Raw genomic sequence first — 144,179 nt, forward strand, 5'->3', positions numbered from 1 at the left:
ACAGTTGTTGTCGACACAGAAAGAAAAATAAATAGTGTTTTGCAAGCTGATGTTCTATGAACGAGGGGCTAGTCCAGTGAGTAACGTTATCTACCTGTTGACACTAGTGATGGGTCATGCGCACAAGCATCGGCTCTGAGAGCCGGCTCTTTGTAGTGAATCAGAAGAGCCGGCTCGCATCGAGTGAGAGCCGGCTCCCAGTTTTTTGCCCATTCGCTGCTTAGGTTTCACTTTCACAGAGGTCTGTTATGATTGGCCAGCATGGCGACCAGCATGCGGCATTCACGTGAGAATTAAGGATGTGTAAACAGAGAGGGGGCGGGGCAGACACACCACTTGACTCCACTGCAAGTGAAGAGAGAGACAGAGCGGACTGAGGAGCGTGTGTGCGTCTTGCATTGTCGTGTCGTTTAACTATGAGTGACACTAGAAAGCGAAGCAGCATCTGGCTGCAGTTTAAAGATATTGGGAACAAGAAAGCAGAGTGCCTTCACTGCAAAACGAAGGTCACTATAAGAGCAGGTTCCACCACAAACCTGCATAGACATACAAGAACTGTCCATCCTACAGTGCAGTTAGAGGAGAGAGGGCAAGCCAGCTCACCATCTACTGATCCTGGTGTGTCTCATACCAGAACAACAGCTGCTGTAACGTCTACTGCCATCCCCATGCGTGCAAGTATAACCTCTCCTACTGCAACTCAAAGCAAAATAAGTCAGTTTTTACCTAAACTGATGACCCCAGCCAAACAGCACAGTATTGATGATGAGTTGGCTAAAATGGTAGCTTCTGATTTTCAACCCTTTTCCATTGTGGAGGACAAAGGAATGAAAAACTTTGTCAAAGCCCTAAATCCCACATACACTCTACCCAGTAGAAAAACACTTTCCCAAACAATGATCCCAAAACTATATGACACAGAACGTGCATTATGGCAAGAAAGGGTGACAAAAGCTCCATCAGTTTGCCTGACAACTGACTGCTGGACCTCCAGAACAACCTGCTCTTTCATGTCTGTCACTTGCCACTTTATTGAAGATTACAAGATGACATCTTGCCTTCTGGACTGCTTCGAGTTCACCGACAGACACACTGCAGAAAACTTGGCAGTGGAGCTACTAAGAGTGGCAAAAGAGTGGCAAGTAGAGGACAAAGTGGTGTGCTGTGTGAGTGATAATGCTGCAAACATCACCAAAGCCATAAAAGTTTTGAAGTGGACCCATCACCCATGTCTGGCGCATACACTAAACCTGGTGGTTAGAGATGCTCTGAAGGTGATCAAAACAACCGTGGATAAGGTGAAGGCTGTTGTGGAGTTTTTCCACAAAAGCACAGTAGCAGCACAGAAGCTAAAGTCCACACAGCGCCAAATGGGGATTCCTGAACTGAGGCCCAAACAAGAGTGTGCCACCAGGTGGAACTCAACATTTGATATGTTGAAACGAATGCTTGAAATAAAAGATGCCATCATCTCCACCCTGGCCCTCATCAACGCATCTATTGAGCCATTAAGCCAAGAGGAATGGGAGCTGGTGAAAGAGGTCTGCGCCGTCCTGCAACCATTCCAGGAGGTGACTGTGGAGATAAGTGCAGACAGGTACCTAGAACCATTGAAGCATTGTTTTCTCTACTACTATTCAGTCACTATTATACATTGCAAACACAACACATACAGTATAATGCATCACGTATAATATGCCACATACTTTTAAAAAACTAAATTCTAAAAGTTGCTGTTTTCTCTCCTTCAGCTATGTCACAGCCTCGAAAATGCTCCTGCTTTGCAAAGGTCTGCAGCTGGTGACAGCCGAGAACCAATGGACAGTAACTGTGCAGAAAGTGAAGGAATTAGTTGCAGCTCTTTGTTCAGCCATGGACCGCAAATTTCTGCGGATGGAGTACAACACTGTCCTTTCAGAAACTACCTTATTGGATCCAAGGTTTAAAAAACTTGCCTTCAGTGATCGTAGAGCTGTTGATGAAGCTCTTCAGAGGATTAGTGCAGCAGCAGCAGCAAAATGCACCCCCAGCAGCCAGCCAGCTCCACCATTACAGGGCCAAGTGGAGGAGGAGCAGCAAACCTCTGCTGTTTGGAGGCTTTTTGATGACAGAGCTACAGGAGATGCTTCAAGGAGAAATCCGACAGCTGATGCTATAATGGAGGTGAGGAGCTACCTTGAGGAGCCCCTCATCCAGAGAGCAGAAGACCCACTGAGCTGGTGGCAGGCCAAGGCCTCAGTCTTTCCACTCCTGGTGAAGGTGATGGAGGGGAGACTATGTATTGTTGCCACATCAGTTCCTTCTGAGAGAATCTTCTCCAAAACAGGGCAGATACTCACGGAGAGGCGAAATCGTATCAGGCCTATCAGCCCATCCAAGCTGAGGCATCTGATCTTCCTGAATGCCAACCTGCCCTGAGGACTAATGCTGTTTGCTGGAGTTTGGTTCTGGTTTTGATTCTGTTCTGTGGATTTGTTTGAAGTTTATTGTTAATTTGTGCAATAAAAAAGTTTAATTGAAATAAACAAATGTAAGAGTGGTTTTGTCACAGAATAAATGCACAGAATTAGGCATTATAAGGTCTCTCATAAAAACACTGAAAGCAAAAGGGTTTTCAACACATAAACCATGATTTTTTTTCAAAGTTAAGGTAAAATATAGGCTACAAAAGATCCTAAATAAAGAGCCGTTCGGGAGTCGAAAGAGCCGGCTCTTCTTTGGGAGCCGAGTCAAAAGAGCCGGCTCTCAGAAAAGAGCCGAACTTCCCATCATTAGTTGACACCCATTCTCAACTGGATCCATATCGACAGGGGCGGTCCTACGTCCTGAAATCACTATGAATTCTGGATATTGTGGTTTGCTTACAACCAGGAAATGTAGATGGCCCGTTTCTACCAGTGAAATGCAGGAACGCTCGCATTTGTGTGTAGTGAGGAAATTCTCCAATTTTATGACACATATTATATGTTAATAACAAATTAATGAACATATACAGTGAACAAAAAAAAAAAAAAAGTGATATTTTCCCTTTAATTGAGGGGTATGAAGTTACCTTTCTAACATGAAGACTGGAGTTGATGGATTAGATTATACCTAGATTCTGCTACAGCCACACTGGAAACTAATCAGACCCTCATCCGGTTTCATTCTTTCTCTCCCTCTCCCTCACTTCACCCGTTTTCATGTGTTAACTCTGAGTGGGCTATTAAGTGGCCACTTAAATGGTGCTTTGTGATGAATGCGAGGGCTGGGAGAGAGCGGGACAGGGTGAGAGAGTTCTGGCTGCTGCCCGCTCTGCTCTGTGTGATTAGTGTGTGTCTATAGCTCTAGCTGCCCACACTCCCAGATGGACGCGCACACACGCACGCACGAACGGAAGATCCACATACACATGCACGAACGGAAGATCCACACACACACACACGCACGAATGGAAGATCCACACACACACGCACGAACGGAAGATCCACACACACACACGCACGAACGGAAGATCCACACACACACATGCACGAACGGAAGATCCACACACATGCACGAACGGAAGATCCACACACATGCACGAACGGAAGATCCACACACACACATGCACGAACGGAAGATCCACACACATGCACGAACGGAAGATCCACACACATGCACGAACGGAAGATCCACACACACACATGCACGAACGGAAGATCCACACACACACGCACGAACAGAAGATCGCACACACAAACACGCATAAACGGATGAACACACACATGCACACAGAGTAAATGAGAGCCTTTGATAGCTCCACTCACCACAAGGCGATCAAGTGTCTTGGCCTTTGGTAAATATCGCTGTGTGAATGCATTATCATTCACTACCAATAGACAAGCTGCTGGGCTGAAGGGCCTTGCACAGACAGTCCCCATGGCCACAAACAATGGGCCTGTTTCCCAGTACACCTCTCCTACCATAAATAGGAAAGAAAACCATTGACTTCAAATGTCGACACAAACTCAAAAAGCGTTCTGTGTGTATGTGGAGTGTGTGACTGAGTTGACAGAGGACACAGGGGAGGGGAGAGCTGGCAGGGATGTCCTGTGTGGGAAAATGAGAGGACCAAATGGGAGGTTATCTTTCCTGTTATCTAGCTTTGTGCATGCAGTAGGTTTCCAAGTGCTATTTAAGCAGAGAACCAGACAGATTTGTTATTTTATTTTAAAGGATTTTCTTTTACAATTTAGTATAAAACAAAAACACAGCCGCTAGACATATAAAGTGGAATATTTCTTAAGACAAAAGACAACAATATGAGAGTTACAACAACAGTAAGTGTTCACAATCAGTGCTGACAATCAGTCTCTGTCCAGAAGATCCAGAAACGGAACCCAAATCTTTAGAAATCTGTTGGAGGAATTAGTCCTGTAAAAACTAATATTTTAGATATTTATGGTGTTAATCATTTCTGATAGCCATCTCCGGAAGCAAAGAGGTGTGTGTGACTTCCATTCTGTGAGGGAGAACCTGTCACATCTCCTCCCGTTGCTCCCCTCCGGCGCTCTGATTCGCCGGTCTACTGAGCCACCGGTCTGAGCGCACCATCTCGGCAAACACAGGAATGGAAACCCAACGCACCCTAATCACCTCCAGCGCACCTGCACCTCATCTCATCACCCTCACTATATAGCCCTGGACTGTTCGTTCATTGTTGTGTGTAATTGTTAGCGTTGTGTCGTTTACTCGCACTTTGTTATTCTCTTTCTCATTGTTAAGTAAACCTTTACCTTGTTAATTATTGCGTCTGTGTCCTGCCTCTTCGTATACTCAGTACTCATCACAGAACCAGGCAGATTAATAGAGATAAATCAAGATACAGTATCTCTATGTTGAGAACCACAAACATTGACTTCCTGTGGAAAAGAAGATAGCTGATCGAGTCTGCTCTTCATCAACAAGAGATCATTTAGTTTCATTTAATTTGATTGATTATGATCTTAAACATCATCATTCATTATGGTATTTACTGGTTTATCACATGCATTTCTATTGACGGGTGGTTCTCAATGTGATACAGCAAAGTGAGTGTGAATGCAGCTAGGGGGGGAGGTGGCACTGAGAGAGGAGGGATTAACTGATGGATTGATCTGATACTTGTTTATGCAGTTTACACACACACACACACACACACACACACACACACACACACGGGCATGAGTACACATACACACACCTCGTCTTGCTGAGTTGCAGCTTAGCGGAGCTCTCTGTATGGCTAGCCCTCTGAACCTCAGCCTCCTCTTATTAGATTTAACCATAAATATTTGATGACTGCTCCTTTTTCTCCCTCACCCTCTCTCTCCCCCTCTCCCCATCTCTCTCTCTCGTCTCTCTTTCTCTCTCTCTAGCTCGCTCAGTCAAGCCAAGAGCATTCAAGGTCGGGAACTGTCGCATCACTTCCTGTGGGGAGGCAGGGGGCGCAGCCTGGGAGGAGCAGAGGGGGTGGGAGTCACGGGACTAAAGGAGTGGAATGGTGGGTATACCCTTCAGAGACACCTGGTTCTCCACTGCTGAAAGAGGTATAGGTGAGATACTGAAAATATGATGAATGGAGGAAAGAGAATAATGAAGAGAGAGAGAGAGAGAGAGAGAGAGACAGAGAGAGAGAGAGAGAGAGAGAGAGAGAGAACCAGATATAAAACAACAGATAAAGAGAGAGCCAGTGACAGCCAATGGTTCTGAGGAGAGAAGCCACGTCAGCCATCTTGGCAGGTGGACTGGATAGAGAAGAGGATATCCACACATCTGTGTTCCCAGTCTTTCTAGACAGAGAAGAGAGCAGAGTTGAGCTGCTAATTATTTATCCTGTGTTAGTGTCGTCTGTCGCCTGCCTGCACGCCTTCCCACCTCCCAGAATAATGGCACACACACATAGTCTCCCTCCCTCCATGCAGTTTAAAAACATTTGTAGTGGGTCCTGCTCTGTTTCCATTTTTTCTTTTCTTTTTTTTTAACCTTTATTTAACCAGGAAGGGCTCATTGAGATTTGAAATATCTTTTTCAAGAGCGTCCTGGCCAAGGTAGGCAGCATCAAGTCATTACACAATTACAGACAGACATCATGAAAAACTACAAGTAATCTAGTATAAACCATAGAAATCACAGGAGTATAACAAAATCATAGAACAGCAAATTAAAAACATTGACAGGTCAAGGAATCAGCCTCAAAATCCTTCATCAATGTTCTGTTCTGCTCTGAAGCTGGCATTTGCTCAGGCTTAGTTAGCTAGCAGCCGGTAGTCATGGCCCTTGGAGGCCCAGAGGGGCCATCTGTTTCCCTCTACTCCTAACACCTCCCAAGCTACCACACAGCTACCACAGTCAACAGTTAAACAGCACCCCACTCTCCCCCACTACTTCCATTCCTTCTACAATGCTCACTCTGAGGATTCTGTGGCCCCCGACTAACTTTCACTCACCCCCCCGCTCATTTCCTGCCCTGCTTCCTACACACCCCTGGTCAGTAATGGAGGGGTGGGTCATTACTCCAGGCACACACACACAGATATACAGTACACACACAGATATACAGTACACACACAGATATACAGTACACACACAGAGGTAGATGAATGTAGACAAGCAGGCACTCACAGCACATACTGTACAGCCCTCTAACCTCTCTCTCCCAGCCCCTCAACCTGCAACTCACCTCTACATGCATACTTTACAACCCTACCCTGATCCCTCAGTCAGCACTCCCTGATTCCCTGATTCCTCAGTCCCCTCTGTCCACTGAGGCTGCATACAGGTATGATGTATGATTGACTCTTTCTGACTATCTGGTAATGACACCCCAGCACACAGTAAATCATCACACACACACACACACCATCCTACAGTAAACCGTGTGTCTCTACAGCCTTTCAGACAGGTAGCAGCACTTGAAGGGGGCCTTCAGAGAGCTGTCACGCAGCCAGGTGAACGACAGGTGGACAGCATAGTAATGGAACAGCTGCTTCAGAGGCCTCTTCACACACTATGTATTGCTACATACCATGACAGAGGGAACAGCTCAGAGATAAATGGGGGGGGGGGGGGGGGGGGGGGGGGGTGAAGAGGAAGAGAGAGACAGAGAGAGAGGGAGAGCGAGAGGGAGAGAACTATAGAGGGAGGGAATCTCATAGCTAGAGACAGAGCTGTAAATGTCAGTGTGTGTGAGCTGTAATTACAGAGCTGGGCTCAATAGCTGTAGAGTTTGCTCATGAGTGGTATATTACAGATAAGCATGAATAGAGCACTTGTAGAGAGACCAGAGCCTGTCTCTGCTGTGGCGATATACTTGGCTCTGTTTGTTCAGTGGGGCTGGGCAGTGGGAGGGAAGTATGAAGGGAGAGAGGGAGGGAGACTGATTGCTTTGGTTAATTCACTATATGAATGAATGAAAAGGGGCTTAGACGTGAGTCCCCACTTCTCTCTGCTGGCCACGTGGCTATACAGGACACAGGAGAAGACAGGGGAAATATTAGAGCACACAGCAAACTGGAGTGTTAAGATAACTGAGGATACAGTACGTTTGTATCTAGGTGTCTGCGGTTTCAGACTATCTTGCAGTGTTGTAGTACTCAAGACTGGTCTCGGTCTGACCAGTCTCGACCACATATTGAGTTTCTCGGTCTTGACTCGGTCTCGAACAGTGAGGACTCATAATTTCTTCCCCCGTAAAAATAACCTCCTAATTATCAGCTTCCATTCAGTCAGCTCATAAAACCGCATCCCCAGGCCAAATATATACACTTCTTTCTTGAAACATTATCTTTATCTATTATAGACATGTTTGTGCAGTGACGAACCTATAGGCCTTCAGTGTGTGATAGGTTCGTGATTCTAAAAGGACAGCAATCATAATACCAGCACACTCATGTAGGAGAGTGCGCTTTTTGCAAAACACAAAAGGGCCAGTGGTGTAGTGGAGGGTAAATGCAGGTATAAACCCTATACCCACTTTTATTTACAGTGGGCATTGCGTATACTCACTTCTTAATCCCTACTGATGCGTATCAAAGTAGTGTAGTGGAGGCAGTGCTTAATTTGAGCCGGATCCTGGCACCTCTCAGATTTGACTTTGTTTGTTCCGGCACCTATTTGCCCAGTTGCGGTACCTCTCGCGGCATGATTTATTAATTATTTCACTGTTCGCACTGTAGACATCCGTTATTTCTCCCGCCCCCCAGAAAGACCATCAAAAGCGCGTGATCCTTCTACGTAATCATCCTATCCTGCCACACTGATTCCATACCTGCTCTCTTATTTGTACATAGAGGTTATGGGGAGGGCCAGTGGGGTAAGTAACTGATCTTGACACAGGTCTTGGTAGTGGTGGTCATCTAGTGAAGAGGTCCCTACGTAATCACGTCACGTAGCCTAGGCTAGTCGTCTCCCTACTGAATTTGAATCGTGGGAAAGCCAAATAAAAAACTGATACGAAAAGGCCCGCCACAAGGAGTCGCTAGAGCGCGATGAGCCAAGTAAAGCCCCCCCGGCCAAACCCTCCCCTAACCCGGACGACGCTGAGCCAATTGTGCGCCGCCCTATGGGTGTCACGATCGTCGGTAAGAGATGAGGACCAAGGCGCAGCGTTGCAGACGAACATACTCTTTATTTATGATACACGATCAAAACAACAAAACGATAACGTGACAGTCAATGGTCAAACACAAACCAACACGAACAAGATCCCACAACCACTGTGGGCAAACAGCCTGTTTAAATGTGGTTCCCAATCAGAGACAACCAGCCACATCTGACACTCGTTGCCTCTGATTGAGAACCACACTGGCCAACATAGAAATGAAATACATAGATCTACACACCCTGGCTCAACATAACCGTGTCCCCAGAGCCAGGGTGTGACAATGGGACTCCCGATCACGGCCGGTTGTGATACAGCCCGGGATCTAAACCGGGTCTGTAGTGACGCCTATAGCACTGCAATGCAGTGCCTTAGACCGCTGTGCCACTCGGGAGGCACGAGTTTGACAAAAATACAGAGAAAGATGGGAATCGAACCCAGAACAAGCCAGAGAACTGTCAATGCCGGAGGGGCAAACTGTTCCTGATGGCGATGCTAAACCCGCCAGTTCAGCATCACCACCGACACCTCCACTAGCTAGTAGGCCTACTAGCGAGTCAGACTCAGCAGGAGAGAGAGACGGGGAGCTGGGGGGAGGGGGGCAGTGCATCCACCGACGAAGTGCTCGGAGCAGGTGCAATTTGCAGTTCAAGAACAAGCAAACGTATAACCCCAGGCTTGTAATGCAGAATTCATGTTGGGCTGTACAACATGCAAAAAGGTAGGGAGCGTCAGTCTAGAAATGCCTGGAGGGATTAAACTAGCAAAAGAGTGGGTGGAATACACAGTAAATTAACATCTTATGCATCAGACCTAAAAAAAAAAAAAAAAGGTTTTTGAACATGCCTGAACCAAGCCTTGTAGACAAGGCTAAAGAGGACACCCAGGTTAACACTCAAAATTAAATGAAAAATAGACACTACAACCAGAGTCTTCAGAACAGCCTTAGAAGGAGGCTAAACATCACAGCCACATGCCTGCTCATGGCTTTGAGCAAGAAGTTGACTCTCGGGAGTTAAATGGACTTGACATGGGGAGATTCATTGTGGGAGGTTTTGAAAACTAAGGTAGGATTTTTTTCCCCCTTTACCTTCACAGCACAGAACAAGTTTGTAATGTGAATTTGTGCTTCATATTATCACATAGGCAGGAGGCCTATATATTCTCATATGTGTGTTCTGCTGTAGCCTACATTGATTTATTTCATTTGAAGTTATATTCCGATATTGTAATATTTGTTCTACTGCTACATTGATGTCTTGAAAATTATATGTAATTCGGGTCTTGTAAGCCCCACAGCTGAGTATGTGTGCATTTGGCGGGTGTTCTGCAGTGCCGTCTAAAAATGTTGCTGTACATTGATGTCTAGAAAATTAGGCTATAAGAAATTCGCAGCTATACTCAAGTGTGTGGGCATACATGCAGTGACGTCTAAAATGCTTTGAATTAATTAGCACCTTGGAGAGTGCTGTCCGTTTCACCACCATAGATAGTAGCCTACTTGACCATCACATTTGTGTCTATTTTCTATATAAAACAAATGTGATTTTGAGAGTGAAAATCTAATAAATCTATAGGAAACCTAATAAAAAACCACAGGAAAACAGGATTTTTCACACAGGATGCCTTTCCTTTGCTGGGCAGACCGTTTGGGAACTTTTTGGCAAAATTAGAGTATACCCACTTCTCCAGGTACCACTGCATAGGGCCGATGGAAAGACAGCAGTCACACACAGCATGATGTTAAAGGATAAGCAGTCCATAAACTCGACCATAATAAACCAGTAGGTCCCAATCATAAGAATAAAAAAACACAACCAATAAGCATTTCTCAATCGAAATTATTACTTCCCATTGCAAAAAACATTTCACATTTAGCACACAAAGTAACCTGTGACCTAAAGTTTAAAGTGGAACTGACAGTGTTTTAACAACTTTGCAGATATGAAACAGACAATCATAATATCAGGAAAAAATATCAAATTCCCAGTTTATGCTACAAAACCAACTTTATAAAAGGTTTTAAAAATTGGTTCTAGTTGACTCAACGTTCTATGATGTACAGGAAGACATTGTTGGCAGAATACATGGATGCAGTTCAATGCATGATTAATATAATTCACCAATACATTTCTTGGTAGTCCCAAAAATATTGCTATTAGGTTGTAAATCACAGCTGGCCTGGGACATTTTTTGCTGTCTCCATTCGGGATGCACCGTTTCAGTTTCAATGACTCAATATGCTTGAAAGAAAAGTATGAATGTAACTAACGCTGGGAATGTCAATACAATCAAACTAGCAAGAGCAATGATCACAAGTCAGTCATAACGTGGCTAATAGGCTAGTATACACTATATATCTATGTAGCAAGCTAAAAACATGGAGTCTAACATTAGCTAGATAGCTAGCTAGCTGCTAGGAGGATGTCATGTCTTGCCATGGAGGAGTGGGTGAGTGATTGACTTTTTCCCCTCAGTGGCTATACACAGCTAGAGATGCAGGTGTAATTTGGTTAGCTAGCAAGAACTTGAACGACTGTTATCCAGTTAGCATATCTCTTGCGTTCGCAAATTCACTCTGGCTATTTCAGAGCACTCTCGTCTGAGTGTGCCAGAGTGCAGAACAACTGATTAATTTACCAACATGCAACACCTGCTGAATATGACCGGTGTCAGTAAACATAGGCAAAAAGTAATAGTTAGTCACAAACCCTCTAGATAACATGTAAACAGCCTAACCAACTGCTACAGCAAGTAAAATGGTCAGAGTGAGACGTTCTCTCAGTTTTGTCTGGAAGTAGCTAGCTAGCAAGCTTGCCAACTTTAGCCAGTTAACTTGGGTGCTTGGTTGGGACAAGCATGCATTGGCAGGCAAGCTGCAGAAGGACTCGGAGGCTACAATTCCCCATCGTTTATCAGTCTAATTTTGACAGCCAACTAGCTGAAAAGGTTTCAGAGGGTTTATTTAATGTTCCTTTGTTAGATTTTAGCTCATCTTGCTCTGTCTAACATTAGTTATTGATCTTGTTGATGTGCATAACTGAGGGAGAGAGAGCCTGCCTTTTCATTGTTGTTTGATCAATAGGATTGTAAAGTTCCCGAATGTAAGAGGACTCCCGGGGTTTTTACATATTTGCAGAAATCCATTCAGGTGTATTTTGTGGCTTTTGGCAAATGCGTTCTAATGATCTAAAGTCGCGCTGGTGCAAACTAGCCGACAACAAAAGCTAGCTAGCTAGACTGTGGGTACATTACTGCTCCCACAGTGACCTGTTGGCCTTCAAGAAGATTGGCCTCAAGACGGCAGAAGTTTCCATACGTTTTTGTAAAAACGGTCCCACCCATTAAGTCCAAATGTGATTGGTTAATTCCACTGTCACTCCAAATCTTTGCCCAAATACAGTTGAATGGCAGACACCTTTATCTAGCTTCTGATGGCCTAGCCAATGGCTGACTTAGCTAGCTAGATTTATCTCCCCAGAGACCAGCAAAGAAAAATCCTGATTGGATCTTTTTTTATCTTCAGTGTTAACCCTTTCCTTTCCCCAAAAAAACTGAAGAGATTAAATCAGAACATCATTGAAAATAATAATATAATTATAATCATTATTATTATAAGCATTATTTTATAAATCCTTAGCCCTTCTCTGAAGGCATAGAAGGCCCATTGTTCCCCACTGTGTTTGGGTTAGTAATAATTTGTAGAGTGACTCTATTTTCCTTCAGCATGCATTTTTTCCACTATTCTGAATGTCTAAAGAATCCATATGTTGTTCTGAAATACTGTATGAACACAGAAATACTGGACATTCTGAACTCTTATTATGGTGGTGATTTGACAAAATTACAATCGTGGTCTTGAATTGGACTTGTATTTTTCTGGTCTCGGTCTTGACTCGGTCATTATAATTATAATGACAGGATCTGAGGAAGAATAAAGAAAGCATTACACATTTCAAGTCTCTCGTCACAGCCTTAACATTAGCTGATTTAGTTCTCGGTGCCATTACCTAAAATATTAATTACACCAAATGATTACAAATGCCCTTATTAGTCCCAAAAGGCCAGCCATTTTCAGCAGGTCTCCAGTGTGTTGAGGTCAAGCTGTCCCTCCTCAGCCTCTCTGACCTTTAGGTCATCAGGGACTTGAACCCTGACCTCTACCTCAGGGTTTGGTCACCTACATCCTCTGGTAACATGTACGCCTGGGGGGGGTCATAAGGTTTACCAGATGGTGATACATAAAGATCATTATTCACATTCACTAGTTCTACACCCCGAGGCGTAGCATATCAGCATACCATAGGAGATTGTACAGAAGTATATCCTGAAATCCACACTACATGTTTTAATCCTCTTTAAAGATCACCAGAGTCACCTAAATAACACACAGAAAGATTTGTGTACCTGACAACATAGGAAAGGATTGCACTATCCCTGAGTCCTTGACCAGAGTGAGGTCCCTCAGAGCAGACACTAAATCCAACACACATACTGTCACGATCGTCGGGAACAGAGGAGGACCAAGGCGCAGCGTGGAATGCGAACATATTTATTTATAGAAAGTATCACACGAACAAAACAAAAACGTGACGTCCCTGGTTACATACACAAACCAACACGGAACAAGAAACCACACCAAATGAATGCCTAACGGCTACTTAAGTATGGCTCCCAATCAGAGACAACGAGCTACAGCCGTCTCTGATTGGGAGCCACCCTGGCCAACATAGAAATACAACAACTAGAACAAACACAAATGAAAACTCACACCCTGGCTCAACATACTAGAGTCCCCAGAGCCAGGGCGTGACAGTACCCCCCCCTAAAGGCGCGGACTCCGACCGCGCCAACCAAATACCACAGGGGAGGGACCGGGTGGGCACTCCGCCTTGGCGGCGGATCCGGCTCCGGGCATGATCCCCACTCCCTCTCTAACCCCTCAAAGTACCCCTGGTCCGGTCTGGCCCTGCTGACCGGAGCTGGACTGCACACTGGTGGAGCGGATTGCTCTAGCTCCGGCGTGAAGCAGCTGACCCGTGCTGAACCAGGCACCGGTGGAACAGGCACGGGCTGTGCCGGACTGACGACGCACACCACTGGCTTGGTGTGGGGAGCAGGAACGGGCCGGACCGGGCTGACGACGCGCACCACTGACTTGGTGCGGGGAGCAGGAACGGGCCGAGCCGGGCTGACGAAGCGCACCACTGACTTGGTGCGGGGAGCAGGAGCGGGCAGAGCTGGGCTGACGAAACGCACCACTGACTTGGTGCGGGGAGCAGGAGCGGGCCGAGCCGGGCTGACGAAGCGCACCACTGACTTGGTGCGGGGAGCAGGAGCGGGCCGAGCCGGGCTGACGAAGCGCACCACTGACTTGGTGCGGGGAGCAGGCACAGGCCGGGCCGGGCTGGCAACGCGCACCGTTGGCTTGGTGCGGGGAGCAGGAACAGGCCGGACCGGGCTGACGACGCGCACCATTGGCTTGGTGCGGGGAGCAGGGACGGGCCGAACCAGGCTGGCGACGCACACCACAGGCTCGGTGCGAGGGACAGGAACAGGCCGGACCGTACTGGGGACACACACCACTGGCCCTACGCGGGGATCAGGAACGGGCCGGACCGGACTGGTAACACACCCCAGTACCTCTCGCCGTGCCTCTACACTCTCCTCCCCTTTAGTGACCAGTGGCCCCCGTAACCTGGCGGCCTCCTCTACTAACCGCTCCATCGCGGCCCCCTGCTGCCCCGTCGTCCACGGCGTGAGCCCCCCCCTAAAAAATTTCTAGGCGTCTCTCCTACCCGTGGACCATGTCTCCATGTCCCTCGCCAGACTTTCGCCCTTCTGCTTCCAAGTCCGGCCCTTCTCTTCCTCACCCGGCTTGACCCAGTCGAGGAGGCGAAGGAGATCTGCTAGAGATCTCCCTGGCGATGGCTCCTGGACACGCTGCTTGGTCCAGTCTTGGTGGTTTCTTCTGTCATGATCGTCGGGAACAGAGGAGGACCAAGGCGCAGCGTGGAATGCGAACATATTTATTTATAGAAAGTATCACACGAACAAAACGAAAACGTGACGTCCCTGGTTACATACACAAACCAACACGGAACAAGAAACCACACCAAATGAATGCCTAACGGCTACTTAAGTATGGCTCCCAATCAGAGACAACGAGCTACAGCCGTCTCTGATTGGGAGCCACCCTGGCCAACATAGAAATACAACAACTAGAACAAACACAAATGAAAACTCACACCCTGGCTCAACATACTAGAGTCCCCAGAGCCAGGGCGTGACACATACTGACAGCATGCAAGTAGACAGGTGAGGAGAGGAGAACATCATGTCATTAGCAGCACCATCATGGCTCCACACAAGGAAGAAGAGGAGGTACAGATAGCAGGGCAGGGTCTGGGTCTGGCTAGGACTCGTATCTCCATCATGTGGTGAAAGATACGCCACTGCACCTCCATGTGCTGTACTAACTCTCGACTATCCTGTAAGGACGGGTTAGTACAGAGTCTAGAGGCCTTACTGTAAACTTGGAATAGGTTTATCTGTTGATCTGAAAGGGATGGGACCAGACTAAATACTCCTTGCTTTGTATTATCGCTATCTTTGCCCCACACTACCTTCCCACCTTACGTAATAGATATGATTCTATATCATCATTCTTACTTCATCCTATCTGCTTAGCTCCTATTTGAACTCCAGCTCTACCTGCACATGCACACACTCACGCACACATGCACTCACACACAGACACACACATCACCAACCCCTAGTATAAATGGGCTGTGTGGTGGATGGTATTGGCTGTGTTGGAAGTGGAGTCATCTGCGTCAGTGATCAACGCTGTTTGTTGCATAGGTCTACGATGAATCATCCTTTCTGTTCACTCCTGAACTACTGTCACATGCACGAACACGCACACACACACACAGGCATTTTAAAAAATCTAACACAAGTACCTCAATACAGTGTTTCAAAGTAACCCCAATACTCCTCACACTGCCATACTACCAACCCTATCAACTCGGTTTCATTAATCCAAGAGGTCCTAAGGCAAAATGTGACCTAGGTGTAATCGCCAGGGCAACAGAGAACTCCTACAATTGATGCAAAGCTTCTAATCCAATAAAGGGTCGGGCATCTGAGATAGAGTAGAGAATCAAAACACGAGCGCAGTCTTTGTTTATTCTCCTTCTTCCTCCACTCTCCAGCCCTCCATAACCTCACTGGCATCGCTGATCCCAGGTGGTGACTGACCCTGGGGCACGGATGGGCAGGCACTCCCCTCTCTCCCCTTCACCTCCCAGGAGCTCTGGATGCGGCTGACTGCTCTGGCGTGAAGAGGACTGGCATGCTCTTAACAACAACCCTGCGCTGTGCTGTACTGTGCCAGGCAGCTAAAGCTGGAGAAGCCACTTAGCAACCAGCTCCCCTGTCCTGGAAAGAGAGAGGGAAAAGGAGAGAGATAGAGGATAAGGGGATGAAAGAGACAGATGAGGGTAGGATAGTAAGAGAGAGAGAGAGAGAGAGGGGGGGAGAGAGAGAGAGAGAGAGGGCAAGGAGACAGGCGAGAGAGAAAAAGAGAGGGGACGAAGGAGAGCGAGAGAGAAAAAGAGAGGACGAAGGAGAGCGAGAGAGAAAAAGAGAGGACGAAGGAGAGCGAGAGAGAGAAAGAGAGGGGACGAAGGAGAGCGAGAGCGAGAGCGAGAGAGAGAAAAAAAGTGAGGAAAAAAAAGAGAGGGGAGAGAAGGAGGGCAACAGAGGGCAGAGAACCTGCTGTTCAGTCAGCTGCGTGGAAGAGAAGAGGAGGAAAGAGCACACTGTGGAAGTCACCTTCAAGTCCCTGGTCCCTGTATGTGTACTAACAAGCTCTTAGGTAGAGGGCTGAGGAAGAGGACTGCGCCACTGCTGACACAATGAGGTCAAACTTTGAGATCTACTGGCAGCAGAAAGTGTTAAAAGATTAATCACATTCTCCATCGTGCTATAATATGCCAACATGTTATATTTATTGATAGAAAATATGGTTAACACTAACACCCCTAACCACACAGATATTGCCTCAAAAATGTCATGCAAAATCTTAATTCAAAACCCTTTGAAGTCCCCATTGATTCTCCCTGCTGGTACATTGTGTTGGGAGTTGTGGCACATGCAGGCTGGGACCAGCCTAAAGAGAGAGAGAGTTGGGACCCATGCAGACTGATTGTTGACTAACCAGCTAGAGAGGTAGAGAGAGGGGAGTCCGAGTCGTGTGATGAATGCTGATTGATGTCACCCCCATGCTAAGGCCTAATGTCTGACTCACTGTAGAACAGAGCTGATAATCCATAGAGAGCTTCAAGGCCTGTGTGGGAGAGAGGAGTAGGAAGAATCTAACTGCACTTTACTTTACCCACACCCACAGACCTAATTCAACTGGATAATTTGGAGTGCTCTTAATCTACTTTTTAGACAATATATTGCATACCAAACACCATATATCCTGATGCCTAGTCACCTTACCCCTATACATATCTACCTATCATTCCAGTATCCCTGCACATTGTAAATATGGTAGTGGAACTGACCCTTTTTCTTTTAATTTGTGTGTTTTTGTTCTACCTAATGTTATTTTTAGTATTACATTGTTATTGATTACTGCATTGTTGGGTTTAGAGCTAGCAAGAAAGGCATTTCACTGTACTTTCGCATGTGACATTAAAAATTGAAAATTGAAGACCAGAGATACAATACAGCACTCAAATAAATAATTCACGCCAATATTTTCACTAAGATAGAATTGAGTCTTCTCTGTGATGTCAAGAGAATAGAGGATCAGGTCTCCCTTCACCAGACATCTGTTTATTTGACTCTGTACGGTCGGTGAGCAGCTATACTCTTCTCTTTCTCATCCCTTCGTCTGTCTCTCCCCCCCATGTCTCACTCTTTCCTCTGAGGCAGCAGAGTGTGGAGGTACAGGGGAGGAAGAATGTCATGTTAAGAGAGAGAGAGAGCAAGAAAAAGAGAGAGCGAGAGAGAGAGAAATGGAAAGAGATACGTTTTCTGCTATACAGATACAGTGTGGATGATCTAATTTTCAACACAAACCAAAATATTTCCCTGTATCCCTGTGAATATGATATTTTAAGACATCCCAATGAGTGCAATTCATATATTACCCACAGGGTCAATTAATCATACATTTTCATTTTACATTAACTAAATTATATGTATCTCAAGGTTTACAGACTAATATTGCAAGTGAGGAAAGCGAGGTCAGTATTTCTGTTAGCGTCTCTATATCTGTCTTCATTTCCCTATGTCTGTACTGCTGGTCGTACATCGATGTGGCATTGAGGGGGAGTGACATTTCATCTCACAAAATGAGATAAGGAAGGGAGGAGCGATGGAGGTGGTGAAAGAGAGAGGAGAGGGAGGTAGAGAGGGAGAGGGAGCATGTTCAAGATCGGAGAGAGATGGGGGGAGAGAGAGAGAGAGAGAGAGAACTATGAATTATTGACATCTTGTTGTGGTCTGGGGGAAATTAGACCAGGACCCACAGAGAGATGACTGTCTACAGCCCTATGAGGACAAGTGGGTACACACAAACACACAGGACAGGTGGGTACACCCACACTCCAAGGTGACACTAGCGACGTCTTAGTTTCATTAACCAAACACAAGCAGGAAGGAGCACTGTGCAGCAACATCCCAGAGCAGACAGCCCTGGAACAGATGAGGTGCCACAATGTTTGGAAAGCTTGTCGCTGGATGATTAACCAAAACTTAAGGGAGATAGCAGTCGGAGAATAGATCTCAACAGTCCATCTGAGGAAGGAAAATAGATGAAGGCTGATGATAGATCAGATTTCAGTATTCACTGATGCTGAAACCTATGTGCTTGTGCAGGTCTGAAACCATATTCTCATACAAACTCACTGACAGCCCTGAGCCTCATAACAACCCAGTGCTGTCTCACAACGTCCCCCTCTCCTCCTACCTCTCCCGCCTCCCCTTCTCCTCCTCCTCCTCCTCCTCCTCCTACCTCTCCCATCACATTGGTTCTGTGATTGATGCCCCAGCTCATAGTGAGTGGAGGGCTCATACGTCAACAGACGTTGTCACGTTACTAGTTATTACCCTCCACACAAGCTGTCAGAGCAACCCATACACCAGCCAAGCTCTTAGAAAACCCAATAAAAACAGGAATCAAGAATAACACACATACTCACGCTCAACAACATGCACACACACACAAACACGGTGCGCACGCAAGCACGAACAAACACACAAATGAAAACCTCATAAAACCAGTTGATTCCAGGAATAGGCCTGCCGTCTGCATCTCAAAAAGCTGTGGTGTTGTTGACAAGTATGTGTGTGTGATCAATTTTTAAAAAATCTGTTGATGACCCCCGGATTCTATGAGATGCCACAAAAGGTTTAATAAAAAAAGATCCAACTGCATTTGGGTTGAATAAATCCAATTGAAAGAATAATAATATGACATTTAGCAGACGCTTTTATCCAAAGCGACTTACAGTCATGCGTGCATACATTTTTGTGTATGGGTGGTCCCGGGGATCGAACCCACTACCTTGGCGTTACAAGCGCCGTGCTCTACCAGCTGAGCTACAGAGGACCAAAAGAAGATGTCAGAATTGGAAATGTTGTTAACTGCATTAGAGTGTACTCAAACACTTTTCAGACCAGGTAGCTATTACGCTTTCCAAAGTCAAGACAGAACTTCATTTTTTGATAAAACAGAGAGCAGAATTTGCCATTTGAGTTAGACTCAACCATTACTTCCATGGTAATCATCCTGGTCATTTACTTACCAGCAAGCTACACAGTATTCGCTGATTTAGCAACTACTGAATCTAAAACGGGAATTACTATCAGAAGCCAAATTCATCAAAGACTCTCCCGCTTCTATAAAGAACTGTACACCTCTGATTGTTAATCCACACCAAGCCAGACTAAATCTATTTTTTTTTTATTAAGAACTCCTCTTCTCAACAGAAAAAGCCACCCAAAAAGGAGCCCAAATCTCTCTCAATGAACTCAAAAGGGCATTGGATAGCATGAATAAAGGCAAATCATCTGGATGGGACAGTATTCCTCCTGAGGTCTATTAAAAATGTTGAATCAATTAGGTCCACTATTGCTCGAAATGACTAACACAGCCGTTCACACAGCTTCATTTGGGAAAGATGTGAATACAGCACTAACTACGCTTTCATTAAAAAAAGGTAACAATGCCAGCTAATGTTCTCACTATCTTTGATAAACACAGGTATTTAAACTGTTTTCCAAAATGTTGTCTTCCAGTCTCAAGACTTAATTACACAAATTGGTCGACGTGGGCAAAAGCGGGTGTGATTTGAAGGAGTCAGGCGCAGGAGGGTAAATCACAGAATGCAGAGTTTATTCCGGAGTACAGAGTTACGTAGGATAGCGTCAAACAGTCCAGTGCGCAAAACAGGCGCACTGGAACAAAACAGGCACAAGGAGAAAATATACCCCGGCATAGACAATACACGTAGCTCAACCGCGCTACTCTCTCCTCACGTTAAACAATCACCCACAAGGACAAGGGGGCAGAGGGAACACTTATACAAGTACTAATGAGGGGATATGAACCTGGTGTGTGTAATTGACAAGACAAAACAAATGGAATGATGAGATGAGATGCGGCAGGGGCTAGAAGGCCGGTGACGACGAAGCCAGCCCAAACAATGAGAGGCGGCAGCGTCGGAGGAAGTCGTGACAGCGGGTTTGTTAAAAAAAGCAACGCAACGCTCCAAAATGTACTCCCTGCCGAGCCCAACACTTCCCATCGAAATGAAAAGGTCAGGCCTAGCAATGGCTGCGACCAAGTCCCGCAGTACTGTAACCACTGTATCACAATACAAGGTGTCACAATATACTGCGTCATCGGTCTAAATCCGCCCCACCTAGTCCAATGGCAACACCAATGTCTAGTGGGCAGATCACCAGAATACGGGCCATACTAATCTGCACTAGCAGATAAATGGTACCTCAATATCCTGTTACAACAATACCGACCACTAATGGAATGACACAAAGTGTCACTCTACATTGTGTACATGGTAGCCCGCCCCACTCGATCAATGGAATCCCAAGGATTAGTGGGCAGATCCCAGAACATGATTCATACTAATCTGTACAAGCAGATAGATGACGTCACATTCCATCGAAATTGTCATGACCGGTCTAATAGTACCGTAACCAAGGTTACTACTATTATCCCTCATTTTTCCGCCTCAACTCAGTTATTCACTGGTGGGCAGATCAATACATGCCTTCTACTGTACTGAACCTGTCAGTCAGGAGTCATGCTATAATATGTCCTTCTATCAGAAGCGGACCTGAAAGAGACCTGTCTCTTCGGTCCTGCATTCCTCTCTCCTAGCTCAAGTCCTCCCCTCAGCCACGCTGAGTACAGACTGAGCCAAAGAGTTAGAAGACATATCCAAGAGATAGAAACTGATAAATGGAGACGGTGACGACCACGACGCCGCTGCACAAATATCCTCTACCCCTGTTCCTCTGAAAAGGGCAGTAGAAGCCGCTACTCCACGAGTGGAGTGAGCTCTTATACCCTGAGGCAATTGTCGCCCCGCTGCCTCATAAGCTGTCTCAATGCCTTCACAAAGCCAATGAGACAGACGCTGTTTTGAAAGTGGTCTACCTAGTGCAGCCGCACCGTGACACACAAACAGCTGAGGCGATGACCTAATCGCTGCTGTGCGCTCAACGTAACACGCCAAAGCGCGTACTGGGCACAGGCGATGGAGCCTTTCCTCTCTCCTCTCCCCATGAGGAGGGGGAGAAAAAGCCCACAGCTCCACGGTCTGTGATCTATATGAGCTCTTAATAACCTTCGGCACAAATGCCGGGTTAGGACGTAACACCGCTCTGCTCAGATTGCCATTAATGGCAAGGCAGTCGGGTCTAGTCGAAAGAGCACACAAATCACTAACACGCTTAGCAGTAGTCAAAGCGAGCAACAGTGCCGTCTTCATAGACAGCATTTTGAGGGGTATTTGATTCAATGGCTCGAACAGCGACTTACATAGCGCTTCGAGTACCAAAGCTAAATCCCACTGAGGAAGCGTGGCTCTAGGCATTGGCCTAAGCCGCCGCGTTCCTAATAAGAAACGTTTCACTAGAGGGTGGCTGAAGACAGTGTCTCTGCCAAACCCCTCGTGACAAGCTGAAATCGCTGCTGCAAACACCTTAATGGTGGCGGGCGATCTCTGCTTATCAAACATAAACTGCAGAAAAGAGAGAACACTCTCAACCTGACAGTTCATGGGGTCTACATTCTCTGTGATGCACCATTGTGAAAAAACTTTTCATTTACTGGCATACACCCTGGAAGTGGAACTGGCACGTGAACCCTGTATGGTCCTGATTACTGAATCAGATAACCCACGGCGCTCTAGCCTGTCCCTCTCAGGAGCCAAGCCTTCAGTGGTTGGCCGATTATGGGCAATCGCCCTATCGAGCCTCCTGCCTGAGACAACGCGTCCCGTCGATGTGGAATTGGCCAAAGTGGAGGAATCAACATCTGACTCATCTCCGCAAACCATGGTGCCCCTGGGCGATCGGGGGCTACCAATATTATTGACAGCCCGCCTGATCTCACCCTGGCTAACAGTGGGAGAATGCAGGACAGCGGAGGGAATGCATACAGAAGAACTCTCGGCCACGGATGGTGCGCGAACGCGTCCCTTCCTAGTGGCGGTTCGTCCTGTTCCCTCAGAGAGAACCATAGGGGACAATGCGCGTTCATGCGTGATGCGAATAAGTCCACCTCGGCTCTCCCGAACTGTTCCCAAATTTCGAGAACAATGTCTGGATGCAGACGCCACTCGTCGTCTCGGGGACCCCCTCGAGACATGAGGTCTGCTCCTACGTTCAAGTAGCCCGGAATGTGTGCTGCTCTCAATGAGCGAAGGTGCTCCTGAGCCCACAGCCACAATTCCTCCGCCGACCGGTGGAGAGCAGGAGACCTGACTCCTCCCTGGCGATTTATGTAGGCTACTGTGGTCCGGTTGTCTGACCAGACCAGCACATCGCGACCCCGAAGGGTAGACGCGAAGTGGGTCAGAACCAGTCGAACCGTTTCCAACTCCAAGAGGTTGATGTGGCGACTCGAAAGAGGCCACACCCCTCCTATCGCTTGGGTCTGGCATGTCCCTCCCCATCCAGTCAGAGATGCATATGTAAACACTGGAATGTAGGAGGACACTTTGCCTATCGGGACTCCGTGCGTGAGAACGCTCGGGTCTCTCCAATAGTTCAGATCTGCACTGAGCGAGAGAGGAACCACCACCAACCGATGACGTTGATGCACTGGGTCTAGTCTTAGTTGGGCGAACCATCGCTGCATCCTGCGCATGCGCAGGAGTCCCAGCGGAACCACGAAATGGGCTGACGACATGAGACCCAAGAGTGACATGACTGACAGCGCCGTTACCGTGTGATTCGGACAACACTTTCTCAGGGCTAGCAACAAGGCTACCCTTCGAGGGTCCGAAATTCGAGCCCTCATCATTACAGTGTCTAGCTGTCATCATCCCTGATGACTGGGCCAGGGTGCGCTCTTTTTCCAATTCACAGCGAATCCCAGATGCGTGAGATGAATCACTGTCTGTGTCATGTGAGTGAACGCCAGCTCTGCTGACGGGGCGAGAACCAGTAGGTCGTCTAGGTAGGCTAGTAGCCTTATTCCCTGATGACGCAACGGTTCCAATGCCGCCTCTACACACTTGGAAAACGTGCGATGTGCCAGGGCGTACCCGAATGGCATCCTCGTGTATTCGTACGCCACCCCTTGAAAGGCAAATCGCAGAAACTTTCTTTGACGCGGCTGCACCGGCACATGAAAGTACGCGTCCTTTAGGTCTATGCTTGTACAAAAGTCTCCTTTCTGGACACATTCCAATAGATGTTTTGTCGTGAGCATTCGGAAGGGCCGTTTGGTTATGCTCTCGTTGAGACTGCGTAAATCCAATATCGGCCTCATTCCCCCCGTCCTTTTGGGCACCAGGAAGTAGGGCGAATATATCCCTTTGCTCCTGGGGAACTACTGTGACCGCCTCCTTCGCCAAAAGTTCCGTAATCTCTGATACCAGAGCGGCCACTTTTTCGGGCGTTTTCATCACCGTCTCCACCACTCCCCTGAATGGGGGCAGGCTCCGATGGAATTGGATGGCATAACCCTTCTGCAACGTCTGGTCTAGCCAGCGTGAGAGGGTATAGCTTCGCCGCCACTCCCAGCAATGCAGAGAAAGCGGGCGAGCGTGAAGCTGTGGTACATTCAGTAGGAAGGACCTGTATTCCTTGATGGCCCTTGCCGCCGCTGTTCCCCAGCACTGAGGTGGTGGAAAAGCCCAAGGCGGGCCTCCCGTGAAAGGGAGAGGAAACATCAGTGCGTTCTGAGAGAGAAGGAGGGGCAGAGACATTGGTTAAAATCGTAACCGTAGTATTCCGGCCCTCCGTGAACGCGGCACGGGTCTGAACTGCACTGACCGAGGCTATAGCCTGCGACAGAGCACCATCCCCAGAAAGCGATTGCGTCATCATTCCAATATCTGGCTGTGACTGCAGTCTGCTATGAGATCCCTTCACTGCAGTACTCCTAGGAGTCTGTAATGTGAGGTCTCTATGAGGTAACATAAGGCAGCGCCTTGATACCTTTTTAACATTCACCTCCTGTGTGTGCTCAGCTCTGCACCCCTGGTGGGCTGAGCTACACTCAGCGTGGTGAGCATCAGCGCATTCTGAGAGACACGGGGGCGCCAATACGTTGGTTAAACTCATAACTGTAGTATTCCGGCCCTCTGTGAACGTAGCACGGGTCTGAACTGCACTGACAGAGGCCTTAGCCTGAGACAGTGCGCCATCCCCGAATAGCGGTTGCGTCATCCTGCCATTATCTGGCTGAGACTGCAGCCTGCTATGTAAGACACTCACTACAGCACTCCTAGGAGTCTGTAGAGTGAGGTCTTTATGAGGTAATACAAGGCGGCGCCTTGATACCTTTCTTATACCTACCTTATGTGTGCGCTCAGCAACGCACCCATGGTGGGCTGAGCTACACATAGAGTGGTGAGAGAGAGAGAGAGAGAGGGTGAAGGGAAACGAACGCTCTCGGTGCATTATGGAAAAAGGGCTCTTTTGTGACAAAGTCAGGTGGAGCCAACTCTTTATTACATGCAACAACAACAAGAACATCCTCCTCAACACCCTTCACAGAAGGGTGGGGGGAAATAGTGGGCACAGTCGACCTCGTCGCCGCGCCATCTCCTATTTTCTCCCCCACGTCCCGTCATGTACGACATCTCTTTTGGCTACCCTTGGGTTGCCATGTCGACGTCCTGATGACTTCCCTCGCTGGCGGTATCACAGGGGGCTCAGGTGCTGCTGGGGGGGGCGGGGCCCTCTCGCCTGCTGCTTGAAGCCGCCGTCTGGCGCCGTGCACGCCGCCTCGCAGTAGAGCCTGCTCTACTAGAGGCGGTGGGGTTCGATAGCCTCTGCATCACCTGGCCTGCTCTCCCTGCCAATGGCAGGTGTCTGGCCAGCTGTTTCCTCTCCTCATCTAACTTGGAAAAACGCTCCGTCGCTTCCTTGACGGCTACTCCGAAGAGTCCATCTTTAGAGAAGGGGGCGTTCAAGAGTGACGCTTTATCGGCTTCCTTCATGGTTGTCAATGACAACCATAGGTGTCGTTCCACAGCCACCGAAGTGGCCATGGACCTCCCCACACAGACAGCCGATGCTTGTGTCAGGTGGATAATAGAAATTCTGGCCAATTCTTCCACTTCCTCCCTGCCGAGCTCAGTCTTACCCGTCGCTAGACGGGACAGAGAGGCCGCTAGGAGGGCAATTTTCTTGGCTGCTGCTACAGCCTGGGCTCCCAACGTGAAAGACTTCTCTACCAGCCGTGCTGTGAGTCGGTCCTTTTGCGTTGGTAGAGTGGCCTTCTTGGAAGAGGGCCAGGGACTCGAACCCGGCACGAGATACGCCGCTAGGGCGCTCTCTAGCCTGGGGATTCCCTCCGTGAGGCCCTGTTGCCTTCCCTCCACTCTGGTAAATGGGAGATACGCCCTGGCTGGCGAACGCACCTCCATAGGCGCCTCCCATGAGCCCTCTGCGTATTTAGCCAAAGAGGGCATTGCTGGAGCCAAAGGCTCAGCCACCCTTCTTGGTCTGGAATACGGGTCGCCCTCCATCAAATCCACTTCCGGTACGGCAGGAATGGGGGGCAGGGCTATTTCTAGCCATGTAGCAGCCCTCTCAATAAGCCCAGGAAAGTCTGAGCGTAGAGAGGCCGCTGCGAAAGACAGGGCTTCTGACCTCTCAGAGCCCGTGTCTTCATCGCCCAGGGAAGAATAAGACCTCTCACTCTCCAGAGGAAAGGGGGTCTTAAAAGTCTGGGTCTTGAAACTGGACTGTTCCATAGGAATGTCCATCTCATCCCATCATCCCTGTCATCCCCAGAGTCAGCCTCTCCAGATGACGCCTCAGAAGCTGAGGCCAGAACTGAGAGCACGTCCTCTAGGGGAATATCCTCCCTAAAAAATGCGCGCCGCTGCTTCCTCTGCTTCAAAGGAAGGAGGGCGCATTTAGGGGGTACGCTGACGCCATCCTTGGCGTGCTGTGGATCCAAACACACGAAACATAGGTTGTGGGGGTCCGCAGCTGTCAAGGAGGCACAGCGCCATTGAGCTCTGAAAATAGCTTTTGGGGTGGAAAATCTCCTGGTGTGCTCATTTAGGACGGCGTCGATGAACTGGAAAATCGACGGCGTTTCTTCGTCCTGAGTCTTCTCTTCGTCTCTTCTTGGCTTCTTCAGTCTAGTCCAGTCGCTGAAGATAAAGGGAGGCTGATTGAGGGGAAGCGTCCCCTCTTATAGGGACACCTGTACTCCTATTGGCTGCAGGTGTGTGCATAATTTTGTCTCAGGCTGTTGCTGCCTTAGGGCAGTGGGTAAACCAATAGGAGCAGAGCTCCCCTATGGGGCGGAGCTCCACGATATAGAACGTCCTTCGACTATTACATTTCTTAGACGCTTCAACAGAAACAACAGCTTCTTGGGCTGTATTATCTCTCAATGCAGAAAAAGCGTTTGATAGACTAGAATGGACATACTGTATCTCTGGTCTGTCTAGGAACATATGGGAATTGGCTCCAATTTCATTAATATGATTAAAATGTTATATGCCAATCCCTCAGCCTCTCAAGACCCCGATGGAGGACTCCATCTCTACTTATGGAATCCCAATTGTTAGTTGATATATTTCCTTCCTTAGATAAAACCATTGGCAGAAACTTTAACAGAACGCTCAAATCAATTCAATCCGACCTCATTAGATGGAATAATATCCCAGTTGCTTTAATTAGCTGTATTCCCATGTCTTCTGTGATAAAGCTGGTACAGATTCACAATTATGATCCTATACTTCTTCTGATATATGTTCTATGTCAGGTTTAAAAAACAAACAACGTAATCAAGTGAAGGATTAAACCAGAGCCATGTATTTAGAGAGTTGGGAAAAGGAGGTTTCTGCATTATGATGCATTTATATGACACTACAAGTGCATGAATGGAAATATTCAAGGCAGTTAACCCACTGTTCCCAGGGCGCCGTTGACGTGGATGTCGGTTAAGGCAGCCCCCCGCACCTCTCTGATTCAGAGGGGTTGGGTTAAATGCGGAAGACACATTTCAGTTGAATGGATTCAGTTGTACAACTGACTAGGTATCCCCTTTCCTTTCACTTTCCCTTCTATTATGTTACTTAAGGCCAGGCACCACACCCTCATAGGATATTTTATTTCTCCCCTTAATCATATCACAATCAACTTTTACCAGTTGTAGACACAAATATAATACTTTAAAAAATAACAAATAATGTTTTTTATTAAAATATGCCAATGATGCGATACCTCATTAAATATGTGCATATTTGCATAGCTCATAAATTTAAAAAAATTGGACACTGGATGAAGTCAGCCTAAATATTTTTGTTTAATTTTGTCAAGACACTCCAGGACCGAACTTGTACAGAGCAGATTATGGATAAATACTTTTTTTCATCTTTCTAGCTGTAAAATACTAACGATGTATGTAAAATGCATTTTGGGCAAATTTTTTCTGACACATTGTTATCTAGAATAAAAGATTTACAACATATCAACAATTCCCTCTGGGCAAGTCTGTAGAATATTTCTAAGGATAACCACACAACATTTGGTGAATGCAGATGCTTCTGAAGCTGAGAAAAATGAGTTTGCATGTGGTAACAGTCTGACTTTTGGGAAATGGCAGATACAGTGAGGGAAAAAAGTAGTTGATCCCCTGCTGATTTTGTACGTTTGCCCACTGACAAAGAAATGATCAGTCTATAATTTTAATGGTAGGTTTATTTGAACAGTGAGACAGAATAACAACAAAAAACTCCAGAAAAACGCATGTCAAAAATTTTATAAATTGATTTGCAATTTATCCAACCCCCAACAAAAAAATGACAAAACAAATAAAACCGTAGTAAAAAAAGTGTGTGTGTGTGTGTGTGTGTGTGTGTGTTGTCACATTGGTGGTTGGTTGATGGTTGATACATTGGCAGTGTACTGGGGGTAGGTAATAGATGCACACACAGACCCAAGTTGCTCCTAGACAGACAGACAGGAGCTGTGTGTGTGTGTGTGTGTGTGTGTGTGTGTGTGTGTGTGTGTGTGTGTGTGTGTGTGTGTGTGTGTGTGTGTGTGTGTGTGTGTGTGTGTGTGTGTGTGTGTGTGTGTGTGTGTGTGTGTGTGTGCGTGTGAGCGTGTTTTAGCCATCTTGCCTCCTACCCCCTGCGTCGGACGCAGACAGGACAGAACAGAACGGTGTCTGAACAGTGATACCCCTGCTCGATATAGAGCCATCAATCAGGCCCTGTCTGGCTGTCTGGGAACAAACTGGGTCACACACACACAGACACACGCACACACACACGCATGAACTTCTATGATAAAGCTGGTACAGATTCACAATTATGATCCTATACTTCTTCTGATATATGTTCTATATCAGGTTTAAAAAACAAACAACGTAATCAAGTGAAGGATCAAACCAGAGCCATGTATTTAGAGAGTTGGGACATTGAGGTTTCTGCATTATGATGCATTTATATGACACTACATGGTCCTCTGTAGCTCAGCTGGTAGAGCACGGCGCTTGTAACGCCAAGGTAGTGGGTTCGATCCCCGGGACCACCCATACACAAAAAAATTTATGCACGCATGACTGTAAGTCGCTTTGGATAAAAGCGTCTGCTAAATGGCATATTATTATTTTTGTGGCTGCCATTTTAGCTCCCCATTAACATTACATGGGGAATATTTAAACAATGCTATGTAACTAAAAGTCTACAATTAGAACAATATAAACAAATCTAAAGGTTGGCCCAACTCTCTAAATATGTGGCTCTGGGTCAAACTAATCAAGTAGCCTGCTGGCAAAGTTTTCTGCATGTATCTGTAGCACAGGAGGCTGCTGAGGGGAGAACGGCTCATCATAATGTCCGGAACGGAGCAAATGGAATAGCATCAAACACATTGAAACCATGTCTTTGATGTATTTGATACCATTCCACAGAATCTGCTCCAGTCATTACCACGAGCCCGTTCTCCCCAATTAAGGTGCCACCGACCTGTAGGCTACATTAAATAACTTATTGTTGATTTATAGTGCCTTTGATGTTACTGCTCTGAGACAGAGTTTATGTGGAGGACAAATTCAGGCTACCTGTCCAAAGATGCATACGGTGTTTGGCTGGAGCACAAAGAATGAATTCAATACAGGACCTTGCTCTGTACTTATACTGTATCTCTGCTGCATCCTAGTGTTCACTTAGAATACTTCAAGTAAAAACCTGAGCCATAACAGAGCTTTCTCTACACCTCGAACAGAATAGTTGAACACAAGCAGGTACACCTGGTTGACATACAGTTGAAGTCGGAAGTTTACATACAACTTAGCCAAATACAGTTAAACTCAGTTTTTCACAATTCCTGACATTTAATACTAGTAAAAATACCCTGTTTTAGGTCAGTTAGGATCACCACTTTATTTTAAGAATGTGAAATGTCAGAATAATAGTAGAGAGAATGATTTATTTCAGCTTTTATTTATTTCATCACATTCCCAGTGGGTCAGAAGTGTACATACACTCAATTAATATTTGGTAGCATTGCCTTTAAATTGGTTAACTTGGGTCAAACGTTTCGGGTAGCCTTCCACAAGCTTCCCACAATAAGTTGGGTGAATTTTGTCCCATTCCTTCTGACAGAGCTGGTGTAACTGAGTCAGGTTTGTAGGCCTCTTTGCTCGCACAAGCTTTTTCAGTTCTGCCCATAAATTTTCTATAAGATTGAGGTCAGGGCTTTGTGATGGCCACTCCAATACCTTGACTTTGTTGTCCTTAAGCCATTTTGACACAACTTTGGAAGTATGCTTGGGGTCATTGTCCATTTGGAAGACCCATTTGCAACCAAGCTTTAACTTCCTGACTGATGTCTTGAGATGTTGCTTCAATATATCCACATAACTTTGTGAAGTGCACCAGTTCCTCCTGCAGCAAAGCACCCCCACAGCATGATGCTGCCATCCCAGTGCTTCACGGTTGGGATGGTGTTCTTCGGCTTGCAAGCTCCCCCCTTTTTCCTCCAATCATAACGATGGTCATTATGGCCAAACAGTTCTGTTTTTGTTTAATCAGACCAGAGGACATTTCTCCAAAAAGTACAATCTTTGTCCCAATGTGCAGTTGCAAACCGTAGACTGGCTTTTTTATGGCAGTTTTGGAGCAGTGGCTTCTTCCTTGCTGAGCGGCCTTTCAGGTTATGTCAAAATTTGACTTGTTTTACTGTGGATATAGATACTTTTGTACCTGTTTCCTCCAACATCTTCACAAGGTCCTTTGCTGTTGTTCTGGGATTGATTCGCACCAAAGTACATTCATCTCTAGGAGACAGAACCTATCTCCTTCCTGAGCGGTATGACGGCTGTGTGGTCCCATGGTGTTTATACTTGCTTACTATTGTTTGTACAGATGAACGTGGTACCTTCAGGCGTTGGAAATTGCTCCCAAGGATGAACCAGACTTGTGGAGGTCTACAAAATTTTTTTGGAGGTCTTGGCAGATTTATTTTCATTTTCCCATGATGTCAAGCAAAGAGGCACTGAGTTTGAAGGTAGGCCTTGAAATACATCCACAGGTACACCTCCATTTGACTCAAATAATGTCAATTAGCTTATCAGAAGCTTCTAAAGCCATGACATCGTTTTCTGGAATTTTCCAAGCTGTTTAAAGGCACAGTCAACTTAGTGTATGTAAACTTCTGACCCACTGGAATTGTGATACAGTGAATTATAAGTGAAATAATCTGTCTGTAAACAATTGTTGGAAAAATTACTTGTGTCATGCACAAAGTAGATGTTCTAACCGACTTACCAAAACTATAGTTTGTTGACAAGAAATGTGTGGAGTGGTTGAAAAATGAGTTTTAATGACTCCAACCTAAGTGTATGTAAACTTTCGACTTCAACTGTACATACCCAGGTAAACAAGCTTGGAGGGTAAGTAAAGTAGCTATAAGCTATCTAAACTAAACTCTTTCAGATATATATATATATTTTTTGGCTTCGCATATGCCGAACATTTCGCACAAAGCTGGTATAAAAGATAGGCTACTGTACTGATCTATAGGGCGAGGCACCTTGCTCTTTGCACCCGTCTCAGATAACGCCACCAAGCTGTTCATTATGATAAGTAGCCTATACTAGCCTATACATTTGCTAATATGAGTAATTGTTAAATTAATGGGACAATTGATGGCTAAAACCATCAAATTAGTACTAGTAGTTTAAAGGATAATAAATAAATAAACGGTGGTGCACATTAACGTTATAAACATATCGTTCGATTTATCGTTATCGCATCAATTCAGACAATTTATTGCGATATAGATTTTTGTCCATATCGCCCAGCTCTAAAAGTAAGTGTCACTTCAGCTCTTAAAAACATACACAACATGTTCCTCTTTATTTGACATATATGTTGCTTCATTTTTCCATATGGGGGAAATTGAAAACTCCCTAAACAAATACTTTTCTGTTTGTATTTTTTGCATGCTGATGCTTTTTACTGTCATAGACAATCTGTGGGGAATGTCCTTCATCATATCATTGGACTCACCGTTCATAGTACACTACCAGTCAAAAGTTTGTCCAAGCTTTTGACTGGTACTGTATATCTTCACTGCATGGAAATCTGTATTTGTAAGTGTCAGATTGATGGGCCTAGGATCAGATATACTGTATGTGCAAATGGTCCCTCAGCAATTCACTAGTGGTCCCAGACTCCCAGGATAAAATAACAACAAGAGATTTGATATCAGACCAGAGTTCTGATAGGCAGCTGGGGCTTTCAGTTTCATTAATAGATCATTCATTATTAACTTCAGTCTGTGGGAAAAGGTCTCACATGCAGGCAGCACTATCAGCCTCTATCAGGCAGTGTCTGTTACAGTGAGGGAAAAAAGTATTTGATCCCCTGCTGATTTTGTACGTTTGCCCACTGACAAAGACATGATCAGTCTATAATTTTAATGGTAGATTTATTTGAACAGTGAGAGACAGAATAACAACAATAAATATCCAGAAAAAACGCATGTCAAAAATGTTATAAATTGATTTGCATTTTAATGAGGGAAATAAGTATTTGACCCCTCTGCAAAACATGACTTAGTACTTGGTGGCAAAACCCTTGTTGGCAATCACAGAGGTCAGACGTTTCTTGTAGTTGGCCACCGGGTTTGCACACATCTCAGGAGGGATTTTGTTCCACTCCTCTTTGCAGATCTTCTCCAAGTCATTAAAGTTTCGAGGCCAACTCGAACCTTCAGCTCCCTCCACAGATTTTCTATGGGATTAAGGTCTGGAGACTGGCTAGGCCACTCCAGGACCTTAATGTGCTTCTTCTTGAGCCACTCCTTTGTTGCCTTGGCCGTGTGTTTTGGGTCATTGTCATGCTGGAATAACCATTCACGACCCATTTTCAATGCCCTGGCTGAGGGAAGGAGGTTCTCACCCAAGATTTGACGGTACATGGCCCCGTCTATCGTCCCTTTGATGCGGTGAAGTTGTCCTGTCCCCTTAGCAGAAAAACACCCCCAAAGCATAATGTTTCTACCTCCATGTTTGACGGTGGGGATGGTGTTCTTGGGGTCATAGGCAGCATTCCTCCTCCTCCAAACACGGCGAGTTGAGTTGATGCCAAAGAGCTCCATTTTGGTCTCATCTGACCACAACACTTTCACCCAGTTCTCCTCTGAATCATTCAGATGTTCATTGGCAAACTTCAGACGGCCCTGTATATGTGCTTTCTTGAGCAGGGGGACCTTGCGGGCGCTGCAGAATTTCAGTCCTTCACAGCGTAGTGTGTTACCAATTGTTTTCTTGGTGACTATGGTCCCAGCTGCCTTGAGATCATTGACAAGATCCTCCCGTGTAGTTCTGGGCTGATTCCTCACCGTTCTCATGATCATTGCAACTCCACAAGGTGAGATCTTGCATGGAGCCCCAGGCCGAGGGAGATTGACAGTTATTTTCTATTTCTTCCATTTGCGAACAATCGCACCAACTGTTGTCACCTTCTCACCAAGCTGCTTGGCGATGGTCTTGTAGCCCATTCCAACCTTGTGTAGGTCTACAATCTTGTCCCTGACATCCTTGGAGAGCTCTTTGGTCTTGGCCATGGTGGAGAGTTTGGAATCTGATTGATTGATTGCTTCTGTGGACAGGTGTCTTTTATACAGGTAACAAGCTGAGATTAGGAGCACTCCCTTTAAGAGTGTGCTCCTAATCTCAGTTTGTTACCTGTATAAAAGACACCTGGGAGCCAGAAATCTTTCTGATTGAGAGGGGGTCAAATACTTATTTCCCTCATTAAAATGCAAATCAATTTATAACATTTTTGACATGCGTTTTTTCTGGATATTTATTGTTGTTATTCTGTCTCTCACTGTTCAAATAAATGTACCATTAAAATTATAGACTGATCATTTCTTTGTCAGTGGTCAAACGTACAAAATCAGCATGGGATGAAATACCTTTTTCCCTCACTGTACATGCAGGCAGGGACGGTTGTCAGCACCTAAGATTTGTAAACGCACACGCCCCCCCCCCCCCCCCCCCCACCCCACCCCACCCCACCCCACCCCACCACACCACACCACACCACACACACAGACACATACACCGCACAACGCTGCACTTTTTCTGTATAGCCACAATACAGTGACAGGCTACAGACTCTTCTACTCTCACCTCCCTGTCACCTACTCCCACTGGCCAACACAGGAAGCACAGAGGCCTGTCTACACAGGTTCTTCTGCATGCATACATTTACACATCTGCGTTGTGGAGCGGAACTGAACTCTGGCTAGATAGAGGAGAGGTTGGTTGGTTAAAGGAGTGGTTGGTTCCTGTTCTTAAAGACAGTCTACTTGGCACCGGAGATCCAGTAGCTCTCTGCTCTCTTCCCCCCTGAGCCAGTTAGTCAGTAAGCCTGAAGTTGGACCCCACAGCCACACCATGAGCGGGAAACGGAAACTGAGTGAGTAGCCTACTACAGTGTGTGTGGAGTACCACTTCAGTGTGTGTGTGTGTGTGCATGTGCGTGTGTGTGGTTGGAGACTGATGATTCACATTAATCATAAACTAAATGCACCTCTCTTACGATTACGTCATGCTGGTGACAGTAGTAAGCAGATATCTGTGTTTGAGCCATCTGCCATTCCTCTCACTGGTCTCATGCAAATAAAGCATTAGACAGTATAACACAAAATATCTACAGTGTAACATCTATCTTTTTAGACTGACCTAGATAAGGGCTTCTTTCTGATGAATAAATGAAGAGCGACATAGTAAATAATGCACTTCTCCTGATCTAGTGGAAGGATGTGCTACAGCTACTAGCCTATACCATTGCAATAACTGTCACGTTGTATAATGAATGATAGGAGACAGGCGCAGGAATACGTAATAGGGGTTTTATTTTACTCCACCCAACACAAGGTACGTCATGAAAAAACGATGGGGACGAAGCCCAAAACAAACACGTATATATATATAACAAAGGGATGTAACCCAAACAAAAGAGCGAGGTGTAAACCTCTAAATAATACACGGGACGAGACCCGTAATAACAAGTGCACAATTCCACGGTATGTAACCCGTGATACAAAGTACTCACGAGACCAACGGACATGGGACAATAATCGACAAGGACAATGGAGAACAGAGGGCACATATATACACATACTAATCAGGGGGAATGGGAACCAGGTGTGCGTAATGAGACAAGACAGTCCGGGGTTGGTGGTAATGATCTAGTTCAGTGACACCTAGAAGGCCGGTGACGTAGACCTCCGGAGCTGGTGAACAGAATGAGCAGCAGTACCGGGGGGATCCGTGACAATAACATGAGTCATGACTATAGACCATGTAGCAGGGATATACATGACAACACCATTGACATCATATACTAAAGCAATAAGGCCTGAGGGGGTGTGATATATTGGCCATATACCACAAACCCCAGGTACCTTATTGCTATTATAAACTGGTTACCAATGTAATTAGAGCAGTAAAAATTTATATTTTGTCATACCCGTGGTATATGTTCTGATATACCACGGCTGTCAGCCAAATCAGCATTCAGGGCTCGAACCACCCAGTTTATAATGTAAATATAATAATATGCCATTTAGCAGACGCTTTTATCCAAAGCGACTTACAGTCATGTGTGCATACATTTTTACGTATGGATGTATTATAATGTATAGGCTATATACATGTATATGATAGGCTATTATTGGTCTTAGGTCCTGACCTCAGCCTGGTGTAATGGAGAAATTAGGTTTATTTTTGTACTTCACTGAGGGGAAGAGGAGGAGGAAGTGTGAAAATACCACACATGTGCGCGCATACACACCACAGAACCTCCAAGATAGATGCAGCAGCAGCACACACAGGAAACAGTTCAGTTTCATTGGTTAACTGTTCCCTTTGAATGTGCTTTACTCTACAGTGTAGATAGATAATATGTAAGATAATATGTAAGATGTCACCGCTACAAAAGTATCCTTTAGTGATGTTACAGGCTTTGGTTTTTCCATTTCTATTTCGAGGTTGGACATTAGCACGTTAGCACATTGGGCACACCGATTGGTGTCATCTCGTTAGTCAGAAGGTGTTTCACCTGTGCTGTCCCAGGTGATATTTGTGTTGAGAGATGTGGAGGGTTAACACTTTTAGTTGGCTCTCACTATTTGATTTCTAAAAGAACAATCCTTTATCAGATATTGCTGTTTCCGTTTTGCTCCACTGTGTGGTTTGCTTCCTGTCTTTTAGTTTGATCTGGGGGTGTTTTCATTTTGTTAGCCTGTTCTTGGGCAAATTTAGTGGGCGCTCAGGGTGGGTGTCTTTTAGGTCCCAGTTGTTGTTGCTAGTCAACTTTCAGTGGACACCCCCATGAGTGTCTTTCAGAACGCCTCCAAGAAACCCACCTGTTTCGTTTTGGTTGTTGTCAGTGACTCTTTTTTTAGTTCCCCCTTCTGTTTGAGCGACAATGTTTTGTTTTTTTGCTGGGGAACGTAACAGTGGCCACTGCCTCTTTGAAGACAAAGTAAAGCCAAAACGAGTAGTTCTTGTTTCATCCTCCTATCCAGTACAGTGCTGACTGTCCTGTCCTGTCCCTTCAGAGTCTATGAAATATTTAGTTCTGGTGGTTCTCTCTGTATCAGAATTCTCTCAGTAAATGGTCTGGACACAGAAACACACATGGGAGTCTAGAAAAAGCATATAGAACAGTTATAACTTAGAAAATGTTGTAGCCTACTGTTGCCTCACTTTCTGAAATCACAGGTATCAAAACGCAGGCTAAATAGGAAGTACAACAAGGCCTACATTCCCTATCACCACTGCATCATCATCATCATTATGTGATGTGCTTGTGAGCTATGTCACGTGAGACGTTTTCCCTCCATTTCTCCCCACACTAACGGACTAAGTGTGTGCAACAAACTTTGTTAATTACCCTTGCAAACCTATGGCTAATTCCTTCAAACATTATGCGTTTGTTCATGTAAAATAACAAATGTCAGAGTCTGGTAATCAAGGTTATTATAGTTTTTCGATCTTTATTTGAAATTCAGTTTAGTTTGTTCGTTTTCAGAATCAGATCTGATTTGCTAGTTTTTATTTAGTTATAGTTGTATAAACATATTTATATTTCGTTTTTTTCTTATTTAGTTTCAGTTTTAATTTGAGTGTTAGGGACAGAAAGCATGACTGGGAGCCATTTGTGTTGTATAGTGTTGGTGTGTTTTTTGGGATGTCACTTCTCACAACTGGGGAGCAGTAATACGATGTGCAGGTGACATTTAAGATACATATAACATTATATTAATGTTTGTGGGTGAATTTACTCCTGCCAGATGCCTTTTATGAAGTTTTTGCGCTGAAGAACATTGCGCTACGTTTTTGCCCATTGAAAACCATTCAATAAGCCTACAAATGTTAAAGAACTACAAGGCTACTTCCTGGAAAATTATGTGTCGCTTTCATACATAAGGGGCACATTCAGCAGGATGCAACATTTTGGAATGTTCAGATAGAAATAGCCTATGTAGAACAAACATGCCTCTGACATGTAGAATAAGGAATCACATCAGCTTTAATCATGGCATTTCTATCTGCAACTTTCGAGAACGTTTGGCAACTGAACGTAGCCAAGGTCTTGGGTCAGGTCATAGGTTAGGTTAGGGTTAAATTATAAAGTCAATCTCAATGTGACTTGGATTTAAAAGGAATAGCACTGAGACTGGTGCAAAAAATGTGCTGGAAGGAAACCATCTCTCACCCATGTTTACGCCAATGATGTATAGGGGTTTACACTAATTCAATGCTTTTTAACTTTAGTAGTACACATTAGAACAATCAATTTAGCTACCTAGATTATTTTTTCCTTGATAGCTAGTGATAGTGATGCACAACCATGCCCATTTTAGCTCTCGAAAACCCTTGTTCTCCGTATGTAAGGTTTTCAGCGGTTTGTAGAAAGAAAAAAAATATGTAACTTATAAAAATGGTCCTTATGTTTTCAAAACGTACCGCAAGCAATGCGTGTTAATGTTTAGAGCAAGCGTAGGGCTCTTAACAAAACTCAAAAGATACTATCGTCAATAGACGTTAAAGAAGTTAGCGTCTATGAATGGGGTAGCTTGAAAAACCCAGAAAATTTTAAAAACCCCATTAAAAACCCCATTCGATTTTTGCCCAAAGCTGAGGGAAAAAAAATTAAACTGAACATAATTTATGATGGGTTTTATTTTATTCTAGTTAGTTTTGCAGTCAAAGATAATAGTTTCAGTATAGTTTTAGTTTTTCAAACAGGTTTGTTAATTATTTTATTTTATTTTACTAAATATGATTCGTTTTCGGATTAGTTTTCGTTTACTATAATAACCTTGCTGGTAATCATGTCATTTACTTAGCAGTGTTCATCTCTGTTTGAAACGTCAAACTGTTCTAAACACCACACCGCTGTGAACTGGCTCACCGGTAAGCTCACGACTTTATTCACAGTACGTGTTACTATTTGGAATCCTTGGGACGTCCCTACCCCATTGAAGTTTACATTTATTTGTAATTTTTTATTTTATTTAACCTTTAATTTATCAGGGAGTCATACTGAGACCAAGGTCTCTTTTACAGATGAGCCCTGATATACATAAATTACAGAAAATACACACATCAAAATATAAATAAAAAATGCAAGCAGAAAGAAAAACACATTCGTCAGGAATAAGGGCCTCAATCAGCTTTCTGAATTGCCATAGAGGCACCAGAACATCAAATTTAAGAACATTTTGAAGATTGTTCCACAAATAAGGTGCAAGAAAACTAAAAGCTGATTTACCTAACTCAGTAGAGACCGGGTGTGGTAACTCATTTCTCGAAAGTTTAGTAATGATGTTAGGTACAGTGGGACTTTTTGTAAAAGGGCTTTATAAATGAAAACATAGCAATGTATCAACCTACGTGACATCAAAGAGGGCCAACCAACTTTCTGGTAGAGAATGCAGTGATGAGTACAAATATTGTCGGCCGTAATAAAGCGCAGTGTGCTATGATAAACTGCATCTAACGGCTTTAATGAAGTGGCAGCTGCGTTCATATACACTGCTCAAAATAATTAAGGGAACACTTAAACAACACAATGTAACTCCAAGTCAATCACACTTCTGTGAAATCAAACTGTCCACTTAGGAAGCAACACTGATTGACAATACATTTCACATGCTGTTGTGCAAATGGAATAGACAACAGGTGGAAATTATAGGCAATTAGCAAGACACCCTCAATAAAGGACTGGTTTTGCAGGTGGTGACCACAGACCACTTCTCAGTTCCTATGCTTCCTGGCTGATGTTTTGGTCACTTTTGAATGCTGGCGGTGCTTTCACTCTAGTGGTAGCATGAGACGGAGTCTACAACCCACACAAGTGGCTCAGGTAGTGCAGCTCATCCAGGATGGCACATCAATGCGAGCTGTGGCAAGAAGGTTTGCTGTGTCTGTCAGCGTAGTGTCCAGAGCATGGAGGCGCTACCAGGAGACAGGTCAGTACATCAGGAGATGTGGAGGAGGCCGTAGGAGGGCAACAACCCAGCAGCAGGACTGCTACCTCCGCCTTTGTGCAAGGAGGAGCAGGAGGAGCACTGCCAGAGCCCTGCAAAATGACCTCCAGCAGGCCACAAATGTGCATGTGTCTGCTCAAACGGTCAGAAACAGACTCCATGAGGGTGGTATGAGGGCCCGACGTCCACAGGTGGGGGTTGTGCTTACAGCCCAACACCGTGCAGGACGTTTGGCATTTGCCAGAGAACACCAAGATTGGCAAATTTGCCACTGGCGCCCTGTGCTCTTCACAGATGAAAGCAGGTTCACACTGAGCACGTGACAGACGTGACAGAGTCGGGAGACGCCGTGGAGAACGTTCTGCTGCCTGCAACATCCTCCAGCATGACCGGTTTGGCAGTGGGTCAGTCATGGTGTGGGGTGGCATTTCTTTGGGGGGCCGCACAGCCCTCCATGTGCTCGCCAGAGGTAGCCTGACTGCCATTAGGTACCGAGATGAGATCCTCAGACCCCTTGTGAGACCATATGCTGGTGCGGTTGGCCATGGGTTCCTCCTAATGCAAGACAATGCTAGACCTCATGTGGCTGGAGTGTGTCAGCAGTTCCTGCAAGAGGAAGGCATAGATGCTATGGACTGGCCCGCCCGTTCCCCAGAACTGAATCCAATTGAGCACATCTGGGACATCATGTCTCGCTCCATCCACCAACGCCACGTTGCACCACAGACTGTCCAGGAGTTGGCGGATGCTTTAGTCCAGGTCTGGGAGGAGATCCCTCAGGAGACCATCCGCCACCTCATCAGGAGCATGCCCAGGCATTGTAGGGAGGTCATACAGGCACGTGGAGGCCACACACACTACTGAGCCTCATTTTGACTTGTTTTAAGGACATTACATCAAAGTTGGATCAGCCTGTAGTGTGGTTTTCCACTTTAATTTTGAGGGTGACTCCAAATCCAGACCTCCATGGGTTGATAAATTTGATTTCCATTTCCAATTTTTGTGTGATTTTGTTGTCAGCACATTCAACTATGTAAAGAAAAAAGTATTTAATAAGATTATTTCATTCATTCAGATCTAGGATGTGTTATTTTAGTGTTCCCTTTATTTTTTAGCAGTGTAGATTATGTTGCCATAGTTTAAGACCGATAGGAAAGTCGACTGAATAATATGCTTTCTACTATTACTAGCGAGAGGCAGGACCTATTTCTATAGAAGAAGCCCATTTTTATTCTAACTTTATTCTAATTTTTATTCTAAGCAGGGACACGATCAATATGGACACCATCCAAAGTACATATGCTTAAATCATCAGACTTATTTTTATGTGCTCCAGAGAACAACATATACTTAGTTTTTACCTGCATTCAGTACTCATTTCAGGTCAATCAAGTTTTTCTGTAATACAATGAAGGCAGACTGTAGTTCAGATAGAGCCTGGTCAACCAAGGTGGCAATAGCATCCACAACAGTATCATCGGCATACAAGTGTTTGTTAATGTAAACAGTAAAAAGTACAGGACCCAGAATCGACCCCTGCGGGACACCTTTCGTAATATCCAGGAAACCTGATTTAACACCATCAGTAGATATACATCGACTTCTATCTGTCAAGTAATTTTTAAACCAGTTACATGCAGCCTGGTCTAGGCCAATTGAGGAAAGCCTCTGAATTAGCAGTGGCTTGCAAATGTAAAATGGTTCAGGTAAGGGTTACTTCAAGCTTTAAAGGCCCATTGCAGACGTTTTTAATCGCAATATCAAATCATTTCTGGGTAACATTTAAGTACGTTACTGTGATTATTTTCAATATAAATTGTCAAAAAGAAACAAAAATTTATTCTTAACAAAGAGCAATTTCTCAAGCAATAATTTTGCTAGGACTGTCTGGGAGTGGTCTGACTGGGGAGGGGAAAACTAGCTGTTATTGGCAGAGAGGTTTGGAACTCTCTTTCTTACTGGTCTATTAACTAATTTACCGCCAGGCAGGCCAAAACTCCATCCCATCAAAATAGGCTGAAATTTCAGGTGGTCTTTTCAAACAGCTCTTACACTAAAAGGGCATTATCATAATTTTCATAATTTCACAGTATTATTCCAGCCTCATAGTGTGGATACATATATATATATATATATATATATATATATATATATATATATATAGAACATAGGGAAAAATCTAGTTGTTGACTGCACTGGGCTTTTAAAATGGCAAAGTTTTATCTCTGCCTCATGGCAAAATGTGTAGAATTGGAGGAAATTAGCTTGAAAACGGCAAAATCTTCACTCCGATGCCAAGAGGCCTTTAAAATGTTCCTTCCCAGTGCCTGAGATTTGGTTCGTCCAGCCATGCACTGCAGAAGTCATAATAAACATACCCTGTAATTCGTCTGAAGTCAAATCTCATATACCCAAATACTTCTCTGCAGCTGCCACCACAACATCTATTTTCTGTGATTTACATTTCTGCGGTACAGTTGATAACCGTTGCTATGAACGCTAAGAAGCCAACCTTATTGAAGCATATATCACTCGTTGTCCTATCCCTCTGTGCTAGTACAGATCTACTACTCACAGGGATCCACTCAGGATTCCTCACCCTTGACCCATCCTCCTCTACTTTCTTCACTGCCTCAGCACACGACACATTCTGCACTACTCTGACTCTAGACACCTCAACCTGCCTCTCTTGCACCCCTACAGTTGACACACACTTTCCACATCTTGGAATCTCCCTCCTACACGCTGCTGTGACATGACCATAAAGGTTGCACCTGAAACAGCGCAGTGGATTCGGCACAAAAGCTCTAACAGGTTATAACTGATATATCCTAACATGACTTTGTCGCGTAAAGACTCTGACTCAGAACTCAAAAGGACTGACAGTGATTCCTCACCACCGGGTGTGCGTCGCACCAAACATCACAAACACAAGGAATCTTCAACTTAAATTGCTCCACCTCCACACTTAACGCTACCCCAGAAATCACTCCTAACAATGGTGCCCTGTTCCTAAGAACAAAGCAAGAAACAGATCTTGACCCAAGTTGCGTGACACGAAGTGGCCGCTCCCTCTGGTCAGAAGAAACACAAACAAATATCACAAGTCCACTATAGGTTACCTTAGCTGATTCAACTGCACCAAACTCCTTTCCCACCCACCCTGAAACCACAAATGGATCCGCCAAAAGGAAAGGATCGACTTTCTCCAAAAATGTCACTTCTACTGGACCAGATTATTCTTTATCACGTCCATAGATGCCAGGCTCGGGCTCTGAGCTCTTCACCACTGTCACGATTCTCTAAAACAGAACCCAGAAGCAGACCAGGACAAGGTGAGTAGAACGAAGGTGAGTATTTATTTACAGACTCAAATGTGGAAGCAGAATAATCCAGGAGACGGAGCGGGCAGCGGAGGTGAGTTGGTGGGAGTGAATAGGCAGATCCAATGGTGTCACAGAAGCCACCGACGACCAGGCAGGTGTGGGGTGAATGTTCCGGGAGAATGACTGTAGACAGAGTAAACGGAGATGAGCACATGGCAAGCAAAAAGTACAGAACAACAAAACTAACTCTAGTAAACTTGAGGCTGATACGCTGACATAACATACTGTTCATGGCTAACGATACGGCAGGGAATGGATGTCAGGTCAGAGCTTATGAAGTGGAGAGGTGATGATCAGGACCAGGTGTGCAGATAGCTGATGAGATGCAGGTGCGGGTAATCGAGAGATCTCCCGCCTAGCCTCGTCGCCCGGCAACCAGACAGGGTGCGTTCAGGAACCTCAGGAAACAGACTCCAAGACAGAAAACAGGCAACTCAGGAAAAAACTGACTCAGGAAGCGGGATTCATGACAACCACACCTTCCACCTCACTTAACTCGCCCTCATTCACTTCCATTTAACCTCCAGAACTCGGTCTGGCGCACAACTCACTCTGTTTGCACTTGACACCAATCTTCTTTGACACCCCATCTCCATCTTTCTCGCCATCTTCCTCAAATTCAAATCCAACCTCTGCTTTCCTCATTCTCTTTGACCTCTTCTTCCTCTTTTTTCTCCTCCATTCCTCTTTCTGTATCCCTGTCCCACTATTCCTCTTCTCATGACTTTGCTTGCGGCCCGGTTCCGTTCTGACGTAACTACATCTCATAATCGTCCTGCTTACCTCGGAAACTTGTCTTCTCCGGGCACCAACATTTTGCGAGCAGTGACACAACCATTCTCCAAAAAACTCTCAATCGCCACCACTGATCCATCCTGTTCACATTTACATTTTAGTCATTTAGCAGACGCTCTTATCCAGAGCGACTTACAGTTAGTGCATACATTATTATTATTTATTTTTTTCATACTGGCCCCCCTTGGGAATCGAACCCACAACCCTGGCGTTGCAAACGCCATGCTCTACCAACTGAGCTACATCCCTGCCGGCCATTCCCTCCCATACCCTGGACGACGCTGGGCCAATTGTGCGCCGCCCCATGGGTCTCACGGTCACGACAGAGCCTGGATTCGAACCAGGATCTCTAGTGGCACAGCTAGCACTGCGATGCAGTGCCTTAGACCACTGCGCCACTCAGGAGACTACATTACTTGAGCCAAGTGCGCACTTCACTGATGTAATATGATGCCCTGCATTCAAAATGATTGCCAAGGTTGGGAAGACTAAACTAGAACAACCATTTCAGTAATGGGTGCAATATGTCCAAGTAACATATTGGATTAGTTTAGAAAATGTATGTCATTTATATTTGGGTAGCATAAGATTAATTAATCAATCAATGTTCATGCACAAACATAGATATTGAAACTAACAATTCAAAAATTGTGCATGCTGGGAAATATGATAATGATGGGTGTGGTTTTGGTTCACAGTTATGTGTATGAGTTTCAGGCCCTTTTAATGTGGGGTTATGACATTCAATTGCAAATTAGTCTGACATAAAGTATCTTATGTCGCCACCACTAATGAGATGGGTGTGCTTGATGCATGTCGCGTCAGAGCTTCTCAAGTCAGGGTGCATGGTCGACAGTGCGCACCTCATCTCTGCTGTCACATCCAACCTGGATCGATATTTGGTTTTAATACAGACGAGAGCACTGAATTCAGCTTCACACAGATAGGAGCTGGCGAAGGATACCATCAGTTTTATGGTGTTTCAAGACAACTGGGAACTCGGAAAAATACGAGGTCAAATCATGATGTCAGTGATCTTCAGGTCAGAAAGTCGGAGCTCTAGAAAGAGGCCCAAGTTCCCAAGTTGGAATTCCGAGCTGGATGACCGTTCAAAACTTTTTTTCACAGCTGGAGTTCGTTTTTTTACAACTTCCCAGTTGTCTTGAACGCACTGAAGTCGGAGATTTCTGAGTTCCCAGTTGTTTTGAACGCGGCATTAATGGTCAGAGGGAGACGACAGAGTATTATTCCCTTTGAGTCAGGAACCAAAACTCCTCCGTAGTGACCCATGAATGCATTCGGTCACATGACAGCATGTCAACTGAGCCAGAATCACAGTCAAACGGATTGGGAAGTAGGTCCTAAAGTGCTGTTCCAAGCGTTGGAGGTGAGCAGTCATCACTCGTGTGGGACATTTACTGATGCTGTTTTCTGTTAGAAACATGCACAGCCGAGGGAAGGGGGCATGGTTCGCTTTTGAAAGACTTTCCAATAAGAATTATTTCCTCTGAATCCACTGATTCAGTCACTCATTTGTAGAATGCTTTTGTATTTCCCCTGCATGCTTGCTTTCAGTTCGTTCAGTTTCCCAAATATATGTCTGTTACATAGGCAAGGAGACACATTTCATTTTTTTTTTACTTCCATTGTGAATGACAACAGTTGCTCTCTCAATGCAAAAAATATTTCCAACACTCCTCCTCGAAAGCCACCTAACCTAGTATGAAATAGAACATTGTCATGCTCTGATCCCATATCTCCACATAGTTTTGCGAACATGCGTGCGAGCAGTGGACGTGGTTTGATGTAGTTTACAATCAAAGTTACCTGCTGAAGTATATTTCAGAGTTCTGTACTCAGCTCTTTCACCACCAGTTGCTCTCGGTGTATAATACAACGCGTCCATATGGCAGAGGGAGACACATTCATAACTAGAGTGCAGAGTCCTGCCCGCCGTCCCCCATACTGTAGATGGAGCCCCATCTGTGCAAAAGCCCACCATTCGATCCCATGGAATCAATTTTCGTCAAAATAGCCACGCAGAACACTGAACATCCCCTGTGCCATTTCATGGTCGGGAATCGTGAGACAGAACAATAATGTCCCTGTGAATAGCATCCCCCGACGTGTATAGCGAACAAAAGTCAATGCATGGGCATCTCAGCCCTCACAGCTAACGCCTATTTGGAGAGCATAAGCTGGGGAGTTTTTGAGTCATTCAGTCAGTTTCCTCTTGACTGCTAGCAATAGCATACATTCTTCGTTTAACAGTGTTATCTGACAAAGGTATAGATGTGGGTTTTTGTGCCTCTGCCTCCCCATATATTGTTTTCACCATATCAATTGCGGCCGGTAAAGTCTCTGCAATAGTGTGTGGTTTCATAGCGTAGCAGGCCTAGCCATTCAATGTGGGAATGATTCAAGTGCAACAGTCAAATGTGTCCTTTTCCCATGATCTAAGGGCACTCTCTGGTTGAATTTTATATTTTATATTTGAATAACGTTTTATTTCGATTTTTAAGGTTAACCACATTACAATGATTTTGAGATACAGAGACGATATTATAATATATATATATATATATATATATATTTTTGTATGTGGTTTTTTTCTTCAGGATATTAGAGATTCTCCTGCGACCCCATTTTCATATCAAGCGACTCAACATGGGGATGCGACCCCTAGTTTTGGAACCACTGCACTAACAAATACAGTCATGGGTGGTAACTCTACAATTCAATCGAAAAGCAAGGCACTCTAGGAAATATTGGAATAAGGTTTTAACCTCTAAAAGTCTACACTTTGGGAGGGGGGGGGGGGGGGGGGGTTCTACTAAGCTAACATATGGAATTGTTTTAAGATGGTCATACCATGGATAATTCCGTTATTTTATTTAGAATTTTAGGACCTTCTGTAGCCCATAGAAACGCATTGAATAACACATTAATAAATGGCAAAACAGACATTATAAAAAAAATCATAAGGAGTAAGGTTTAGAAGTGAAATATCATTGTTTTTTGGACACATATTTAACCCCTTTTTTTTGGTTTAACCAGTACCTTCAGAGGAGTCCCATGACACTTGTGGGGTTGTTAGAGCAAAATGGTGTTCATGAGAATCTTAGAGTGGTCATATTAGTTTGTAGGCCAAACCGCTCTGACGTTACAGACGTTTTCGTGCGAAGATAGATTTTCAGGATGTCTCCTGGTCTGACAAACAGCGCTGTAGCTCTGCCACTTTCCACGGCAGATGCAGAAGGCTGACATAGACGGAAGCAGTGGATTGAGAAGCAGCCCATGCGAAACAGATATCTCTAGTTTAAACCGATGGATTTTTATGAGGATTTTTTGATTATGTTACTTAGATTGACGCACGGATGTGTCAATAGACTCTTATTAACTAAGCAGTGTGTTAATTTAACCCTGGTTCCAGTGTGCATATGGTCCCAATCTTTCAGGGTTGATTTAACACTCTCAGTATTGATTTAACACTGGAGAATCTGCTGTGAATATGCTATTTTTATCTCGCTCGAGTTGTTCTGATTATGAATTTGCTATCACAAAAGGGGTCCCCGGACCCAAAAAGTCTGAGAACCGCTGGCCTACTCAGATGGACGTTATTTTGTCCTTGAGGCACTTTTGCCTTTGTAGGCCTACTTTACTCACGTTATTCTAGTTTTGGCCAAGTACTCTACATTTTTGGGGAGTGGTCTGAGTGAGGAGGGGAAAACTCTCTTTCCTATTGGTCTATTAAATAATTTACCACCTGGTGATGTCACCATGCAGTCCAAAACTCCATCCAACCAAAACAGGCAAAGATTTCAGGCGGTCTTTTCGAACAGCTCTTACACTAAAAGGGCATTATCATCATTTTGTCAATTTCACAATATTATTCTAACCTCATAGTGTGGAAATATATATAAAACAAAGGGAAATCACATTTTTGACTGCACTGGGCCCTTAAGTCATTGTTGCCATTTGTACATTTTTGTGAATACAACTCCAGATCCAGTCTTCTCCATCACCTTCACTGTATATAGACTAAATAGCCTACCACCTATTTTGCACCTGATCTACTGTCTCAACTGTTGCTGCTCCACACAAACTAAATATGCATATGCTGCTAGTGCTGGGCCCCCTATCTTAACACACCATCTTCCTCAATATTCAATAATTACATTTAAATAATTATTTCAAAAGAACCAGTTAGCTCATACACATAAGACAAGCTGTTTCCATTCCTGCCCAGTGTTTATGTATTGTTCCCCTGGGCCCTGAGAGGCTGTTCTGGCTCTCCCACCAACTCTGAATCTGACCATGTTATACTGTTAACTTTGAACAGCTTTGAACAACATGCCAGCAATCACCTCTTGCACTCCAACAACCCAGCACAGGGGGTCACGTTCCAAACATTCTAGAACACAGTCAACATTCTAGAACACTTAAACAGGGTATATAACCAATAATGTGAGGAAAACAAAGACAATAGACTATATACAAAAGAGATATACACTGAGTGTACAAAACATCTTCATACCGGCTGTATTTCTTTATTTTAAAAGTTATATATCTTGAAAACTTGATTGCTGACATGTAAAACATTTTGGGACTATATCAACAATGGATTAATGAAACAAATACCAAAAGTCTTTGAGTGGAATTTTATTTTAAGAGCATTCCAGGGTACTACTGTAAATGTATGACATATTATCTGTCTGTCTCGCCCCCTCCCTCAACAGGTTTAAAGTGGTTCGGGATTTTCCCTAACCTCTCCTTCCGCCGCAGCTCATTGTCTGACAAATCCAACTCCAAGTCCTCCTCCTCCGAGCCTGATGGGGCTCTGGACATGGTATCCTCCCCCATCGCTGCGGAGACGTTTGTTGACGACATGGATATGATGCATCCATGCACCTCCAGCTATGCCCGCTCCAGCGACAACTACACCCACATGGGCACCTTGCCTCGCTTCCTCCTCAGGAAGAGGGACAAGAGTGGGAGTTCTGGGAAAAGAGGGACCAAGAAGATCAAGGAGAAGACAGGGGCAGGGCTGAGCAGGAGTCAGAGCCAGCGGCCGGCAGGGGACAATGTGTGTAGCTCTCCTCTGCTCATGGCACTATCCAGCCAGCCTGGCTCCAGAAAGGACCAGCCTCTCTCAACTTTATCCAGCCAGGCTGGTCCTGGTCCAAGGCCCCAACGGGACCAGGGGCTGCCTCCCATCACCAGAGGGGGATCACTTGACAGGAATGAACACGGAGACCCACAGGCCCACCTTGAGGAAGAAGAACCACACCAAGGGCAGCTTACGTCAGCTCAGGATGTGGAGTCTAGTACCTCTAACGCCCCTCCACTCATGTGTGAAGACGTCTCCAAAGAACACACATTCACCACTGATCAGGGTGCATCTTCAGATACAGCTTCAACTGGTGGGGCCAGAAGGAACCGTCCTACTGTACCTGGTCAGTCTGATTCCGTCTCCAATTGTTGACAAACATGCACCTGTTATCCATCAATAATGATAAGCCACCAGGTATAGACAACCTAGATGGGAAACTATTGAAAATGGTAGCAGACTGTGCACCACCCCTATTTGCTATGTCTTTAACCAAAGCCTAAGGCAGTATGTGTGTCCACATGCGTGGAAATAATTCCACTACCTAAAAATAGTAAAGCAACCTTTGCTGGCTCTAACAGCCACCCAATCATTTTGCTGCCTGTTCTGAGTGATCTGAAGGAGAAAATTGTGTTTGAACAAATACAATGCTATTTTTCAAAGAACAAGTTAACTACTGACTTTCAGCATGCATATAGAGAAGGGTACTCAACTTATACTGCACTGACTCGGATGTCTGATGATTGGCTAAAATAAAGGAATAATAAGATGATAGTTGAAGCTGTATTGTTAGATTTCAGTGCAGCCTTTGATGTTATTGATCATACAGTGAGGGAAAAAAGTATTTGATCCCCTGCTGATTTTGTACGTTTGCCCACTGACAAAGACATGATCAGTCTATAATTTTAATGGTAGGTTTATTTGAACAGTGAGAGACAGAATAACAACAAATATATCCAGAAAAACGCATGTCAAAAATGTTATAAATTGATTTGCATTTTAATGAGGGAAATAAGTATTTGACCCCTCTGCAAAACATGACTTATTACTTGGTGGCAAAACCCTTGTTGGCAATCACAGAGGTCAGACGTTTCTTGTAGTTGGCCACCAGGTTTGCACACATCTCAGGAGGGATTTTGTCCCACTCCTCTTTCAGATCTTCTCCAAGTCATTAAGGTTTCGAGGCTGACGTTTGGCAACTCGAACCTTCAGCTCCCTCCACAGATGTTCTATGGGATTAAGGTCTGGAGACTGGCTAGGCCACTCCAGGACCTTAATGTGCTTCTTCTTGAGCCACTCCTTTGTTGCCTTGGCCGTGTGTTTTGGGTCATTGTCATGCTGGAATACCCATCCACGACCCATTTTCAATGCCCTGGCTGAGGGAAGGAGGTTCTCACCCAAGATTTGACGGTACATGGCCCCGTCCATCGTCCCTTTGATGCCGTGAAGTTGTCCTGTCCCCTTAGCAGAAAAACACCCCCAAAGCATAATGTTTCCACCTCCATGTTTGACGGTGGGGATGGTGTTCTTGGGGTCATAGGCAGCATTCCTCCTCCTCCAAACACGGCGAGTTGAGTTGATGCCAAAGAGCTCGATTTTGGTCTCATCTGACCACAACACTTTCACCCAGTTCTCCTCTGAATGATTCAGATGTTCATTGGCAAACTTCAGACGGGCATGTATATGTGCTTTCTTGAGCAGGGGGACCTTGCGGGCGCTGCAGGATTTCAGTCCTTCACGGCGTAGTGTGTTACCAACTGTTTTCTTGGTGACTATGGTCCCAGCTGCCTTGAGATCATTGACAAGATCCTCCCGTGTAGTTCTGGGCTGATTCCTCACCATTCTCATGATCATTGCAACTCCACGAGGTGAGATCTTGCATGGAGCCCCAGGCTGAGGGAGATTGACAGTGCTTTTGTGTTCCATTTGCGAATAATTGCACCAACTGTTGTCACCTTCTCAACAAGCTGCTTGGCGATGGTCTTGTAGCCCATTCCAGCCTTGTGTAGGTCTACAATCTTGTCCCTGACATCCTTGGAGAGCTCTTTGGTCTTGGCCATGGTGGAGAGTTTGGAATCTGATTGATTGATTGCTTCTGTGGACAGGTGTCTTTTATACAGGTAACAAGCTGAGATTAGGAGCACTCCCTTTAAGAGTGTGCTCCTAATCTCAGCTCGTTACTTGTATAAAAGACACCTGGGAGCCAGAAATCTTTCTGATTGAGAGGGGGTCAAATACTTATTTCCCTCATTAAAATTCAAATCAATTTATAACATTTTTGACATGCGTTTTTCTGGATTTATTTGTTGTTATTCTGTCTCTCACTGTTCAAATAAACCTACCATTAAAATTATAGACTGATAATTTCTTTGTCAGTGGGCAAACGTACAAAATCAGCAGGGGATCAAATACTTTTTTCCCTCACTGTAAATTGTTATTGAAAAAAAACTCACTTGTTATGGCTTTACATCACCTGCCATCACACAGTTGGAGAGTTACTTATCCAATAGAACTCAGGGAGTATTCTTCAAGGGAAGCTTCTCAGGTATGTACAGTGCGGTATCCGTCAGGGCAGTTGCCTTGGGCCGTTACTCTTCTCTATTTTTACAAATGATTTGCCACTTACAAGAATCAGAAATTACTATGTATGCTGATGATTGCACACTCTACATATCAGCACCTACAGCCAATGAGCTCACTGAGAATCTTAACAAGGAGTTACAGTCCGTGTCAGAATGGGTAATTAACAATAAACTGGTCTTAAATACTATACATCTCAAATCAAAAACATTGTATTTGGTTCAAAGCATTCTCTTAGACCTAAATCTCAACTGGAGCTGTCATTAAAGGGTGAGACCATTGAACAAGTTGAAGAAGCTGAAATCCTAGGAGTAACATTGGATGGTCAGTTATCATGGTCAAGTCATATTGACAAAGTTGTTGTGAAGATGGGGAGGGGTATGTCTGTTATAAAAAGATGTTCTGCGTTTTTGACACAAAGATGAACTGTACTAGTTCTTCAGGCTTTGATCTGGTTCCATTTTGATTACTGTCCAGGAATAGGGTCAGGTGCATCAAAGGAAGACCTAGCAATGCTGCATATGGCTCAAAACAAAGCAGCAAGCCTTACCCTTAACTGCACACACAGAACTAACATCAACAACATGCTTGATAGCGTTTCATGGTTGAGGAGAAATTGACTACTTCTCTTCTAGTCTTTTTAAGAAACATTTGTGTGTTGAAAATGACTAACTACTTGTATAATCCATGCACAACAAACAGACATATATACCCCACCAGACACGCCACTATGGGTTTCTTCACGGTACCCAAGCCAAAAACATATTTAATGCGTCCATCAGTTGTGTATAAAACCATGTCATCGTGGAATGCTCTGCCACCAGAGATTACTCAGGCAAAAAGCAAGTTTAGCTTTAAAAAACAGATGAAAAACACAGTATTGTATCACAGCGCCTCTCCTCTTTCTAAAGATCTAATTTAACTGTACTGTATATATGAATATGTACACTCAACAAAAATATAAAAGCAACATGTAAAGTGTTGGTCCCATGTTTCATGAGCTGAAATAAAAGATCCCAGAAATGTTCAATACGCACAAAAAGCTTATTTCTCTCAACTTTTGTGCACAAATTTGTTTACATCCCTCTTTGTGAGCATTTCTCCTTTGCCAAGATAATCCATCCACCTGATAGGTGTTGCATATCAAGAAGATTATTAAACAGCATGATCATTACACAGGTGCACCTTGTGCTGGGGACAATAAAACACCACTCTAAAATGTGCACTTTTGTCACACAACACGATGCCACAGATGTCTCAAGTTTTGAGGGAAAGTGCAATTGGTATGCTGACTGCAGGAATGTCCATCAGAGCTGTTGCCAGATAATTTAATGTTAATCTATCTACCATAAGCCACCTCCAAAGTCGTTTTTAGAGAATTTGGCAGTAAGTCCAACAGGCCTCACAACCGCAGACCACGTGTAACCACGCCAGCCCAGGACCTCCACATCCGGCTTCTTCACCTGCGGGATCGTCTGAGACCAGCCACCCGGACAGCTGATGAAGCTGTGGGTTTGCACAATGAAGAATTTTTGCACAAACTGTCAGAAACCGTCTAAGGGAAGCTAATACAGGGTCCTGGAGAAGTGTGCTCTTCACAGATTAATCCCGGATTCAACTGTACCGGGCAGATGGCAGACAGCGTGTATGGTGTCGTGTGGGTGAGCGGATTGCTGATGTCAACGTTGTGAACAGAGTGCCCTCTGGTGGCGGTGGGGTTATGGTATGGGCAGGCATAAGCTACGGACAATGAACGCAATTGCATTTTATCGATGGGAATTTGAATGCACAGAAATACCGTGATGAGATCCTGAGGCCCGTTGTCATGCCATTCATCCGCCGCCATCACCTCATGTGTCAGCATGATAATGCACAGCCCCATGTCGCAAGGATCTGTACACAATTCCTGGAAGTTGAAAGTCCCAGTTCTTCCATGGCCTGCATACTCACCAGACATGTCACCCATTGAGCATGTTTGAGATGCTCTGTATCTGTATGTGTACGACAGCGTGTTCCAGTTCCCGTCAATATCCAGAAACTTTGCACAGCCATTGAAGAGGAGTGGGACAACTTTCCACAGGCCACCATCAACAGCCTGATCAACTTTATGCGAAGGAGATGTGTCGCGCTGCATGAGGCAAATGGTGGTCACACCAGATACTGACTGGTTTTCTGATCCACGCCCCTAAGTTTTTAAAAAAGGTATCTGTGACCAACAGATGGATATCTGTATTCCCAGTCATGTGAAATCCCTAGATTAGGGCCTAATGAATTTATTTAAATTGACTGATGTCCTGTAAAATCTTTGAAATTGTTGCATGTTGCGTTTATATTTTTGTTCAGTGTATATGAATAGTGTGTAAATAGTATTTTTGTTGTCTCTTGGTGTCTTTCCAATTTAATGTAATATCTTATGTTGTTCATGTCTATAACTGTTCTGTACTTTGTCATGTATTTGTACGTTTTATGTCGACCCCAGGAAGAGTATCTGCATGTGCAGTAGCTAATGGGGATCTTAATAAACTAAACTATTCACACAGAGCCATCTCCAATCCCCAAGCTTCTAAAGAAAACCTTGCAGCAGCCTGGGACCCAGGTCACCCATCAGAGCGAGGAGGGCCTCCCCATGAAGAGAGCCGATAACCTGGGTACAGACAGTAACTCCAGCCCCCTGCCTGAGAGGGCCTCCAGTGGTTCTACTGATAGAGACCTGGGAGAGGACCTTCAGAGGGAAACCCAGGCTGTTAAACCTGTGAACAGGTGAGGTTTATTATTTTATTGAATATCAACCATAACTGCCACTTTGGATGTGGAAAAACTGTACTACAGCAGACTCAGATTCCTAATTGATTACTGTCTATCTCTTGTGTAGATCAAACATATAGAACTCTATTATATCTGTGATATATAAACTTCTAAGAGGTCTGGATGCCTCTGTACAGACTACAGAGGGGCTGATGACTAAGCTCCCGTGGCCTTTGAAAGAAAATAGTGTGTCTTACTGTCCGAGGACATTCTGCAGATGTTACTCATGATGTCACTCCTTTACAGGAAGGCCTATAGGAGAATAAAAATAGTCACTCATGATGTCACTCCTTTACAGGAAGGCCTATAGGAGAATAAAAATATCATAGAGTTCGAGTTCTAGCATTAAAGACGTCCTCGAACGCACCCAGTGACGCAAAGGCTGGTGCTATCATCTCGAGTATCCTCAGTTCACTTTTCAAACCCGATTCCAACGGCCCCAGTTCAATTGCGGCAAATTGCCAGTGAACAGACCATCAGAAAGGAATTGATTCGTGTGCAGCAGAATTCTTTACTGACCATGGTTGGGTGAGAAAATCGTTGGCCTTTTTTCTATTTGCGAAAAGGTAAACAATAGATTTCACTCGCATTAAATAACTCTTATAAGATTACTTTGCATGAACAACTTTATTTGTTTTCTAAGTGAATGACATCGCTTCATTTCTGTGACTTCTTTGTCTAGTGAGTCTAATGTAAGGCTGTTGAGTGAATTGTTTTATCATTAGGCTTGACACAGAGAGCCCCGTTATTGTCAGAATCATCTCTACTCCTAAAGGGTATTTTTGGTGTGTGTCTGTGTGCGTGCGTGCGTCCACGTGTGTATGTCACTGACACTGTGAGAGAGAGAGAAAATGGGTTGGGGGGGCATACCGGGGTGATAGTCTGGCTGTCATGTTGTGTCTATGGCGAATTTAGTGATATGGAAGTCCCAGGCATAGGCCATTCTGAGGCACTGTATCTGTCTGTTTAACACAATCATGCCTACTTAATGGGTCCGGTTCCAAACTCCAAAAATGCATTCTGATTGGACAATGTCATAAGGTACCGTCTTCATTACCTTGTTTAGGAAGCTCAGTGGATCCTAGTGCGGGTTTTTTTTTTTCACAGAGAGGAGAAAATGTTGTTCACTTTTGCAGACAGCTACAGCTAATAATAGGCTAGCTAGTAGCTACTAGCTTCGTTAAGTTTTGGTAGCGGCGCGCTGAATATTTATAGCTAGTTGGCTAAGCTTTGATCAGCCGACAATGGCTGTGCACTGCCAAGAGCAAAAAAAACTGAGGACCACCATGTCAAGAGCTTTAATATTGCAGATAGATTGTAACTTCCATCAATGTAGTTGTCTGCATCACTTCCAATCCCCCATATGTTTTTTTCTCTCGCAAATATATATATATATATATATATATATATATATATATATATATATATATATACACACACATATACTGTGATTCTTAATGTCATTAGGCTACTTGCTTTTGCAGGTGGAATTGCTATTGATAGATATACAGCTTTGTTTGTTATTTGATGGGTATAGGGACAATGACCAATGTAGCCTAATTGGTTATGCTCTGAGGTGAGTCCTGGTGCAGTGCACCTGTTGTCCTTGCTAAATTGCCCCATATATATTCAGTCAATAAAAAAGCAAGGGCCATTTAAGATTAATTTATTGAAACCGTTATATCAACTGGTTATATTATATCGTGGAACACAATCTTCAAAAAGGCAGTAACCTCAGCAGTGTTTGTCTATGTTTAGGGAGTTTATAGCCTTGGCTAACCAATTCTAAATGGCATTAGCAGTTCGCAAAGTACAGTAGCTTGAGCGGAAAATAGACGGGACACAATTATTCCAAAAAGCTAATTAACATTGTCTTCAAGAAAACATTTTACTTGCCTGTTCGGGCAGCCAAAAAAGCACATTCCACTAAATAGTTTTATAGTATTTTTTATTTATTTTTTAAAATCTCTGGTTAAACATCGAGCTTTGACGTCCATTCGAGTACTCGATTACTCATGCCCATCCCTACTACTTGGTATCACTGTTCACATTAGCAGTTGTGTCGGTATTCTAAGCCAAACTGTTATTCAGTGTTTTTGTTTGCATGCATGAATAACTAGGCTACCACTTTCAACATTTAGCTTGCATTATCTTGGTAAGACAGCTGTCTGTACGGCTGCATTCACATAGGCTGTTTGTAATAGGTGAATTACCCTATCTATCTTGTAGCCTATATTCATTACCAAAACGGCCTTGCTTTAGAGTGTAGGGTGCTGTCCATTGTGCTGATACACTCAATGGTCTTGGAGTCTTGGCGTTTGAACTTTTTGTTTATTGTGGTATAGCGTGATATAAGCAGAATGAAATATAATTCCAATGCAAGAACCCCTCAAAAATGTGTCCCCTCGCAGATTTCAACTGTCCCCTTAGTCACTTTATCCTGGCGCCGGGCCTGCTACTGAATGAAGAGCTGTTCGGAGCCGTCTCTTTTAGGTGAACGCAACAGAAAATACTTGAAATGCCCTTCACTAGTAAAGGTCTTTGCATCACCACATAGAACCCCTGGGCAATAATTTTGGCTCGAGGGCCACATGGGGATTTATTGGAGGCCGCACAGATTTCTTTCCAGACCAATTTGTTTGTCAAAAGCAATTTGCAGGTCAGAAAAAGAGCAGTTCTTTTAAAATATACAGGTCCATTGTAATTTTTACATATTTTCTATCTGGTTTTAGATGTTAGGGATGCACAGATGTGGAAATTCTGGGCCAATACCTATATCTGATATTTTCTTTGCAATATCGACCAATACCAATATATATTTTTTCTATTTTATGGCCTTTTTAATTAACCATTCTAGCCAGGGGGGAACGACTGCCCCCTCTCATTGAAGCCATGAAGTTCAAGGCCGACCGCTGTACTGCAGGCATTCTTTGCGTAAAACTGGATCCCCCAATATAGTGAAGGGGAAAATGACAATCTTCGTGTAAATAAATAACAATTTTGAAGGCAATCATGGTACCAATAATTGCTTCTATTACACCAGATGTACAGTTGAAATCGGAAGTTTACATTCACTTAGGTTGGAGTCATTAAAACTTGTTTTTCAACCACTCCACAAATGTCTTGTTAATAAGCTATAGTTTTGGCAAGTCGGTTATGACATCTACTTTGTGCATGACACAAGTAATTTTTCCAACAATTGTTTACAGACAGATTATTTCAGTTATAATTCACTGTATCACAATTCCAGTGGGTCAGAAGTTTACATACACTATGTTGACTGTGCCTATAAACAGCTTGGAAAATTCCAGAAAATTATGTCATGGCTTTAGAAGCTTCTGATAGGCTAATTTACATAATTTGAGTCAATTGGAGGTGTACCTGTGGATGTATTTCAAGGCCTACCTTCAAACTCAGTGCCTCTTTGCTTGACATCATAGGAAAATCAAAAGAAATCAGCCAAGACCTCAGAAAAGAAATTGTAGACCTCCACAACTCTTGTTCATCCTTGGGAGCAATTTCCAAACGCCTGAAGGTACCATGTTCATCTGTACAAACAATAGTACGCAAGTATAAACACCATGGGACCACGCAGTCATCATACCGCTCAAGAAGGAGACGCGTTCTGTCTCCTAGAGATGAACGTACTTTGGTGCAAGAAGTGCAAATCAATCCCAGAACAACAGCAAAGGACCTTGAGAAGATGTTGGAGGAAACAGGTACAAAAGTATCTATATCCACAGTAAAACGAGTCCTATATCGACATAACCTGAAATGCCGCTCAGCAAGGAAGAAGCCACTGCTCCAAAACCACCATAAAAAAGCCAGACTATGGTTTGCAACTGCACATGGGGACAAAGATCGTACTTTTTGGAGAAATGTCCTCTGGTCTGATGAAACAGAAATAGAACTGTTTGGCCATAATGACCATCATTATGTTTGGAGGAAAAAGGGGGGAGCTTGCAAGCCGAAGAACACCATCCCAACCGCAGCATCATGCTGTGGGGGTGCTTTGCTGCAGGAGGGACTGGTGCACTTCACAAAATAGATGGCATCATGAGGAAGGAAAATTATGTGGATATATTGAAGCAACATCTCAAGAAGTTAAAGCTTGGTCGCAAATGGATCTTCCAAATTGACAATGACCCCAAGCATACTTCCAAAGTTGTGGCAAAATGGCTTAAGGACAGCAAAGTCAAGGTATTGGAGTGGCTATCACAAAGCCCTGACCTCAATCCTATAGAAAATGTGTGGGCAGAACTGAAAAAGCGTGTGCGAGCAAGGAGGCCTACAAACCTGACTTAGTTACACCATCTCTGTCAGGAGGAATGGGACAAAATTCACCCAACTTATTGTGGGAAGCTTGTGGAAGTCTACCCGACACGTTTGACCCAAGTTAAACAATTTAAAGGCAATGCTACCAAATACTAATTAAGTGTATGTAAACTTCTGACCCACTGGGAATGTGATGAAATAAATAAAAGCTGAAATAAATAATTCTCTCTACTATTATTCTGACATTTCACATTCTTAAAATAAAGTGGTGATTCTAACTGACCTAAGACAGGGAATTTTTACTAGGATTAAATGTCGGGAATTGTGAAAAACTGAGTTTAAATGCATTTGTCTAAGGTGTATGTAAACTTCCGACTTCAACTGTATATCCTTGAACCAATTATTTTAAAATAATTTAGTAGCTAATAGCAGCCTGCAGTACCCCGGTCGGCCTTCAACTTGAGATACTCAATGAGGGGGGCAGCACAGAGCTAGCCAGCATTGTCACTTCCTGGAGTATCTCAAACTACGCATGTTATGTCTACAAAAATCTCCCATATGAGACGGCATCTTAACCGACTTCATTGGCTTCAAATGCGCTATTGAGTCTTCACATTTGAATGAATGGCGTCACGTCATTGATGGCTTTCTCCATTCATTTATGGTCATTGATTCAAGCACAGATACAAACTGCAACCAATTTCCTATGTTCATAAGGCTAATAAGAAAATGTGTCATGACTTGAATATGGGAAAGGTGTAAAAAATAATATTTGCATCAAAAATGAGTGAAATTGGAAAGCATCAGGTAATAATTGTGTGTAGAGAGAGAGAGAGAGAGAGAGAGAGAGAGAGAGAGATAGAGCGAGAGAGAGAGAGAGAGAGAGAGAGAGAGAGAGAGAGAGAGAGATTCTGCACAGATTCTGTCAGACCTGGGCCCTGACAGTAAATCTCAGTAAGACAAAAATAATGGTGTTCCAAAAAAGGTCCAGTTGCCAGGACCACAAATACAAATTCCATCTAGACACCGTTGCCCTAGAGCACACAAAAAACTATACATACCTCGGCCTAAACATCAGCGCCACAGGTAACTTCCACAAAGCTGTGAACGATCTGAGAGACAAGGCAAGAAGGGCCTTCTATGCCATCAAAAGGAACATAAAATTTGACATACCAATTAGGATCTGGCTAAAAATACTTGAATCAGTTATAGAACCCATTGCCCTTTATGGTTCTGAGGTCTGGGGTCCGCTCACCAACCAAGAATTCACAAAATGGGACAAACACCAAATTGAGACTCTGCATGCAAAATTCTGCAAAAACATCCTCTGTGTACAACGTAAAACACCAAATAATGCAATCAGAGCAGAATTAGGCCAATACCCGCTAATTATCAAAATCCAGAAAAGAGCCGTTAAATTCTATAACCACTTAAAAGGAAGCGATTCCCAAACCTTCCATAACAAAGCCATCACCTACAGAGAGATGAACTTGGAGAAGAGTCCCCTAAGTAAGCTTGTCCTGGGGCTTTGTTCACAAACACAAACAGACCCCACACAGCCCCAGGACAACAACAACAACAACAACAACAACACAATTAGACCCAACCAAATCATGAGAAAACAAAAAGAGAATTACTTGACACATTGGAAAGAACAAACAAAAAAACAGAGCAAACTAGAATGCTATTTGGCCCTAAACAGAGAGTACACAGTGGCAGAATACCTGACCACTGTGACTGACCCAAACTTAAGGAAAGCTTTGACTATGTACAGACTCAGTGAGCATAGCCTTGCTATTGAGAAAGGCCGCCGTAGGCAGACCTGGCTCTCAAGAGAAGACAGGCTATGTGCACACTGCCCACAAAATGAGGTGGAAACTGAGCTGCACTTCCTAACCTCCTGCCAAATGTATGACCATATTAGAGACACATATTTCCCTCAGATTACAGCGATCCACAAAGAATTTAAAAACAAACCCAATTTTGATAAACTCCCTTATCTACTGGGTGAAAAACCACAGTGTGCCATCACAGCTGCAAAATGTGTGACCTGTTGCCACAAGAAAAGGGCAACCAGTGAAGAACAAACACCATTGTAAATACAACCCATATTTATGTTGATTTATTTTCCCATTTGTACTTTAACTATTTGCACATTGTTACAACACTGTATATATACATAATATGACATTTGAAATGTCTTTATTCTTTTGAAACTTCTGAGTGTAATGTTTACTGTTAATATTTATTGTTTATTTCACTTTTGTTTACTATCTACTTCACTTGCTTTGGCAATGTTAACACACGTTTCCCATGCCAATAAAGCCCTTAAATTGAATTGAATTGAAAAATTGAGAGAGAGAGAGAGAGAGAGAGAGAGAGAGAGAGAGAGAGAGAGTCCCCTAAGTGGAGAAGAGTCCCCTAAGTAAGCTGGTCCTGGGGCTTTGTTCACAAACACAAACAGACCCCACAGAGCCCCAGGACAACAACAACAACATAATTAAACCCAACCAAATCATGAGAAAACAAAAAGATAATTACTTGACACATTGGAAAGAACAAACAAAAAAACAGAGCAAACTAGAATGCTATTTGGCCCTAAACAGAGAGTACACAGTGGCAGAATACCTGACCACTGTGACTGACCCAAACTTAAGGAAAGATTTGACTATGTACAGACTCAGTGAGCATAGCCTTGCTATTGAGAAAGGCCGCTGTAGGCAGACCTGGCTCTCAAGAGAAGACAGGCTATGTGCACACTGCCCACAAAATGAGGTGGAAACTGAGCTGCACTTCCTAACCTCCTGCCAAATGTATGACCATATTAGAGACACATATTTCCCTCAGATTACAGCGATCCACAAAGAATTTGAAAACAAACCCAATTTTGATAAACTCCCTTATCTACTGGGTGAAAAACCACAGTGTGCCATCACAGCTGCAAGATTTGTGACCTGTTGCCACAAGAAAAGGGCAACCAGTGAAGAACAAACACCATTGTAAATACAACCCATATTTATGTTTATTTATTTTCCCATTTGTACTCCAACTATTTGCACATTGTTACAACACTGTATATATACATAATATGACATTTGAAATGTCTTTATTCTTTTGGAACTTCTGAGTGTAATGTTTACTGTTAATATTTATTGTTTATTTCACTTTTGTTTACTATCTACTTCACTTGCTTTGGCAATGTTAACATACGTTTCCCATGCCAATAAAGCCCTTAAATTGAAATTGAAATTGAATTGAGAGAGAGAGAGAGAGAGAGAGAGAGATAGAGAGAGAGAGAGAGAGAGAGAGAGAGAGCGAGAGAGAGAGAGAGAGAGAGAGAGAGAGAGAGAGAGAGAGAGAGAGAGAGAGAGAGAGAGAGAGAGAGAGAGAGAGAGAGAGAGCATCAGTAGTTATCCTCAGTTAGTAGGGTATTGAACTTGCAACGCCAGGGTTGTGGGTTCGATTCCTACGGGGGACCAGTATGGAGAAAAAAAAGTATGGAATGCACTCACTACTGTAAGGCTCTCTGGATAAGAGTGTCTGCTAAATGACAAAAAATGTTTTTGTTTTTTTAAATGTTTGTGTCCCCTTTAGCTCAGTTGGTAGAGCATGGCGCTTGCAACGCCAGGGTTGTGGATTTGTTTCCCACGGGGGGGCAGTATGAAAATAACTAACTGTAAGAGCGTCTGCTAAATGAATTGATCAGTACATGGACCTCAGCCAAACCCTTTGAATAGCCTGACTATGCTGCTCTGTTAGTGTGCTAGTTGTCTCCAACAGCATGCCTTCTCTCCCCAATACCCCTATTAATCCTTATTATATCCAGGCAGGGTGATGAAAAGGCCTTATTCTGAGCTAAACCACGGACATGAACATACTTTGTTAACAGCAAAGAATACTATCTCTGTGGAGACAAGATTAAAAGGCTAGACTTGACTATAGACTAATTATCTCAACCAATCCTTTTTTAATTTTTAATTTTACCGGTTACTCATTGAGATTAAAAATCTATTTTGCAAGAGAGACCTGGCCAAAATAGCAGCACACAGTTTCAAACATTTACAACATAAAACACAATTGCACTACAGTTTAAAAACATCAGTTGACACATTGAACAGGCACATTGGTTTTGTAAGGAGTGGTTTAACTAGGGGTCAAAACATTGACGGCCCCCCAATTAATTTTCCACCACAGATTTTACCCTAGCTTTAAAATCATTCAAGGAGACGAGCTCCTCTAGTCTCAAGTCAAGGATAATTATAGTCAAATCAAATCAAATCAAGTGCAGTAATATCTAACAATTTCACAACATATACCCAATACACACAAAACTAGTAAGGAATGGGATTTAAGAATATATGCATATTTGGACAAGCAATGACAGAGTGGCATGGACTAAGATACAATAGAATATTATAGAATAGAATGCAGTATATACATATGAGATGAGCAGTGCAAGATATGTAAACATTATTAAAGTGACTAGAGTTCAATTTCCTAAAGTGGCCAGTGATTCCAATAGGCAGCAGCAGCCTCTAATGTGCTAGTGATGGCTATTTAACAGTCTGATGGCCTTGAGCTAGAAGATGTTTTTCATTCTCTCGGTCCCAGCTTTGATGCACCTGTACTGACCTCGCCTTCTGGATGATAGCGGGGTGAACAGGCAGTGGCTCGGATGGTTGATGTCCTTGAAGATATTTTTGGCCTTCCTGTGACATCGGGTGCTGTATGTGTCTTAGAAGGTGGGTAGTTTGCCCCCGGTAATGCGTTCGGCAGACCGCACCACCCTCTGGAGAGCCCTGTGGTTGTGGGCGGTGCAGTTGCCGTACCAGCCCGACAGGATGCTCTCAATTGTGCATCTGTAAAAGTTTGTGAGGGTTTTAGGTGCTAAGCCGAATTTCTTCAGCCTCCTGAGGTTGAAGAGGCTCTGTTGCGCCTTCTTCACCACACTGTCTGCGTGGGTGGACCATTTCAGTTTGTCAGTGATGTGTACGCCAAGGAACATGAAGCTTTCCACCTTCTCCACTGCGGTCCCGTCGATGTGGATAGGGGGGTGCACCCTCTGCTGTTTCCTGAAGTCCACGATCATCTCCTTTGTTTTGTTGATGTTAAGTGAGAGGTTATTTTCCTGGCACCACACTCCCAGAGCCCTCCCTGTAGGTGGTCTCGTCATTGTTGGTAATCAAACCTACTACTGTTGTGTCGTCTGCAAACTTGATGATTGAGTTGGAGGCGTGCTTGGCCACGCAGTCATGGGTGAACAGGGAGTACAGGAGGAGGCTGAGCACGCACCCTTGTGGGGCCCCAGTGTTGAGGATCAGCGAAGTGGAGATGTTGTTTCCTACCTTCACCACCTGGGGGCGGCCCGTCAGGAAGTCCAGGACCCAGTTGCACAGGGTGGGGTTCAGACCCAGGGCCTCGAGCTTAATGATGAGCTTGGAGGGTACTACATAGTCCCGTGTAGCTCAGTTGGTAGAGCATGGCGTTTGCAACGCTAGCGTTGTGGGTTCGATTCCCATGGGGGACCAGTATGAAAATGTATGCACTCACTAACTGTAAGTCGCTCTGGATAAGAGCGTCTGCTAAATGACGTAAATGTAAAATGAATGCTGAGCTATAGTCAATGAACAGCATTCTTACATAGGTATTCCTCTTGTCCAGATGGGATAGTGCAGTGTGATGGCGATTGCATTGTCTGTGGATCTATTGGGGTGGTAAGAAAATTGAAGTGGGTCTAGGATGACAGGTAAGGTAGAGGTGATATGATCCTTGACTAATCTCTCAAAGCACTTCATGATGACAGAGGTGAGTGCTACAGGGCGATAGTCATTTAGTTCAGTTACCTTTGCTTTCTTGGGTACAGGAACAATGGTGGCCATCTTGAAGCATGTGGGAACAGCAGACTGGGAAAGGGAGAGAATGAATATGTCCATAAACACACCAGCCAGCTGGTCTGCGCATGCTCTGAGGGCGCGGCTAGGGATGCCGTCTGGGCCAGCAGCCTTGCGGGGGTTAACATGCTTAAATGTCTTAATCACGTCGGCCATGGAGAAGGAGAGGCCACAGTCCTTGGTAGTGGGCCTCGTCAGTGGCACTGTGTTATCCTCAAAGCGAGCGAAGAAGGTGTTTAGCTTGTCTGGAAGCGAGACGTCGGTGTAGGCGACGTGGCTGGTTTTCCTTTTGTAGTCCGTGATTGTCTGTAGACCCTGCCACATACGTCTCGTGTCTGAGCCGTTGAATTGCGATTCCACTTTGTCTCTATACTAGTCCTGTGAGTGTAGGTGATATTTGTCATTAGTCTGCTTGACAATGTACAGTAACATGGGAGCTGTGTCAGTATGGTGCAATGGTGCTTGCCTACGGAGCTGTGAGGGGAACGGCACCTCCGTACCTTCAGGCTCTGATCAGTCCCTACACCCAAACGAGGGCATTGCGTTCATCCACCTCTGGCCTGCTGGCCCCCCTACCTCTGCGGAAGCACAGTTCCCGCTCAGCCCAGTCAAAACTGTTCACTGCTCTGGCACCCCAATGGTGGAACAAGCTCCCTCACGACGCCAGGACAGCGGAGTCACTCACCACCTTCCGGAGACACTTGAAACCCCACCTCTTTAAGGAATAGCTGGGATAGGATAAAGTAATCCTTCTACCCCCCCTTACCCCACCCCAAAGAAAGAAAGAAAAAAAAAATATATATTGTAAAGTGGTTATCCCACTGGCTATAAGGTGAATGCACCAATTTGTAAGTCGCTCTGGATAAGAGCGTCTGCTAAATGACGTAAATGTAAAATGTAAATAAATAAAAACGTACCAATGACTTAGTCTCCAAAGATCTAAGGAAGGCCAGCCCACTCTCATATAGAGGGTACAGTGATGGGTGAGAGTTTTGGAGATTATTTATTGATGTTTGAGCGCTTTAGAGTTTGTAACAAACCTCAGCACCCCATGGCATACAGTGTCCAGCATATCTAATGATGCCACAGGTGCATACATATACAATGTGTCACCATAGTGAATTACAGGCAAGAAGGTAGCGGAAACGAGTCTCACTTTAACGATGGTGGTCATCCATGGTAAACTGGTGGCATAATCAAATTCGCTGTGGATGAGCGACAGACTTATCTAGCACAGCAGTGGGAGACTTTATGAGATGTAGGTTCGTCAGTACCAGATCTGTACACAGCAGATACGTATTTTGTTATAGCAAGAGAAGGAACGGCCTTCTACTGTGATAAGTACCTATCGGCAGTCTATCGGCAGTCAGATTCTTGGTGTGTTTCATACTTAAAGTAGGTCATTTCCACTTTAAAATGTCACACTTGATTTGCCCTAACGAAGATGTATCGACAAAATGCCCATTAATTATAATCCACATAACAATTCACATTTCCTGTTGCTGCAGGATTATTTTCCAGCAGGGGGCAGGTAGCCTAGCTGTTAAGAGCGTTGGGCCAGTAACCAAATGGTCTCTGGTTTGAATCCCACAGCCGACTAGGTGAAAAATCTGTTTATGTGCCCTTGAGCAAGGCACTTAACTGCAATTGCTCCTGTGAGTTGCTCTGGATAAGAGTGTCTGCTAAATTACACAAATTTGTGAAACTGTCTCAAATTAAGATATGGCATCTGTGTAGCCTGTCTCATTTAACAAGGAGCCCAGTGATTGGATTATTTGGGAATGTATACTGTTGGTATGTGAGGGGCTTTTTGCAAAAAAATTGCACCATGCTGGATCGCAGGCATCGGAATTCAGTTCCCAGTTGTGAACATATGGTACATGTTCATTTATCCCTTCAGTACCATGAGGGCTATTATGTGGAATGAAGCTCCACCGTGGGGCCTAAATAAAATTCACAGTCAAGCCTATAAGAGCTCAGACACACCGGTAGAATTGTCAAACGTTTGCCTGCCAACAGTACTTAGCACCTCTGAACAGAGTGTCGGCAGTAAATCTCTTTTGTGTTCACACAGCAAAGACCTTGAAGTTTTCAGCCACTCAGCCTTGTTAAAATACTCCAAACCCGGAAGGTGGCAGTAGCGTTGTTTGGCAATGCATTTCCATGTGTGATGCTTTATGGTCTAGTCAATGTCAGCTAGCTGCGCTAATGTTGCTATTGTTGTAGAAAACTCTTGTTGATACTAACCAGATGGCCACAAAAATGATGCGCATGCTTCAATCGAGTAGAAGTCTGTGTGTTTTTGTGATTCTGGATGGCCAGATACAGTGTAGCTAGCAACTATGACAAGAAGCTGCCAAGTGGGGAACCGTCGGTGGTTCGTTTCAGCTAGTTGTATCTTGTTCTTGATACCATGTTTTGCTTTAAGGTGAATTGACTGATGTCAAGTCAATGCTAATGTGGCAAAAATTCGCTAGCTAACCAACAACTGTAAAAATGCATTTGAGGGACAACAAGTGCTCATTGTGCAAAGGTATTTGTTTTCAATAAACATTGGAGAAGAAATATAGTTTACATGTTGTCAACAATCTAAGCCAGCCGAATCTGTTCTGCCCCATAGTCGGTGTTGTTGCTAAACAACCAACCTGTCTATATAACTAGCTAGCAGGATGACATTAGAAACAATTTAATTCACTCTCCAAAATCGCATACAGCCCATAGATACATTTTTAGCTAGCTGGCTAACGTTAGCTAAATGGTTAATATGATTCGCTAGTTAGCTAGCTGTTGTGCGAGCTAGGTAAAGTAAAGACACTGCATTGACTTTCGGCAGCCAGCTACAGGCAGCTGCTTCATGGAAACAAATCCATTGTGATTTCATTATAATGTTACTAGCTACAGTGGCTAGATAGCTAGCTTGGTAAAGCATTTGGTGTTATTTGCATTGTGCTGCACTTACCACCCCATTTGTTTAATATGAAGTGTGTGTGACTCCCTTGCTCAGTTAGCAAGCTAACATTAGCTAGCTAACTAATAAGCTAGTGAACATTTCCAAATTCCCAGCCCTGCTCTGCTCTGCCGTCAGACTGTTTGATCTTGGTTCACTATGAACATGTGTAGTGTAGCTGGTCATTTCCATGTAAAAGGACCCATGAGCACCAACATGTGAAGTTCATAGGAGCATGTCAAATTGGGTGTAAAATGAAATCTAATAGTCTATATTTTTGGGAAATGAAAGCATAGATACATTTTTCAACCATTTTCCATCTACAAAATGTGGCTTAAGTAATAATGGCTTTGATTTGTGGTCAAACAGATGGAAAAGGGGACTTAGAAACCATCTACCAGAAAAGGTATTAAAAGGTATTAGAAATACATCAAAGCAAAATAATGTTGAAGACCCCTGCCAACTCATATCAACACTTATATTTAGTTTTGGAGAAATGATTTGCCTTCTGTAAGTTTAAGAAATATTGCCTTGTAATCCTGTTTCCAAAAACCCACATACAGTGCCTTCTGAAAGTATTCAGACCCCTTGACTTTTTCCACATTTTGTTACGTTACAGCCTTATTCTAAAATTGATTAAATCGTTTTTTCCCCTCATCAATACCCCATAATGATGAAGCAAAAACAGGTTTTTAGGAAATGTATTTAAAAAACAAAAACTGAAATATCACATTTACCTAAGTATTCAGACCATTTACTCAGTACTTTGTTGAAGCACCTTTGGCAGCGATTACAGCCTTGAGTCTTCTTGGGTATGACACTATAAGTTTGGCACACCTGTATTTGGGGAGTTTCTCCCGCTCTTCTCTCCCGCTCTTCTTTGCAGATCCTCTCAAGCTCTGTCAGGTTGGATGGGGAGCGTTGCTGCACAGCTATTTTCAGGTTTCTCCAGAGATGTTCGATCGGGTTCAAGTCTGGGCTCTGGCTGGGCCACTCGAGGACATTCAGAGACTTGTCCAGAAGCCACTCATGCTTTGTCTTGGCTGTGTGCTTAGGGTCGTAGTCCTGTTGGAAGGTGAACCTTCACCCCAGTCTGAGGTCCTGAGCACGCTGGAGCAGGTTTTCATCAAGGATCTCTCTGTACTTTGCTCCATTCATCTTTGCCTCCATCCTGACTAGTCTCCCAGTCCTTGCCGCTGAAAAAAATCCCACAGCATGATGCTGCCACCACCATACTTCACTGTAGGGATGGTGCCATGTTTCCTCCAGACGTGATGCTTGGCATTCAGGCCAAAGAGTTAAATCTTGGTTTCATCAGACCAGAGAATCTTGTTTCTCATGGTCTGAGAGTCCTTTAGGTGCCTTTTGGCAAACTCCAAGCGGGCTGTCATGTGCCTTTTACTGAGGAGTGGCTTCCGTCTGGCCACTCTACCATAAAGGCCTGATTGGTGGAGTGCTGCAGAGATGGTTGTCTTTCTGGAAGGTTCTCCCATTTCCACAGAGGAACTCTAGAGCTCTGTCAGAGTGACCATCAGGTCACCTCCCTGACCAAGGCCCTTCTCCCCGATTGCTCAGTTTAGCCAGGTGGCCAGCTCTAGGAAGAGTCTTGGTGGTTCCAAACTTCTTCCATTTCACAATGATGGAGGCCACTGTGTTCTTGGGCACCTTCAATGCTGCAGAAATGTTTTGGTACCCTTCCCCAGATCTGTGCCTCGGCACAATCCTGTCTCGGAGCTCTACGGACAATTCCTTCAACCTCAAAGCTTGGTTTTTGCTCTGACATGCACTGTCAACTGTGGGATCTTATATAGACAGGTGTGTGCCTTTCCAAATCATGTCCAATCTACTGAATTTACCACAGGTGGACTCCAATCAAGTTGTCGAAACATCTCAAGGATGATGAATGGAAACAGGATGGACCTGAGCTCAATTTCGAGTCTCATAGCATAGGGTCTGAATACTTATGTAAATATTTTTGGGTTTGAATAAATGTGCATACATTTCCACAAACCTGTTTTTGCTCTGTCATCACGGGGTATTGTGTGTAGATTGCTGAGGAAATTGTTTTATTTAATCCATTTTAGAATAAGGCTGTAATGTAACAAAATGTGGAAAAAGTCAAGGGGTCTGAATTCTTTCCGAAGGCACTGTACAGTATCTTTAAGAGATTTTCTCATTTCCCATATAAGGAGGGAGGATAAGGAAAGTTCACAGAAGTAACAAGTAAAGGTAGACGAATTAGTTATAGTGTTTTTACTGATATCAATTTCTGTTTATAAATTATTAAGTGATTAAAACTTGTAATTCTGTTACCAAATCGGTAACAGAATTACTGAAAAATCTCTAACGGAATTGTTGCAATTGAATTGGCTACAATGGCAAATCATAGTAGTCACAAACCACAGTTGGGTCACCGGCTACTGTCCTCCCTTCCACTGACATACTGTTATGTTCAGCTCATTGGACGTTGAAAAGTAGTTGAAATTTGGTCAGTCCGCCCTGGCCTTGATTTCAACGTCCACAGGAGTCATTTTTTGGGCCGGTCCGGACCAGCCTTGATTTCACAGTCTACAGATGTTGAAGATTTTTGGTCCGTACCAGCCTTGATTTGGCCCAAACATAGACGTCCTTGATTGGTGACCGGACCAAATCTGAACCAATCATAGACATCTATGTTTCACAAGTTTGGACATCAAAGTACAGTACAGCACAGTACAGTACAGTGAAGCACAGTAGAGTACAGTACAGAAAAGTAGAGTAGAGTTCAGCACAGGACAGTAGAGCACACTAGCGTAGAGTACAGTATAATGTACTGTATTGTACTGTACTATACAGTACTCTACTGTAATCTATTGTACTTTACTGAACTGTACTCTACTGTGATGTGCTGTACTCTACTGTGCGCTACTGTGCTGTACTGTGATGTCCAAACTTGTGAAACATAGACATCTATGAGTGGTTTCAGATTTGGTCCGGTCCGGACCAACCAAATTTGGTCTTGTTTGGGGGCGGAGCTCATTGGAATAATAACATGTAGAATGTGTGTAGAATAATACCCATATATGCAAAGAATGATATTGCATATTTCTACCTGGGTCGTTCCACGAAATGAGTGCCTTTTGCTTCCCTTTGATATTTTAAGTAGACATTGTGCACCAATATTGAATTTAAATGCCTGCTATATTAAATTAAGTGCCCTTTAATATAGACCACATGGAGAAATCAATCAATCTGATTTTTTTTATTTGAATAAAGGCTTGCTAAATTGCCAAAATGCAGCATTTTGACATGTCCCTCCATCAACCCTTTGCCGCTTCTAGGAAGATTTTAACCCACTTAATCCGAAAATGTCTCCAAGTTTCACCATCATTGTAAAGCCCTAGTTATTTTGTTCCTTTGATAAAGTCATTTCTGAAGATTATTATTTATTTAATGTGATTAGTGATTCATTTATGTCTGTTCCTCATTTTGAGGTCAACCATTTTACGTTAACTTAACTCTCGTTTGAATATGGTGAAACTATTCCTCATTTTTTATTTAAAAAAATTCACATCAACCCTGTTACCCATAGATAGACAGGCTAGCAATTTTTTAGCAATTTTTTTTAAATGATGAAGCTTGTATGCAATTGCCACTCCCTGTTGCACACAACAAGCTTCCATTCCTCCTGTCACAAGGGGATTCATGGCTGATTTATTAAGAAACCTGTTATGGTCAACCCTGTTATTTTATTTGCCACTTAATAGGCTTTTACAATAGTCATTATTTTTTATTTCACCTCTTGAAATGGGAAAATGCACACAGCCAAAATGTAAACATTTTGTGAAATCCCTTTATATATATTTTTTTATATATTTTTTTACTTCTCAAAAGGCACCTAATTGGTGGAACGACCCACATCACCAGGAAGAGAATGACATTCATATCCATAATTATACATTTCTTGTGTTGTCCAGATCAGGGACCCATGATGTCATTCTGTTACCGTAATTCTGTTACCAGGTGTAAATCCTCTTAATTCACTGTAGTTCAATAACCAAAATAGATTTTTTCAAACTCAAGGTGTCATGTCATAGCTGACACCCCATTCTTTCTGCAGACATCTTTGAATCTTAATTCGGAGCAGATATTTAACAGAGTTTTTGAAACTTTGAAATCAATAGTTTTTATTTGGCATACATTTTAAAGTGAAAAGTCTGGAATTGCCCAGCTCCGCTACAGGGCCTATGTAATGTAATGTGATGTGACTGGGCATACAGCTCCTCTGTGGGAACCAGCCTGTTTGACGTGTGTGTGTGTGTGTGTGTGTGTGTGTGTGTGTGTGTGTGTGTGTGTGTGTGTGTGTGTGTGTGTGTGTGTGTGTGTGTGTGTGTGTGTGTGTGTGTGTGTGTGTGTGTGTGTGTGCGTGTGTGTGTGTCTGTGTGTGTGCGTATGTGTGTGTGTGGACTATGAGAACTAACAGGGTGTTTGAACTCTGTCCTCAGTGGGCACGTAATTACCCTCTCTGATGGGCAGGGTCATATGATCTAGCTGTGTTGTGGGGCCTACAGCTGCGCCATGGGGCTCATACAGTATGTCTCCTCCCAGCTCCACCGTGGGGCATTGACATTTGATCTCTCTTCATGTGAAGTGTAAGTTATATGGAAATATTATGGGACCCTTGAGATTTGAGGGATCGTACTCTGCCTACTCTACGAGGCCCTGATGTGATCTCTTATCCCCTGAGATACAGTTAAACACACTGTAGCTTCTCCATGGGGTATATGCCCACTGTGTATGGTACTGTATGTGGTTATCATTCTACATCTGCACACACATTGATCAAATTCTCTCTGCCCTCTTCCCGACAGTCACATGGACCATACAGACAGCCAGAGTGAATATGTCAAGGTAAGACTTATTTTTTCTTTCCTTACTTTTATTCCTCCTATGTATGTCCATCTGTTAGTTTGTAGGCTGGTTCTGCTAGCGTTCCCACTCAGAAGGCCCAGAAATTGCTTCAGCATCTGAGAAAAGGAAGGGACTGGGAGCTAAAACCCATCTGAGCAGTGGTAACCATTTAGTATCAGTGTGAGTTCAATGAGTTGGTCTTTCTAGTGTGGTTAGGGGACCAGTGTGAGTTGATCTCCTCTCCCTGTTTTGGCTTTGTAGTGAGGTTTAAGGGAACCTGTAGTTGAGCTCCTGACACCAGGACCAGTGTTTGTAATTGAATTAGGATCAGTAGCACAAAGAGGCTCAGTGCTTCCCCCCCCCTCTGCTCCGCTCTTCTCGGCTACAGTCGAATGTCTGCTGGTGAATGGTGTTTGTTACCATAGGCAACTGAGCAGGAAGCAGGATCTTGGCTAAAGGCCTTGTTTCTAAACAAATAAGTTGTGGAATACCTACACATGTCAAACTCTCCAAATCTGATCTTGTTTTGTGTTTTTAACTTTTTAAGTATCTAAGTTTAACTGTTTTAGAGTAAGTGGCTTCACAAACCATAATGTAGTACTCTGCAGAATTCAGACTGGAGGGTCTTAAAAAAAAAATACTTTTCTGTAGTTATATTGGATTACCATTTTAATGTGGTCTTTGTAGTTGATTACACCCCTGTGCTTCTGCAATTATGCCCATTTCAGCAAGCTCTCTCAGCGTTTAGCCTAATTCATTCTGCCATTTAGGAAATTGAATCCAAAGTCAACAGCGCTGCTTCAGCACTTCTGGGTTCCAGGGTGCTGGGTGTAGTTCAGGACCAGGCCGCTAGGTGACACTGTAAACCTGGTTTCTGGGTTGGATCCATCCACAGCAGAGGTCAGAGGCCGAGTGTGATTGCTTGATGTGACCCAGTATATGTTTTGACGCACGCACACACACACACACACACCCACACACACACACACCCACACACAAAGTAGAGGGAATAGAATAGCAAACGACAGTGCTCAGTTCTGACTGAACACTTGGGATCCATTGTCTCTTTTTTCTTGTAACTCAAAAATAACTGGTAACTGGCAAAAGAAAGTACTAACACTTACCCATATATCCCTCTGGTGTAATACAGTCTCTATCGTTCTCTGTGCAGTGATGCCCTCTCCCCTCCCGTTTCGTTTCCTCACCCTCTCCTCTTTTTTATTTATTTAACTAGGCAAGTCAGTTAAGAACAAATTCTTATTTACAATGACGGCCTACACCGGCCAAACCCTCACGACGCTGGGCCAATTGTGCACCGCCCTATGGGACTTCCGATCACAGCCAGTTGTGATACAGCCCGAGATCAAACCCGGGTCTGTAGTGACGCCTCTAGCATTACGATGCAGTGCCTTAGACCGCTGCGCCACTCAGGATCACTTCCCTCCTCTGAGACTCCTTCCCTCCTGCTCTCCTCTCTCTTTCTTCTCCTCTCTCACCCGCCTCCCCTCCGATGCCCCGTGTTGCCATCCCTCGTTTTCTCAACACCATCGCTTCTCTCTGAAACATTTATGACACTTATGTTTAAATAAGCACTTGACCTGAATGTTCAGTGTTATGGTAAAGACCTCTCAGGCAGAAGAAGACAGCCTGGCACGGCCTGAACTGGACTGGGCTGGCCTGGACTCGACTAGACTGGATTGGACTGGACTATGTGAGTGTTACACAGGGTGAAAGCACAGGACTTTATTCATTCAATACATTAATGGGGATAAGTCTAAATTAAATCAGCAATCAAAAAGTGGTGAGGCTGCCATTTGGCTGAAAAATAAAAAGAACAGATTATGTTTTTTAAATATAATTCTTCAAATGCTGCAAGAAAGCATGTTTACTTGGATACATGTTGTTGCTACTCTACAGCAATGTTGTTTACAGTGTCAAACTAAGACACTCAACAGAAAACCAACAAACAAACAAACTCGTCTTGGTAGGGATGTTTTCCTGGAAACGTGGACATGAATCCAGACTGAATATGGCCTGTAGTGTATATGAATATGTATAGTGTATTGTATAGTGTAGGGTACATATGAATATGTATAGTGTATTGTATAGTGTAGGGTACATATGAATATGTATAGTGTATTGTATAGTGTAGGGTACATATGAATATGTATAGTGTATTGTATAGTGTAGGGTACATATGAATATGGCCTAGATGTCTGTGAGTGTGCGTTATACCACAAAATCATAGAGTGCCTCTGACACTGTATCTTCTGTTGGATGATATGGGCCTAATGGGTCTGGAGGGAGATGTGGGGCTGTTTTATATGCAGTTAATTAACATATGTCTGGCACAAGACACACTGGTGGTTTAATGAAGCCTCATCAGTGTGTGTGTGTGTGTGTGTGTGTGTGTGTGTGTGTGTGTGTGTGTGTGTGTGTGTGTGTGTGTGTGTGTGTGTGTGTGTGTGTGTGTGTGTGCCCGCCTGCATACGGAGTGTGCGCACATGCTTCTTGGGAGAGTGTGTGCACCATACATGGTGTGTGTGTATGCTAGAGGGGGCTCAGCTGCAGTAGTGGTATAGGGGGTGGGGTTCTAGCTGGTTCCAGTTCACACTCCATAGTTTCTCTCCAGTGTTACTGCAGGTGATGAAAAGGCTACATACACACACACACACAGTATTTCTGCGATATTGCTTCACTGAGTCCTACAGCAGATTGAATTAGGCCTGTGCCTCCATTGATCTGAGGGAGTGTAAATCGACTGGGCTGGACTTGCTAACATGTCTCTTATAGTCTAGGGTTTCCGTCACTTACCAAACTGAGCCCTGCTCAGATAATCCCTACCGTTGTGTCGCTGAGCTGTCGTAGTGCTGCTGCAAATATACATTTTCCTAGGGGTGTGTCATAATGTAAGTAACCTAATTTATGTTCCTCGAAATGCCTTTGTCAATCCGACAGCTACTGTCAACAGTAATCATGTGTCTATGAGCCTGAGTTATACTGTTAGCACTGCAACGGTTTGCCCGAGTAGGATGCCCACAGTTCACTCTGCACAATTGGCTCAATTATAAATAACACTGTATGTCTACCTCTGATAAGCCTCCCAGTAAAGCAATAAAAACAATCAAGCAACCTAGAAAAGTGCTACATTAACATATATAGCCTAAGAAGGTTCAAGAATTCGATAACTTGCTAGAAACAGAAAGCATTCATATACTGGCTATCACTGAAACTGACTTAGATAATTCCTTTGATGATACGGTGGTAGCAATATATGGTTATAACATCTACAGAAGAGACAGAAATGCCAATGGTGGAGGTGTAGCTGTTTATATTCAGAGTCATATTCCTGTAAATCTTAGAGAAGATCTCATGTCAAATGCTGTTGAAGCAATATGGCTACCGGTTCACCTGCCTCATCTAAAGCCTATTCTTTTGGGAAGTTGCTATAGACCACCAAGTGCTAACAGTCAGTATCAGATTTTATTTGTCACATACACGTGTTTAGCAGATGTTATTGCGGGTGTAGCGAAATGCTTGTGCTTCTAGCTCTGACAGTGCAGTAATATCTAACAAGTAAAATCTAACAATTTCACAACATATACCCAATACACACAAATCTAGTAAGGAATGGAATTTAAGAATATATACATATATGGACAAGCAATGACAGAGCGGCATGGACTAAGATACAGTAGAATATTATAGAATAGAATACAGTATATACATATGAGATGAGTAGTGCAAGATATGTAAACATTATTAAAGTGACTAGTGTTCCATTTCTTAAAGTGGCCAGTGATTTCAATAGGCAGCAGCATTCTCTAATGTGCTAGTGTGTCACGATCGTTGAGAGACGGGTCAGACCAAGGTGCAGTGTGAAAAGCGTACATGTTTATTTAACTCAATAAACATAAACAAAACAAAAAACAACGTAACGTGAAGTCTTCAGGCTATACACATACAAGCCTAACACGGAACAAGATCCCACAACTAAGGTAGGCAAACAGGCTATTTAAGTATGATCCCCAATCAGAGACAATGAGCGACAGCTGCCTCTGATTGGGAATCACACCCGGCCAAACCTAGAAATACACATCTAGATCCTAAACATAGAAATTCTAACATAGATCCTCACGCCCTGACCAAACCAACTAAAGACAACCGGCCTCTCAAGGCCAGGGTGTGACAGTACCCCCCCCCCCCCCCCCTCCCAAAGGTGCGTACTCCGGCCGCACCAACCTGACTCATTAGGGGAGGGTCCGGGTGGGCTTTCAGCCTCGGAGGCGGATCCGGCTCCGGGCGTGACGACCTCTTCCTCTCTGTCTCCCCGTTGCGCCTCTGGTCTGGTCTGGACCTCGGCGCGATGCTTCCCCCTCCTCCCACGATGCACCAAGCCCTGTCTGGACCCTGGTGTGGGAGACCCCGAACCTGGAGAGGGGCGAGGTGCGAGGTGCAGGCACGGGGCGTACCGGACAGGTGACACGCACCACTGGTTTGGTGCGAGGAGCAGGGACGGGCCGTACTGGACTGGATACACGCACCACTGGTTTGGTGCGGGGAGCAGGTACGGGGCGTGCCGGGCTGGCGACAGGCACCACTGGTTTGGTGCGAGGAGCTGGCACGGGTCGTACCGGACTGGATACGCGCACCACTGGTTTGGTGCGGGGAGCAGGTACGAGGCTTACCGGGCTGGTGAGGCGCACTGGTGACACGGTTGAGAGGGATGAGGCAAAAGGAATGGGAAATATGTCTGGCTGCACAGCTGATCGTCATGGCAGCAGTTAATGGGGATCCCTAATAAAATACAAATACACAGTACACAGCACACACGCTGTCTGTGGGCCAGGAAGAGCAGGCACTGTCTAGTGACTGCAGGTCTAATTGCAGCTGGTGTATGTATTTTCATTTAGATTTTCATTTAGGCCTAGATTTGAGTCATTTAGCAGATGCTCTCATCCAAAGTCACTTACAGTAGTGCATGCATGCATTTTTATATGGTTGACCCCAGAACCCACGACCCTGGCATTGGAAGCACCATGCTCTACCAACTGGGCCACATAGGACTGCATTTACATTTTAGTCATTTAGCAGAAGCTCTTACAATCAATCAGTGTATTCAACTAAAGTAGGCTCAAACAACCACATATCATGCTCATTGCAAGAAAAAGCTTCCTGAAAAATAGCTGGTATCTGCACAATCTGTGCCAGTGAGAGCAGGCTCCACAGTTCTCATTCAAACCCTCCTCTCTAGTCTCCAACTACTCCACTGTACTACAGGGCCTTTGTTTCAGAAGGTGTTTGAGTCAAATATCTGAAGGCTTTATATGGATTAATAATGAATAGGAGTCAATGAATAGAAGCAGCCCTAAACGCTGATGGGGATCTGAGACTAATGGATCATCAGATGTACACACACACAAACACACACACACACACACGTAGGCACGAACACACACACACACACTCCCCAGCTCCCCATTATCGTGGTGCTCCCAGGCAGGGAACAGGGGGAGCAGTTTTTTTTTCTCCCTCTCCTCCATTGTCTGTGTGGGTGTGTGTGAGGGCCTCCTGCTCCACAATCCGCCCGCAGGACAGCATCAGGATGGGGATCAGTAATTAATATTTAACTGAAGAAGACACACAGAGTGCAGGGGAAGATGGAGAGACAGAGAGAGGGAGGGGAGATGGAAAGAGAGAGGGGGGGTGTGTGTGGTTGCGACAGAGAGAGAGGAGCGGAGGGCAAAAGGAGAGGTGTTTAAGGTGAAAGATTTGAACGGAGGGGTTGAGTAATGGAGAGGAAAACTGTAGAAAGAGAAGGTTAGAGGGAAAGTAGAGAGTGGGAGAGGGGTTTCGAGACAAAAAACAGAGATGGAGAGAAAAAAATTAATAGAGATGAAAGACAAGATCTGAGATCAGCACAGGAGGATTAAGGGTTGACAGAGAGCAGAGCACAGAGAGAGCCTTTTAGATTGGCCTAAATTACCTTGTGTTATTGTTAAGAGAGGGTGGGTGGGAGAATCAGTGAGTGCAATGGGAGATAGATGATGGTGGGTTAGGGGGGGTAGGGTGCAGAGAGAGAGAAGAATAGTGACTTTGCAATGCACTCTCCCATCAAACACACACACACACACACACACACACACACACACACACACTATCTACAGTGGTTATATGCATGTGCTTCGTGCATATATAATACGCAGTGCCCATCCCATCCTATACGTAATCTATGTATGTTATGCACGCTAGCTCCCCTCCCCTACCACGCCCCATGCTCTATCTCTCTTGGTGTTCACACAGCCATGGCAGCGGTAGCAGAGTCGTGATGGGACGCGCACACACACTGTATGCTGTCATTGGCAGTGCAGGACGCTCAGGGATAGAGATAGGGAAACACATGCATCCTTATGGGATTATTTGTGCTCACAAAGTGTAATCCGCCTACCGAACGCTGCTTTAGGGAGATTTGTTTAAGAAAGACTCCTTCGCTAATGAATCTCTCCTGTGTCTTCTCTTTGTGTGTCGTTCTCTCTCGCTCTGATAGATTGTTTTATTCACAGACACGATTAGCACACTGATTACCCCCTGTGTGTGTTGGGGTACACTACACACACACGTAGTAGTAGAGGTGACCTCGGAGATAAAGCAGAGAGATTCTCTCAACCCTTTATGTCCTTTCCCGTGAGGTCTCTGCAGTGCAGGGCTATCAAAAGCTCCCAGAATTTAGGATGCTGTCAAGACTCCAGATCCGTTGCCATGGTGAGGCGTCCTCTGTGATGTCACTCAGTTCCCCAGGGGACAAAGCCCCACCTCGCCACTGCTCAAGACGACGTGACGACTCAGATTGGTGTGCATGTGGCAGTGTGTATGTGTTTGTGTGTGTGATGTGTGTGTTGTGTTTTGTTTTGCTTTGTGCACACTCGCGAAATAAGCTTTTTTTTTACAACACCCTGCCTTTCTCTGATTCTCAAAAACACAGCATGAATGATGTCCTCAGACACATTCTATACTTAGCACATCAACCCTTTCACAACATACAAACACAAGAACACATACCTGCAAAGACTTACACATAGACAGAAAATAATGCTCCAATGTTACATTTCGAACAAACAAGTTAAGATGTACTGGGTGTGTAAGTGAAAGAGTCTGAATGTGTTTGTGTATGTGTATTCAAATGTCTGTGAGTGCATTCTTTGCCCCCCTCTTGCCACCCTGCAATTCCTTTCAACTAGGAATAAAGGACAGATTCCTTTGAGAAGGTGCTGAAACTAAAGAGGCACACCTCCCTCTCTCCCCTTCTCTCTCTTTCTCTCGCTTTCCCTCCTTCTCTCTCTTCCCCCTCCCTATCTCTCTCTCTTTCTCCCCCCCTCTCTCTCTCGCTCTCTCTCTCTCTCATTCTCTCTCTTTCTCCCCCCCCCCCCCCCCCCCTCTCTCTCTCTCTCTCTCTCAGTATTGTCTCTCTGTGGTCGTGAAGGAGGGGGTGGGTGGGGTCTGCCTTGCCTGCAATTCGACAGCACTCCACCAGTGCCTGCTAGCATCTCTCCCTCCTCCTCCCTATCCCTCCCTCTCTCCTTTCCACCCTCCCCCACCCACTCCTTTCATCAGAAAGGGATGAGGTAATCCCTGCGAGGGCTCGTGAAGCACAGCCAGAGTGTGAGCGAGAGAGAGAGAGAGAGAGGAGCAGTACGAGAGAGAGAGAGAAGGAGAGAGAGAGAGAGAAGGAGAGAGATGACAGTAGCAACAGAGTGCGAGGAGCTGGAGTCCTGACCAGCAGTGCCAGCAGCAGTAGAAACTGTAGTGTTAGCTAGCGCTAGTAGCATAGCATAGCAGCCACACGGTTTTGAGTGAGATGAGCCGCTGCCGGGGCCGGGGCTGCTAGCGAGGAGAGGAGAGGAGCGCTGCCTGCCTGCTGTGGGACAGTGACAGAGGAGAGGAGAGCTGGTGCTGGGGTCCTCAGGGTGGTGTACAGCCGTGAGCTGAGCCGTGAGGAGAGGAATCATGACCGAACGCTGTAGCCTATGGAGCGCCCTGTCGGCAGCCGCCTGCTGTTTCTACAGAGGCTCCTTCATGCAGGTGCAGGTGAGGGTGTGTGTGTGTTTGTGTAGGTGAGTGTGTGTGTGTGTGTGTGTGTGTGTGTTTTTTTGTAGGTGTGTGTTTGTGTTTGAGAAATTAAAGAGAAAGAGAGAGGTTGTGATTCAAAGGATGTGTTTTTGTTCGAGAGTTTTGGGTTTGAACAGAATCTGTATATTGGCTTGTGAATTTCTGAACATTTCTGATAGTGGTTTTGTCTTTGCGTGTGAGAGTGCATGAGAGTGTGTAATGGTTGTGTTGGAGTGTGTTCATTCCTGTTTTGGCCAGCAGCTAACTGGTGATATCATAGATACGATACGATACAGGCAGGCATATCTAATTGTGCTTGTCTAATTTAGAAGCCTGAGAAACATGAGCATGGCTGATTCCTGACAGATGACCTAAGGATGTATTGTTGGCACATTGTGGTCAGAGATTCTATTGTAACATTAAAGGAGGACAGGAGAGAATAGCAGGGAGATTAATTACATTAGATCACCACTAAAAGTCATTCCTTTGGATCTGATAGTAAGGATACTCACAGTAATGTAGTGTGTTGTTATTGAAAGTCATGCTTTAGTATGTGATAGTATGAAACCTCACTGTAGTATGTTGCTACTCACTGCTCTGTCTTTTTTGTAGTTCTTATCTGTATACTTTCACAACTGTTCCTTGTCTGTTGGAGACTGTAGCAGTGTTCAGGGTTTATTAACAGGATTTATAGCAGAGTAGTGGCATTGAAATATAATATGACCCTGATGTGTGTACGTGTGCACATGCACATGCCCGTATGTGTATTTGTGTGTTACTTTGGTGCAGAAAATGGGAGTATGTTCAGTGAAGGGGCTAATTTTAGTATTTGTAGTTAGGCCACCAGCCTCAGCCACTTGACTCTGATAGATGGTCTGATAAGATCCTCCGTCTGTTGACCTGTGTGTCCTGTTTACATCACCTGATCTCAGACCAGCACCAGGACAGGAAGAAATGCTGAGACACTGTCTGTCTACATTCTCAAAAATAAGAATCCGATTGGGGTTCATTTCAGTTCCCCGGGCCATTGAACAAATAGCAGGATTTCAGTTCAACCATTAGGTTGTTTTCAATTTCCAGCTGATATTGTGCTTTAGACACCCAGCAGAGAGATTACTACTGATCGTATGGTCTATGAGTCTATGGGAGTGCTGCGTGCTGGCAGTGCTACCATTGTGTCTGTAATTAAGACCACTATACTATCCCAGTCGGTCTCTAACTGGGACATTGTGATGTTACAGCCCTGTTTGTTCACAGAGCAGATCAGCGCTTGAACCCCCAAATCCTCCCATCTGCCCCTTTCTCCCCTCTGCATGCAGTTTGCACTTTGATTGTTTTCCCTGATTTTAATCCCCCCTTTCTGTGTCTGCCAGCCAGGCTAACCCCAACCAGCCAGGCAGCGCAGCCCCAGTTTATCTCCCCAGTGACCCAGCTGGGATACTCTCTGTGGCCCTGCCAGCCTCTCTGTCAACCCCAGAGCCCATGGCCTGGCCCCATGGCCACCAACCAGTGGAGGCTGGTGTCACTTTAAATCGGAGGACCGGCTCAAAGGAATGAATGGTATCAAACATGTCCTCTGAATTAAAGTGACACTATAGCCTCCACTGCCTTCAATCGTGACAGGAGCTCTAGGGGCCACCGCAGCCACCAATTATCCCAGGGACCAATACCAACAGCTACCGTGGGGCTCTTTCTACCTCCACATAGTCAATTAACCATGTTCAACCCCACCCGTCTGACATACATAGCAGAAGCTATAACTGATACTGATACATTTGCGTTAGTGACGTTAGCTAGCATTAGCCCCGCGCCGCCTGTAGCCGAATGGCAAGCTTAAGTATTGTAATATGCGACCCTCTGTGTAATCCCCCCTACTCCACTCTTCTTGTGTCTCGTCTCGGCGCTCCCGCTCCTCCTCTCCTCTCCCGAGTCCTTTTCACAGCAAATCCTCTTTGGAGCGCCTGCCTCGCCTTGCCTCGCCCGCCTGTCACTCCCCCCAGGGCAGCGAGGGGCTAAGCGGCTGTTTAACCGCTAAAGTTCAAGAGAAAATCAGCCTGTTACTGAGAGAGAGGAAGTTTAATTACACTAGGATGTTTTCACTAGTAATGAGACACGCTCACTCTGTTTTTTTCTTTCTGTTGCTCTGAGTCCTAACCATTAGTGCCTTTTTCCAAAAAAAACCTAAGCCAGTGCATGGTAGCCTGGGTGCCAGTCTGTTTCTACTCTCTTGTCATGAGAATTCCATAAAGAGAGCAGAAACAGACTGTTACCCAGGCTAACTGTTTGGAGTTGTAGCTGGATGTAGCAAAGAGGGTAGGCAGTGAAGCACAAGGGATCCTACATGACTAGAGACTGAGGGATGGTGAGGAATGGTAGGGGTGCTGGGATCTGAAGAGTGAGCAGAGCAGAGACACTTCCACAGATCCATAGCCCCAGGTCAGGATTACGGTCTGTAGCGGCTCCCACTCACTAGTTCTCACCTTTCTCCCAGTTAGCCAATCTGTCCTTTTTCCAGTTCAAAAACCTCAGTTTCAGATTCTTTGTTTGCTCTTTTCAAGATTTAATGTCGGAACGTAGGATGTGGATTGCGTGTTTAAGTGCCATTAACTAGTACCTGACTGTGCTATAATGAACCAGTGGGAGGGTGGTTGCAGATGGCATTTTGGAGGACATAGCTAACAGCGAGTCATGTGAGAGAGGGAGCGCATGTGTGTGTGTGTGTGTGCAGGTGTGTGCGGGTGTGTGTGCGTGTGTGTGTGCAGGTATGTGCGGGTGTGTGTGCGTGTGTGTGTGTGTGTGTGTGTGTGCGTGTGCGTGTGCGTGTGTGTGTGTGTGTGTGTGTGTGTGTGTGTGGTATAAGAAGGGCTGAGGCACTGACTGGTGAACATTTTAAAATGAAATAAGTGTGTTGGATACAGCTGTAACAGGGAAATATACCGCTGTACCAGGTAGAGTTGTGGAGGTGTGAATGTGTTGACAGACATACTCACCTCTGTCACGCTACTCACGCTGCTGTCACTCACACTGACTGCTCCACTCCAGAGAGACTGTGTGCGTGTGTTGTGTGTGTGTGTGTGTATGTGTGTGTGTGTGTGTGTGTGTGTGTGTCTCCCTCAGATCCAGGTGCTACAGAAAGTGATTGGAGGTTGTTTCCATGTGGCAAGGGGATGTGTGCATGCATGCATTCGTGTGTGTGTGTGTGTGTGTGTATGCCATACAGAGAGATCTAAAGGACCCCTCATGGCGCCTGCATGGTTCCCCTTCAGAAGTCTTTGTGTGTGTGGCTCTTTTAGGGAGCAGCACAGCACTGCAGAGATCACAGGCTTGGTCTGGAACTTACTTCTACCCCCACCTGCTCTATACACCCCCCCCCCAAACCCCGCTCCCCAACACATTGCCTCACAAGCTATTCATCTACCAGTAGGTCTATATCTTTTAAATTCCAAATGATTGAACATTGATAAACACAACTTCATTATTGAGGTGGTGGACCGTTGCTCTTATTGATGTTAGTGGACTTTCTGATGGTGTTAGAGAGAGGGAATCTGGAGAGGGGATTTAGGCAGGAGGAATCAGGGGAGGGGTTCTATTGTGTGTCCACTTGACCTTTGACCCCAGGGGTCAGGGGTCAGAGGTTTAGGGGTCGCCAGCAGGAGGCCAGAGTTCAGCCGGACAGATATGACTGAACCACTCTTACTGAGCCTCTCTGATAAGAGCAGAGGCCTGACGATAAGTGGGCCGAGGGTAGGGAGGGTTATGGTAACCTGGTGGTCACAGCTCTCTATGTGCTGTAGCCTTGTGCTTCTCAACCGTTTTGTACCTCTTTGGAGTACTGCTTGCATTCAAACTAGCACTGTACACGGCTTTAGCAGTAGAAGGTTTTAGCTGTAGAAGTACATCAACTACAGATTTTGGGCCCTGCTAAGGTTAAGGCACTAATAACATAGGTCTTATATTTGTCTGTTGGGTCTCTGATAAGATGGATCTGAGGATTAGTGGGTCAGCCAGGGGAGGTTGAGGTAACATGGTCACAGTACTCCTCAAACTAGCGATGTTATTTATGGCACGACTGGACTCCAGGTCTCCCTTGTGAAATACTTCTGACATCAATGGGACAAGTAAATGTTGAACAGAAGGCACGAGTAACCTAGGTCTCCCATTACTCTGTTGGTTCTCTGGAATATATCTACCTCACTGACATTTATACCTTTATTAACTAAATCTTCTTCCTCTTCCAACCGACCCCCAAAAGGTCTTTGTGAGTTACTGGGTACCAGAGTCCTGGTGGAATTCTTAATGTTTCAGTTTACTTTATGAAAGGACCACAGGCAAATAAAGTGCAACTAGGTGATATGAGAATAGCTCCGAAGCAGCAGACAATGTGTTTGATCATGGTGGAAGAGAAGATGGAGAATTGATGTTCTTCACAGATGGATATGGTGACTGATAACATCAAATAAAAGAAAACTACTAGAACCATTTTCAAAAATCAAATCAGAAAACGTTTCAACAACCGTTTCCGTAAAGAATTGAATTTCGTTTAGAAAAAGATGAGACTAAAGATTAAAATGTTGATGATACCCAAACGATGAAAGAATCTAATCTAGCATAAAGATACGTTAGGGATTAACGAATAACTTTTAATTAGACATTCTAAAAATGAAACAATTAAATTGAAAAGCTTTGAATGCAATTCAATTTAGATTAGACTAAGAATTAGACTATCCTTGATTAGATCGTGTTCAGAGGGAACACACACAGAGAGAGAAAATTACCCTGATTAGATTGTTTTCAGCGTTCAGAGAGGCAGCAGTATGCTCTGCTGAAGTGTTGAGCTGACTCTGAACATTTAGGACAAATTTAGTGTGACTAAACAGCAGACAGAGCAGAGCTGATACTGCTGGGACACACACAAAATCCCCCATGCGTCTTTATGAGCTGTGCCATAGGCAACACCGTCAGGGGGGGAGGGGGGGGGGGTAACTCCCCTCATGCTCCTGAAAAGATGAAGAGAATGCCACATAGCAGTCTCAACCGAGCGATGGAGGGATGACTATCCCTCTCTTTAGATGTAGTATGTATACATCTCCTCTGAGCTTAGACAACAGCAACTACAGAAAACAATTACATAATTCTCTGGATGGAAAAATTGACAGAGGAAGGTGAGGGAGGGGGGTGAGAGAGGGAAGAGAGAAGGCGGGTAAGGGTGACACCACAGCGGGGCATCACAGGCTAATTTCCCATGAGTGTCTCTCGGAATAACACGTCGATTATGTGCAGGCAGGGCTAGTGTTTCCCCCCGGGAGTGTACACACACACACACACATATTTTAGGCTGCTTTCGGTGTGCTATGAGAGTCCGAACATGCAAGGGTATTGCTGATCTTAAGGAATGTGTGTGTGTGTGTTTGTGTTGTGTTTTGGAAGGCCCTCCCCTCCTCCCTCCTCTCCCATAGCGCGAGTTCAAGCCAGAAAGAAGGGCTCCATCTGCACATCACCATGGTGACAGCCTCGTACACACACAAGGACAACACCCACCTGCCCTATCCCTCTATCCCTACCCCCATCAATGATTACTCTGTCTGTGAGGAAGAGAGAGAGAGAGAGAGTGTGAGGGTGTGTGTGTTTAGTATTGATACAGTACTCATGCTCCTCTCTCAGTCTGTCAATCTAATGGCCCTCTGTGTCTGAGATAACTGAAGGGTTACTGGCTGTCCGTCAAAGCTTTGCCCCGCCCTCAGACACTGTGCCAGAGCCCCAGCTGTACCGTAATGTGTGTGTGTGTGTGTGTCTGTGTGTGAGATGTCAGGCAGCGGGTACCCAGAGCTCTACTCACTCTCTCTGCTCTGTATGAATGAAAGTGATACCTCAGCGCTCCCATACTGTCTACCCTGCCCTCCCTGCCAGCCAATAGCACTCAGCGCTACCTTGCCCCCTGGAAACAATGACATCATCTCTAGCCAATAGCATCGCAGCTCTGGGGCCTGCTGCTCGCTGCAGCTCCAACGATGATCAGTTGGGACGAAGGGATGGAGATTGGGAGGGAGAGACAAGGGGAGAGGGAGGGAGGGAGAAAAGAGAGAGAGAGGGAATAGGAAGGGGGAGAGGAGAGGAGATTGAATATTTTACTGACAGTGCAAACGGAAGATAGCAGGGCTGAGATTTGAAACAGGCTATTTCTGTGTATACTCTTAAAAACCAAATAAGATTTATTATTATTATTTATTTATTTTTAGTCATTTAGCAGACGCTCTTATCCAGAGCGACTTACAGGAGCAATTAGGGTTAAGTGCCTTGCTCAAGGGCACATCGACAGATTTTTCACCTAGTCGGCTCGGGGATTAGAACCAGCGACCTTTCGGTTACTGGCACTATGCTTTTAACCACTAAGCTACCTGCCGCCCTAGATTTGTGAGAGCGATGCCATAGGGGAACCATTTTAGGGATTCTGAAGCACCTTTAATGAGATGGTTCTTTGAAGAACCATACAAAAATCCAAAACCAGAAAAGTTTTGGCCCTCCAGGACCAGAATTCAATAGCCCTGCTGTAGGGTTTAAAGCCTTATTTCCATATTTCCCAGGGTGACTTTCGAGTGAATTTACTAGTACCACCCATGACTGTGTTTGCTAGTGACAGAGACATGGTTGTTGCAATCATTCATGTTAAGTCCTGTGACCTTCACCAAGTGAGATAATAAGTGAATATGTTGTCTTTTAAATAAAATTATTCAAGACACTACAATACATATTTCATAAGGCCTTCTTTTGAAGGCTTAGTTTTACCATAATACAGTGGCCTGAAACTCTTGGTTTACAGGCCACATCAGGCCTGCAAGTCACATTATGCTGGCTTGCAAAGTGATGTGTAATTCCTATTGGAATCCAGCCAGGGTGGGGATATCCAACATTTTGAATTTGTATTCACCCTGCATTCAGAATGACTGCAGGGTTGGGAAGACTAAGATATGAGACTACCTTAAACATCTAAACTGGAACAACCATTTCAGTAACTGGTGCAATAAGTCCAAGTAACAGATTGGCATAGTTTAGAAAAATGTATATTATTCATATTTGAATAGCATGAGATTAATTAATCAATCAGTGTATTGAAACAAACAATTCTTAAAATCAACTTGCAATAGAGCATACTGGGAAATATGATAATGATGGGCGTGATTTTGCTTCAACTCTGGTTATTAATGCCAACACTGGGGTTCTTTTACACCTCTGTGTTAATTGAACTCTTGAATCAACGCTAGAAATGTTACACTTAAAAATCAACACTAGTTAACAATGGTCAATTTGCTGTGTGCAATGAAAGGGACACTGCAGGCTTCCATACATTTATAGAACCTTTTAGAATTCTGAGGAACAGTAGATGCCATGTCAAGAACCCCACACTCAATGTTCTTTATCGGGCAAGACGGGGTACTATCACGGTCAGACAGGGCTGTGTGTGTGTGTGCGCGTGTGTACCCAGCCCCACTCGGCCTATCAGAGGGCCTGGCTAATTCACACCACTGATTTATATGCATCACCAGTCCACCTATCAGATCAAACGCTGCTTCATTACCATATCATTATCAGCAGAGGAGTAGTGGACATGGGGAGGAGAGGGAGGAGAGACCGTGTGTACGTGAGGACTTGAACCCTGCATGGTCTCCCCTTTCTCTCTAATCTATTTATTTTATATGTATCAAATAGGTATGACGTCTCTCTCTCCTCTCCCTCACCCAACTTTCCTCCCTCTCAGGTCCTCCCCCTACCCCGCTCTCCCTCCCTCTCCTACCCGTCTCTCCTGTGAGGCTGGTCTGTGTGTTTGTGTGCAGTGTCAAGCCTTTCAATAGGTCACCCTGTGTTTGTGTACTGACAGACTGAGGACTCCGGACAGACCATGGCTAGTCAGCGGCATTGATGTTTTTCCTCTTTTCGCCCTCACAAAGCAAAACGTCCCACTGCAGGGTGTGTCCAGGTATCGATTAGACTGGTGTGTGCGTGTGTGACTGTGCGTTGTGTTGTGCATATGCTTGCCTGTCTCTTTCTGTGTGCTCATCAGCCTGTATACACACACAGGATATCTATTCCAACGTTAGCCTTTTATATGCACTGGAGGGCGGTTACACCGTCGACCCACAAAGGTCCTTGACCACACCAAAAGCACAAAAGCACAACTGAAAATAAAAGCGGAAATGGTGTGACTATCAGCTATTAAACCGATATTGTGCCAGTAACCGAAAGGTCGCTGGTTCTAATCCTCGAGCCGACTAGGTGAAAAATCTGTCGATGTGCCCTTGAGCAAGGCACTTAACCCTAATTGCTCCTGTAAGTCGCTCTGGATAAGAGCGTCTGCTAAAATGACTAAAATTATATCAAAATCAACCCTTACAGCCAAACCTACAAATTATGCTTAGGCTGTCATGGGCTCCCTATATTAAGTCATATTGCTTTGTATCTGCTATTGTCTTTGTTGTGATACATCAAGACTAATGGACGAGCAACAATAGATGTGCTGCTGTTCTCTGCTGCTGCTGTTGTGGTTTGATGTGATGTGATGGATGATGATTGATGTGACAGGCCCATCCCTCCTTTCTCTCTTCTTCTCCCTCCTCTCCCTCTTTTCCCTCCTCTCCCTCCTCCTCTCGCTCTTGTCCATCCTTTCCCTCAGGCCTGAAGCCAGTGGCTGGGATAGGGATTGGGAGTGGTCAGTCATTTAGAGGAGGGAGGAGATGCTGTTACGATGCTCACATCAATTCCCTCTGAGAGATTGGATGAGGGTGGGGGCAGGACGTATTACTGACCTCTGTCTACTGCATCACCATCAGAGAAGAGCCATCCATTCAGTGTCTGAATCAGAAACAATCCTTCAATCTGTGTTTCTGAATCTATTTATCCTTCATTTCACCAGGGAGTCTCTAGAGATTAAAAAAACTGTGTCTCCCTGAATTGAATGATACAGCAAGTTAGACCAGGGTTTCTTAAACTATGGGTCGGGACCCAAAGTGGGCCCTGGGCATGAGAGAGGTGGGTTGCGAGTTATGAGAATACATCTATAATGCACACTATTTCTTCTTAATTTGGGTCGTTAAAGGACGATTCGGGTCATAGCAGGATAGTCAATTTCTCATTTGGGTCTCGAGCTGAAAAAGTATAAGAACCCCTGATAGGCAGATTTGTCTCTAGCCAGCCCCTTTGCTTCACCATGAAACAGTTCAGTTTGGATTCCAGGCTAGCCAACTCCTTTGTCGTTGTCATAAACGTTATGTAAGACAGTGACAAAGGAGTCACTGGCTGTAACATCAAAGGGAGTCAGTTCAGTCAATGTCTGGTCTCATCTGCTCTGTCTTTGTCTGTCAGGTGCCTCATGTGTTCCTGACTCCTCATCAGGGACATAAGTCTCTGTTTTTGGGGGAGATTAAATATCCCATCTTTTATTGGCTTTCTGTGTCTTCATAATTCCAGCCCGCTGTGTCTTTTTAGGCAGCAACAATTAATTCAGGCCTGGCGTTTATTGATTAATCAATGGAAGGGATGCAGCGTCTCTGTATTTCTCCACTGCACCGCACACACACACACACACACACACACACACAGACACACACTTTCTGCTCCGCTCTACTCTTTCCTCCTGCTGCTTCCTCCTCTCCTGCCTTGGGGTGGTGGGGAGAGAGAGGAGCATCGTGGGACTTGTGGTTTATCTGACTGTGTAAAGGCCTCCATTTATAAAGAACAACAAAAATATTCCTTGGCCTCGGCTTAACACATTACCGCTTGTCACCGTGGTAATGGATAGCCTCTGGCCCCGGCCTTTGGCTCCCAGCCGACACACCACACACACACAACATCCCACACACCGACACACCGACACCGACACGGATGGGCTAGTGGAGCAGTAGCAGGTTAGTATTGATGAGGCCCCAAGACCCAGAATCCATAATGGCCCTGACCCCTGACCTTTGAGAGCCTTTAAACTGGCCATTAATGGGCCGTTCTTTCAGTGTGTGTGTGTGTTTTTTGTGTGTGTGTGTGTGTGTGTGAGGGGAGGGGAGGGGGAGGGGCTAAAGCACTGTCTATTCCTGACTGCTCCTAAATGCCAACGCACATCTATATCACATTTATTAGCCAGTATTTATCTCACACATTTATTTTGATATTCATCTCAGACAGATGGACAGGTTATGGTATCACCCAACAGAGTGTTATATCATTTCTGTGGTCGATATGTCTATACAAAATGAATCCATACCAATTTGTGAATCGAGAATCTCTCTTAAATATAATATATCCCAGTCAGAGGAGGTTTGTGGGTTTTTTGGGAACCTCATATGACCTGAACATTGAAATTCAGCCTACAGCCATCCAGGGTTTAATCCAGCCAATTTCCTCTTTCTCTGTGTAGATTATCCACCCGTATCCCTGTAAACCTGTTCTCTCTCTCCTCCTCTTCCTCCTCCTCTCCTCCCCCTCTCCTCTCCTTTCCTCCTCCCTTTCTCTCCCCGGAGCCCAGTCATCAGGTTGTTGCTCCTGTTCTTGTCAGTGTAATGGGCCGACCAGTCTCACTGCTACACCAAACACACAAACTGACACACACTGACACGCACAGACAGACGCGCACACACACACACACTCACTCACACACACACTCTGATACAGGCTGCTAGACAGAGCACACACACTGACAGGCAGGGAGCAGGAGGGAAAGATAGATGGAGGAGGGAGGTGAGATAGAGAGACAGGTGTAGAAAGAGAGGAGGAGGAAGGAAAGTAGAGGAGGAGGAGGAGGAGAAGAAGGCAGAGAAATAGAGAGAGCAGGAGAGAGAGAGAAAGAAACAGTCATTCTGAGGAGCAGGTAAGTGAGACAAGTGCCCTTTCATTCGCCCTCCCTCCATCCCTCCCTCCATCCCTCCCTCCATCCTAGCCATTCCTGGCAGAATACTCACTGCCTGTCTGTACTGAGGAGGTGGACTGGAGGCTATTGCTGGGGCTGGAGGCTGGGCAGTGACAAAGCAATGTTTTGGGTAGAGTAGATGGGGCAGTGTTACAGAGAAGTTGGGTAGTTGGGAGATGTTGTTGGAAAATGGAGGCCCAGAGAAGTCTTATTAGGTAGTGTTGTAGTGCCGTGGAGAGAGATGTACCTCGGACAGTAGTGTTATGAGTCGAGGTTGACTGAAGTCATGTATGTAGTCTACTGTTATTGGTTAGTGGAGACCCAGACCATGGGGTAGCAGAGTAGAGGAAAGCGTTGGCCACATCCAGCTATGTTTCCCCCTCAGTTCACCCCACTGCACATTGCAGGATCGTCCCCAGCCCGGCAAGGCCCAGCCTGCCGCGACAGAGCACATTGACCCGTTCAGTCTCCTCTCCACAAGCTTCAAGGAGGAGGGAGGGAGGGAGGGAGGGGGGAGCCACCATGGAGAGGGAGGGGTTACCATGGCAGTATCCCCCAGGTGTGGCCCTGCTTAGTGGGCTAGGGAAGGAAGGAAGGAAGGAAGGAAGGAAGGAAGGAAGGAAGGAAGGAAGGAAGGAAGGAAGGAAGGAAGGAAGGAAGGAAGGAAGGAAGGAAGGAAGGAAGGAAGGAAGGAAGGAAGGAAGGAAGGAAGGAGCCAGTGGGTTGGTGGTAGGTGCTGGTTGATGATGGTAGATGGTGTGTTCGTGCTGGGTCTGCTGAGACGGATAGGGAGGAGGGAGGAAAGGGCTTGGTTGATGATGGTAGATGTGTTGCGTGAGACCTCTAGCCTTGCATTTTGTCAAACCTCTCAGCTGTCATCTCCTAATTGGGTAGTCATGCCCTGATTGGAGCCTCCAACCCCCAGCCCCCAGCCCCCAGCCACCAGCCCCCAGTCCCAAAACCCCAAGCCCCCTCCCTGGCCTTTCCCCAGCCCCTGACCCCACTGTGGCCTTGCCTCAGCCTGAGCCCCCTCCCTGGCCTTGCCCCAGTCTAATCCAGCAGCCCCCAATCCTCCAATCCTGGCCTTTCCCCAGCCAGCAGCCCCCCCAGGGCCAGTGAAAGGATGGAAGGGGGGTCAGTGGAGGGAACCCCACTTTGGGGTCTGTGGGGTGGGCAAAGGCTGCAGGATAGAGGCTGATTCACCCTGACAGGACTGGCTCTGTGATGAGTTTATCTAAATGCAAAAAAAGGACCTGTACCCTTTGGAAGGGTCACAAGGCTGTCTAGCACAGACACACACACACACGGACACACACTACACACACACACGGACACACACTACACACACACACGGACACACGCTACACACACACACGGACACACGCTACACACACACATGGACACACTACACACACTACACACACACACGGACACACTACACACACACACATGGACACACACTACACACACACACACGGACACACTACACACACACATGGACACACACTACACACACACGTACACGTAAGGACACAAACACACGTAGGCGTACAGACACATTGACGGACACAGACGGACATATACATGCACACACACACACACACATACCCACACACACACACAGGCACAATCAGTGAGTTAAAGATGACCTATTTTCTATACCAAGCTGTTTCCAGATGCAGGACAGAAGTGGCTTGGGAGCATGTTGTGACCATTAAGCTGCATTCGTTGGGGGATGGGGGTTGTGTGTTTGTGTGTGTGTGTGTGTGTGTGTGTGTGCTTACTTCTCCCTTGAACATTTAACATTAAAAACAGAGGTTGAGAGTCAGGGGGAAGAGAATCAGCTCAGAGACATACTTAACAGTCAGAAATCTTTAGAGCTGAGTGCATCTCTGTATCTCTCTCACTTTGTGTGTGTGTGTGTGTGTGTGTGTGTGTGTGTGTGTGTGTGTGTGTGTGTGTGTGTGTGTGTGTGTGTGTGTGTGTGTGTGTGTGTGTGTGTGTGTGTGTGTTTCAGCCGCACCTTCTCATTCTCACCCACTCAGCTTATATAGTATTTTCCTCATCATCATAATCAGACCCATCATATACAGCATTTTAACAACTCTCATTAAGGAACCAGAGAGTAGGAGGAAGAAAGCTTTGAAGAGATAGATAGAAGGGGAGAGAGAAAGAGAGAGTTGGAGGGGAGAGAGAGAGAGAGAGAGAGAGAGAGAGAGAGAGAGAGAGAGAGAGAGAGAGAGAGAGAGAGAGAGAGAGAGAGAGAGAGAGAGAGAGAGAGAGAGAGAGAGAGAGAGAGAGAGAGAGAGAGAGAGAGAGAGAGAAAGAAAGAGATGGTGCAATGAAGAGAGAGAGAGGGTGAAGAGATAGATGTTCCACAGCTTAAGGCCCCAGTGTGAGTCATATCCTGTGGCCAAGCTGTCAGTCAGTGTGGGGATAGGGGCACTGAGACCATGCTGAGTGACAAGCTCTGGAGGGGATTGTGTGTGTGTGTGCACTGAGAAGCCCTAAGGGGGGTAGACAGGGCATGACAGAGGAATGGAACGAGGATTTTTCTGCCACTCTGTCGCCTATAGCCTACAGATATACCCGCCTACAGAGGGGATGTAGCCTATAGCCTACAGATATACCCACCTACAGAGGGGATGTAGCCTATTGCCTACAGATATACCCGCCTACAGAGGGGATGTAGCCTATAGCCTACAGATATACCCGCCTACAGAGGGGATGTAGCCTATAGCCTACAGATACAGTGGGGGAAAAAATTATTTAGTCAGCCACCAATTGTGCAAGTTCTCCCACTTAAAAAATTTCTCAATACTTTGTTATATACCCTTTGTTGGCAATGACACAGGTCAAATGTTTTCTGTAAGTCTTCACAAGGTTTTCACACACTGTTGCTGGTATTTTGGCCCATTCCTCCATGCAGATCTCCTCTAGAGCAGTGATGTTTTGGGGCTGTCGCAGGGCAAAACAGACTTTCAACTCCCTCCAAAGATTTTCTATGGGGTTGAGATCTGGAGACTGGCTAGGCCACTCCAGGACCTTGAAATGCTTCTTACGAAGCCACTCCTTCGTTGCCCGGGTGGTGTGTTTGGGATCATTGTCATGCTGAAAGACCCAGCCACGTTTCATCTTCAATGCCCTTGCTGATGGAAGGAGGATTTCACTCAAAATCTCACGATACATGGCCCCATTCATTCTTTCCTTTACACGGATCAGTCGTCCTGGTCCCTTTGCAGAAAAACAGCCCCAAAGCATGATGTTTCCACCCCCATGCTTCACAGTAGGTATGGTGTTCTTTGGATGCAACTCAGCATTCTTTGTCCTCCAAACACGACGAGTTGAGTTTTTACCAAAAAAGTTCTATTTTGGTTTCATCTGACCATATGACATTCTCCCAATCCTCTTCTGGATCATCCAAATGCACTCTAGCAAACTTCAGACGGGCCTGGACATGTACTGGCTTAAGCAGGGGGACACGTCTCGCACTGCAGTATTTGAGTCCCTGGCGGCGTAGTGTGTTACTGATGGTAGGCTTTTTTACTTTGGTGCCAGCTCTCTGCAGGTCATTCACTAGGTCCCCCCGTGTGGTTCTGGGATTTTTGCTCACCGTTCTTGTGATCATTTTGACCCCACGGGGTGAGATCTTGTGTAGAGCCCCAGATCGAGGGAGATTATCAGTGGTCTTGTATGTCTTCCATTTCCTAATAATTGCTCCCACAGTTGATTTCTTCAAACCAAGCTGCTTACCTATTGCAGATTCAGTCTTCCCAGCCTGGTGTAGGTCTACAATTTTGTTTCTGGTGTCCTTTGACAGCTCTTTGGTCTTGGCCATAGTGGAGTTTGGAGTGTGACTGTTTGAGGTTGTGGACAGGTGTCTTTTATACTGATAACAAGTTCAAACAGGTGCCATTAATACAGGTAAGTGGAGGACAGAGGAGCCTCTTAAAGAAGAAGTTACAGGTCTGTGAGAGCCAGAAATCTTGCTTGTTTGTAGGTGACCAAATACTTATTTTCCACCATAATTTGCAAATAAATTCATTAAAAATCCTACAATGTGATTTTCTGGAAAAAAAATTCTCAATTTGTCTGTCAGAGTTGACGTGTACCTATGATGAAAATTACAGGCCTCTCTCATCTTTTTAAGTGGGAGAACTTGCACAATTGGTGGCTGACTAAATACTTTTTTTCCCCACTGTATACCCGCCTACAGAGGGGATGTAGCCTATAGCCTGCAGAGATGAGCCCTACAGAGGGGGCACGGCAGGACAAGACACCAGGAGGAGTAGGGGTCGACTGAGGAGTGACTGGAGTATGGAATTCATACAATGTAATTCTATTTATATCTGGTGGGAGAGGGTGAGGGATACGCTACTCCTCAGCGATTCCTTAGCTAAGCGTCTTCATCATTTAGTTACTGTATGTGAATGACATACATAAGAAAATAATCGTACATCAGATGAGCTTGGTGGTTATCCTAAAGCTATGGGATTTACTTTGGGTTACAGTCTGCGCCAGTCTAACGTAAGCCTTGTATGTCCTCTTTTAACATTCCTTACACTGCAACATGGCTTCTCATAGTACCGCGAGCCTGTGGTGCTGTGCAATGGGATTGATAGTGTTAGGACCAAGAGACATGGATTAGGGGGACTAGGAGGAGAGATAGAGGAGATCAGGTGAGATAGGAGCATGTGAAATAATGGGATAAGGGTGAGATGGTGGGAGACAGGATAGATAGGGGGGATGGGAGGGGTTTTAGCAGTAATCCAGGCCCCTAACCCTCTTAGAGGGGGGCAGATGGAAAGAGGGAGAGTGGGATAAAGGGAGAGAGGGAGAGGGGGTACAGAGAGGGACCTCTGCTCTGGCCCAGCGGAGGGGAGGAGGTGGGGTCCCCCAATCTCAGGCTGCTACCATAGCAACTGGGCCGGGGGAAGCTGAAAGAGAAAGGCTCTACATTCGATCATGGGCTTAGATCTAAGAGCACTTCTTGTCTGTTTCAGTGCATTCCTAATTCTTTTCTTTGCATTGTACCATTTGGGCCAGAGAGGGGGTTGGATTTGGGTTTGTTTGGTTTTTTGGTAGTAGATTGTGCATGGTAGATTGTGCATGGTAGATTGTATGTATCTTGGATCCAGTCTAAATCTCTGTGGGTTTGACTGATGGTAATGTCACCTCTGATTTGGTGATCTGCTGGAGGGGGTGGGGATGTCATTAGTTGGAGCGATTTGATTGGTCAGCAGTGAGGAAGTGGGAGGGTAGAAGGTGTCTCCTGAGTGGCGCAGTGGTCTAAGGCGCCGCATTGCAGTTTTAACTGTGCCACTAGAGATCCTGGTTCGAATCCAGGCTCTGTCGCAGCCGGCCGCGACCGGGAGACTCATGGGCGGCGCACAATTGGCCCAGCGTCGTCCAGGGTAGGGGAGGGGATGGCCGGCAGGGATGTAGCTCAGTTGATAGAGCATGGCGTTTGCAACGCCAGGGTTGTGGGTTCGATTCCCACGGGGGGCCAGTATAAAAAAAATATATATATATATGTATTCACTAACTGTAAGTCGCTCTGGATAAGAGCGTCTGCTAAATGACTAAAATGTAAAAATGTAAAAATGTGTCTGGGTAAATTAGGTGATGGATCATCTAGTGTTATTATTCATGACATCAGGGAGTGCAGGCACACAGTCCAACCCCAGACAACCCCGCACCTGCACCCCCATCCATCCCCAGCTAACCCCCATATCTCCCACCTGCACCCCCATCTCCATCCGTCCCTGGCCCTGCATCGCACCCCCATCTCCAGCCCAACCCCCATATTGCCTAATCAGCTGGAAAAACGAAAACCACAACCACCTGCCCGTCTGTCCCTGTCCTAACCATCCCATCTCTTCAATAAACCTGACACCTCTGTGCCTCCAGTCCATAGACAAAATGAGCACTTAAAAGAATGATGAAGTTGGTATGCATTTTAGTCTGTTGTTCTCTAGCTCCAATGTGATGTATTAGTAGTGGTATGTACAGTAAGATAGGTTAGTGTATTACTTTATGGTTAGAGTGTTACAGTAAGCCAGCCAAAACTAATGGCTTTCTGGCTCAATATTGAGATAAATGAGCTGCTGTATTTAATATCTAATATACAAGAGGAGGACGGTGTGTGTATATGTGTGTGTCAGACTCCCAGCTGCGTGCTTTTGGAGCCAGGAATGCTGCACTCACTGTACATCGCCCTGCACCTGGCCTATTCACACACAATGAGACGTTTCCATAGCAACCAAGGCTGCAGTACAGGGGGGTAGATGAATGGCAACTCTCTCTCTCTCTCTCTCTCTCTCTCTCTCTCTCTCTCTCTCTCTCTCTCTCTCTCTCTCTCTCTCTCTCTCTCTCTCTCTCTCTCTCTCTCTCTCTCTCTCTCTCTCTCTCTCTCTCTCTCTCTCTCTCTCTCTCTCTCTCTCTCTCTCTCTCTCTCTCTCTCTCTCTCTCCCTCCCTCCCTCCCTCTATCTCTCTCTATCCTTCTCTACCTCTCTCCTTCTCTCCCTCTCTCTGTCTGTGATGTTGCAATAACAAACAGTCTTGGGTTTGTGCTCTTCAGGAGATTTAGGGGTGTGAGGCTGTTACTCCAACCCACCAGGGATGCACTGTAACTGGGCCACAGAACCTGGGGCTCAGCCAGAGGATGGATGGGTGTACCACGGCTCTTTGGGAGTTGGAAGAGAAAAAGTTTAAAACACTGTTTCTCTCTCACAAATCCTGGTCCCTCTGACTCTTTCTCTCTTTCTGCCCGTCTTTCTCTCTGTCACTCTCTGTCTGTCTGTCTCTCTTTCTGGTCTCAGTCATATCATAGAGAGCCCTGCAATTCCAATCTACCCTCCACCTACTCACACACACAGACACATAGACACACACACACACACACACACATATACACTGTGTGTCTACTGTAAAACCCAATTACAGGATGGTCCGTCAGCTCAGCAGCAGCAGGGCTAGTCTCTCCTGGGTCACCACGGAGACGAGGAAAAGCAATAACTCCACACTTGACCCTGCTGCTCTTTTATTGCCCAGAATCCCTTTCACACAGACACACACTTCACGCCAACTTCACTTCACAAACGTGCCGTCAAATCTAATCTGAGTGGAAACTGCTGCGGTTTTCATGCCCTCTTCCATCCCTCCATCCTTCCCTAGAGGAGGAGAGGCGGAAGAGAGGAGCAGGAGGAGGAGGTGAAGTAGAAAGTGGGGGTTTAATCAACTTATCTCAGAGAAGAGGAGAGAAAGGGGGGAGAGACCAGAAGCATACAGTGACCCGGGGCGATATGGTATTGATTGTCTTCCTTCTGGAACCCCCTCATCTCTTTCTCTCACTCATACAGACAGATAGACAGCTTCACTGATGGATGGCTGGACACACACACACACACACGAAGAGATACAGTACTTTTAGTGATAGTCTCGCTCTAGTTTGTATAGTACAGATGTAGGATCTTCATTTGAGCCAGTTTTCTACAGCAGGTAAATAATCCTGCAGCAACAGGAAATGTGCATTTTTATGTGGATTATAATTAATGGACATTTTTGTAGGGGTTGATAAATTTTTTGTTAGGGCAAATAAAGTCTGAAATTTCAAAGTGGAAATTACAAACGTTAGAAGCATTTGAAAAACTCAAATACACTACTATTTCCTGCTTTTCAGGAATATTCTCAGTAACAAAAGAGTGATCAAATTAAGATCCTACATCTGTAGAAGTGTACTTCGATAATGTTTACTCCCAGTGGGTGTTAGATAACGTAATATCTTTCCATCTAGCATCTCATCCCTGTGACCATAGAGACAGTGTTGTTATTGTTTGTTTTGGTGGTTGTGCCTCTACTGGCAGTGTAGAGATGCTGTCAGTGTGTTTACTCCTCTCTCTGTCTCTCTCTATCTCTCCCCTCTCTCTCTCTCTCTCTCTCTCTCTCTCTCTCTCTCTTTCCCCTCTCTCTCATCTCTCTCTCCTTCTCTCTTTCAGTTCCTCTCTCTCTCTGTCCCTCTCTCGCTCTGTCCTCCCTGGCCACACATTTCCTCATAGATCTGGACTCAAACGTAAATGTCCTTGTCGTCATTGTGGTTTTAACAGAACTTTAGAACAGTACTGTTGAAATGTGTATTACTGTAAAGTCTTGCATTCTGATTGTGTAACTGGTTGTTGGTGGGACTGTGGTGCATTATGCTGTGCTGTGTTCCTGTGCGTAGGAGTGGAGGAAGTTAGGTCATAGATTACTATATAACAGAAATGTATAGACTGCCAAAATACTGTAAGCCTACACACACACACACACACACACACACACACGTAAGAAAGGGTTTTAGTTAGAAAGGACTTCTTTTAAATCAGGTTAATGAGTGTTGGATTCCATGTACTGCATTGTACTGTGTTTGTGTGTGTGTGCGCGCATACTTTCATACGTTCCTGCGCATGTGTGTGTGTGTGTGTTGCGTGCATGTGTGTGTGTATGTGTGTGTAATGAATAGTACCAGTTTAACTGGCATCACTGCTGTCCTGCTAGCCTGAGGTATGAGCGTCTGTCTCACAGGTGTGTGTTTCCTGTTCCCTCTAGTTCTCCAAGGAGAAGTACCTGCTGGAGTCTCCACCAGAGAAACTACGCAAGGAACTGGAGGAGGAGCTGAAACTCTGCAGCAGCGATATCAGGAGCCATGGCTGGTACCATGGACACATCCCTCGAGAGGTACACACACATACAGACTACACACACATTTGCACACTTAAAGCAAGTGTGCACACACACATAAAGAAAGAGTGGTTATCTACATGCATACTGTTGTCTTCTTAGTTAGTGACGTTTAATGCACAATAAAAGTCTCATACTTTCGTTTTTTTGCCGCCTTATAACTTCCACTGTAGTATTTATTGACTTGTCAAATGTTCCACACACACACACACACACACCGGTGTGGCCCCACAGTCCTCCTGACACCCATCCACACTCCTCCCTCTCTCTCTCTCTCTCTCTCTCTCTGTAGTGTGAGTTGAACCATCTGGGAGGCTCCCTCCCTCCCTCTGTGATGCTTCAGTACATTAACATAATGCTACATTCACACTGGAGTAAACAGACAGAACAGGGGGAACCCGTGGCTCACCCTCACTGCTAAAACAATACACTGTCTCCATGGTGATGGGCTCTCACGCAGCCAGCTGCAAGCAGCAGCAGCCCTGTCTGTGTCTGTCTGTCCCTGCTGCTGCTGCTGCTGCTGGTGATTGTGGTGGTCTGGCCTGTAGTAACAGCTCCCCCTGCTGGCCATATGAAGAAAGGCTTTTCTATGGAATTACACCTTTAGACATGGTGTATTCCTCACTATGTCCCCTATTATATCATGCCTCTTCATAACAGTTCTCACAGGAAATATTAGTTGTGTAAGCTATATTTCCACACTAGATGTGTGCTAAACATTGACTTAGAGCCACTTTGTGTACAGTTCTTTTCAGACATACAGTATAAAGGGTACCTCATAACAATCTAACAATGTTATAATAACTTTTAATCATGTTATGAAATAACCCTCCTAATTCCGTTCTGTCAACCTCCAGCTATCAGAGACTGTAGTCCTGCAGAACGGTGATTTCCTGATCCGTGATTCGCTGATTAACATGGGCGACTACGTCCTAACGACTCGCTGGAACCACGAGGTTCTGCATTTTAAGATCACCAAGGTCCTGGTCAAGTCCAGCACTGAGTCTAAGGTATGTATTGTAACTTGCAGACCTGGGTTCGAATACTATTTCAGGTATTTCAATTACTTTTCAATACATTTCAAAATAAGTATTTAAATAATATTTATTTGAAAAAACAAGTAGTTGAACATTTAAATGTATTTGAAAATACTATTTGGAAAGTATTGCCATGTATTTACAATTACTTCAAATACATATCATTGGAAGTATTTGAAAGAGTATTTTCTAATAAATCTTTGAAAATAATTGTGAATGTACGTAGTAATTTTATTTGAAATAACAAACAACTTAACATAAATAGGTCTTGTTTCACTGTTTAATCACAATATGCAGCCCATTTTTATTTTATCTTTATTTAACTAGGCAAGTCAATTAAGAACAAATTCTTATTTACAATGATGGCCTACACCGGCCAAACCCGGACGACGCTGGGCCAATTGTGCGCCGCCCTATGGGACTCCCAATCGCGGCTGGTTGTGATACAGCCTGGAATCGATCCAGGGGGTCTGTAGTGACGCCTCAAGCACTGAGATGCAGTGCCTTAGACCGCTGCGCCACTCGGGAGCCCATACTTTACATTGGTGTCGCATGAAAGAGGGCAAGATGCAATGTTACATTTAAAAAACATCTGAGTTTCAAAAAGCTCGTCAGACATTGAGTAGCAATCTGGTCTGAAGATACGCCCTCCAATGCTGAAAAGCCGCGCCACAGCTGCAGAGGATGCTGGGACATGTAGGTACAGCAGTAAACTCCACTCAGTGTTTGGTATGTTTGACTGTGTGTCTTCCAGAATTTCAGAGGATAAAGCTTGGTGGAAGATATGGGGTGATGAGGTAATCATCAATTTCTCGATCCTTTGGAGTACATGCAGCCACGCTTGGTTGTTCCATGCAACCGAACAGTGTGTCCAATCAACTTTGTTGGTGGTGGGGGCTCACTGTGTGGGACATCCTGTGTTGTGCTGGTGAACTTTGTGTCCAGATCTGCACTAAGGGCAGCCTTCTCAGTGGCATTGCACCATGCCAGTTTAAAGCGTGGATCCAAGACTGAGGCAATCTGGTATGGCTTCTTCTGCTCATAAACAGTCAGGCGCTTCTCAACTGCTTCTTTCAGGTTTTTGACAAGCTTTCCATTGTACCTGGTAGAGCAATTGGTGAGATGTTTAGTCAGTCCTCTGATGCATGGAATGATGTAGCTGGCTATGATGATGTCAGATCCTTGCACACAATCTGTGGCAACCTCAAAGGGGGTTAGGATGTCCACAGCATCAGCACTGACATACTTCTTGTGCATGGATAGCTTGGTGACAGGCAGTGTGTTATGCTTTTCTTCACCCGCATCGAGAAAATAATTTTCAGTTGAGAGTTCCACTTTGTGACAGTGGCTGGTTGCAGACAATTCTTCCCTTCAAAGAGATCCTGTGCAAATGTTGACTTGCAGTAGTGGGACAGATTCTTGGAGGCTTTGGAAATGGCTTTGTTGAGGTTATCTGCATATTTAAAGCCATATAAACATTTTAGAGCAATATTTGAGGGTATTTGAAATGTTTGGGAAGAAAATATTTGAAAATTGTTTCAAATAGTATTCCAGGAATGTATTAGAAAATACTTTCAAAACTATTTGGTAGACAATATACACTACCAGTCAAAAGCTTGGACACACTTACTCATTCAAGGGTTTTTCTTTATTTATTACTATTTTCTACATTGTAGAATAATAGCGGAGACATCAAAACTACGAAATAACACATGGAATCATGTAGTAACCAAAAAAGTGTTAAACAAATCAAAATATATTTTATATTTGAGATTCTTCAAAGTAGCCACCCTTTGCCTTGATGACAGCTTTGCACACTCTTGGCATTCTCTCAACCAGCTTCACCTGGAATGCTTTTCCAACAGTCTTGAAGGAGTTCCCACATATGCTGAGCACTTGTTGGCTACTTTTCCTTCACTCTGCGGCAGTGGCGGCTCCTGAAAAAATTCTCAGGAGGGGCAATTTTTCTGATGATTTAGGTGACCTACACACATTTAAAAAAAGATATGTCCAGCAACAACATGAAGACAGGGGCAGCATATAAGTCAATACCAGAAGCATTTATTGACTGATCTCAAAAGTGTTGGCTTACCAGGGTTGGTGGAGCCCTCAGTTTCATCTTTGCCTCGCAAAGCTAACTCAAACACTCCGCAAAACTTCACACACTGGATTAGCCGGCTGAGGATGTGGCGGTTCTTGCTAATGTCGTAGTAAATATATTTGTTATAGTGAATATGGAATATGATATGTTGAGTAAAATGTTGTGCTAAGATCTATTTAGGTCAGGAGCTGGTTATAAGTTCTGTTCCTATCCAATAACAATGGACAAAAGGGTCCTATCTTGTCAGCCTTGTCAGCAGGTGGCCAAGGACAACACCCACGCCATAGGCCTCTCAGTTCTTCCAACTCACGAGTTCTTGCTCTGAGGACACACACACTCACAAACACACACACACACACACATCATCACTGTTAAACACACACACACACACACACACATCATCACTGTTAAACACACACACACACACACACAAAAATCCCCTCTCTTAGGCTGAACATTTGAAGACAGAGAACCCGACTCAGAGCCAATGCAACAGTGACAGTAGCCTGCAGGGGACCTCGCCCAACTCATCAGGACCAATCAGAAGATCAGAACTACTAGATTGAACCTACTTCATTTATTGCATAAAATGTCTGCACACAATGTTTCGGGGCTCTCTTCAGATAATAATAATAATAATAATAATAATAATAATAATAATAATAATATGCCATTTAGCAGACGCTTTTATCCAAAGCGACTTACAGTCATGCGTGCATACATTTTTGTGTATGGGTGGTCCCGGGGATCGAACCCACTACCTTGGCGTTACAAGCACCATGCTCTACCAGCTGAGCTACAGAAAGTGGATACTTATGGATGCGCATTGCAATTGTAAAATGTCAACACAATTGGAAACACCACGTCATTTTTGGAGACATGTTATTGACAGTAAACTATTGTAGATGCGACTGCTAACTAACTAAAACATTTTAGCTGGCTAGCTAATCATCTTAGCTAAATGTGGGGCAAACAATTCAGTTATTTACCGTTAATTTGAGGGATTGGGGTGAAAGAAATCGAGTTACATAGTGATACTTTACGATATACTGTATTGACAATATCGCAATATTTTAGCGCTAGTTGGCTGTACCTGCACCAAAACACCATTATTGTTCCTTCATAGCTTGTTCTCAATCTTTTCACATTGGGAGCCAATTTGTTTTCAGCACTTTTATTTCCATGACTGATCAAAACTCGTTCTCATGGCTTTCTGATCCCTCTGCAACAGACATATGGTGCGCAATAAAATCACAGTATCGAATCGCAATACGTATAGAATCATGAGACTCGCAATGCTGATGCATATATCTTATCGTGAGGTTCCTGGCAATTCCCAGCCCAAGTTCATTTGCCACAACAAATCTCTTCGCTAGCAAACGCGATGTCTTCTCCAAAACGGCAATGTGTCTCCAGCAATGTTTACTTTTTTGACGTTCTATGGCATCTCCACTTTCCAAGCATATATGACCACATGTAATATTTTGGTAAGTGATGCAAATAGTGAACTATGTAGGGCCAGGATGTAAAATATATGTAGCTGCAGCAATTTCTCTTATCTGATATGGTAAGTAATGGGGCTTAATTTATAGCTCCCTAAGAGTTTGACGAACGGGTCCGTGAACGCGATTCCAGATATATTTACCTCTGAATAAACTGCCTTTATTACACCATATCCACATCCAGTAAACTTGTGATTATCAACACTAACCTCATCGTTGTGGCGGCGGACAGCTAGCCTGTATCCCTCGTCATCCAGTTGAGTGAGTGGCAATGTCTTTTTTCGTTCGTACCAATTTTTGGAAAATCCTCGGGTGTAGGACTTTCCGCCTTTAGTAGAAACCTGTTGAATTATTAAATTTGGTCTGGGAGGTCCTAATTCTTTCGTTGCCAATTTATCTTCATTTGTTCGCCGACAAAAAGGAACTTTTCTTTCAAACAATCCACTCTTTTCTCAGTTACGTTCATGGTTACGTAACGTATGACGAAAGCGCGTAAGTGCAAGCCCACAGACACCCATTGAGATTGTATTGAAGGCTCTGAAATTTGAAAAAAATAGATTTTACATGGGAGTCTATGACAGAAGTTCTGGGCGATTTTCAATCTGACTGAAATCGCCCCAAAAGGGGGTGGAGCCATTTGAAGCACGACTTTAGCCTGATTCGACATTTAGTGGCAGTGTGGCAGATCAGACGTATAGATTACAACACTGATAACTACTGTTGCCGTGATATAATTGATTAGAAAAAAAATCCCTTCCTTTTCCCGTTTGGCAGTGCGTCGCCCATATCGCCCTATTGAACAGGCCGTCCCTGCTCTGCGGTCCAACTCATCCCAAACCATCTCAATTGGCTTGAGGTCGGGTGATTGTGGAGGCCAGGTCATCTGATGCAGCACTCCATCACTCTCCTTCTGGGTCAAATAGCCCTTACACAGCCTGGAGGTGTGTTGGGTCATTGTCCTGTTGAAAAACAAATGATAGTCCCACTAAGCGCAAACCAGATGGAAGGCGTATCACTGCAGAATGCTGTGGTAGCCATGCTGGTTAAGTGTGCCTTGAATTCTAAATAAATCACTGACAGTGTCACCAGCAAAGCACCCCCACACCATCACACCTACTCCACAATGCTTCACAGAGGGAACCACACATGTGGAGATCATCCGTTCACCTTCCGTGGTTGGAACCAAAAATCTCAAATTTGGACTCATCAGACCAATGGACAGATTTCCACCGGTCTAATGTCCATTGCTCGTCTTTCTTGGCTCAAGCAAGTCTCTTCTTCTTATTGGTGTCCTTTAGCAGTGGTTTCTTTGCAGCAATTCGACCATGAAGGCCTGATTCACGCAGTCTCCTCTGAACAGTTGATGTTGCGATGTGTCTGTTACTTGAACTCTGTGAAGCTTTTATTTGGGCTGCAATATCTGAGGCTGGTAACTCTAATGAACTTATCCTCTGCGGCAGAGGTAACTCTGGGTCTTCCTTTCCTGTGGCGGTCCTCATGAGAGCCAGTTTCATCATAGCGCTTAATGGTTTTTGCGACTGCACTTGAAGAAACGTTCAAAGTTATTGAAATGGTAATTTATTATAATTAGTGTTACCCTACGTCATACTTCTATCATGTTCCAATACATCATTATATATTACAAGATGGGTAATCATTTAATGTAACTCAAACAATTGCAGTGCTGCTTTTCACATTTATTCTTATAACAAGACATGGACTGATGCAGAACCTACATCTCCATGTAAATGCAACTGGTATCTTAGTGGAAGACACACAAAGGATGCAGTTTCAACTCTGTTACACTGTCAGTAATTACACTGCTCTTTTATTAATAGCATAAATGAGAAGTATAGTAAACGAACAAATGAAAATGGCAGATACTGCTCTTTGCTTTGGTATTACCCTGCAATTTGTAACATATCATGCCAAGGAAGAAGGCAGTTACTGCCGTTTAAGGGTCAAAGGTAATGTCAGAAGTCAGGGTCAACATGAATAAAAAATGAACTCATAGTAAGACAACAGATCACTACATCTCCAATGATCTCCCTAGAATTCATTTGGCTGGACAATTAAAAAAACTTTGAAGCCATTTTTCTCAGTTCCACACTATGAGCAGTTACTGCCTTTATGCTTGGTAGGGCAGTTCTGTGTACCTACCTTGTCACAACACAACTGATTGTCTCAAACGCATTAAGTTTTAACAAGGCACACCTGCTAATTGAAATGCATTCCAGGTGACTACCTCATGAAGCTGGTTGAGAGAATGCAAAGAGTGTGCAAAGCTGTCATCAAGGCAAAGGGTGGCTACTTTGAAGAATCTCAAATATAAAATATATTTTGATTTGTTTAACACTTTTTTGGTTACTACATGATTCCATATGTGTTATTTCATAGTTCTGATGTCTTCACTATTATTCTACAAAAAAACAAAATAAAAACCCTTGAATGAGTAGGTGTGTCCAAACTTTTGACTGGTACGGTGTACACTACCGGTCAAAATTTTTAGAACACCCCCATTTTTCCAGTTTTTATTGTAATCTAAGCAGTTCAAGTCCAGTGAGTAACCTGAAATGGTACAAATGTAAGCGGTAAACTGCCAGAGGCAAAATATATATATATGTAGTTGACCAAAAACAGAAAAATAATGCATTTTTCAGGGAATAAGAAATGGGTTAACAATTTACAGCTGTTCTGCAGCAATAGAAGTAAATTAAGCCTTGAAAGTTGATGCTAACAATTCCTACAGGTGTCCCAACTTTTGTTGATTACTTACAAACCCTCTGTCTTTATAAAAGCAGTGTTGGAACAGACTGTGTTAATACACCCTCTTAAGCATTATTTGGACAGTATTGTACTGCAGGAAGTAGTATATTGTAATCAAAATGGCGAGAAAAAGGCAATTAACAAAGGAAGACAGACAGACCATTATAACCCTTAAAAGTGTAGGTCTTTCCTTTAGAGAAATTGCAAAGAAAGCCAAGGTGTCAGCGAGTACAATTTCCTACACCATCAAAAGGCACTTGGAAACTGGAGGAAACTCTGACAGGAATAGGTCTGGCAGACCCAAAGCCAAAACAGAATCAGAAGACAAGTTTCTCAGAGTCAACAGCTTGCGTGATAGGCGGCTCACAGAACAACAGCTTCAAGCACAGATTAACACTGGTCGAAGTAAGCAAGTCTCAGTTTCAACTGTGAAGAGAAGACTTCGAGCTGCAGGTTGGACAGGTCGAGCGGCAGTAAGAAACCATTGCTAAGATGGCAAAATAAGAAAAAGAGGCTTGCCTGGACCATGACGCACTGCCAGTGGACTACTGAAGACTGAAAGAAGGTATTATGGACCGATGAATAAAAATATGAAATCTTCGGTTCATCACGCAGGGTTTTTGTATGCTGTCGAGTAGGCGAAAGGATGGTTCCTCAGTGTGTGACGCCAACTGTCAAACATGGAGGAGGAAGCGTGATGGTCTGGGGCTCTTTTGCTGGATCCATAGTCAGCGACTTGCACAGAGTGAGTGGCACCCTGAACCAAAACGGCTACCACAGCATTTTGCAGCGCCATGCAATACCATCTAGTGTACGCCTAGTTGGTAAGGGGTTCATCCTACAGCCAGATAATGACCCAAAACACAGAACTCAGAACTACCTTAGAAGAAAATAACAAGACGGTAGGCTTCAAATCATGGAATGGCCAGCACAGTCTCCAGACATAAACCCCATCCAGCTGGTTTGGGATGAACTGGGCAGAATGGTGAAAGCAAAGCAACCTACAAGTGCAACACATTTGTGGGAACTTCTGCAACAGTGTTGGGAAGAACTTTCCGAACAATATTTGATTTCCATTGTAGAAAGAATGCCACGAGTGTGTTCGGCTGTTATGTCTGCAAAAGGTAGCTACTTTGATGAGTCAAAAATGTAGATTACATTTTGTTAAACAAAACGATTCCATGATTTATTTTTTGTCTCCAATTGTTTATTTGTTCTATGCTTTCATTTCAGAGTACATTAAGACATTAAACTGTGTGAATTTCAATAAAAACTGGAAAAATTGAGGTGTTCTAAAACTTTTGACCAGTAGTGTGTATATATATATATATTTTACAAATAACCGTTCAAATACTCAAATAAAGGTAATTGTTTGGGGCTGTGTATTTGAATATACTATTTTAAATAACAAATACTCAAATACACATGTATTTAAACCCAGGTCTGGTAACTTCTTTCATTTCTATCAGGTTGTTTGATCTATGTTTGTTTGTAATTTTAAGGTTTTAACCACGAGCTGAAGACAAATATACATTTTATGAAACATTTTAACAGACGTAAAGGTCCAATGCAACTGTTTTTATGTCAATATCAATTTATTTCTGGGTAACAATTAAGTACCTTAGTGTGATTGTTTTCAATTAATATGGTCAAAAAGAAACTAGCAAAGAGCAATTTCTCAAGCAAGAATTTAGTTAGGACTGTCTGGAAGTGCACTGAGTGGGGAGGGGAAAACTAGCTGTTATTGACAGAGAGGTTTGGAACTGTCTTTCTTACTGGTCTATTAACTCTTATACCGCCTGGTGATGTCACCAGGCAGGCCAAAACTCCATCCCACCAAAACAGGTTGAAATTTCAGGCGGTCTTACACTAAAAGGGCATTATCATAATTTCACAATTTCACATTTTTATTCCAACCTCATAATGTGGATATATATATAAAACACAGGAAAATTATGTTTTTGACTGCACTGGGCCTTAAAGATTTAGTGACAAGTCTAGTGAGTAAGATGACTACAGATGAACTATTTTTATATTTTTATGATCTATTGATGATCTGATTGTTGTGTATGAACCGTCGACTGTTGCTGTTTTGTACTGCTATTTGATTTTACTACTTATATTGTTGATCGTCGTTTTTTGTCTTTGTGACTGTGTTGCAATGATTTGACAAGAGAGTATTTCTTATTTTATCTTAAGGTCCAGTACCTGTTAGAGAAGGACAGCTTCGACTCCATACCTGAACTGGTGAGGTTCTACGTGGCCGGGCGGCAGCCTATCTCCCAGCCCAGTGGAGCCCAGATCTACTGTCCAATCATACGCACCCTACCCCTGCGCTACTTGGAGGCCACGTTTGCCTTAGCCAATAGCAGGCACGGCCTGGCCCACTCACCGTCCAGTCAGAGAGGAGCGTACATCAAGAGGCGGAGCGTAACCATGAACGACGGATTGACCACGGAGAAGCTGATACCTCACAGGTGAGAGAGGAGAGATGGACTGACATAGTATCATTATTACACTCTCCTCTTCTTCTCTACATTCTTGTTCAGTGTGTGTGTGTGTGTGTGTGTGTGTGTGTGTGTGTGTGTGTGTGTGTGTGTCTCTCAGTGGTGTAAAGCAGATGTTTCATTGCCCATTCATTCCCATTGTGCGGTCAGTGATGTGGAGTCGATCTGTCCAGTGGAACCACCAGTTCTCCCAGAACCAGTAGCTACACCAAAGCCAGAAGTGAAGGCTGCTTTCGTGGGGTGCAGGTGGTGTGTGTAAGCCCATTTGGGTCAGAACACCGGTGTTATGACAGACCCCTTCCCACTCTCACCCCCTACCTCTGATTCACTGAGAGCATGTTAGATCAGAGCCATACTTTAGACTCTGTACAATATGGCTCCATACTAAGCTAGTTGCTACCCAAGTCACTCTGACACTGAACTGTCTGCACATCCTTATAATGCATGACTGTCTGTTTCCTCTTCCTCTGCACAGCAACCCGAGGTCAAGCTGAGAGGTCAAGCTTAGCCTGGTCACAGATCTGTTTGTGCGGTCTTGTCAACTTGTATGGTCATTGTCCATACAAGTTGGCCTCCCGAGTGGCGCAGTGGTCTAAGGCACTAGCTGTGCCACTAGAGATCCTGGTTCGAATCTAGGCTCTGTTGTAGCTGGCCGCGACCGGGAGACCCATGGGGCGGCGCACAATTCGTCCAGGGTAGGGGAGGGAATGGCCGGCAGGGATGTAGCTCAGTTGGTAAAGCATGGCGTTTGCAACGGCAGGGTTGTGGGTTCGATTCCCACGGGGGGTATGATTTTTTTAAAAATAATAATAATGTATGCACTCACTAACTGTAAGTCGCTCTGGATAAGAGCGTCTGCTAAATGACTAAAAATGTTTTTTTTAAATTGTCATGCCAAACATGACATGACAGTGACCATATGAATTGGCCATGCAGCGCAAACAGATCTTGGACAAGGATAAGGTTGACCTGTGTTTCACCTCTTATTAGTAGACCAATAGTGCAAAATGTATACCTGGCACTTAAGTTAAAATATAGACTTTTGGAGCATTAATCAAATCAAAATAATCATATGACAACTCTCACGCTGTTCATGGGAACCCAGCCATATAAAAACCAATCGAAAATGACTGTGTTGGTTTGTGTTTGCAGCCCTTCTACTATTCACAACCACAAGGATGCGATGAGGAACTGTGCCATGAGTATGGATCAGATCCAGGAGTATCGCTGTCCCCTGTCTCCTGTAGGAGAAACACCTCTCTCCCCAGCATACAGCCACAGTGAGTGTTAATGTCATGGAGATGCAGATTATTTTATAACGTGGTGATGTGGTGCGTTTGATTGAGCCTGCCTGTCTACAGTGTAAGATGGGTAGGGTTGGGGTTTGTACTTTTGAGACTATTCCATTAGTTCCATTGCCCCAGGCAAGCTCAATCAAGCACAGCTAAAAAAAACATTACTAAATTAACCCACGTATTGAATATAAAATACATGTGTGTAACCCCCCGCTTATCTCCCCAGTCCACAGACACAGAACCCAGTCAGGGGGTAGAGTTCTGGCCATGGTGCCCCCCTCCCCAGTCCTGAGACGCTCCAGCGACCCCCAGCTCAGCCCTGGCTCCAACAACAACCTACCTGACATGCTAGCCGCCAGCTGCCACTCCACCCCGGCCCACTGCTCCTACCCAGCCCCAGCAGGGGGCTCTGAAACAGAGGGAAGCTACTGCGACCTCAGGCCCTCCCCGGCCCCATGTCCTGGGGCTCCATGTGCTGCCGGCGTGCCCCCGACACCTCCAGCTAAGAGCTACGTGGAGCGGCTGCGTGTGGAGGAGGGCCGAGGGCCTGCCCCAGGGAGGGAGGACGGTGCAGGGGCTGGGGGAGAGGCGTTCAGCGCCCCCCTGGTGGAGACTGCCTCCTCCTTCAGACCAGGGAAGTACCTGTCACCCCTGATCCCCCAGGAGAACAAGCCCTTAGAGATGAGCATACTGAAGAGAGTCAAGGAGTTGTTGGCTGAGGTGGACGCTAGGACGGCTGCTAAACACATCACCATGGCTGACTGCACGGTATGGACACGCATGCATACAGTATGGACACACACCCATAGGACTCTGAATAGGGTTATAAGGGCAGTATTCTGGCATTGTGTACCTTGGACCTCTGAACGTAACTCAGTAATGTCACTAATCCCCTACTGTCAGCCACTCTACTCTGTCACAGAGTGTTGCTCAATTAACTCCTCTTAATGGTAGAGCAGCAGAGAGCAACCTGAGGTTAATACAGGGATGACTATGCTATCCTCAGCACTATTTACTCCACTCATTATTTGATAAGATTTGAATTAAGAGCCAATTAACCACCCGTCTCAGTGACCATGAATACATTAAGATAGAAATTACAATAAAACATTCCTCTCCCACTCCCTTCCTATCTCCTCTCTCTCCCTCTTCTCTCTCCTCTCTCCTCCCCTCCCCTCTCCTTCCCTCCCTCTCTGCTTCCTTCACTCACTCCTTCCCTCTATGTTGTGCTTCCTCCTTCTGTCTGTCTGCAGGTTGCTAGGATACTGGGCGTTACCAAGGAGATGCAGAGGATGATGGGAGTAGGTTCAGGACTGGAGCTTTTGACTCTACCTCACGGACATCAGCTGAGACTGGACCTACTGGAGAGGTAAGGGTTAATAATAATATAATATGTAGGGTTGTGGTTGCGGTTGCGGCGAGGGTTGAACTGGGATGTGGACATGAAGCTAGGGTTAGGGTTAGCTGAGACTGGACCTGATGGAGAGGTAAGGGTTCAGTTCAATGCTGGACATACAACAGCCAGAGAGTATACGTTGTGAAAATGAAACGTCCCTCCCGTCATAGTCTCGTCCACCAGACGACTCTTTCTATGTCGCAATTAGCCTGGGGACGAGTTAACTCTCGTCATTAGAAGTCAGTTCTGCTCCTCAACCAAGACTGTGTCCTCATCTACCTTTCTCAACATCTCTCGCTTCCTTCATCTACCATCCTGCCCCCCCCCCCCCCCCCCCCCCCCCTCCCCCTGTCCTCCCCAGGTTCTACACTATGTCTATAATGATGGCTGTGGACCTGCTGGGGTGTACAGGCAGTACGGAGGAGAGGGCTGCTCTGCTCCATAAGACCATCCAGCTGGCTGCAGAACTCAAAAACAACCTGGGGAACATGTTCGGCTTTGCTGCTGTGATGAGAGCACTGGAGCTGCCACAGGTATATGGACATACAGCACACACACACACACACACACACACACACACACACACACACACACACACACACACACACATACACACACACATCATAATTATCTTTTAATTGGCATTACTCATGCTGTTCTATCTCTCTGTCAGATTTCTCGCCTGGAGCAGACATGGATGACGTTGCGTCAGAGACATACAGAGGGAGCCATCCTCTATGAGAAGAAGCTCAAGCCCTTCATGAAGAACATGAACGATGGCAAAGGTATGGAGCTGGTGGCTCAGATAGCACTTTTATAAGGCACTCTGTCACAGGAGAGCACAGCGCACAAAGCATGATGTATATCTCACGGTGAAGGAATGAAAAGATGAATCATTATTGAAAAGTCTCAAGATAGACTCTTCTATCTGAGTGTCTCTCTACCTGTCTACTATATGTTATATAGTATTTCAGTGACCAGTGTTTCTAACTCTCTGTATCTGTGTGTCCTCTGTGTATATTTAAGAGAGCAGTGTGCTGTCCAACACATCCTTCCCTCACGTGGTTTGTCTGCTGTCTCTGCTGGAGAGGGGTGTGGCCGTGGGGGAGGGGCCAGGGGCGGGGATAGAACCCTGGGAGAATGTGGAGGCGGGCGTTGATGTCGTGATGTCACACCTGGAGGCGGCCCGGACCATCGCTCACCACGGGGGGCTGTACCGCACCAACGCTGAGACCAAACTACAAGGTAAGGGTTCGGTGTGTGTGTCTGTGTCTCTCTGTGTGTGTGGTGTCACTGGTGTGTGTGTGGTGTCACTGGTGTGTGTGTTTGACTTGCACACACAAGGCCAGTTTCCCGGACCCAGGTCACTGTCTGAAGCTAAGAGAATCTCATTCACAGTGGCGACCCGTCATTCAGGGCAGGTGGGGCAGAGCCGCATACAAACATGTTCTCTTTTTTGCTTTCTTGAGTAAGGCAGCTCCAAAATGCAGGTGTTTCACCCTAGATCAATGCTTTCTGTGGTGAAGGGGCAGCCAGCGGAAAATACAGAGCGGAGGGGTTGTTAATCTTCTCTAGTTGCGCCGTGATTGGCTCAGTGTTCTGTCACTCATGGGGACACTACGTCACCGCAAAATCTGACAGCTTGGAAGTTCAAGCCCCCTTGGGTGCTGCCATAGATTTACATTAGATGTGCCCATCCAAGAAGGCTCAATGTCATTGGCCACAGATAGAATGACGTCAAATCATGTTATATCTACCGTAGCTTTGATTGGACTGATCATGTCGACATCATACTTTCAAAATCTTAGCTGGCAAGCTAGACAAGCAGTCATCATCATGAATCACGTCGACAATCTACTGGCAAATCCTTTTCAATCCTTGTCATATGAAGAGAAATTATAGATAAAACATATCGGTGCTCATCGGCCATTGGTCATAAACATTACACAACAATTTGGAAATCGCAAATTCAACAATGAGTGGTTTGGAAAGAATCAGTGGCTAACTGCAAGCGTTGCAAAGCAATCCCTATTTTGCTTCCCCTGCCTGCTATTCAGTGGAGACGGTATGTGGTCCAAGTCTGGGTTTAAGGGTCTCTTTTCCAAGCTTAAAAGGATAAACATTCACACCCAACACCATGGGCCAGAAAAGGTTGAATACATCGGCCATGCTGTCAAGCCAGCATGACTTCTGCCACGTTCAAAACAATTGGAAACTTGGAACTGGGAAATCTCAGACTTCAGTGAGTTCAAGACAACTGGGAACTCAGGAAATACATTTTGAAGGGTCATCCAACTCGGAATTTCAAGTCGGGAACTCTGGCTTCTTTCTAGAGCTCCGACCTGAAGATCCCTGACGTCATGATTCGACCATGTTTTTTTCAGAGTTCCCAGTTGTGTTGAAAGCACCATCAATCCAGAGAATGCCAGACTTTGATAACAAAGTTTCATCACAAAATTTCCCCACAAGAAGGGCCGCTGCGCCACCTTCCTGTTCAAGTGAGCACAGCACAACTGTGAGTCCAAAAATGTATTGTATGCTGCTGCATAAATGATGTAATATGCTAGGGAGATGTGTATACTGTCGCTAAGAAAGTAATACTAAGTGTATGTTGTGTAGTAAGCTGTTAGTAGCCCATGTGCCTCACCCTAATAATTTGGTCCCTTTCCCCCTCATAACTTAGCCTACTGTTCTGACTTGATGGTGCACATGTAGCCTATAGCCTGTTTTAGAGGAATGTCATCATAGAATATTGTAAGAGTTTTCATTGTCTGGTTATATGACCCCTTTATTTATCCTACGGTTCTGACTTGGTGTACAGGGAGAATACTGTAAGAACGGCCCATGTTCTGAATTCTGTCGCTGTACATTTAAAACATGCTGAACAAATAGTTATATTGACTATGTCCATCTTAGCTCGCTCCTTAATGTCTTAATCGAAATTACGGATTGCCTCTTATCCGCTCATCGTCCCCCATAGTTTGTACATCTCAATTGTCAGTAGAAACCACATTTGTTTAAGCAAGTCAGCCGTATCAGCTATGTTTTTTTAAAAGGCAGTAAATGAGGCTGAATGAACTGTTTCGCTGCCAGACAAGGATCTGCTGATAGCCATATGTAGCAGTGGTAAGGATTCACTACATGGTGCTGAAAAGAAAACTCTGCTGTTGGGACAGCTTTATGTAGGCCCTAACAGTTTGTGGGCACCGTTTGTCACCGTTATAGTGCAATTGTGTAGTGGCTTTACCGGCATGCATCCAAACATTTTTGGGGAGTTTGCCCCACCAAGATTTACATTCTAAAATCGCCACTGCTCATTCATCATTCGAGAATCACAGACTCATCAATCTCCATCAGAAGTGCTTTTTAGTCTAGTGATAGGATTAGGCTTAATCCAGGTCCAGGAAACTGTCCATGGAGTATATAATAGTATTATAGAGTAGAGTGCTGTGTCAGTTTTATTGACATATTATTATGGACTAACCACTAAGGCCTTGTCTGAGTAGTGTCTGGTGTGCATTGATTTATTTGACTGAGTAATAACTGTAGTATTGCGTTACATCTCAAGTTGTTATGTTGGTCCTTGATGCTGAGGCATCATAATATCTGACGGTGTGGGTGTGTTCAATATGATGTATGTTATGCTTCATTGTCATTGATCTGAAATAATGATTGAGGTGTTGTGTTGTGTACACCTGTGGTGGTGATGGTTACAGTATGTTTACATTGATCATTTGTTCTTATTGATTCCAGTCCCTGCTGATGACTGGTGTTTTGAGCAGGATGTCAATAGCTACCTTAACTAGCCTGTGTTTTCCACAATGTCTTTAATATTGATCTCTCTTCTCTTCTTTTATCTTCTCTCGTATGTTCTGTTTTGTTCTGTCTCCTCTCCTCTCCTCTCCTCTCCTCTCCTCTCCTCTCCTCTCCTCTCCTCTCCTCTCCTCCTCCTCCTCGTCTCCTCCACCAGGCTTCCAGGAGAGAGAGGAGGTTCTGGAGATCTTCCGGACAGAGTTCCAGATGAGGTTGCTATGGGGAAGCAGGGGTTCGGAGGGCAGCCAATCAGAACGCTATGAGAAGTTCGACAAAGTCCTGACCGCTCTGTCTCACAAGCTGGAGCCTCCTGTACGCCACAGCGAACTATAGCACCCATCTCACTGAACACCCCTATACACAGCACTGCGCTCACAGTGGTACAACCTGCCTCCCCATACTGCAAGGCACCTTGATGTGGATGTCCAAAGTGAATAAGAGGGGATGAGGCCGCTAACAGGGACAAAAGAGTGGACTTAGAGAAGACGGGAGGCGAGAAGGAGCATCTCACTGTATATCCCAAAAAAAGGCACAAAGGGCTTTTTCAGAGCTCTTCAATAGGCTGTAATGTTTCCCTCCCTAAATGCTGAAAGACAGAGTGGGTCGAGGAGGAGTGGGAAATGGGGTATTCTTCTACCCATCAGCAAGCTACAAAGAACTACAGGTACGGTGTGCGCTGAGGGTCAAACAGTGCAGGAGAGGTTGGATCTAGCTGTTCTCTGGTTGATCACATGAAGCTCTGATCTGTCTTCAACGCCTTCATTATTACCTCTCCTATTACATCTGTACTTACCGGTTCATTGTCACACACTGTTCTGTCAGAGAGCAATAGTAAACACAATGTGTGTGTGTGTTCTGTCTGACTTAAAGAGACAGTCATATTTAACACAATGTGTGTGTACTTCAGGACACCTGTACCATAGAGATTCACATCTCTATTTATTTTTTCTTTGTTTTATTTGACCTTTAACTAGGCAAGTCAGTTAAGAAAAAATTCTTATTTACAATGACGGCCTACACCGGCCAAACCCGGACGATGCTGGGCCAATTGTGCGCCGCCCTATGGGACTCCCAATCACGGCCAGTTGTGATACAGCCTGGAATCGAACCAGGGGGTCTGTAGTGACGCCTCAAGCACTGAGATACAGTGCCTTAGACCGCTGCGCCACTCGGGAGCCCTCAATGACCTCTGACCTGTATCATCTGACCTCAGCTTTAGACTGAGAGGTTGTGTGTTCTAGAATCTGTTCTTCTTGTATAGACTCTCTGCATGGCTGCCATTCATTCATTACATAGTCCATCAGGTCCCCTGTTGATGACACATGCAGTGTGCTCATACAGCTCATACAGACAGACAGACACTTATCTGCTCCATAACACATGTAATAATATATGTTGCCACATCATATCAGCTGTTTGAGGCATACTTAGCATTTCTCTCTGTGGATTTTGTTTGTGTGCTGTTCAGAAGCAGTTATCTTATTGAGGCTCTTCTGAGAAGCATCCACCCCCCTCTCCTCTTCTAATTTCTGACATGTCATTAATGTTTCATGATGACTCCTGTCCCATTTACATCATATGAGCATTTTTGCCTTGTCCTCACTTGTCACAAACACACCATTAGAAATATCCTTAAAGCACTCTGTGTGAATTATTGTACTTCAGGCACATTTGTTATACAGTGAGGGGAAAAAGTATTTGATCCCCTGCTGATTTTGTACATTTGCCCACTGACAAAGGCATGATCAGTCTATAATTTTAATGGTAGGTTTATGTGAACAGTGAGACAGAATAACAACAAAAAATCGAGAAAAACGCATGTCAAAAATGTTATAAATTGATTTGCATTTTAATGAGGGAAATAAGTATTTGACCCCTCTGCAAAACATTACTTAGTACTTGGTGGCAAAACCCTTGTTGGCAATCACAGAGGTCAGACGTTTCTTGTAGTTGGCCACCAGTTTTGCACACATCTCAGGAGGGATTTTGTCTCACTCCTCTTTGCAGATCTTCTCCAAGTCATTAAGGTTTCGAGCCTGACGTTTGGCAACTCGAACCTTCAGCTCCCTCCACAGATTTTCTCTGGGATTAAGGTCTGGAGACTGGCTAGGCCACTCCAGGACCTTAATGTGCTTCTTCTTGAGCCACTCCTTTGTTGCCTTGGCCGTGTGTTTTGGGTCATTGTCATCTTGGAATACCCATCCACGACCCATTTTCAATGCCCTGGCTGAGGGAAGGAGGTTCTCACCCAAGATTTGACGGTACATGGCCCCATCCATCGTCCCTTTGATGCGGTAAAGTTGTCCTGTCCCCTTAGCAGAAAAACACCCCCAAAGCATAATGTTTCCACCTCCATGTTTGACGGTGGGGATGGTGTTCTTGGGGTCATAGGCAGCATTCCTCCCCCTCCAAACACTGCGAGTTGAGTTGATGCCAAAGAGCTCGATTTTGGTCTCATCTGACCACAACACTTTCACCCAGTTCTCCTCTGAATCATTCAGATGTTCATTGGCAAACTTCAGACGGGCCTGTATATGTGCTTTCTTGAGCAGGGGGACCTTGCGGGCGCTGCAGGATTTCAGTCCTTCACGGCGTAGTGTGTTACCAATTGTTTTCTTGGTGACTATGGTCCCAGCTGCCTTTAGATCATTGACAAGAACCTCCCGTGTAGTTTTGGGCTGATTCCTCACCGTTCTCATGATCATTGCAACTCCATGAGGTGAGATCTTGCATGGAGCCCCAGGCCGAGGGAGATTGACAGTTATTTTGTGTTTCTTCCATTTGCGAATAATTGCACCAACTGTTGTCACCTTCTCACCAAGCTGATTGGCGATGGTCTTGTAGCCCATTCCAGCCTTGTGTAGGTCTACAACCTTGTCCCTGACATCCTTGGAGAGCTCTTTGGTCTTGGCCATGGTGGAGAGTTTGGAATCTGATTGATTGATTGCTTCTGTGGACAGGTGTCTTTTATACAGGTAACAAACTGAGATTAGGAGCACTCCCTTTAAGAGTGTGCTCCTAATCTCAGCTCGTTACCTGTATAAAAGACACCTGGGAGCCAGAAATCTTTCTGATTGAGAGGGGGTCAAATACTTATTTCCCTCATTAAAATACAAATCAATTTATAACATTTTTGACATGCGTTTTTCTGGATTTTGTTGTTGTTATTCTGTTCAAATTCTGTTCAAATAAACCTACCATTAAAATTATAGACTGATAATTTCTTTGTCAGTGGGCAAACGTACAAAATCAGCAGGGGACCAAATACTTTTTTTTCCCTCACTGTACATGTAAAAACACTGACTACTATTTTCTTTAACTTTATTTTTATTTTATTTTTCTGAGTGATTTTATTCCTGACAGGCAGATTTAGTTGACATGGTGACATGTTTGAAGACATTGTTGACATGTTTGAAGACTTTGTTGACATGGTAACATAACATGTTTGAGCCTCTGCTCTTGCCATATAGGATTCAGGTTTTAACCGGTGTGAATTAATGTGCTTTAGTTTGAAAGTGACCAGAACGTTCTCAGGGCAGAATGGAGGCCCCCTCAGACCTAGCCTGATCCCAGACCTGTGTGTGCTGTCTTCTTGCCAACTCCTATGGTCATTGTCAGCCAAAGAAACTATAGGAGTTTGCAAAACAACATAAATAGATGTGGGATCAGGCTCCCTCAGACCCCCTCAGTGACTGTATGATGTGTTTTGCTTTGTATGTATGATAACGTGTTTGATATGATATGGACAGAGTGTTGAAAAGGACATTATACATTAAAACCATCAAAAGCGTTTTGATTTCACATATTCACTGTAGTATCGTGCGATTTTCACTCACTCAAATTCATAAAATGTTCTCTTTAAATTGTATTGTTGCTGAAATTCCATGTAAAATGCAACATCAACATGAGGGCTTAAAGGAATCTGCCAACTTCCTTGGAACTAAATACATTGTGATGTTTGACCTTTGATCGAATAATACCTGGCAACCTTTCCTCTGCCGACTCCTAAGCAGTGTTACGTTGAAACACAAAAGCACTATGAATGAAGATCATGATTATTTTATTTGCGATGTGTTTGATGAGTGTCAGTGTCTGCTGATTGATTTCCAATCCATGATGTATTTAGGCCTGAGATAGAGAGCTGACTCTCAGATCTATGCAATCACTTTAATTAATAAATTAATACATTAATTAAGAGTCCCATAGAAAACAAGCAGAGTAGACACTGCTGCCCCTGAGGATGTGAGTTGAGTTGTGTACTACTGGGAAGAATCCACTTGAACACCCCTCTAACTGGTATTTACTACTGGGAAACTCGTCTATCATCCCTGAGCTCCGACTTCTCCCACAAGCTGACCTCTGACGTCACCTACTAAGAAAATTACCTCAATAACAGCATTTTTGACAGTTAAATGCAACAACAAAACATTATTCATAAAAAGCAATCTATAAATATGTGTTTTGAACACTATAATTTGTTTACAAGCATGATAGCTGTACTTTTAGTTTATGGTTGCAGGTTGTTGGCCATTAGCCAATCAGCATTTCTCAACGAGTTCAAAGCACGTGAATGCATCCAACTGGTATATACGACTTCACAACTGGTAATTACCACCTTCCCACTTGGTTATGAATGCAGCATAAGTGCCAGCCAGCCAGAAAGTGCATCCCAGGTCGTATTCATTAGGCACCAAAGGAAAACCTACTGAAACGCGGAGAGATTATCAATTTTGTTTTTTTGTTGCAAAACATTTTGCTACAGTGTGCCCTAATGAACACGACCCCAATCAGCCAGCGAGAATAAAGAAGGGGAGAGCCAAAGTCCAATTGCGAATTGCCTCTCCTGTCCAGTAGAGGGCACTATTGTTCAGTCAGCAAAAAATACAAAAAACAGGGAATCTTTAATTGAATCTTTTTTGAGTGTTTTTTCGATTATTAATAAAGCCTACTGGTTTAGGAACGATTTGATGATGTAATTATGTTTGTCTCACCTTATGTTGTACAGATTACATGTGTGCTTTTTTCCTGTTGTAAATAGTCATTCTGAAATGATGAACCTGTAAAGAAAAAGGACAAAAAACTCCCATGTCTGTGACCCCATGTTTTTTTATGTACTGTACATAATGGTTCATTTGTTTTTCAAATAAAATAAAGCTTGAGTCAATGACGCTTGTATGACTTGATTCTATTTACTCATATTCTATGTGTTCAGGGTACTAACCGCTAGATGGTAGCACTGCCTCACTAACATTGATTCAGAGTGAGAGTCGCATCATCATCCCTGAATTGATCCTTGTCTTGCTACTTGAGTACACAGTGTTTCAGATAGCTTCATGGGTACAGACATCAGTGCAGTTAAAAGGTGTTGCATACTAGTGAGATACTTAGAACTACTTGACATCAAAGAAGATGTGATGAGTTTCCATTTTAAAATGTCTGGCGAACTGTAAAATGTCTGGCTATGCTGCCATCCTGTGTGTGTGTGTGTGTGTGTGTGTGTGTGTGTGTGTGTGTTTGTGTGTGTGTGTGTGTGTGTTTGTGTGTGTGTGTGTGTGCACGTGCGTGTGCGTGTGTTCGCCTGTATTTGAGCTATGGAGCATGTGCACTGCGGCTGAGGGCAGGGAATGAGTATTAGATAACGGGGGTGCGTCAGGGTCACGTGACTCTATATGGTCAGGGCGGGCGGGGACAAGATGGTGGAGATGGTGGTGAACAGAACAGGCAGAGCAGTGTGTGTGCGTGCGTGTGTTAGAGTAAGGTGGTGGTAGAGATGGGGGGAGGAAGGAGAGTATAGCACACAGAAGTTCAGCGTCAGACTCAGACCATGCAGCTGTGGGCCACTGCCAGTCACAGAAGGGGCGCTCTGAGTTGCACTGTGTGGCACAATGACGCAGCCATTCCCTCAGCCCTGGTTAGGACGAGACAAGAGAGACAGGGGCACTGCCGCCGATGTCCCCCATGCAGCCCTCACTGTCTCCCCCTCCCCCACGCCAAGAAGACGATGTGGCCAGGCTGTCTCTCATACGTCAGTGTGAGCCTGTGTGAGTCAAAGGCTTGGGAGGCAGAGAAACAATCTCAAACATACGTTTTATTCTGGTTAAACTATTACAAAAGGCCATGAGGAAATGCCAGCTAGCAAGTGTTTTACTGTTGAGGAAGTGAGGAAAGGAGTTTATATATTTTCATATTAGTTATATAACCTACGCAGCAGTAACTATGGGGGGTGTAAATGACAATAGGCCACACAGAGTGCATTCTCACTGCTATCCCCTACCTCCAAGATCCATGTAACATGTTAATTCTTCTATTTCTTTGTGTGATCACTGAAACAGACCATGGCTCCTTTTTGCCCCAAACTCATCCCAACCTCACCAATTCACTGCTAATCTAATCCTCTCTGCCTCTTTTCACTGCAAATCTATTGTGTCCTCCATTGTCAGCTATCCATGTGTGACATAGCTGCATGTCCATGGCAGTATATCACAGAATTGATCACATCTGATTTATTACATAGCAGCAACAATTGTGTTGTGTCTATGTGGGTTCAATGCACCACCATCAAACGCATCTGATCAAATGTGTGTTGATGAGATATGTGAGGTTGGCTTGAGATACGTGAGCGTGTGTTTGCAATGTTATGGTAAACCAGGACCCATATTCATAAAGCGTATCAGAGGAGTGCTGATCTAGGATCAGGTTACAATGTCCATGTAATCGTATTTATTGTAATCTAAAAGGCAAAACTGATCCTAGATTAGCTTTATGAATACGGGCCTAGGTTATGTACTGGTCTGGGATCAGTGCGAGTGTGTTATGACGAGATGGTGGTGACAGCTGAGGAAGAACTCAAGCAAGCCTAGCAAATGTGAAGTGACATCACACTGATGGGTTAATACTAATATGGTAATACTTAGCTATCTAAATCTATGGGGACTCCTTGTAGCCGCCCCTCCTGTCACAGGCACGCCACACGCGACACACATGGTCTGAACCATTGCTCTCCAGTAGAAAATGACTGTGTCACTCTATAATATTGTTAAAACTCTAGGATGCAAATATGTAATTAGTTTGGTCTGGCCCTGTAAACCAAGTGTTACATGAGGTGTTCACAATTTTAAGATTGGAAGCATTGAGTTGTGAGGAGGGCCCGGGACAGTTCCACCGGCTACAAAAACCCAATTTAAATCTTGCCTGTATATAATTATAGGTCCCTAAAAGGATTGTGCGTGTTTAGCCCTAGAGGATGTCTTGTTCACTCCCCTGGACATCAGTCAGTCTGTGATCTCCTTTTCCCTGGACATCAGTCAGTCTGCGGTCTATGTTTCCCTTGTTTTCTGACCCGACAACCCCAGCATCCTCACCCATCCACCCAGCCTCTACTCCTGGACTTTCTCATTACCACATGAATGGCGCCTGGAAAAGGCCACTGCAGCCTTGGACGCTAATTTAAGGCAGGATATTTGCAATTCAGGCTCCCCCACCCATATCGGGACAGGACTGTCACCAATGACAGAGAGGACAGGGGGAGGGGGGTTGCGCCTTTGACACGGCACACACACACACACTCAAACACTACTTCAACCACCCATCTTTCTCAAAACATAACCTATGAGTTTTCCTATTTTGTTGCATATGGTGTTGTTATGAGACAGTTAGTCAGATATTTTTTTTTTACATTCATTCAACTAGAAGGCTATAAGAAATACCCCTAAACGAAAATACAAAGTAAAATAAATGTATTTCAGACTTACATCTTCAGTCATTTTCAATAGACAATGCTGGTATAGGCAACAATAAATGTAACATTAGAGGTGTAGCGTTTGGGATTGATTAAAAAAAAAATTTCAAAGAGGAGATCATTGGACAGCATCACTTCCGGCGCTGGTGCGTAAACTTCCTGCTTCCGACGACAACAATATGGCGGCACCCATAGCGATTCACCTGGAGTTTGGGTTGGTATAAAATACGTTTTTGTTGGTTGACACAGCCTTTGATCATTTTCAAACACATAGTTGACAAGACGTCGTCTGTTCTCATTCGTCGTCTTACTTTCAAAAGGCAGAAAATACATTGTTGCTTTTAAATATCGCAGGAGATAATGACTGTCGTGCAGTCGCAAACTAACGTGAACGCTAAACCAAAGCATTAGTTTAAGTTTAACAAACTAGTTAACGTTATCTAGCTAGCTAGGTTGCTGCGTTTAGGAATAGATTATAATTGATTACTAGCTATGTTCTGTTTTTTTAAATATATATTTTTACAATTAATATGCTTTCGCAACTCAGCAAGTAAAGATGTTGCTAGAGTGCAGGGTGTATGCCAACAGATTAGCTCTGGTACTCGCATACATCGGATTTTTATATTTGCCGCATGCGCGTGGAGCAGAGCTAGTCTGGCAGTAACAAAGTGCTCAAAAGTCGATAATTTCTTATTTTTGAGAAATGACACCCTGAGCAGACAGACAAGTTATCCAACACTCTAGCAACTGTGCAGTAATACGAAGAAAAACAAAGAAGCATTTGTGGACAGGTACCTCAAGGTTGTTGTCACAAGCAAGTGGATGTTTTGCCGTTTCAAGACTCAACTGAGGGCATCACTTCTCTGACTCTGTATGCAGCAATTGTCAAATCTAACTACAGTGTTGCATTCTGTAAAATAATATTGCTTTACAGTGTGTGGAACACTGCACTAAGAAAAGGCACACAGGATGTCTGTGATTGTAGCCTAAAAGCATTTATTCTGTCCTGACTGGCTGCCATGAGATGACAGCATTTGTCTGTTATATAGAGAGAGGGATGCATGCTCTAAGATGTTGTAGTAGATGAGAGAAGTAGTGTTTGAGACTGAGAGAACCGGTTGACCCCAGTGAATGAGTGTTCCAGTAGACATACAGGACCTTTGCTCAATTGTATAGGCTAAATGCATTTCTCTGTCATAGGCTATATAGGATAGGGATGAATGCTTTGAAATGTTGTAGTAGATGAGCGGACATAGTGTTTGCTTAATTACTAGGCGTGCTTCGCTCTCTTGCTCTCTCTTTGCATAGATAGACTGGGCTCTAGGCCAGCTCAGCACCAGAGCATCTGAATGACAACTCTGCATTCTCCAGGCGATGTGAGCTCTCTTTATATGGACCCGGCCTGCACCTGCAGCAGCCACACACAGTCTATCTTTGCTTCTATTTCTCTCTGATCTGTCCCCTTTCTATCTCTTGTGCTCACCCTATCTTTACACTTGACTCACTCTCTTGCTCTCTCAATTAAATTCAAAGGCTTTATTGGCATGGGAAACATATGTTTACGTTGTTTATTTCACTTGCTTTGGCAATTACATATTAACAGTTAACATTAAACACACAAGTTTCAAAAGAGAAAGACGTTTGAAATGTTGTTAACTAACTCTCTCCTCTCCCATGCAGGGAGAGAGGCGACTAATGTTTGTCTCATGCTAGCAGGCTAATCACTGATGGTCTGTTAACTAGGATGTGTTCACTATCTGCTCACTATGTGGGTTGATGGTAGGGCTGGGCGATATATCATATAAATGTTGTCATTTTTATGAGATTTGTTTCTGCCCGCGGCATTGTTAGCAGCATGTTAGCCACAAACTGTTATGTGTTAGCTGTCTAGTCTGTGTTTTATAAATGTGCAATGAGCATATAAATATGCATGTATATAAGGAATTAGTAACTCGTTCTTGTAGGCCACTTGATTTCAACGTCTAAACAAAGTGGACAGGCTAGCATTCTGTTCAAACAGTTGGAGACGGACAGTAGGGTGTGTTCATAGCAGTTAAACTGTTCTACCGTGTTAGCTTGACAATATATAAAAGTTGGCTAAATTTGAAATATAAAGATTAGCTGGCTCCTCACTAGCACGTGGGCTTATGCTTGAGATATTGTTTATGATACCTGTGTTAATTTTCTATAATACACTATTTTGATTAAATCATTAGTGGTTGTGGAATGCTTATATTTAGCTTAGGTATAATGTGCAACAAAGCTTATTTAGAGAACATAATTTTAGATATACACTGCTAGTCAAATGTTTGGACACACCTACTCATTCAAAGGTTTTTCTTTATTGTTACTATTTTTTACATTGTAGAATAATAGTGAAGACATCAAAACTATGAAATAACACATATGGAATCATGTAGTAACCAAAAAATTGTTAAACAAATCAAAATATATTTTATATTTGAGATTCTTCTAATAGCCACCCTTTGCCTTGATGACAGCTTTGCACACTCTTGACATTCTCTCAACCAGCTTCATCTGGAATGCTTTTCCAGCAGTCTTGAAGGAGTTCCCACATATGCTGAGCACTTGTTGGCTGCTTTTCCTTCACTCTGCGGTCCGACTCATCCCAAACCATCTCAATTGGGTTGAGGTCGGGGGATTGTGGAGGCCAGGTAATCTGATGCAGCACTCCATCACTCTCCTTCTTGGTCAAATACCCCTTACACAGCCTGGAGGTGTGTTGGTCATTGTCCTGTTGAAAAACAAATTATAGTCCCACTAAGCCCAAACCAGATGGGATGGCGTATCGCTGCAGAATGCTGTGGTAGCCATTCTGGTTAAGTGTGCCTTGAATTCTAAATAAATCACAGACAGTGTCACCAGCAAAGCACCCCCACACCATAACACCTCTTCCTCCATGCTTTACGGTGGGAAATACACATGCGGAGATCATCCGTTCACCCATGCTGCATCTCACAAAGACACGGCGGTTGGAACCAAAAATCTCCAATTTGGACTCCAGACCAAAGGACACATTTCCACCGGTCTAATGTTCATTGCCCAGGTTTCTTGGCCCAAGCAAGTCTCTTCTTATTGGTGTCCTTTAGCAGTGGTTTCTTTGCAGCAATTCGACCATGAAGGCCTGATTCACACAGTCTCCTCTGAACAGTTGATGTTGAGATGTGTCTGTTACTTGAACTCTGAAGTATTTATTTGGGCTGCAATTTCTGAGGCTGGTAACTCTAACAAACGTATCCTGTGCAGCAGCGGTAACTCTGGGTCTTCCATTCCTGTGACGGTCCTCATGAGAGCCAGTTTCATCATAGCGCTTGATGGTTTTTGCGACTGCACTTGTTCCGTATTGACTGACCTTCATGTCTTAAAGTAATGATGGACTGTCATTTCTCTTTGCTTATTTGAGCTGTTCTTGCCATAATACGGACTTGGTATTTTACCAAATAGGGCTGTCTTCTGTATACCCCCCTACCTTGTCACAACACAACTGATTGGCTCAAATGCATTAAGAAGGAAATAAATTCCACAAATTAACTTTTAAGAAGGCACACCTGTTAATTGAAATGCATTCCAGGTGACTACCTCATGAAGCTGGTTGAGAGAATGCCAAATGTGCAAAGCTGTCATCAAAGCAAAGGGTGGCTATTTGAAACAATCTCAAATATATCATCTATTTTGATTTGTTTAACACTTTTTTGGTTACTACATGATTCCATATGTGTTATTTCATAGTTTTGATGTCTTCACTATTATTCTACAATGTAGAAAATAGTAAAAAATACAATAAAAACCCTTGAATGAGTAGGTGTTCTAAAACTTTTGACGATAGTGTATATCGTGAATTTGTTTGAAAAAATCGAGATATGACTTTCAGGCCATATCGTCCAGCCCTAGATGATGGGCATCTGTAGAGAATGTAAATGCATGCATGGGCATCTGTTTAGTGTCATCTGCTGCTGCCCTGTGAGTCACCCAGAGTGAACCAGCTGCACCCAGCTGCAGGGGTCTGCTCTGGCCGGGCGCCTTGGTGTGGTGGACGGAGGTGGTTGGTGGACTCTTTTTTAGGCTAGCATTGGGACATGTCATATATAATGTGGTCCTCTGTAGCTCAGCTGGTAGAGCACGGCGCTTGTAACGCCAAGGTAGTGGGTTCGATCCCCGGGACCACCCATACACAAAAATGTATGCACGCATGACTGTAAGTCGCTTTGGATAAAAGCGTCTGCTAAATGGCATATTATTATTATTATTATTATTAGTGGGAGACTTGAGTTGGGCTTAATAAACTATAGCCTAGTATTTGTGTTCAATTGGTCCCTCAGGAATATTGACAGCTCTTCCACCTTCTCCTGGATTAGGGCCAATGTACAGTGCATTCAGAAAGTATTCAGACCCCTTCCCTTTTTCCACATTTTGTTACGTTACAGCCTTATTCTAAAAAAAATGCTCATCAATCTACACACAATACCTCATAATGACAAAGCAAACAGTTATTTAGACATTTTTGCACATTTATTACAACAACAAAAAACGGATACCTTATTTTTACCTAAGTGTTCAGACCCTTTGCTATAAGACTCGAAATTGAGCTTCTGTGAATCCTGTTTCCATTGATCATCCTTGAGATGTTTCTAGAACTTGATTGGAATCCACCTGTGGTAAATTCAATTGTTTGGACATTATTTGGAAAGGCACACACCTGTCTATATAAGGTTCCACAGTTGACAGTGCATGTCAGAGCAAAAACCAAGCCATGAGATCAAAGGAATTGTCTCTAGAGCTCAGAGACAGGATTATGTCGAGGCACAGATCTGGGGAAGGGTACCAAAAAATGTCTGCAGCATTGAAGGTCCCCAAGAACACAGTGGACTCCATCATTCTTAAATGGAAGAAGTTTGGAACCACCAAGACTCTTCCTAGAGCTGGCCACCCGGCCAAACGGAGCCATCGGGGGAGAAGGACCTTGGTCAGGGAGGTTACCAAGAACCCGATGGTCACTCTGACAGAGCTCCAGAGTTCCTCTGTGGAGATGGGAGAACCTTCCAGAAGGACAACCATCTCTGCAGCACTCCACCAATCAGGCCTTTATGGTAGAGTGGCCATAGAGTGGCCAGACGGAAGACACTCCTCAGTAAAAGGCACATGACAGTCCGCTTGGAGTTTGCCAAAAGGAACCTAAAGGACTCAGACCATGAGAAACAAGATTCTCTGTTCTGATGAAACCAAGATTGAACTCTTTGACCTGAATGCCAAGCATCATGTCTGGAGGAAACCTGGCACCATCCTTACGGTGAAGTATGGTGGTGGCAGCATCATGCTGTGGGGATGTTTTTCAGCGGCAGGGAGTGGGAGACTAGTCAGGATCAAGGGAAAGATGAACGGAGCAAAGTACAGAGAGATCCTTGATGAAAACCTGCTCCAGAGCACTCAGGACCTCAGACTGGGGACAGGACAACGACCCTAAGCTCACAGCCAAGACAATGCAGGAGTGGCTTCGGGACAAGTCTCTGTACAATCTTGAGTGGCCCAGCCAGAGCCCGGACTTGAACCCGATCTAACATCTCTGGAGAGACCTGAACATAGCTGTGCAGCGACGCTCCCCATCCAACCTTACAGAGCTTGAGAGGATCTGCAGAGAAGAATGGGAGAAACTCCCCAAATACAGGTATGCCAAGCTTGCAGTGTCATACCCAAGAAGACTAGAGGTTGTAATCACTGCCAAAGGTGCTTCAACAAAGTACTGAGTAAAGGGTCTGAATACTTATGTAAATATGATATTTCCGTTTTATTTTATTTTAAATTTGCTAAAATTTCTACAAACCAGTTTTTTCTTTGTCATTATGAGGTAATGATGAGGATATATTTTTTTTTTATGTTGAATTGTTTTAGAATAAGGCTGTAACATAACAAAATGTGGAAAAAGTCAAGGGGTCTGAATACTTTCCGGATGCACTGTATATAGCCTAGTCCCTCGCAAATAGATAGAAGTCTCTCAGGTGGTCCCCTCATAGCCCCTATCATTGAGTGGTGACTTTCAGTTGCCTCTCTCAGATGTCTCTCTCTGTCCTTGGTGAGGGAGGCCAGTGAGACCTGTTGTAATGGTCTGAAGGGGAGGCGCATAGCTGTGATGTGATATACATACACTCATGCTTTATTGAATGATCTCGGCTGGCGTCCGATGCCACACACTAGTTCACTGCAGGGGAGCCCCATCTCCCTATTCTTCAGTGTCTCACCTCTCCCCATCTCCCTATTCTTCAGTGTCTCACCTCTCCCCATCTCTCTCTTCTTCAGTGTCTCACCTCTCCCCATCTCTCTCTTCTTCAGTGTCTCACCTCTCCCCATCTCTCTCTTCTTCAGTGTCTCACCTCTCCCCATCTCCCCATTCTTCAGTGTCTCACCTCTCCCCATCTCTCTATTCTTCAGTGTCTCACCTCTCCCCATCTCTCTCTTCTTCATTATTCTTCAGTGTCTCTGGTCTCCACAGCCTTTTCGCCTTCCTCAGGGATTAACTCACCACCATGCCCTCTAATTCCAGATGATGGTAATCTGATACCACCCTGGCTGCACTTTTTATGTACCAATTCAATGTGACACTGCAAAGTTACTCTACCAACCTATGTAATAACTATGAACATCTATGTAATTAAATGCCCTTTACTTCCTAGGGGAGGGGCGGAGCTACTGTTTGGCGGTGTGAAGGAGCATCATGTGACCTTGCCCAACCAATCAGAACCCTGTAAGTACAACTTGTTTATCAACGTTTTTGTTCATCAATTGTCAATGTATATTTACTCTCATTTACTGTATATTTTTTAAGAGACATTACTTAAAGCCAAGGATAGACCCTGATTATGCAGTACAGACTGATTCTGCACAGTTCTGTTTTAAAACAGACCACTAACCGAATTCAGTTTAAATTCAGTTCTTAACGGTTTAGTGCCCTACACCCAGTGAGTGAAGGATGATGGAGATGTGGTATTTCTGCCCTCCTCTGATTGCCTCCCCTCCCCCTCTTAATAGATCCTAAGAAAATAGCCTTTCTCTTCCATGTCACTAAACAAAACAAAACTGTCACGTGCATAAATGACTTCATTAGTTCAATATATCTCCTCCCTTTCTCCTCTAACGCCGTCTAAAAGGGAGGAGGGGGTTGTGCATTAGCCACTCTTATGGCCACTACTCAGCGGGGGCTAATATGCAGAGACAAAACCCCAGCACAAATCATGCTGATCTCTCTTTCTCCTGCATCCATCTCTCTCTCTCCCACCACTGTTGTCCTTGCGTCTGCCCTCTCCCTTCTCTCCCCCTCCCTCCATCACTCTCTCTCTGACCTCTCTCAGCCCTCGTTCACATGGTGCCTGGACAGGTGTTGCGCTGGCCATGCTAGCCAGTAGCCTGCCTGCCTGTCTGGTTGCCTTGGCCCCTCAGTTCGGCCAACTCTCCCCCCACCTCCCCTCCTTCTCCATTGCAAATCAGTATAAAACAGCCCGCTCACCCCCCTCATCTCCCCTCTCTCATTCCAGTCTTTCCTCAGTAACAATGGCGTTGGAGCCCCCTCCTCCTTCCTTCCTTCCCTCTCCAGCACCACCAACATCTGTGAGCCACCCCGGGCCTCGACCCATTCTTCTCCTAACTGCGCCATTATTAGGCCTCATTCACTTGTAAATGCAGCCAGTGATACTGTTGATGGGTCTTCAATCCACAACGCAGAGTCAGGGAGGAAAGGAAAGGAGAGGTAGGGGTGGCTTTGGAGGAGAAGGAAGGGGGCCCAGGAAGGGGTATTTGGGGACAATTGTGACAAAGCTTCCAAGTCCTTTTTGTGTAAAATGATTTTGGGCGGTTGGCGGGATGGACGAGTAGCCCTGTTTCCTCTCCTGTCTATCCCTGTATCCCTGTGCTCTCCTGGTGGGAATAGGGAAGTGAAAGTAGGTAGAATGGAGGAATAGGTCTCCTAAAACTGCATAGCTCATCCCTAGAGGAGGAGGCCATCTGATGCCTACTGCAGTGGAACTGCAGCTCAACACACTCAACTGGTTTGACTCCTTTCCTCTTTAGTACAGCACCTCAGCGCCATCTCTGTGAATTACTCCTTTCCTCCTTAGTACAGCACCTCAGCGCCATCTCTGTGATTTACTCCTTTCCTCTTTAGTACAGCACCTCAGCGCCATCTCTGTGATTTACTCCTTTCCTCCTTAGTACAGCACCTCAGCGCCATCTCTGTGATTTCCTCCTTTCCTCCTTAGTACAGCACCTCAGCGCCATCTCTGTGATTTACTCCTTTCCTCTTTAGTACAGCACCTCAGCGCCATCTCTGTGATTTACTCCTTTCCTCCTTAGTACAGCACCTCAGCGCCATCTCTGTGATTTACTCCTTTCCTCTTTAGTACAGCACCTCAGCGCCATCTCTGTGATTTACTCCTTTCCTCCTTAGTACAGCACCTCAGCGCCATCTCTGTGATTTACTCCTTTCCTCCTTAGTACAGCACCTCAGTGCCATCTCTGTGATTTACTCCTTTCCTCTTTAGTACAGCACCTCAGCGCCATCTCTGTGATTTACTCCTTTCCTCTTTAGTACAGCACCTCAGCGCCATCTCTGTGATTTACTCCTTTCCTCCTTAGTACAGCACCTCAGCGCCATCTCTGTGATTTACTCCTTTCCTCTTTAGTACAGCACCTCAGCGCCATCTCTGTGATTTCCTCCTTTCCTCCTTAGTACAGCACCTCAGTCATCTCGGTCTAGATCTAGATAAGTCAGTGACATTGAAGTCATTCTATTCGCTCTGTAGTAAACATCAGCAGTGTATTCACTAGGAACGAAACCGAAGCAAACGGAACCAAACGAGGAGGGACCTGATCATTTGTAGGCTGATCATTTGTCAAATAGAAACTGTCGTTTTCGTTGCAAAACGTTTTGCTACGGTGAAAAATATGTTTTCTGTGTCCTCTTTTGTCACATGCTTTTTAGTACGTGTGGTGTGCGTCAAAACGTATTGTGTTTTTCTTGTGTTTTGTTTGTGTGAGTGTTTGTCAATATGTGTGTCTGTTAATGACTGACTGTGAGTGACCGTGGTGTAGTGTGTGAATGTACACTCCCCTGCTAGACCCCATAGTAGAGGGAACTGTGAGGGAGTGATAGGAGTGTTTGGGTTGTTCTAACCTCTACAAACAAAGGTTTGGTCTCCGTGGCAGTGGAGTTTCCAGGACAACCTCAACACAAAAGTTGACCAGAGCAGAGAATGTGAGCCTAGGATGACCTTGTTGATCTGCTGTCCGCTGGACCTCAGTGTGTGCGTGTAACCGTGTGTGTGTGTGTGAAAAAATCATTTTCTGAACCTCAGTATATCTCTTTAACCCCTGTGAGTGATTGATGACCCTGGCTCTGAATCCCCCCCGCCTAAGATCCCCCCCACCCCCCATTACACACACATCACAGAAAACGTCCCCTCAGACATCTCCAGCAAGATGGATGACTTTATTTCCTCCCACCCACAGATAACGACCATAACAACAATAGTAGCGTAAAGCACGGCGGGAGCGAGGTGAATTAAGAGGAAAGAAAACGAGAGGGAATGCTTTTAGTCCGCTGTTCAGACGCCCTCTCCCCTCCGACCCACACAGCGCTATCCCATAATGCACCTGCGCGGAGCCTGTGACGCACATTCCTCCTTTTCCTCCTCTCCATTGTTGTCCTCCGTCCTCCTCCTCCGCCCACCTGCACTCTCCTCTACAGCCTATGGATGGGCTGAAACACAAACAGGGTCGTATTCACTAGGCGCCAAACGACAGAAACTGGGCTGAATCGGGGAGGGACTACCTGAACTTGTCCAATAAGAAACTCTTGTTTTCCGTTGCATATCCTAATGAGTACGACCCAGGACAATGAAAGCAGACCGGAGTCCAGGAGAACCTTCATCTCTGCCCCCTCGGCCGCCCTGACCTCTAAGTCTCTCTGAAGGAAAATCGACAGTCAGGGCGGGAGGGGGGGATGCGATAGACTTCAGCGGTTTTTGCGAGAGAGGAGAGAGCGTATCTTGCTTCCACAAAGGCGAAATGATGAGAGCGGAGTGATTGGCTTCTGTTTTTAGAACTGTGCTGAGGTACAAGTCAATATTAATTGCCTTTGCTCTGCATCACTCTTCTTTATAGGTGCTGGGAAGAGGAGAGAGAGAGGGGGGTTCTGGGCAGGGAGGGAGGGAGGGAGGAAGGTAGGCTGATCATTACACTCGTGAAGAGGTCTGACAGCCATCCAATTAACCTGATACTGCCCCCTCCCGCCTCTGAGATGCACTAAAGCCCCACCAAACACTTCTCCAAAACCCTACAGTACCCCCAGGTACTAGGACTGTTCTGTAACGAGCAGAGAGCCTAGATGTTTTAGACAGGCTGGATTCCACAACTCCCAAGCGTAGTTTCAGCTTTATCGATGTCCACAGAATCACTGGTGTAGAGTAAGAGAGGTGTTAGCTCTGTGAAGAGCTTCCTCCCTCTCTTTCTGATGTGCCAGGGCTGTCTGTCTGTAGACCGGCCCCTAGGTTTATTTTACATGTCCTTTCTGTGACATGCCCTGTTCAGAGGTTATGGGTTTGAATAGCACATCAGTGGAGATGGCAATACTGAAATGATTATACGCTTTAGTGGGCATTGAGCACAGCCTCGTCACATTCTATCAAACGCCCTACCTTAGATATTATTTCCGCTGCAACGTAGACTTTTCTATTTTATATATCCCTTCACTTCTTTCTCCCCTTCTCTCTTTCCCTCCCTCCCTCTCACATCCATATCAGCACAGAGTGAACTGGTTGGATCCGGTGAGAGAGGCTGATGATGCTGTGTTAGGGATGGGAAGGCTGGTGTGTGTGTGTGTTTCTGTGATATGGGAAACTGCAGTCCCAGTTCTGCTCTCGTGTGCCATCGCGAGGCCTTGTGCTCCTGTACATCTGCAGACGGCCATGATCGTTTAAGAACACATACAGTTTTTTATAAGGAAACACACATTCCATTCACACGCATATTGATGGACAGTAATGAATGCTTAGGTTACAGTATATGGAATCGTATCATAAGGTGGGGAGAGGATATTATAATTGGCCTGTAACGTGTGTGTGTGTGTGTGTGTGTGTGTGTGTGTGTGTGTGTGTGTGTGTGTGTGTGTGTGTGTGTGTGTTTTGCTCTCGTAACCCGACGGTTCAGGATATGTTGCTCTCTGTAGCCTGACGGTTCAAGTAGCTCAAGCCATTGTTAATGCGAGGTCAATTTCCAAACAACAGCCTATTGTTCCAGAGGTCAGACTCATAGAAAATGTTTAACATCACTAACGTTCAAGTTCTTAAAAAAGACACGTGTTTTATTTTGAAATGCATATAGACGGACACAATAATGTGAATTCCTTATTTTGGGCTTTGCATTTTCTGTCAATCAATTCCTAATCTCCATTTAGGAGCGGTTTCCTGGACAGAGATTAAGCTATTATTTTTCTTTCAAAAGACAGAAAACAATTTCAATCAACTGAAAATATGTATTTAGTTATTAATCCAGGAATAGGCTTAACCTGAATCTGGGAAACCGGCCCGTTAGGTTTACGGGGACAGCACTGCATGCATATCATGCACACCTCCACTTAGGAAGTGGAGGATTATATATGTCAGGATGTTATCCATTTAAAAGCTCCTTTATATTTTAACCTCTTTGTTTGCCAAGATATCCTAATATAAAACCTAATGTCCCAGAGGTGAATGAGGGCGATGGCTGGCTTTGAGACGTCTGTCGCTCCATCCCCCTCAGCATCACACACACACACACATACAGTGATCTCTAGTGATCCCTGGTCCCTCTGTCGCGTCACATCGACCGGCTGGGATGGGGGGCTGGAACCATGCACCTTGAACTCTGACCTCTGACCCCTGTCTCTGCTTCTGTCTGTGTGCCTGTGTGCGTGTGTAGGGGACATGATGCAGCTGCTGGTATGGATCAGAGGGAACATGCTGAAGGAACGTCCCGAGCTCTTTGTCCAGGGAGATACTGTGTGAGTATTATACACACACACACACCGCCATTCATTTTTTAGTGATCAACTTTTTATTCTTGTTGGGGTGAAACAGTTACAAAAGGAGAGATGCAGACGAATGTTTATATTTGCCCAAGATGTGACCGAAAGACACAGCCATCATTAAAGAAGATGGATACTACTGGACAGAGTTGTGATTTGTGGATGCTCTCTCCTCCTCACCCATTCTAGGCTAAGAGCTAAGGGCTTTGACTTTTACTGTTCCTTTTTATAGGGGTCTATTGATAGGGGTAACTAGCTAATGAAGGGAGGATATGTGAGAGAGGGAGAAAATCTGTGCCACTACCTATAGACTCTATAGATTAGGTCCACTGTAGAGAGAGTGTGTCTGTCTACTCTTAGTCATTGTAGATCACACATTGCATTCCAAACCGGGATGCTTTGCTTTTAACCTGAAAACCGACATTTTTAACAGCTGCACCACATTAGTGGAGGCTGTTTGAATCTGTTTGTTTTGAGGTGTACTGGCTATGTCGGGAGGTTATGTATGTTATGCCGTATGGAAAGGGCGTTTTTGAAGGTAAAGCAGCCTATCAGAGCATCGCATGTAGCCCTGTGACTCTGTGACGTCAGAGCGCACCGACCGCGGTGGTGATGGAGGCAACTTCATACATACAGCAAGAGAAACAACATGCAGTTGTGGCGCACGTCGCTATGTCTTCAGATACCATAGTCAGATTTCAGCGGGTACGCAGTCCCCCAACACCCCCTCTACAACACATGATCACACACACCTGATCGGTCCCTCCTGCATCCTCCTGTGATGTGTAAAATGCATGCATGTGATTTCATTTTTCTTCATTGTGTAGAATTATCCTGAGACTAGATTGTCTTATTTGTGTGTCTGAGGTATTCCAATGCAATGCTTTTTCCTTCATTTTAATAGGAGGCCTGGGATCTTGGTACTTATCAATGATGCTGACTGGGAATTGATGGTGAGTGTTCTATTGGGTGTAAAAAAAAAAGAAAACACAAAAAGTTCCACACACATTGTTTATTTGCACAGTATATGGATTCTGTATCTGATTCTGCTACAGTGTACATCTAAAAACAATACCGGTCTTTTTTAACTAAATGCATTTTGGAAGAGCACCCTTTTGATACCATTTCTGTGTTTTTTCCAGAAGCAAATCCACACTCCCTTTTTTTCTATTTCCTCCCTGTATTTTATATTCACATCTTATAACCTACGTGTGTACGTCTGACTGTGTCTATATGCGTTTCTCTCTTTCCTTATTTAAACGTATGTATTTGTATATTTTAAATATCCATAGCATGCATCTGTGTCACATATACACACACACGTTTCTATATCTCTCTCTCTGAAGGGTGAGTTGGAGTACAAGCTGCAGGACAAGGACAACGTAGTATTCATCTCTACTCTCCATGGAGGTTAGAATACACTGGGTGTAGATGTCCACACACAATCCCCCTCACTTTCTCCTAGTCCTATTGTTCCAAAACAAAACTTGCTGGACTCTTGGAACTCTCAGCTCCAACCAACCAACCACTGAAAGAACACTGGGATGCTAGGATTTTTTAGTTCTCCAAGACCTCCGCCTGTATTCATTTCTGATCTAGGATCAGTTTTTCCTTTTAGATCATAATTAATACAATTATAAGGACAGGGTGGACCTGATCCTAGATCAGCACTCAGACTTGTTTTTTTTTAATATGGGTGCTGGTCCTCCAGAATGATGTTTTGTGGAGTGAGGAGAAGATTTCATCTACGGAGAGGGACTCTATGGTGATGGTGTGGGTATTTTCAGGGCCACAGTCAAATGAATATTCTGCTACAGTTCTGTCTCCATTCAAATGGATTCAGAAGATGCAGTAGGACTTGAGCTGATACCTTTTTGCCTTGAACTCTGCATGTGATTGGTCAAGAATGTTAATCATTTACCACCATTTGTACTTTTTTTATTCACCAACAAATTGCTGCTTCAATCCTTCAATTTATGTTTTGATGTTTTGAGACAAAATGGAAATTGAGACAATCTGTCAAAAACGATTAATTTAGCTTGCTGCAATGATGTAAAGATGTAACCATAAACAAATGTATTTAATTGAATTGATAGATCAGATTCAAAAAAATAAAAGGATTGCATACTTTAACTCATTTAATACATAACAAATTGTCTAACGTTCCCTTTCAACAACATCTTTCTGTTTGCTGCAGTACAGAATAAAAGGCTACTTGGATGACAGGTCACAATTTGCTATGCCTCACTCTACATATCTAAGCATACACAACCTGTTTACGTTGTTGTTTGTTGTCTGTCCTTACCCATTCCCCTATAGTTACACGCATTTGAATGATTTGCTTGAAATTGTATTATTATGGTATGGCTATGGCATAATGTTTTATTATAACGGTACATTATAGGCCAATAATAAGCATTTAAAAGTGTTATATCGTGATTAAAACGGATCAATTTAAATGAGGTATCGGATTGGAGATATGGGCTGATTACAGCGGGATTTAAGGACTATTTCTCCTCAGAGCCTTCACGTAGAATATTCATAAAATCAACCTGAAAGAAAGACCACGGCGGTTGTAGACTCGATTTGCAACGGGAAACCATCTGATAATAGTAGCTATAATGCCAATGCAAATTAGCTTTGCGAGAGGGAGAAATGTGGTGTGGCAGTCAGTGCTTGAAGGTTGAGCTACAAATTTGAGTGCGTGTGTGTGGCGCGAGGGGAAGCCTTTTTTGAGGGGGAGAAAGGGCTGAGAAAAGAACACACGGTGCACCCCGCGGCGTGACCTGTCGAGAGGCCATGAGTCGGTTGGGCTCCACAAAACACTGGATAATTATCAAAGACTCAAAGCCAGCAAAAAAACCTGCTTGTTTTAGCACGTTTTTCTGCGTGTATTTATCCAGGTGATTTGTAGAATAGCATCCCATTTTAATTGCGTTTTAATCCAAACCTTTTTAATGGAATCTCATGGAATCATAAACGAGTGGGGGAAATAGACTAGGGCCCTAAAGAAAATAACCAAATACATTTGAAGATTGCATTGGTTGTTCTAATTAAATAATGATTAATTGTATGACAATTTTTTTTAAAATCAGTTAATTGCGTTATAGCCTATTTATGGATGGATTCTTCTAAATGTAAGACGAAAAGTGTCTTTTTGGAATCCTTCCATAAGCCTGGCCTATGTGTGAGCTGATTTTTTATATTTAAATTACTTTATCTCCATAAACGAGATTTTCACACCTTTGCATTTATGCAGCGTTTCCCCAAACTCGGGGTGAACGTTTTGGTTTTTGCCCAAGCACTACACAGCTGATTCAAATAATCAACTAATTATCAAGCTTTGATAATTTGAATCAGTTGTGTGTAGTGTTAGGGTGAAAACCAAAACGTGCGCCCCTTGGGGTCCCAAGGACCGAGTTTGGAAAACGCTGCATTTATGTAAGTTGAATAGCGTTATGTTTAGAAATATAAATCAATTTTATTGTAGTGTTCATAACTATTAATAGGACCTTTGTTATAGCATTTAGACCTATACGTTTTCATGATGCCCCCCCATTGTCCCTACGCTTATTGGCAAAATAAAAAACAGCATTTCTTTTTTTCAGTTGTTACCTCCTTGCATCGTTTTTAGTTGACAACCAAATAGCACTCCCAAACCAACCATAATAGCAGGTGGATGTTGGGGCCTTAATTTACATCCATGCACGTTCGGTCTGTAGGGGGTCGGGGGTGATGTGAAAAGATGTCCTGCACCCTGCATCTATAAAGGGGGGTTACGTTTGACCAAATTTTTTTGCCTCTCCTATGTCATATGTTTAGAAGACGACAACCAATTCTACCACATTACTCAAGTCTTTGGCTAAGATTATATAATATAGGCTATTATAAATATAAGCGTATTACTAAAACCATTTTAACGTTATAACTATAAATATTAGGCTATTTACTGTATGAAATTACTGTTATTATATTTGCATGATTTGTATTATTAATAATTGTATGGTTATAATTTTTTTACCAATGTGTAAAACACAAAAACGTATTTCTCAAGTCTGCTAAATGTTACATAACATAAAAAACTAATATTTCTGAAAAATATTCAATTGTTCTTAAATTCACAACTCTTAAATTCGTATTTCAGCCAAACTGCAGGCAAAGCTGATTGATGGGGCTGGAGAAATATAACCACAATTCATAGATGGGCCTATATTGTCTGACAGATATTTATTAAGTTAAACGTCATTGTACAAAACCATTGTTTAATCTTGTGTGTGTGCGTGCCTGTGTGACAGAGAGACCTCAAAAATATTGATCCTCATACACAATCGAACAGGCATTGTGTAACTTATGAAGGCATGCTTATGGAGGCATTCTTATTTACCAGTATTCTCATACACATTCAGCACTTCTCATGATGTTGATAATATTAATTATATATTCAAACGAATCTAAAACATCTTTAAAGATCCTTTTTAACCAAACGTTTAATTTAGAAACTACAATTGACCGCCAAATTAGGCCAAGGACTGTTTTACGTGATTCAAGTGTCATGCCACTAAATTCAGGCCAAGTCTTTTTCCCCCTAACGTCATCAAACGGTCCCTAATACTGGCATTCTACTGCTCTCTATCCAGCCAAACTCTTTTGACACCTCGTGTACTGCAAATCCATGAGTATACAGTTGTGTAATCCACTATTATGTAAAGATTACATGTCAGATTGGTTAGGTTTTAGGCCTATAGTTATATTTCAAACCAATTCAAAATAATCTGTTTTACTAGAATTAAAATAGGCTATATACCTGTAAATCCTAGGCCTGCCCTAAAATATACGAATTTATTTAGGAATTAGCGGTACCATAAAAACACGATCATCCCTCTTTTAAAATGAGATAGTTTATGTTTACACAATAGTTCGACAGTTCTGTAAATTATGCAAAAAGCTACATAAACAACAGACTGATACTTTGATACTAATGATCAAAGACAACATTTTACTAGACCTATTATGAGAATTATTATCTCAAAGATAATGGTTAAACCAATAGAATTAAAAACACATAGAAGATAAGGTAGGCCTATGTTTTCTTGATTTACACCAAACCGAAACCGTCGTGAGGTCAGGTTGCCTAATGGCATAGTAAAGAAATAACTAATATCCAAACATTTTAGATGCAAGACCTTAGGATGGCTTGATCATTTTAGCCATTGAATGACGTATAGCCCAAAAGTCACCGTTCATTTTGATGATAACTTTTGTCCTTTGAAAAGGCTGACGAATCTCTATGAAGACATGTGTGGCTAGTCAAGTAACAATTGTACAAATGGCCAAAGCACTCGATAAATCAATGACTCCAATTGATAGTTGCCATTTAAAACAAACTGATTTAATTAGATTTTCGACTAAGTGTACACACCAATTGGTGGACCCATCGGGCCTACACAAAACATACACCAAGAAACATACAGTACATGAGGCAGTCATATTGGGTTTCTTCCCTTTATTGGCTAAGCATAATCTCATATCTCTGTTTATATCGAATCAAACCCATTTTAATCTGCTGAAAAATTGTGGATTATTCTTACCTGCACTGGGACATTTTTATAACATTATCATATTTTGTTTCTTGAATGTTCTGGATTTTTCGTTTGAATAAAGCCAGGATGAATTTGAGTTTTCAGCAACAGATGTCCATGCACAATTCTTGGGGTTTTGTTTGATTTTGCTCAAGAATTGCGTTTGGACAATCAGTCGCTAACACTCTAAAATGGCCTTCTCGAAAAAACACATCCAGGCATTAATTCGATTCAACACAAATGCATAGATTAGTATTAGGCCTACAGAATGCACATACTTCCATTTCAAAATGATTTGCTAAATGTATACATTCATTGTTGATTAAAAAACAACCCATCATGTTCTAAAGACAACGACATAGAGAAAAAAATAAAAGTTGCACTTGTGCATCTTTTTTTCCATTCCTTGTGCTGCGTTGTATATGGTCACATGCTTCCATGGTCCTTCCATTTTCAACCATCGGAGCCATAGATGAGCCTAAATTCAAGTTATAAATGTGTATTTCCAAACATCCAATAATAAATACAGTAGCCTGTAGCCAACTAAAATCCTACTAACTGAGCAAGTGTCTCGTTTCGATGGAAAATTTATATAGAAAGAAATACACATTCTGGCATCAAAAGTTGAATGCACTTGCTGTTTCATTAATTAATTAATTCCTATCCGTTGGAAAAGTAGGCTTCACGATTCAATGTTATGTGGTGGCCTAGGACTAAAACTGTCACTACTAATATTTCCCAGTCTACCACAGTTCAAACACTCAAATACTTGCAGGTTGATTTTTCTTTCCTCGCAAAAGGAGCTTGGTGAGAGGTGAAAAGTGCGTTTACTTTGCCTCTCACTAAATCTCTTTATGTGGCCCTAAACTGATAGCCACAGCATCTACGAAATATCGCCTCTTCTCAATTAATCATATAATAAGTAATGTAAAATAGTTTTAAATGAACCAGGCAGGTAAATCAAGACACCCTTCTTCAAAGTCCAGGCTGTGTTGATACAAAACAACGTTTTGGCCATCTCTGCTGCACCTGTTAAGGGCGCACATCCACGTAGTTTCCACACCACGTCAGGAAATAGTCAGAATCTTCATGGTCATCTTAAAAATAAATCAGCTGCAAACAAACCATTTCCAATTGTAACAATAAAAAACGTTTCTTTAAAATCAATGAACATATGAGGATTTGGAGTAGTAGTGTTTCTGTCCTCCGGTGATGGAGAGAAGAGGTGATGAAATCGAGAAAACCGCTCAGTCCTGCGTGCGTTCTCTTCTCTCTTCCCCCGACGTGCGCAGCCTGGATCCTCGTCCCAAACGCTCTCCGCAAGATGGGGACGCGTGCAGAGGAAGAATGATGCTTGGAGCAGGTTGCTGGTTGCATTAAGCTAGCGCCTCCGCTTGCAGTACCTCCGCAGCAATTGACTTTCTGGGACGGTCGCTCCTCTCCTGGCTCTTTTCTTTGGCTGGCGTAACAATACGGTGTCGCCGCGACGGACGGCGAGAGAGAGTGGGGATGCTCTTTGCTTGGTACTGCATTTGAATAACACCACAGGGTGGATGATAAATGTCCATTGTGCTGTAGAAGTAATGAATCTCAACTGTCTTCTATGGGCACACACACAAGCCAGCAGCTGCGAGCGAGGGGACCAGCAAGCTCTTAAAGACACAACAGTCCTATTTTCTAGCCAAAAGGGATTACAATTCGTACACTGTTTATTCAGCGCCAAACCGCTCTGACAACTCTGCATGACGCTTGTTTGCTCGATGCTCTTTTTTTTTTTTTGTGAGAACACCAGTGCAATGCAGTATCCAGGCACTTGGACACAAAGCAGTCCCTTGAAAGCATTTTGTGTAGTGTAGAAGGCCAATATGAAGAATGGCATGCAAATGTATGAAAGGATGTGAATTAGTACAATTATTGGCTTTTACATGTTCAATTAATGTATTATAGATCACCCATAATCACATTCTGATTGCAATGTGAATGGGTTACACCTATATATTTAGTTTAACTCTTATATTATGAGTTGATGTTATTTCAAAGGTTATTTGGAATAAAATCTGGTTATTCAACTAGGTCTGTGGTGTACCTCAAAGCCTATAGACTGACAGGTGTATGTGAATCAATGAATAACATTGCGTTATAGAATCTGAAAACATGTAAAGTACTCTTATACTTTTGAGATAGGATATAGGTTTTCCATAGGTTGCACTACATTTATAGCATGTTGATTTACTGTAGTAATTTGTAGAATTTAGATAATACTGTATGTAAACTAAAAGCTTTATGACATTTTGCATAAGAGCTGTCTTAACTGTTAATATCATATTAATTAAACTGAAACACTTTCACATATAAATAGCAAGCAACACACAGTTAACCCTGATAGGTAGGCCTTCCACCTGCACTCCCTTCACCATACACAGAGTGTGCATGTGACAACTATTCCATCCACATGTTCTAAACATCACCACATTAGCCAGGGGCGCTTTCAGGAGAACGCAACGTTTTGGAACGTTCAGAAAGAAAGGAGTTATGGAGAACAAGGAATCATGTTGGCTCTTTTCATGGCATTTCTATCTGCAACGTTCAACAACGTTTGTCAACTGAAGGTGG

General features: G+C 44.3%; 2 protein-coding genes and 1 pseudogene across 3 annotated transcripts; all 3 read left to right on the forward strand.

Moving 5' to 3' along the window:
- The first annotated feature begins 186 nt into the window (after nucleotides 1-186).
- Nucleotides 187-2,518, forward strand: LOC311128694 (E3 SUMO-protein ligase ZBED1-like). Its single transcript, XM_084160925.1, has 2 exons — nucleotides 187-1,597; nucleotides 1,752-2,518. The coding sequence occupies exons 1-2, from the start codon at nucleotides 417-419 to the stop codon at nucleotides 2,416-2,418; spliced, it is 1,848 nt and encodes a 615-aa protein (XP_084017051.1). The 5' UTR covers nucleotides 187-416; the 3' UTR covers nucleotides 2,419-2,518.
- A 31,750-nt stretch (nucleotides 2,519-34,268) lies between these two features.
- LOC311128690 (SH2 domain-containing protein 3C-like) lies at nucleotides 34,269-116,515 on the forward strand (annotated as a pseudogene). Its single transcript has 14 exons — nucleotides 34,269-34,290; nucleotides 48,297-49,037; nucleotides 53,788-54,007; nucleotides 72,016-72,055; nucleotides 99,634-99,762; nucleotides 100,623-100,775; nucleotides 109,371-109,648; nucleotides 110,831-110,958; nucleotides 111,200-111,741; nucleotides 112,227-112,342; nucleotides 112,731-112,902; nucleotides 113,043-113,154; nucleotides 113,396-113,614; nucleotides 116,340-116,515. The product of its transcript is annotated as an SH2 domain-containing protein 3C-like (transcript).
- A 7,556-nt stretch (nucleotides 116,516-124,071) lies between these two features.
- urm1 (ubiquitin related modifier 1) lies at nucleotides 124,072-138,207 on the forward strand. The gene is made up of 5 exons (XM_084160927.1): nucleotides 124,072-124,134; nucleotides 130,607-130,677; nucleotides 135,882-135,963; nucleotides 136,892-136,940; nucleotides 137,334-138,207. Exons 1-5 carry the CDS (start codon nucleotides 124,100-124,102, stop codon nucleotides 137,400-137,402), a joined length of 306 nt encoding a protein of 101 aa, XP_084017053.1. The 5' UTR covers nucleotides 124,072-124,099; the 3' UTR covers nucleotides 137,403-138,207.
- The last annotated feature ends 5,972 nt before the right edge of the window (nucleotides 138,208-144,179 follow it).

This window comes from Coregonus lavaretus, assembly GCF_964263955.1.
Source record: "Coregonus lavaretus genome assembly, chromosome: 4".
Lineage (NCBI taxonomy): Eukaryota > Metazoa > Chordata > Actinopteri > Salmoniformes > Salmonidae > Coregonus > Coregonus lavaretus.

Coding starts and splice junctions, on each gene's coding strand:
- LOC311128694 (XM_084160925.1), top strand. CDS start 417: ATGAGTGACACTAGAAAGCGAAGCAGCATCTGGCTGCAGTTTAAAGAT. Junction 1,598..1,751: donor GTGGAGATAAGTGCAGACAG/GTACCTAGAACC, acceptor TCTCTCCTTCAG/CTATGTCACAGCCTCGAAAA.
- urm1 (XM_084160927.1), top strand. CDS start 124,100: ATGGCGGCACCCATAGCGATTCACCTGGAGTTTGG. Junction 124,135..130,606: donor GCGATTCACCTGGAGTTTGG/GTTGGTATAAAA, acceptor TTTACTTCCTAG/GGGAGGGGCGGAGCTACTGT. Junction 135,964..136,891: donor TTTGTCCAGGGAGATACTGT/GTGAGTATTATA, acceptor TCATTTTAATAG/GAGGCCTGGGATCTTGGTAC.